Source organism: Poecilia mexicana, unplaced genomic scaffold (assembly GCF_051168715.1).
Source record: "Poecilia mexicana isolate PSO_F unplaced genomic scaffold, ASM5116871v1 scaffold_2, whole genome shotgun sequence".
Taxonomy (NCBI): Eukaryota; Metazoa; Chordata; class Actinopteri; order Cyprinodontiformes; family Poeciliidae; genus Poecilia; species Poecilia mexicana.
The window spans coordinates 46,919,699-47,063,877 of record NW_028263371.1 but is presented as its reverse complement, the minus strand read 5'-3'; the positions used below and the strand labels follow the sequence as shown (position 1 = coordinate 47,063,877).

The window sequence follows — 144,179 nt, the reverse complement described above, 5'->3', positions numbered from 1 at the left end:
ATGAGCTGTTACTTAACTCTCTGATAAGTAACTGGGTCCTTTTTGACCCGGTGAGGTCATCTTTTTGCAATATCTTTGTAATTAAAAGTTTTCATCACTTCATATTCCAGGTATTCCTCAAGAAACATGTTACTAATATCATGCAATTCAAATTTTTAATTTACCTTTTATACATTTTAAGAAATAGCATGTTTTATGTTACTACCCCATTCTTCCGTGAGTGGGTCCAAAATGACCCGTATTCATTTCCTATGGAATTTAATGGGAATCTTTGTTTCTTACCAATTGTTACTGTCAGAAAAACATTTTTTTATGAACCAAAGTGTCACCCCTGAATAATATTATTTTACATAGCAAGAACTCCTACATATAAGTATTATCTTTATTTTTTATCTCACAAATATGTTTGTGTGTGTCGATCATGAGTACTGTGACAGCGTTATTGTCACAAATAAACATATTAGCCTTTTTCAAAGTTACCCAACACTAGTTATCTAACCAACTAGCTAACATTACCACCTATACTTTATTGTGCATCTTTATTATTTGTGTGTGTGTGTGTGTGTGTGCGTGTGTCTGTGTGTGTCTCTGTGTGTGTCTGACACCCTGGATGAGAAACCCAAGAGAGAGAATGTTTTGAATGACATGCAAAACCTGTTGATCAACGTGTTCAAGGTTCTTTCTTTTATCATCTCAATAAATAAAATAAAAATTCACACATTTATTCATAAATGTATGAATAAATGAGCCAGAAAAGTATAGAGTGTCTTCTCCGGGTCGGGGAGGATGTCCTGCCCCAAGTGGAGGAGTTCACAGATACAAGCGGCCAAAATTAGTTTTCCCTGTAGGGTGTCTGGGTTCTCCCTTAGAGATAGGATGAGAAGCTCAGATATCCAGGAGAGACTCAGAGTAGAGCCGCTGCTCCTTCATGTCGAGAGGAGCCAGTTGAGGTGACTCGGCATCTGGTCAGGATCCCACCTGGACGCCTCTCTGGTGAGGTGTTCTGAGCACGTCCCACCAGGAGGAGGCACCTGGGAAGACCCAGGACACGCTGACGATGTTTCTCGGCTGGTCTGGGAATGCCATGGGTTCCCCCAGAGGAGCTAGAACAAGTGGCTGGGGAGAGTGAACTCTGAGCCTCCTTACTTAGGCAGCTGACCCTGCGACCCGACCCCGGATAAAAGGAAGATGGATGGATGGATGGATGGATGGATGGATGGATGGATGGATGGATGGATGGATGGATAAATCATACACATACACACACTCACATGCATGATACACATAGCATAATAGAATAGAGACAGTAATGTTAGCTTGGTTAGCTAGCTAGTTTCAGGAAACGTGCTCTTTTGCACCCCCTCCCCACCATGCCCACACACACCCACACATACATAATGAATGTTAACATTGTCCATTATTGACATTTCATCATTGTTGTTGTAAAATTGCTGCTGTTGTCATTTTGTTTTAAAAATTTTCTACAAATTGTCAGAAATGTTCCACAAATTGTTCTAAAAACGTTCAAAAAAGTGAAAAATTAAAATATTTCAAACATAAAATAATTCTTGTGTGAAATAAAACACAGTAGACAGTATTATACAAAACATTATTTTGAATCAAAATGATAAAAGTAGCATAAAAACACAGTGATTGTAACCCGGGTCAGAAAGGACCCACTCATGGAAGACTGTATAGTCAGTCACTCACGCATCAGAGGATTAAATATTTTTAATAGAAAAGACATTTGTGTAAGATTCATATTAGACATGTATCTTCTTTTGCTTCTTTTCTATTTTAATACAATAAAATGTGACTCTCTGCAGTCAAATTTTTGAATTTACATGACAATAACCTACAACTAAGCCTGGCGCTTATACAAGATCCATGGAAATCTCTGATGCCCTCTGTTGTCAGTGAAAAGGCCCCTATCCTTACATATATATATATATATATATATATATATATATATATATATATATATATATATATATATATATATATATATATATATATATATTATTATAATTATTATTATAAAATATTATTTTACTCTTTTTTTTTTTATAACAAAAACAAATGAGAACGTCTTTGTACAGCAAACTACGCCACCCTGGCCCAGGAATGCTCCCATCATTAGCTTCAAACCACAACAAAGACGTTCTCCACTGCACAAAAAATGTATTCTTTACCGCAATAATCATAGTAATTTTTATAATAGCTCTCTCTCTAGCCACCATATTTTGTGATTAATAAAAACATAAAATGAAACCACAAGAACTTGACAAGCCTCTCATTAAAAATAAAGTGAGAAATAATTTACAGGAAGTGATTTTGCAGACACGAAAATGTTGTACCACAGCGAACGCAGCAATTAAGAGCCCAACACTTGAATTAATAGCTGGATTTACACTGCAGTATAAACCAGTATAAATATTTTAAGGTGCGCACATAGCTGTAGTAACTACGTTATGTTAGCAGCAGTCGTCAAATTGTTGGTTTTCTGTTTTAAATAAATTATATTTGATGATATAAATTTGGTTTACTGTGAAACTGTTATTTTTGCCCAGGGTTACCATACTGTGGAAACCTCTGTCGTTTTAAAACCTGTTTTGGTCATGAAAATATGGGATCTGCTATTACAGCATTTACAATGTTTCTGTGTAGGGAAAGGTTAATTATAATATATTCTACAAAGAACACTTTTCAATACGAAGCAACAAATTTGTTAAACCCTAAACACTCATTTGGGTTGCGTTGTGTCTGTAATTGAGGAGATACCCCAATAACCCTTTTATTCTCCACAGATTTATTTTGCTCGTTCTAAAACCTTTTGGAAAGTAGGGAACCACTTAAAATTTTTCAAATGCCAAATGTCACATCCTAGACAGTATATCAAAGACTGATTACACTAAATGTGACTTTAAACGGTTACAGATGTCACTTTGCATGATATTGATCCGCGGTGCTGCTCAGTGCTCCGCGCCTCTGCCAGCAGGTAGGCAGCACCAGCCTTGCCCCGAGTCAGCATGTGCATGGCTGCATTGATTGGGTGTGACTATTCAGGTCAGGGGCCAATTTGGGCTAGCTAGAAGGGTCAAGCGTGTTGTCCAATATAACAGCGGGACCTCCAGACTGGATCCGGCCAGTATCCAGGCAACATGCAGCCCCCTGCTCTCCTACCGCCCCCACCCAGAACCATGAAAGCGCTTGTCCCGTGGTGATTGAAACTGCAGGATTCCATTCTCTTTTCATCAGCTTCACTTCATTTGCTCTTATAACTTGTACCAGATGAATTAACTTGAACAATAGAAACAAAGGGTCACTAAAGCGTCTGCCTTTGTCAAAGGGAGCAATTAAACTAAGTGTTCAGTTTGTACCGTTTCAGGGTGAAAACAGTTTAAATGGCTACTCCTTTGAGTTTGCACTGAAAGTCTCGAGAAAACAAAATCCAGCTAGGTTTTATTTGCTGCCAAATAGCACAACTTGCACACAAAAGTATACGATGCAAAAACCAATACAAGCGGGCACATTGTAAGTCTTTGAATTTCCCTTGGTCTGCTTGGTAATTTCAAACTTAAATGTCAATGGGCTTAATGTAAAAGGAGCCAGTCATTTCTCATACGAGATCGCCAAGCAAGCACAGTGCTGCGCCATCAAACTGTCCCAATGATGTGTTTCAAAGACACAAGTAAGTCATTATATTAGAATAACATGTGTGTTAGTATCTAATAATGTCAAGTGAATTACAAAGTGGTTTGAAATAAAGAGGAGTCAGCTATTCCAGGATTACATGCTCAGATGAATTCAATAAGCTGTTGAATACGGTAATAGGAAACCAAAGAAAAATCCATACTGAACACATCATCTGATAAAAATGTCTGCTCGCTGCGCTGCAGGATTCTGCTTTATCTATCACCTAATTCCAAACTAATGTGCTGGTCGCCACACAACGATAACAGAAAAGGAATAAACCATCATGTCCTTAAGAAATAGTTATTAACCACATCATATAACACAAGCCATTTACAGTATGTCTGCCGGGATTAAAATACAAGTAACAGAAAAAAGGAGCAGCCTTCAATGGCATTTCCACACAGACGGCTGTAAAACTGGATAAAGCTTCAAGTTAAACTTCACATTCTCAACGTCGCACACATTTGAAGTAGTATAAACTCTGCGGTCTACTAAGCCCTTTGAATTGCCTTGTTGCTGAAAATGTGCTATATAAATAAAATTACCTTACCTTACTGTGAATAAAGTATTAAGCTGTGGAAACTCAATGACCAGTGTACAATACTGACTAGATTTATTGGATATGTTTTTTTCTTTCTCAGTATATTTTGATTATCTTCTATTTTTTTTATTTTTCCATAGTGTGGTGTTAGTCTCTAAACTAAACGAAGACATACTTAAAAGCTTAAACTTAGGAGATAATCATAAAAATGGTCGAATGATTTGAATTGATACTCTACAGTTTAGACTGCATCTCTGCACATGCAAAAGACAGCCAAGCTAGGTTATAGTAGAACTCAGTAGCAGAGTTTTAAATTATGACCTAATTTATTGGATTAGAGAAGAAACAAGAAGGAGTCTCATTGTTCTCTATATGAGCATTTGAACCTTACACCATTCTGGTGGTACGTTATTGAACCTCTTCCACAAAATGAAATAAGGAAGACTACAATGACATAACTATGCTGTAACATCAAATCAGTCTGTCAGTGACTGTAGCTTACATTAATGAACAACTTTTTGCACTTAACTGTCTTTAAGCAATTCAAATTATTGGTTGCGATGTTCAACATCATGAATTAATTTTTTGAGTGAAGACGTTAATATACTTGCAGAAAAATATCTAAAAAATATTTTATAAACATAGTTGAGCTCAAGCACCCCTCAAAATTGCTTTTCCAATCTGTCATACTTTCTTTATGGCAACAGTCCCTCCTTTTAAAATAGGTTTCAAATATGTTTCTGTGTGATTTAGTTGGTGTCTGGTAATTGTTAAAACAATTTGGTCAGGTATCATCCTTTTAAATAGGATTAATGTACTATTACTGGAATACATTGTGGGTTTTGGATGGGACCTTTCCAGTACTCCATCTTCTGCCTAGCATCCAAAAGTATTATTAAAATCATGTATGTAAGGTTGACTGGCCACTGTAAAAGAGCAAAACCTGGTTTAACATGTAATGGATTTAAACAAGGCAAAGCCAAAACAAAAATAAGTTATTAAAGTTAAGGCTGCCCAAGACAGACATAGAAACAGAAAAAATCATAACCTTGATTGCTAAAAAAGAAAGTAATATTTATTCAGAATGCAGGTATTATTTTTATTTATCTGTCAATTTGCTGTACTTTCTTTGTGCTTGCAGAATTGCAGGGGGCTGATAGATCTAACAGTAAATAGATGAGAGGAACAATAAATACATAAAGTTAAATTAACCATATTTGATCAATAACTGAATTATCAAAACAACCAAAAGTCTATTTAACAAAGCATTTTTAAGATCCTAAAAGGAGTTAATTAATTTCTTTCTCCTTAGTTTTTTTTTGTGTTTTTTTCCCATTTCAAAACTAAAAAAACAAAACAAAAAATATCTCAACAAACATTAAGCAACGTGCAGCATGGAGGTATGTCAAGTTTGTGAATTACTACACCCTTGTTGTGCGCTGCTGTTAATGGACTGTAACAAACAGTCCATGGTGAGCACTTCCAGAATCCCTCCAATGATGCCCAACCGAGTGCCCGTCCCAAATCTGCGCAATCAGGAATGTCCATTTCCTGGATAATGATACTCAGGGCTGTAATGTGTGCCAAGCAGTTTACACATGAGTAAAGATCAACTTATCCATGCAGTCCCTTCTCGCAAAACTCATCCGCAGCTGTACGGTTTTTCCTCCCTTGAAATCTCTGTAAGAGTGTGTATGCGTTGGAAGAGTCACTGCAGTTTGCTGATCACAGTTCCAAATATTTGCTTTTCCCCATATCTGATACAAAGATTATGTCCTTGCATTTTTTTTCCCCTCCGATTGAGAAAAAAGCTTGCGTGACCAAGTCTGTAACATGCACATGTCTGCGTGTATGTCCATGCAAGCTTTAGTAATTGGGACAGCTATGCTCTCCCATGGAGCCCCCCGGATGTGAAAAAGAAGGGGAAAGAATCTCAACATGCCATTACATCCTCCTCCTCCTCTCTTCCTCTCTTCCTTCATTCAATCTGTCACACATCTCCTCATCCCCAAGTGCAGGAGAGCGAGAGGGTGCACCTGTGTGTGTGTGTGTGTGTGTGTGTGTGTGTGTTCTGTTTATGTGCTGAGGATGTGTTTGGTTGCGATTCTGTTTGGACTGTTGTGAGCCGATGCATAGTGTACGTGTAGGAGGATGTGTTTGTGTGCTCCTCATAATGAAGCCATATGGCTTGTCTGTTAGTATGCAAGCTGCCAGCACTGGGAGCTGTGACGCTGGCAAAAAGTACCGCGATGAGACGTGAGGGGCATACTCCTGTCTTTTCCTTCTTTGATTCTCTTGTCTATCCTTTCTTTCATTTTTTTATCCTCCAAAGTCTCTTTCATGCTCCTCCTTCCTGTTGTCTTTTTTACCAAGTCTCTGACTTCATCTTGTCTTTTGTGACCTCGCCTTTCGTTTCTCATCCTCCGTTCATCGTTGCTGTTCCTGCTCTGCCCCACTTCTCCTTAAATTGACATCCTTCTTCCATCTTAATTCTCTTGTTGTCGTTTATTTTTCTTGCGCTTTCCCTCACTTGTCAGGACTTCTCCTTCTTTTCGCTTTCTTGTTCTCCACATTAGTGACTTGTTTTTTGGGCTTCTCCCTCCCTCTCTCCCAATAAGATTAACTGGTGTGAAACGATCCATTTCCACATTTTCCTGTGTAGCCGCGAGAGGAGAGTGCAGCCTGACCTAAATTTACATGTTAGCAAGAGAATCTAAATGACAGCACATGGAGGGAGTTGGAGAGCGAAAAGATCGAGGAGTGAGCGTTTGTCCGACTAAGTGAGGGATTTACTTTTGACAGTAAGAAAAGTTTCATGTTTTTGTTTAGAAATAAATAAATCCAGGTACTTTTCAAAAGTTTATTTTTCTTTAGGGATTTTATTAAACACACACACACCCACGCACCCACACATGCACACACAGTATAAATAGCTAGCTAGCTACCTAGCTAGCTAGATAGATAGATAGATAGATAGATAGATAGATAGATAGATAGATAGATAGATAGATAGATAGATAGATAGATAGATAGATAGATAGATAGATAGATAGATAGACGAAACTAATTTAAGTTATTCTCTCAATCTATTTAAAACCTGATCAAATTAAATAAAAATATCAAAAACTAAAATTGAAAACAAAGTGCAACATTTCAGAAAACACAACAAAGACATAATTAGAAAAAAATATATAATTTATGTGGCTATTTTCATATTTCAGCCTATAATATAGAAAATGTATTTTGGGAATTCATGCATCCTCAACCCAAACCTAAACATACACAGTGTAGATCAGGATTGAAAGTAAAATATTAACAAAAAATAATAATCATAAAGTGAATAAACATTAGTGATAATTTAAAAGCATCGAAACAAGCATAAATTTTCTAAAAACATAAATAGGAGTATTTTCTTCCCTCTTGAAATATATTTTTCTGTGCACCTAATGCAAAATAATATAATGAATGAAAAAATGTGTGTTGTGATTGAATGTCTTGCTCAAATTAGTGAAAACGCTATTAAAACAGTAAATTCACACAATAAAGATTGTTATATTTCTTACTGTGCTACAGCTGCACATTTTGCATGATGGCTATGGGTAAATACTGTCAGGTTTCACCACTCCGTTTATAAAACAGTTTCTGGTTTAACGGAAGCATAAAAACATGAAACATATACTTTGTTTTGAATTACTGATTTTTATTAATGATACCTTTGTTGTGTCATTTTGTGATTAAAATAAATAATACTGAAGCAATTGCAACACTAAAACAGGTTATATGAAAACGGAAATACTTTAATTGCAGAAGGTTATTACTACACTAAATATTTTTATTCTCTAACTCATCATTGAAAGGCCTCCTGGTTGCATCAGTTGCTTGCAAAAACCCCTTTATAACTTTTTTAAAATGGAAAAAAAAAATGTAGCTTATGGTATATTTTTATTTTAGATCCCAACAGACAACCTTCATTTCATCATTTAATTTATTGTAAATTAAATATTTTTGTCTATGTTTAATTTTGCTGATGTTGGCCTGAAAAAAAAAAGTGTTATGCCACAATTACAAAGATTAACTGATAAATTTACATAATGACTTGTATTATTTTACAGTTAAATCTCAGACTCTAAAGTCTGTTCATCTTTATTATTTTTTTAGCATATCGGAAGTGATGCTTTAATTCAGAAATTAGAAACTTTATTCAGGAGCTCTTTCAGTTTCCTTACTCTTTTCATCCTGAGTCTCTATTTTACAAATTTCTCTGTTTTACTCTTTCTCTATTTTACACTCCACATGGTGTGAGAGAAACATTCAACACTCTATGCTTGCAGGGACATAAAAGTTAAAAGCTGCCTTTTAAAGTGTGGTTGTGTGAAATATACTCACGCCATGGAGCAAGTCCCACAGTCTTTCCAAAAAAGGGATTGGGACTTCCCCTATGTGTCTGCGTGTGTGTGCAAGTGTGTGTGTGTGTGTGTGATCAGTATTTGTTTAGCATGACAGTTCTTATGCGTGCACGTGTATGTTTCAGCATTCGATGGCATGGGTTAGCCCTACGTGTTCCTCCATGTGTTCCTCCATGAGGGATAGCGGCAGATTGCGTGATCAGAACAAAGCAAAAGAGCATGACAGAAAATCCCTCAATACCCGCCCTTTAAAAAATGCAGGAGGCCAACGCACGCAGAAGCATGTAAGGTAAATGTATAAATTATAGACCAAAAAAGTCTGCCTCAAAAAGAGGGAGAGATCCCCCACATGAGGCAAAAAACTTTACTGCATGTGAAGTCGGAGCAGCCTCAGCTGCTGGGAGCTTGCTGGATTCCCTTCCTCCGTTTTTAAATAATGAGTGAGCACCTTTCTAATAAACGGAGCGTGCAGACCGCCGCTTGCAATTTTTGGCAACAAGCCAGGCTGGTTCCTGTACGCACAGGCCTGCATTTGGAGTCGACCTGTCAACTTGAGCTCGCTCTTTCAATTTATGGTCTTCTTTTTAGCATTTCAAAGCTTCATTAGTTAACTCTTAGCCGCTGATTTATGTTGAAGAAAAATGAATGCTGAGAAGTTGACATAATCTAATAAATAACATCCATTATGATATTAAATGTAACTTCATTTGCAATGTAAAAATAGCAGAATTAAATGGGAAAAGATTACTAAAAAGAAGCTAAAAACAATCTTCGGACATGTCGAAAGAAAAAAAAAACTCAAGTGAATAATAGTTTGATGGTTTTTTTAATTCACTTTTAAGAGTTTGTGTTTTTCTTGCTTTTAAGAACTTTTTAGTTTTTATAAAAATAGTTTGACTAAAGTTTTTACTAAAACTTTACTTTTTCTAATCAATAATAGTGAAAAACAAATTCATAATAACATAGAAATGCTTACAAAACATATTGATTATTCTGAGTCAAAGAATTTGACCACCAGTTTATAGCATAAGTTTCCTTTTTACTTCATTATTTTGATTGCTGTTAATTATATTTTTAGAAATTATTTTTCACTGGCTGTAACTTTATTAATCAACAGATAAAGAAAAACGATTTAGTTTGTGTCAGGTAAAACTCCAACAATTACTAATGGTCTTAACTAATCACTAATAAAATGTTGGAATCTTTTCTAAATTCTGGTCAATTTTATGACAAAACTCTACATAATAATCCTTGTAATTTCTAAAACTCTTACTGAGCATTACTCTTAAGTACATCCAGGCCGTTGCAGCAAAAGCCACTGCCATCTTGAATGTTTGAAAAATCCGAAAAGCACGGAGAGGCATTTTCTTAGATGCTCAGAGAGACTGTGTCCTTTTTTTCGAAATGTGAAAAAAAAGTATAACTTTTCCATCTGTGAGTTGGCTTGCGCATGTGCAGGAGGCAGGCTTCCAGGAGTCCTCTTTAAACTGTGCATCAAAGCATGACTAACGGGTCGACACACACAAGTGGGTCCTTGTGCGCCACAACACAGCAGCATCATCACTGGGACTTAGATTTCGCCTATCATCACTCAGATATGGTATGAAAAAAATGTCGCTTCTCTGAATTTGCCTGTCGACGTACTGTATGAATTTGCAGCTAGTATTGGCATGCTGGTGAAAATAATACTATAGCCGTTGAACTCGAAGCTAAGTGAAATCAATCCATTGAACTGTAAGAAAATACAAATGATGACAAAAGCACTCATTTAGGAATTATGGGATGTAGAAGCATTGGTCCTTTAGAAAAGTCTCTGTCCTGTACACAGTGTTCAGATCACACACAACCATCAGGACAGGAGAATCATTTCTCTATCTCTAAATAAATTTAGACCGTTATCTAAGTAACAGCTATTTGCTGGATCAAATTGCAAAATAAGTATTTATTTGATCCAAAAGTGATTGAATTATTTAGGATTTATTTAATAATGCAGAGCAGGGAGGATGGGAATCTGAAAACCATAGCAGTGAAAAAGTGCCTGCGAGCGCCAGCCACAGATACAAATATACCATACGTATCGCACCATTTGTTTCCCGTTTGAAGCAAGTCTAGTCCTTCCTACATACAGTCTAAATTTGTACTTTTACAGCTGCACATCTAATAAATGTCCTATCACAAAGGAAAGAAATATAAATGTAATAATTTTGTATATGAATTTCAATATATCGTTTTTTACAGGACATTTTTAGGATATCACTAGCATAATACATGCTACTGTGATATTAAGTGAACAGATGTGCACAAGCGTGGGAGTGTGTACACGTAGTGGTACTTGTCACTAAGCAGAAAAGGCCCAGGCACACTAGACCTAAAGTAGAGACAATATAACGTCCCATGTCTCTTGCACACATGCCCACAGTGTACTGGGCTATCTGTTTAGGTGAGTCACCACTTCTTAAAGCAGCCGTGGGCAGTTATGGCAGCAGCTTTAAATAGCATACTGCACGAAGTCGATCTGAAGAGTAACAGAGACTGAGCAAGAGAGAGAAAGAGAGAGTGAGTGAGTGAGTGGGACAGAAAAATGGAGAGAGTTTCGAAGAGAGTGTGCGAGTTGTGCTGAGTGTGTCGTGCTGAGCTGGAGGGCTAAGAATCATCTCACATCCGTCATGGAGGCTGGTTGCAGGGTCAAACTCAGTACTGTGGCGAATGGCCCTGTTATCGCACAGCTTTACATTCGCTGCGCTGCCTCTTCTCAAAGGCAGCAAAACACGGCTGGAAGACAACCAAAAATAGAGACGCCCAATTAGAACTGTTCCCAAAGCTTTGATGGAATTAGCAGTGAAAGAAGGCTTGCATAACCCACCCTCTCAGTGAAACGACAAAATGAGGAGAAAGCATATGCAGCGCTTGTCCTATTTACAGGAAACAAGTTCAGGGTCACATTTTTGGTGTGTGGAAATGAAGAGAAAAACTTTTGAACAAACTATGCTAAGTGTTAACTTTCCATTTGTTGTTGCTAGACATGTGTTTTCTGACTTGTTGCCTTATTTTATCCTTTCTTTTTGTTTGTTTATTTGCATGAGAGCAAGTGTTAAGTCTAAGCAAAAACAGAACTCTATAACATTAATAGGCTTAGCTATTTCGCGGTGCACATCCCCAGATGGGCCTTTAAAAACAATTTAAAAGACAATAAAACAGCACAGAAAGATAAGATGTCATACATAGCACAAATCCTAAAATTAACTTAAAACAGACCATAATGAAACAAGAGCCATCATGGAGCCATCATGAGCTGGCTGTTATCCATGACTTCTTTTAGAAACGCCTTCAATCTTAACCTAAAAATGTGCCAGTCTGGAATCAATTTCAGGTTCTTAGGTAAGGAATTCCACATAGGAAAGGTTAGGATGGAAAAAGATGTTTGGATGCACCACAAGTTCCTAAACCAACAGATCTGACAGAAACTATGAGATCAATGAGCATCCGAAAGGCCTGACCTTTCAAACATTTTAAGAATAATGATACATTAACATATTTAACTAAGTTTATCATATGGAGAACATGGTATTAATGAAATCTAACAGGTTTTCTGTCCAAAGTTTTAATTGCTTGGTTATGTATCATCTTTAGAGTTTGTGAGTTGTGGTCATCAAGCTTTTCTGGATTTCTTTGAGGTCTGACCTGCTAAATATAATTTTGACCGATTCAGATTTGGTTTGTTTGTGATGGGTGGAATAGATGAATAAAAAGAAAAGTTGAACTATTTGCTTCAGAGCCACGTGTGGCTCTCTAGCCCCTCATGCTCACGATACTTTTGACAACAAAAAAAATGTAGAAAGAAGAAAAGGTTTTAGCACTTCTTCTGTCTAAGCAGCTGCACAGAAACAATGACTAATAGTACAAGGAATGTGTGGATTTTTTTTTTCTTTTTTGTACTCTTATATGGTTTTTCTTGCCTGAATGTAGAATAAGCTTTTTTTTTTTCTTTTGCATGATGGTGCATTTTTACTCCCATTGCGAAGGCTTGATATATATTTTTAATCTGGATACTAAAAAAATGTTTGAAGCTCTGACTGGCTGACATTTGTTTTGAAAGATATTAAGTTGGATTTGTTTCATTTGATTTTTTTAAAATATCAATTATTGTTTGTATCTACAAAAAAAATTATATTTTTACATGACAGAAGCAATTTTTTTTTTTGCTTTATAGTTACAGTTCAGGATTTCTTTAAGTTAGGTTTTCCTAAAAAAAAGAAAAAGAAAACAAAAAAAAAGGATTAATTATTATCCTATTAATTGCATAGTATAATAATAACAGTGCAAAATGTACACAATCAAAGACTTTCCTGTGTCAAACCATTGATGAGAAAGAAACATGTGGAGTGACTACATCCAGGAGAGTAAGGTAAGAACAAAAATCAATAAAATGCAGTATTTTTATTTTATTAATTTTTGTTCTACTTTCATTTCCTGAAAGTAGAATAAGCAATGAAATAAACCACCCAATGCAAGGATTTAAAGACTCATAAATTCTATTTTCATAACTCATAATGTTTTTTTTTTTTTTTTTACATTGGTGTTGAGATCTACTTTTACCTTGGCCCCTCTCGCACTAATAATTGAGAGGCAGAACTGTGTAACGATTGTCTTGTTTTTTGTAGCATGTGCCATAACCCTGCTCTCCTAATAGCATGATATGACATCTACTGGTGAATATACACCAATCACAAGTTTAAAAATGGAAAATAAGTATTTGTGGAGAGCATTTTTTTTTTTTGCTTTGTTCAACCAGACAACAACTATATAAAATATTATATTCTGCTTATAAGAGTCACTGAACTGAAGTATAAATCACAAAATACAAAGTAAAGGTGTAAAAACAACACTAAAAGGGAACACTAGAGCACATAATGGGTTAAATCTGAAAGGGCTTTTCTGCTCCTGCTCAAACACAAAGAGAGAGAGTAATAAAAAAAAAAGTTAAGGTTGTTGGGAACCTCATTCTGCTCCTGTTATTAAATAGGAATCGAATGGGGTTTGGCCAGGGGTGAAGTGAGTCAGGGGGGCGGATGCCACTGAGCATGCCTAATCGGACAGGACAGTTGCTGCCTATTATAAAACCAAGAACAGATAATAAAATCTGAAACAAGCTGTTAGCTGGGAATTGCTAGAGAAGCACCTGTTTTCTTTATTTTTAACATGGAGGAAACTTGCACAGAGGTTCAGATATCAGCAGTTTGTTTGGAAATATCTATTTAGTGAGCCAGCGTGGTGCTAATCTGTGCAGGTGTGTGCAACTGCAGCGCCAGCTAATTACACCGGAGGCCTCACAAGACTGAGCTCTGCAGCAGCTCAGAGAACACTCCACTCCCCTGCAACAACAATACATAAACTTTGAGGAACACTTTCACAACTTGGCACAATTGATTTCCTTCTTTCTCTCTGAAAGTGATCACAGTGAAAACTTCATGTTCTTGCAGCTGGAAACTGGTTGCAAATGTGGAAAAACTAAAATACCCAAACATACAGTAGGAAGACTGATGTAAGGGAAAAACCAAGGGGAATGCTGCCAGCTTGGAGTGAGCAGCATGCCAACCATTATCTCTTTCAAATTACACTCATGTGCACATAATTTGTCTGCATTCTGAGGAAAACATAATGCTTCCCGGATGGAGTTATTCATGCTGTGCATCCTAAATTTGCTCTGACAAAGCCTCTGAATTGTTTGCGCATGCAACATGATTTGTGGGAACTCAGGAGTGCTTGTAATAAAATAACATGAAATACAGCTCAGATTTACCAATTACTAAAATAGATGATTTGTGCAGAGGTCCATTGGATACCATATATATTACCCATACCTTTACTTTTTTTATGTTAAACATCTTATTTTAAAGTGACTCTCACTGAAGTTATTAGTCATGACTCCTAGTTAAAATCTGATGCCATTTTAAAGTAATTTTGTAGAACCAGGACAGACCCCTTGTTTTAACAGATTTTAACTCTTTAACTTAGTTTAATTTAGGTGGTATATATTTTTCAACAGGGACCATGTGCAGGAGCATTAATCAAAAAGATGGTTTGTACCAGACTTTAGCTCTTTGGGGTCATTTCAAACGGAAGTCCCTCAAACATACAGCAGCAACTTTATACATAAAAAGAAAACTCTACAATTCATAGTAATACAACTCAAAATGTCATGTTCATATCCCTGTGATGTGCCATATTAAACAAGATTACATGCAAAGAAATTCACAACAAACTGCTGCTATTTTCTTAGCGAATCTGTCGATCTTACCTCGTTAAATTGTATTGGTCAAAGCTGCTTTTTAGATCAATCCACATTGGTTGTAATTCATCAGTCCACTCTAATTTAATCAAAAGTGAAGTAAACCTTTGAAGTTTGAGTCTCAGCCATCCAATGTAATGTTAATCCTTTGTCAGGTTTTGTTCTATACATACACAACAGAAATGTGTTCTCTCTCTTGGGCTGCAAGATCAAAATGACATCATTCTGTTCTTTCAGCTTGTTCTTAACACATCATCTCGGCAGAACTTTTTCTTGTGAGGTTTCTGGCAAGTATTATACACAAATGCTACAATATGGGGATTTCTGAGGATTTATCAGGACTTGACTTAAAGTTTTACTAATTATGACAAGGCTAGGCTAGAAAGAGCTTTGATTTTGTTTTGCCCAACTTAAATAAAGAACAAATTTGTTTGTTCATAAATTATGTGTTGTTCCTTAGACTATTCTCTTCCCATCGTTTTTTGATTGAAAATTATCCTGGTGGATCTGTGGTTTGCCAGTCTTTACCCCAATAAGTGATTAAGGGTATTTCTTCAGTCTAAACCAATTAAATTTTGCATCATAATAAAATGCATGACAAAGAAAAATAAAAAATGTTATCCTCTGAAACTGTTGACATTCATAGCATTGTATCCCACAGATATGAAGTGATTCACTCTAAACTGTTTCAAATTGCTAAAAATCTGCCATACTGGGAGTTTTATCTGACTATTAACTCCCCTCCCTCATCCCAGCAACATACTTTAAGGAACCTCCCTTTAATGATCAAAAAATAGAAATTGGTCATATTTTACAACCTCATTGCCACGTAGGCAGTGCCTTCATTCCCTTTATGATTTACAATTTAAAAAAGATAATATTTAATATTCACATGTTTGAGATGAATGTCCTGGTAAGAGATGTGTGGAGGAACTCAACCACTTGACCTTTATTTTAAAAATTATAGACTAGAACAAGCAAGCACACAATTAATTAGCACCAGCAGGGCTTCCATAAAACAAGACAGATATGCTGCAGCTAATAAATCTACAAGTGGTTGTCCTCCTTGGAGCTCCTCGTGGAAGGAAACCTGAAAACAAATCATCTCTATGGCTAAAGGGAGTAGAAGTAACAGGAAAGACTCTGTGGACTGAGATTTGTGATACCACCCACTGATCTGCAACGCTCTCCAAACAGAGACCGTCCGCCAGCCTGGGGTCTGAAAGAACTCAACAGTGAGAGACTTTCAAAGGACCGACTATTGCAAACATCATCAACAACCGAGTATCTTGCTAAAGAATACATTAGGCCCAGAGATGCAGCACCCTCAATATTTGCCTGATGGATTGGGTGGCCATTCATCTTCAGGCTACAAGGGGAAGTGTGGGAATAAATCAAACATCAAGAAGCCTGAGACTACAAATGTGAGGGATTTTACTCTAATGGGTGTGAGAGGAATAGACTGCAAAAGCATTAAAGTGCTTTGAACAGGACATGGCTTTTGACTTATCACAGAACTGGCATAACTAAAAGTTTTGGGGGACCACTAGTTTGTAGTACTTGATGTTCATTATTTGTTACACTAAAACATGTCTTACTATCTCATTGAAAGTTCCCTCAGCAGTCTGAAAAGCAGTTTATAATTTTTAGAGAACTCAATGTGTTTTGAATCACTAACTTACTGTGGCCAAGAATTTATATCAACTTGACAGGGGAACATTTAAAACAACAGGATAGTTGGTAAGTAGTCTGTATTTTCCCAAGGGATTTAGAATCAGATTTTTATTTGTAAAACCATTTGAAAGCCAGCCCATGCGAAGCTTTTATGTCAGGACTGCCCTCATTTAGCACTAATTAAATCAATCCTGACTGACCTTCTTATTCCTGCTGAAGAAGACTATTCCCACAGCATGACAGTGCCATGGCCATGGTGTTTCGTAAAGGGTACTACATATATGTGCATATATTTGAGTAAAATGTAAAGCATTTTTCATTTTCCTTCCATTTGACCATTATCATTAATTTGTAGTAATTTGCCAAATCCAATAGAAAATGAATTGAAACCATTGCGGATGTGATGTGACAAAATGTGCACCAGTTCAAGAGGCTCTGTGTTTGAGCTTTGCCAGATGGACGTTCCACGTTATGTGTGTGCTGTTACGAGTGTCACTGTGTAGTCTATGCTGCTGTAAAACACAGTTGGTGCATATTAAAGTCACACTTTCCAAACAAGAATCAAAGGACGCAACAAACTCTGCCGTCGTAAAGCAGTTAATAAATGGTCCTGATATATTGATATTAATTAAGGTAGAGACACTGTAAAAAGTGACATACTATGGGTTGCTAATAGACAAATACCATTGCCGTTGTTTTTTACAGAGTGCCTCTAGACCCATTCCTGTGGAAAATATGTTGGAGACTTTATGCATGTTTATCCCATGTATAAAGTCATTAGTTTCTTAAATGTGACACAGACTGTTCTCTGTTTCATGCTCTTTAAAAGAAAAAAGCAACACATTGCAATTGCTTATTCATGGGAAAAAGATCACTTGGTAAATCGTGTATGTTCTCTGTTTGTGTTCTTGTCTTTATGCAGGAAGGGGACTTTGTAGTAACCAAAGCTTTAGTTGTTTATTGTAGCGTGTCATGGATGGTTGGTCGGGTAAAGTTTCCCAACATGCTCAGCACAGCACAGTTTGTTTGTTGATATGAGCTTGGGAGAACTGTTTGTAGTCCGTTGTGGGGTATACACTGTAACAAATACAGTCACTGTTAACCAGTACGCAGTGCACATTTGCTGTCAGCGGTAATTTATCAGCACAGGATGAAATCTGGAGGGCCAAAATGACATGAGAGTAAAGATGAGTATCGGTTGTACAACACAGAGAAAAATAACAAAGGCGAAGAGCAAGAAATTAAGACATTGTGTCATATTGTGGCAGAACTAAAAATGCAGACTGGAGAACGGAATTGTGATTGAGTTCATAATTAATGGAAAACAGGCAAAACTGCCGTCTAACAGGATGGCAAAGTAACAACAGGGTGCAACGGAAGGAACCAGTGGAGAATAATGAGACCAGGAAGGTCAATGTACAGAGGAGGACATAACAAAATTCAATGCAAAGGAGCAAAGAAATAAATTTTCTCCTAAAACACATTTTTCTGACTAATCATTCTGGACTTTGCAAATCTTGTGTTTTGTCATACAAACAAAAAAGCTTAAGTGTACATTTATGCAGCATATAAACATTTGGTTTTAGCTATAGGCAAAATGATCAGCTGTAACATTTACAGTTTGTTGCATAGACCAGTAAGAGTGGAATACATATTGCCTAATGGCTGTGGCCTCTTTTAACAGGATAATGTGTTTGACCACAAAGCAAAATTGTTGAGAAACTGGGGAGCTCAAAAACAAAACTGATGCATTGGCTTTCCTTCCAAATTCCTTAGATCTCAATCTAATCAAGCTGCTGAGGGAAATTCTGGACAAACAAGATCCATGGAGGCCACTCCTTGCCAAAGAGAAAAGAAAATTATTTTATTATTTCCACACACAAATATCTAAAATAATAAAGCAAATATGCTGCATATAGTTATTGGCATAGGCAAACAAAAAAAAATTAGCAGAATTCATTTTTGAAGAAGAGTTTAAAGGAAAATTGAATAAATGAAATTGGGAGATTATCTGGTTTGGCTAGAAAAAGTTCCCTTCGCATAAAATGACTTTTGTCTTCTCTTAAGCTTCATTCATGTCTTCTCGTCTGCATAAATCAATTTATATTAGCCAAACAAAGATGGGAAGGGATTCAAACAAATATGAAGGAAGCAAGGGAATTTTTTCAACCCAAAAAGTTCTCAGAAGACAATTTGAAAAGTGAGGGGCATTTTGTTGACGAATTAGGAAAGCAGTTTGTAGTTTCATCCTAATTAAAAGATACAAAAAATAAACCAGATTAACCGAGGTGAAACAGGAAGTGAGACATGATTAAAAAAAAGAACTCACTTCCCTTGTTCCCTAATAAGAGAACAGAGCCTCCAAGACACAGGCAGATCTTATCAACAAACTGTGTCCTGTCGCCATAATCACTGAAGATGTGATAACTGAATTATCTGTCTCCTCTGATCTTTCCATCTGATAGAAAAACTACACTTCCTTCTCTCCAGGGCACAATTCAACTCCAGTAAACTGCCATCATTTCCCTGGCTCACATCTGCGGCCCAGCTCTGATCGTATCTGCACAGTTCAGTAAGAGGAACATGCGAGATCACACGGAGTCAATTGCCTGTCATGATACATTGGTTGAGAGCCAGCCGTGAAGATCGGTGGTTGTAATGTGTAACGTGGATCATAGGCAGCGCGCGTTCGGAGTTACTCTGTGGTAAATGGTCTGAGGAGATCAAAGCGGAGAGCATGAAAGACATAAACATGCTTTCGAGTTGTTTCAGCGGATGAACAAAAATATACGAGGAATAGTTTTATGTATTAACCGAGTTCACAATGTGTGGAAACAGGCTTAATCAATAAGATTATAACAGGGGGGTCAATATGAAAGTTTTAGGGAACTGTGAATCGGCTTTTCAAATCAGTCTAAAAACTGTGGTGTATGTATGCGCCCTGTATTCAGCTCCCTTGACTTTCATACCTATGAAAAGTTACAGTGCAACCATTTGTCTTCAGCAGTCTCTTTTAACTTGGACACTAAATACAAATGCATGTCACACTTTTCAGACTTGTGTTTGTTGATGTTCTTGTAAAACATACATCATTTTCCTTCAGCTTTACAATTGTCCACTGCTTTGTGTTGGTTTGTCTCATAAATTTCCACTGAAACACATGGAAGTTTGAAGATGTAATGTCACAAACTGTTACAGAATGGGTGTGAAATCTACTTTAGGAATCTGGTCAAGATGAAAAGAGAAATTAAGGCATTTTGACAAAGCAGATAAACTCAGGGCCTCAGAAATATGAATTTATTCAAAGTAAATGGAGTCATGTTATGGTAATCACTCAATTGACCAGTTGTATTTCCTGATGTGATGAAAACACTGAGGTCCTTCATGCATGAAGCAAGTATTTTTCAAAACACGCAGCCAAGTTCTCAGTTGACACAACATTAAAATCCACAGACATTTCAAACTATGCAAATCTCACATTTGCTTTCTTATAAAATACATCCTAATTCAGTATTTATTTTAAACTGTTTCATGTAATTGCTTTTCAGAGATGTGAAACATTTCCAGTTTGGTACACTTCATAGTACTTCGACGTAGGGTTGGGGTTGTGGTCAGGTCAAAACAATCAGACAGGAGGATTTGACATTCTTCTTTTAACAGAACTTTGAATCAGTGAGTCCAAGTTTAAGTCAGACCTTTCATGAACTTAACGAAAAATATCTGTAACCGAGGACTAGCTGAAGTAAGGTCACTACTTTACCTTTTCAGATCTGCCATTGTCCAAATTATGCAAATACTGACAGGAGTCTATTCATTGGTTTAAAAAAAATCTCATATCCCCTAAAAGCAAAAGCAACATTGTTTTTTTGTTTTTTTTGTTTTAAGGGTCTGCTTTTGTAACTTCCTCCGACAGGTAGCTGTGCTGCAGTGCAGCAGTATATTATCACCATAAACAAATGGAGATTTAATTTAAGTTCTTTGTGTTTTTTTCTCCTCTAACATATAAACATGTATGGTTATTTTGCTCATATAAAGCATTGAGTTAAGCAGTAGCTTTTAACCATCATATTGTAGACTACAACCCCGGTTGCAGTATACTTCCCAAAGTCATTTGTTTTCTATAAACAAACATATGCAGTTCAGTTTATGATCTAATTTAAATAACAGAACCTATTTGTTCCGAGGATATGTTTATAATAATAAAACCCCTCTTTGTTATTTGCATATAACTGTGGTTAAAAGTCTTGTCATATTGCAAACACCCTCTAATCTGCTTTGATCCAAACGCTTTATCACACATTACTGATCTAGGCCTAATATAAATGCCACTCTTGTGCTACAGGAAAATTGATTATTGCCAAATAGACCTCTACCTCAACCCTTCAAAAGAGAGCTGCAAAATAATAACAGATACCCAGTTAATGAAGCATGGATGATTAAAGAGCCCCGTCGGGAGAGGTTGTCAGACACTGCAGACAGTAAACCTTTTCCTCATCTTTTTTTTCTTCAGTCACCCTCTTAACTTTTAGCTGCAGGCGGATGAAATCTGCACGCCACATGAAACGAGGAAGGAGGGGGGTGTTGTCCTACAGGATGAACTTGAAAAAGACAAGACATTTGAAAAAATAAGATGAAATCAGGTACTGAGCATAGATTAAATCTTCTTCCATAGTCCTTAGGAGCTGAGCAGTTGCTACTGTGATGAGACAATATCAGAACCTTCACAGATTTTGTCTTTGTTTTTGTCACACTTGAATGTCTCTTATCAAATCTATGTTGAAACCAGACAATGAGAACCTGAGTAAATATGAGATGTAGTTTGTGAAAAAGGATTAATTTGTGGAAAAGCGCCATTTAGATCCATGACTTTATATGAAAAAGTAATCCCACTTGAACCTGATTAGTTTTTGTGCCACTGTTTGTCTGCAACAACTGACACTGAAGCATTTTAAGTAGCTAGAAATGAGTCTATTAGAAATAACTCTGGACTTTGACTAGGTCACTTTAAAAGCTTCATTTTGTTTTATGTTTCTCTTAGCAATTCAGAGGTGGACAATATGGTACTTTAGATCTCTTTGTAAAACTCTACAAAAAGTTCCACTTCTGTCTTGTCAGTCCACACAATATTTTTCTAAAAGTCATGATAATCAGAAAGATGTTTTTTTTTTTTTTAATTTAGAATAGATCTTAATTGTCCTTTTGGGCAGCTGTGCATTTTGTCACCCATATCTCCCAGATCTAAATAAGACATCAATTTAAAGGCTACTTTTGTCTGTACTTGGGTCATCTTTGTTAGATATTAAAATCGAACAATTTTTCCAATTTCCTCAAAAGTACCAAATGCAAGTCTGCACTTGTTTTGCTTTGACAAAGGAAGTACAGACAAAAATCGGTAAGAAAGGAAATATATTTTTTTTTTAGTAGAGTTGTACTTGGGAAGATGACAATTTGCTGTTTGGATATTTTTAAGCTCAACTTCTATGAACTCTTCAACCCCAGTGTTAAATGTATCACCCACAAGAATACACTATTAACTTGTCAGCATCTTAAGCACTCCTACACTGACTCAGCGCTGCAACCTTTTCCTTTATTTCATGTCTCCCCACGCAGCCCTCCTACTCTCACTCTTTCCTTTGATCCTGAAACCTCAGTAAACAGGGGCAGGATTTACATGAGTGACAGCAAGCTGCTCTCATCACTTTCCCTCGGCACAGTTTTCCAGCAGCAGAACATTTGAAGCACCCAGCATTGTGGAGAATTACATCAGCTCTAGGATTGCAGATTTTTTGTCGGCCAGACTATGACTGTGTCTTGTAGCTAGTAAATAATCCTTAAGTGCTCCTTACTTGACCTCAGATTGACTCGCTGGATATAAATCTCGTTACCGCACACAAAAAGTCAAACACCATAATGAAAGTGTGAAAACAGTCTGTTGTTGCATACCAAGATGGTCCCTGCCAGCAAATCAAACATGAAAAACATAAGCATGAATCAAACATTAAAACAATACATCATTCTAAACTGTATTGCCCAGGGTTTTTTTTTTTTTTCATTTAAGAAATGAACGTAATCCCCCAGTGATGCCTAAAGATTTCCTCTCATGTTCTGCTTCAGACTGTAAGCTTGCATATACAGCACATCATGTGGGTGTAATTTAAAGCCCCTTTAATCCCATCAGTGTTTATGATCTTATTCATTTTAAAAAAATCATTAATTCTGTAGAGTTGCAGACATTTTTCACAAGCCGAACTGCCTTTATAGACAACACAGTTTCATGTCTTGTGGAGCCAACTTAAGCATTTCACTTTTCACAAAGTTTTAAGGTTTCATTTTGGCTCTCTGTTTTCGAGACGTTACAGTTTTTGTTGCACTGCTCTGACACTGAACCTTGGAGCATGTGGTGAGAAGATAAAATATGGGTCAACTTACATCTGGCTTTGGCCTGACAACCACAGCAAAATGTGTCACACAGTATGAGCTCGATCTAGCAAAATTATATTACTTGCTTCCTCCACTTATTTGTTGCAAGTTGCTAGACTGAAAGGTTTGTTGCTTTAGCAGATTAGGATCAAACAGATTCAATCAGTGCATTAACAAATGCGTAGCCTGTTTGAGGTATGTATCCTGTTTTCATTAGACTCTCAAAAGAGGATGATGGGGGATAAGGGACAAGTGAACACAAAATAGGAGGATAGGGATCAGACAGCTGCTGATGATCTATATTATTTTTCATAGTTCATCTTTGGTTTTGATTCTGACAGCCAGAAATGTTCTAACATTTCTTTCACATATGTCATCTAAGACATGGGTGTGCAGGTCCAGTCCTCAAGCCCCAGTGTTGTGCCAATTTTAGATGTGTCTCTGTTCCAACACAGCTGATTCAAATGGTCCGATTACCTCTTCAATGTTCTGGAGAGGCCTGCTAATGCACCATCATTTGATTCAGGTGATTTGAACCAGGGAAAACTCTAACACATGCAGGATATTGGCACTTTAGGACTAAATATGGACACCACTGGTCAAAGAAAATTAGACATAACCTAGGTTTACTTGAATGTCTGCTCTTTTTTCCATCTCATCTGAGTGGCTCAGAGAAGTTATGCCATGTTATTGTTTACACCTTTGGAAAACAACAAACACAGAAGCTGATTTTATTCTTAAAAATAGTTTGAGATATACAAATTTTGTTTGAATTGTTTATGGTACTTAACTGTGTCACTGGTCATTTTCCTAAAACTGCTTGTGTTTCCTGAACAACTTTAACCGATATAATCATGCAAGATTCTGTCTTGACAGAAAATAATTGCTATTAAGAACTTCTCAACAATTGTATTTTTAACTAAAACAAAAGGGCTCATCTCCTCCTTTGAATATTGAATGTTCTCTACTTCATCAGGAATGTTCAGAATGTGTTCTCAGCAGAGCAGATGGTTGCAATTCTGGCCGTACTAACTGGTGCAGAGCGATTATGTGTGATGATAAGTTGCTTCCCAGTTGAAAGCCTACCATTAGAGCTTTAATTAAAGCAGTAGCCAAGGCGGGTGACACGTCTGTCACTGATTTCTCGTACCCATGGGAGAAGAAAGAGGGGTGTCTCACACTCTCTCTCTCTTTTTGTCAGAGCCACGTGGTGCACATGTGTGCGACATAAATCTCTCTTTTTTTTTTCTGAGTAGCTGGGAAAAACAGATTAAGCTGTATGAACACACGCATATGGAAATATCTAAACTGAGGACAACCAGTGTCGCCTTGTGTGGTCAAACGTCTAGACTACTGTAAGTGCTATTTATAAAGGAGATGGTAGGGGGGAGAGCAACACAGTCATGCAGATTAAAGCAACTTCTTAACCTTGTTTGGATGCAAGAACCCCTCAGACTATACATAAACTTTTTTTGTGTAACACAGCTGAAAACACCACAATGACACTAATGTGATCTTACACAACAGGGATAACAGACCCGTCTGTGGGCTTTTTTCTTATCTTCCTCTTTGTCATCCGAAAGCAGTTCTTGTGCAAGTCTTGACCTCGATGCTCTAAATTGAGTAAAAGGTAACCAGTACATTTAACTGAAGGGGGAGGAAAAAACAGCCTAAAAATAACATTATCTGTAGAAGGACATGTGGATAGTCTGGGCTCTGTGTGACTGGCCTATTTTTGGATGATGCAGTGAGATTAATAAAACATGCCAAGGAATAGATGTCATATTCTAGATCTGATTGACGAGTCAGGCAAGGACAACACCACCTTCAGAGATCTTTAATTTTAGAGCTAATGAGCTGTGTGTGTGTGTGTGTATATATATATATATATATATATATATATACACACACACACACACAGCTCATTAGCTCTAAAATGAGCTGTGTGTGTGTGTGTGTATATATATATATATATATATATATATATATATATATATATATATATATATATATACACACACACACACACACAGCTCATTAGCTGAAGCATAGCTTCAATTTATACATTAAAGCTATGCAAATTTTGTGTTTGGTTAATCTCGCTAAGTATTTTAGCACAGTTTGATTCTGTCCTTCCTTGTGCCTCCATGTGTAGAACAGTTACATTAAATACCCCTTTGAAGCACCAGAAATTTTCTAAACATATGCAAAAAGAATATTGTGCTAAACTTGCTATGTCTTGGATAACCCTGAAGGGACAAATGGGTACACAGTACTGGTCTCCAACTGCAGTCCTCAAGAGCCCGAGTCCTGCAACTGCTAGATGTGTCTCCAATGTGACACACTTGAACTGAATGGTAAAACTGCGTCACTAGCCTCTGCAAAGCTCCGCTAATGTGCTAATATTGGAGCCAGTTGTGCTAAAGCAGAGGGACATCTCTCTGGAATGAGTTGCAGGACTCCATGCTTTGAGGATTGGAGTCTGAGACCAGAGAATGAATAGATGGACGGATGAATGGATATTTCAAAAACATGTTATGTTGTTCAAACATGACAATTAGATTGTAGTAACATAAGCAGTACATAGAATGAATGACACACTATTCACATAACTATAAGTTTAGAAAAATCGTGTATCATTTTTATTTAACGAATGAGCTCTTCTTTTTGTTGATTTAGCTCATGGAATCCAAAGAAATTACATTCTAATTCATGGATGACCTATTTTCCCATAGACATACTACAATACTTCCCAATGAGCTGACACAAGTAAATGGAAATATGAAAAAATGTTTTTTCTAATATATAAGTACCTAATTCTAGTTCCCATATAAAACTCAATGGCCCGAGTGTCTCCTCATACAGAAGTAAACTTGTCTCCCCTCCTTGCAACGCAGGCGAAAAATGTGTTTTCTGAAAGTTCAATCATAATAAGTGATAACGTAAGTTAACATGATCCCTTATCAAAACAAAGTATGATTGATGGATGTCATTTCAGACAAGTAGGGTGTGTTTAGTTTGACTGGAGCGAGCTATCCAAACACTTTGAGCTGTTTGAATTAATGTTGTATAGCACAATAACCACCAGGAGTAAATGAAGATGGATGAGGGAGCCTTGGAAAACATTCCTCTGTCAGAGGTCACATGTCACCCCACAAGCAGCAGCCTCCAACTAAGTCAACTCAGTGTTATAGTGCCACATTAAGTTTAAGGACTCTTCCACCAGTAATATGATACTGTATGGGACCAAAAGTCAAAATGTCAAACGCAGCTGCACATGTTCAACCTGCAGTTAAAGCGTCTTCTGTGTCCTGAAGCCAAAGGACACTTTTAGTTTTTGCATCTCTAGGGAAGCAAGCAAAACATCCAAGAATATTTTAAATCCAAAACACTTATTGCATCTATGATTTGTGTCTGCCTGTTTACTGCTACTGAAATGAAATTTCAGAGTTATCCTTTTTCCCTGGCTGTGCACACCTACAGCATACCTCAGAGAGGATACAGGCATTACAAAGCTTGCTCTCCACTGTTTATACACAGAAGTAATTCCCCATAATAATTGCAAAGGACTGGAAAATCAACATTGTTGTGCAATTTTTTTTAACTTCTATTATTTGTCTTTGCATAAGAGAGTAAAGTATGCATAGCCACTCAAAAATATAAATGTCTTGTGCATTTTATGTGACAGATCAACACAAAGTGGTCTGTAATTGTGAAATTGAAGAAAGCTGATGCATGGCTTATTATTTTATGGATGGAAAAATCTGTCAACTCCGACCAGCTTCCCAGTTCCTCTTGTGCTAGCAAGAGGAACACCACACCGCCATACTTCACATGAGGCGTGGTGTTTTCAGGGTGATGTACAGCTTTTGTTTTTGGAAGACCAAAAGTTTGATTTTATCCAGTTTCTCATATTTGCCGTTTCCCCTACATGGCCTTTTTTGTGGCGTTCTCTCAACAATCCCCACATTTATGAAATGCAAAACCAAAACTTGTCCTGTCAAAAGATTACCCCATCAGAGCTGTGGATCTCTCCTGCTCCTTCAGACAAATCATGGACTTTTGATTGCTTCACCATTATGTTTTCCCTGCTCAGCTTTTTAGTGTAGGGGGAAAATCATGTTTTGGTTCATAATCTGAACACCGTTCCATAAAATGTCAAAACCTTGGGAGATTATATGCTCCTTCTGCTTTGGTTCATACTTTTGAGAGTTTTAAGTATGGCCTTTCTGTTGTGTCCCTTGGTCTTCAGAAAGAGTTTACCTTACTAATGTTCTCTAACAAAACTTGGAGGTCTTCACAGAACAGCTGTATTTTTTTTAAGATGATGTAGATTAAAATGGTCTATTTGCTATAAAATTGAGGTTGGTAGGCAATTGGTAGCTCAAGATTTTTATTTAGACCTAGCAGAGACAAGAGTGTGAACTACAAGTACACACTACATTTTTTGAATTGGTGTTTGCGCAGAAATAAATACAACGATGCATTCTTTTCCTTCCATTTCTTAATTACGCACTACTTTGTTAGTCTAACATACAGTATCAATAAAATACATTAAAGTTTGTGATATTAACATCACAAATTGTGGCGTGTGGGCTAGGAGCAGAGGAGAAACTAAAAGGATGTATACTTTTCCTAGTAATGCTTTCCAAGTGGTAATGATGTTCTAACAATATGTTAGGATTTTTAACAGAAGTTTCAGGTGTAAATCAATCAGAAATGCACAATTTTGCATGAATGTTGATGCTTGGTTTGCACCATTTAAAAAGAACTTGCTCTTCTTAAAACTCTCTGTTTATACTGTATGTATCTGTACTTGCTCTTTAATGTCAGCTTCTCTTGAAGGATTTTACAGGGCCATTTTTTTTTCCTTTGGCAAAAAGGAGACTTATAAAACATTTCTTTATAGTCAAAGAATCACATTTTCCCTTTCTAGCTCCACTTACACAGATAAAACTAAATAATTCATATAGGACACATTTGTATTGAAAGTGTATAATCCTGTGAAATGGTCAGTTTATTCTCCAAAGCCACTATAACCGTTTTGTCAACACAGCCAGGTTGGACGAGAATTGCTTATGCCTGCTTGTATATAGCTTCGCCCGGCAAAGAGTTCCCCTCTTAAACTAAACAAACGCTCCCCCACGTGTCTGTTCATCATCACAATAGCTCTCCACCACAAGATCGGGAGCACATCGTGAGGAGCTTGAGTGATGACCTACAGTGAAAATACAGAAAAGACAGTACCCTGCAATGGATATTTAGTGGAAAGAAATAATAACAAAATGGAGACTGTTTTGCTGACACATCTGCAGCGGGTTATGCAGGCTGCCAACTGGCAGCCATGACGATGATGACATATTGACAGTGGCTCTGCGGGGAAACTCCCAGCTCCATCACTTTGCGAAGCTAAGGGCAAGAAATTTCTTCTGTGGGGTTTCGTCGGGGGAAATTTCGACAGTCTTGATGACGCCTGCGGGCCTCTTGGATGAGGATGGATGAGGACATTTGGCTGTCAGTATTGAGGATCCCTATCTGGTTCTGTCAGAAGCCCACTGGGGAATGAGAAAACACCAGGGGCCTGGTCTCAACAGGCATATGTAGCCATGCTCTCGTGCATTTCTCCCCATCATCCTTATCTCTCACGGGACGGAATTTCTGCTACTTCTCACTTGTCTGCGAGTTGCTATCTTAATGCACAAATGCTTACATTTTTTGGGAGAATTTAATCTTCTTCAGTCGCTGCTTGTTACTTCAGTGCAGAGGAGCATATGAAAGAACACTCTATGGAGCTGAAGGGCTCGTAATGAATCAAGCTTCTTTTTTTTTTTTTTCCAGTGGAGCTAAGTACAAATAGAGGTGCCGAGAGATCTACTTTAGATGATTGGGAAGAACCTACAAGAGCCTTTTTTGTGAGACAGCCATTGATTTCACTGTCTTTCTCTGCCTGCCTGCATTGTTCAGGGCCTTCAGGCAACTGTCTGGTATCCCACAACAAACATGCTTTGGGGATTGAGTAAGTCACAGCACAATCCACAGGATACTTGATAATCAATCAATATGACCTTCTAAAACACTGAATTTTTTTCCCCCTACTTTTTTCTTCACTCTTCTGCATCTCGAGGCCTGCAGGCCATCCTGCCCACTGGGTAATGAAGACTTTAAGCACCCGCAGAGCTCAGGCATAATCAAAGTGTCCTTTAGAAAAGATCACAGCAGGTAAATACGGTGGCTTGCAAACTTATTTATAACACTTGAACTTTTTCAAATTTGTTTTGACTACAGCCACAACAATTCAATGTATCGCTAACAGGACAAGAAAACTGTAAGCACTCCACAAATCCAGGCATAAGAAATTCAATTTGACATTTCCCACAGCCCATGTAATGGACACAGCAACGCCGTGGAAGAACATCATTTGGTCAGACGAGACGAAAATTGATGTTGATCCAAATACTGATACCACAGTTGTTACTGGCATCAGATCAGTACTAGTGTGATGAGGCTGATACTTTTGTTCGCAGTTTTTCTTTTACATGTCCAGCAAATTACTCAGATTTCCTCACAGAGTTCCTGCCAGCACACATGCAGGAATGAAAATCAAAAGAGCTTACATTTTCAATTTGAGAGCAGGATTTCATACCTTTATGTTTGCATTCATAACATCTGCTTTCTCTCAAACACAATCTGTTTAATTCCTCCATAAGTGCAGCTTTACTCTAACATAGTCTGTGCAAACAGCGCACCCCGTCTCTCTCGGCTCTCTCTGCTTTCACAGTGTAATCTGCAATCAGATTTGCAACTTTAGCAGGCCGATTAAACTATTGTTATCTATTCAGAGAGCTGCAAAAAAACATCTTACTCCACTTAAAAAATATACACTTATGTAACGATATATACCTCAAACATGAGATATTAATATGGCTGAAGATAATTACAATTCTGTGTGAACAGCATTTCTTTTTAGGCTACAGATTACAGTTAAAGAATTAATTAACCTTACAAAAAAATATGTGTACTAGAAGGTAAAAAGGAAATTATTGTATTTCTATTCTTCTACATTTTCTCAAAATGTAATAGGTAAGAAAATCAGTTATTTGCCTTATAACTTAAGTCAAAAAACCAAATGGTAATGGTAATGATATTTTAAGAAAAAAATATTCATATTGGAATTGGTACTGGTAATACTGACCCTATATTTAGTTGGGTAAGTAATACCCAACTAAATATAGTTGGGCATTATTTACCAACTTTCCCAGTATTGCACATCTCTGGTTTTTGGGAAACATGAAACTGATATGTGTGGCAGAACAGTAACACTGTTAATATGCTTTTCTTCACCAGAAGAAAACCTGTTAAAACCTAAAACAAAGGTGCTTCACTTTCTATCAGCACAAGCTGCAAGAGGGGCTTGAAATCTCAAACGCCAGCAATCTCCATCCAGTATGAGTGAGCTTGAGCTCTTTTGCAATGGAAAATGCATATAAGAATCCATCATTGGAGGTTTAAAGCTGGTAGAAACATAAACCACAAGACTGACAGATGTAATTGCAGGAAAAGGTGGTCCCATGAAATATTGACTTGGTGGCTGTGAATACAAATACATGCCACATTTTCTGATTTTCACTTATCACTTTTCTTACTCGACAATTAAACAATTTGTTGGTCTTTTCGCATAACCCCCCCACCCCCACCAAAAAAAAAAAATAAATATTGAAGGCTATATTTGCAAATGGACCAAAATGGAAAAAGGAAAACAGCGAGCAGTATATTAAAATACAAATATGTGCAATATGTGTAGCCCATTAGTGTGATACTACGTTCTTGGGCAACTCCTTGGTGAACCACTTAAATCAGTCCACAAAATCTCAGGAAGAGTGTGAAAAAAATGAACTTGTGCTTAATAAACAATTACTACCGTCCTGGGAAATTGAGACCGGAATGTTTTCATTTTCTCCATCTCAGAACCGCTTCCCTAATTGGGTCACGTGGGCTCCGCAAGGAAGTTGTCAGGCTTCAGAGGCTTTTATGTATGCCTGGCCGCCACATCACAGTCCAGGGCAGTGACCCTCACTGTGATGCCCCCACGAGGCCCTTTATGGTACAGCTGTTTGACAACTCAATCCAGAAGCCCCACTTTCCCAGAGAACCCTAAGCTCTGAGGTGAAAAGGTGACAGACAGCAAAGGGCTGCATAGCTTGAAATTATGGTAAAGTTTTACAACTCTCTATAGATCTACTTAGTGGCTGCTAAGAAGTAGCCATTTGGTATATCATTTTGAAAAAAAAAAAAAAAAAAAAAAGGAAGCTGAAAACTGCTGTAGATTAAATGTGCTGTCACACTGAAACATGCACCTGGATGCGGTAACACATTATGGAACGCAGTAACATTATTAGTTTTTGGTAAATTGTGCATGAGCTTCATGTCCTAATTACCTTGACTGGCTGCACCTGTGAAAGTGTGGATATATGGTGACATTTGTGAAGAATTTCACAACTCTGGAGAGCTGTGTGCGCCTGTGTTTATGGAGTATTCCTCGGTTTTTAAGTATTCAATACAATCCCTTTAATTTTTGAATTATTCTCCATTCTCATGTGCATCATATGCAAGCTGGGGGCAAAACCATATTATTGTTCTGACTGTCTAAAGCCTCTGATTTATATATTTTAGATAAATAAGTTGACTCATGTTTATAGGTCAAATTATGCCACACCTTTAGAAACTCAGTGCTGGTTTATGAACTCAAATGAGGTGAGATTTATTTTTCTGTCCTAGCAATACTGACCCGATATATGAACCGTAAGAGGTCAGGCCACCATTCTGATCCAGATGTTGAGAATTTACCAGATGTGGCGCACCTGCTGGGATGGGAAAGCTGATGAATGATGAGCAGCATCAGAGAATGACTTTTGTTTCTGTCCTCTGACATGGACTGATAGAGGAAAGTTTGTCTGTGTAGAGTCATTCCAAAGTGTTTCTGAGAAATAAAGAAATACATGAAAAAAAAAAAAAACCTGTAAACATTTTGAAGTCTACCTAAGATGTTAAGATGATAATACGCCATTACACATAAATTAAGAAAATGCAAACGTGTACAATGTTTTTCATCTTAGTGGTAAAAACTGAATTCGGCATGTGTTTTCAAAGTATGTATAATTTTGAAAGTGTCCGAAATAAAAGTTGTGCTTGTAACTCACGGTGTGTTAATTCACCATAACAAATACAAACTGCTCATTAAGTAGAACATAATACTCTATCAGCCCTGTAAACATAGACTTTTTTTTAAATTAGCAAAATATAAGTCAAACTGAGTTATCCCACTTTTTAAGTTTTGTTATCAGTTCACATGTGTATTTAGAGCTAGAGATTGAGAAGACTGTTTTGAGTTGCTGTCCACATCAGTTTCATGAGTTTTTTCATATCTAACCGACTCTCTTCCAGGATTGTCCTGCAGTGTTTAGTTCCTTGTATCTCCATGTCCATTCTGACCAGGTTCCCTTTCTCTGCTGAAAAGCATCCACACAGCATGACGCTGCCACTACCATATTCCACTGTGGGGAAGGTGTGTTCTGCGTGTTTGTTTTCTTCTTGGTTTGGGGTTTTGCCATTTGGCAGTTGCCAGTTTTCTCAGCTTACCAGTGCACCTTGTCCCATGATTGCTTTCTCTCCTGCATGGCTTGATGCAAACTTTAAACTTATTCAACTTAACCTACTGAAGGATTCTCCCTCCTGGGCAGTCAAACTCTGCAATTCCTCCAAAGGAGCTCCAAGCTGCATCTCTAATTAATGCTTCCTATGATGGGCCTGTAAGTTTAGGTGGATGGACATGTCTAAATTAGGGTTAGGGTTAATCAGGTGATCCCTGATGTTAATACATCTTATTTAGGGGTTCTTGACTAAATGGGGCTAAATACAACTGAACACCACCTTTTTCATAGCTTTCTAGCAAATTATGAGTCTCTTCACATTGGTCTATATAAAATTTAAAAAATTAAATAAAAACAAACAGACCTTTCTGGTTGTACTGTAAGAAAACATGGCAGCTTATATGCACATTAGTACATCTGAAATAATAAGAATATTACATTTTATAATATTAAATGTAAATGTACCTAAAGAAGAAAGAAAGAAACCACCTTTTCCACTCAGTCAACCCTGCTGTCAAGATATGCATGTAGCATCACACAGCTGCAAGTCAGGAAAAGGGGTTACATCTGTTTTCAAACCTCTTTTGTAACCTGCCAATTTCAGACTCCTCCTTGTTGCTCAGTTTTGCATGTCAGATTTAACCCTTCTCTTGCTGTTCTTTGTATGTATATATATATATATACATGCACATGTGAAAGCGTGTGTATTTGTGCTTGCCTTAAGGCAGCTCCGGTGGCAGTGGCTTCCAGGGGAATTGAAATTAATGACTGTAATCAGAAGCAAACAGCGAGCCATGCAAGGGCAATTAATACAAGCAATGTGAGCAGAGCTGGTGGTTCGGTCAGCCAGGCATGGCTGGAGCTGAAGAGATGGAGGATTAAGATGCAACCACAGACAAATCCCACCGTTTTTTTTTTCTCTACACACAGCAGATGTCCACGGAAGGAAAGGCAGTGGGGGCCTGGCACGGACATGCATCCACCATTCCGGCCACTTGGTCGGCCCAGCCCAATGCAAGCTGACAACCTCCTGGCAGCTCTCAGATAACACCATCTTCACTGTTTAGTTTAAGAGCCAAGGGACGGAACTCACAGGGGCCCCTGCGTTGCATACGAAAGGGACTCATTGCAAAGCTTCACAGTGGAGCCACTATGTGTGAAAGAGAGAGATAGAGGGGGTAAATAAAGAGATGAAGAGAGGAGAGGGGGAGGGAGCTGTGTGCAAGCTCTTCTCAAGTACATCTCAATGTGAGAGAAATTTTCGTTGCCCCATACTGTTGCATCCATGTTTCCCATCAAAACCATCCCTGAATGCACAAAGTCCCTATAAATAACTGGACCCTCGATCCAGTTGGTCCTCTCAAAATGGAGGGCTCTGCTTGTCGTTTTCTTAAATTGACACTAAACGAGACTGTCACCACCCAGGATCTTTTCAATCAGGCCCGTCTTTGTTGCTTTGAGTGGCGTCCGCTTCCCCGGCAGTCTCGTGTTTCCAGTGTTTACGTGAGATAATGATGCATGTGTAAGGAATACACCGGCAGGCACAGAGAGAGGTTGATTTCAGCTGCGGTGGATGCCTCACCGGTCCAAAACAATTTGCGTTAAACCGGAGCGATGATGTCAGCTTAGACAAAGGGAGCTGCAAGGAAAACAGATGCTGTAGGGTAAAGCTGTGATACACGTGCGTAATATATGCTCAGGCACGCACGAACCAAGTGACAAGAAGTTGAAACTGTCAAACAAACACAACGTTCTGTCATGACTTCAGGAAACACTCGATAAAGAGGAAGATCTCAAAGTCTTTTAGCTGCAGCCAAAAGATTATTTGTAATAAATTGTTGTTGAGATGAGGGATGACTGATTTGAATTGAAGCACAGCTGTGATTAGGTTCAAACAGAAACCTTAAGGCGTGCCACAGATGTTAGTCAGCTAGATTTTGAAGAAAAGAGGGGGGAAAAAAAGCAGCTAGAGTGTTAGGTTAGAGAGCTTTAACACCAAACACAGTTGACCTCGTTTCCTCGTCAGTGGAGTTCCTCTGCGTACAGGTTTATGAAACACTGCTGGGTTGGAGGGCAAGTCGAACAAAATGACAAAACTACTCTGTCAAACTTTGATTGAATTGTCCTATAACACGTTTTTTTTTTTTTCGGCAGGATAAATATCACAAGCCATACAGACTGAATTGCTTCCCACCCATAAATCCCGCTCTTTGTTGTCTGGATAATGCAGCGTCTGGAGAACATTGTGCTAAAGCTGCCTCTCACACCCTCAGCAACGCAGATAAATTACTGACACTTTGGTAACTTGTGAAATGTGCACTCTTGTGCTTACGGAAGCCAACAGTTTAACATGTCCGTCTTTAAGAACCCCCATTACTTTAATGGAGGACAATTCAAGCATGAAAAATTTACAGTTTTCCTCACGGACGTGGCCAGATGGAAATTGCCTGCTAACATCAGCTCACTGAGATCCCTCTTATAAATTGATGGGTTTCCTCAATAGTGTTAAAAGGTTTTTTTTTCTTTATTTTCTGTCTCTTTTTTTTTATGGATAGGGATCAAAGAAGTTGTTGTCTACGGTGCAGTTTGTCTGCCCTCTTGTGGCGTCATGTTGTCAAAGGGTCACATCAAGCTGACTCACTGTTGGCACGGCACTAACATTAAACAAGTCTCTCTGTTTGTACCTTTACATGTCAAATTGTTAACATTAAACAGTAAATGTCTATACACTGATAAAACAACTCATTGTACAATAAATGAAAGCTCTATATTTTAGAAACTGATTTTTTTTTAGACACATTAGACAAAATATCTATTGAACAGTTGTACTGTAAACAAGTTTACATTAATAAAACTGATAAACAATTATTTCCAGAAGTCTCAAATGTAAAATCTTAATTAATAATTCAAATCTAAATTAAGTTAGAAATTTTACGGCTTCAGTTTTTGTCAACATAGAAATCAGGAAATCTACAAAAAACAAAACTGATAAACTGAACCACAAAATATACCTGTAGCGAATCATCGAGTAAGCATGCCTTTTAACAACAGTTTTTAAATACAATACTTTATATTTTAAGGCCTTATTTGCTGTATTAAATATGCTGAAAAAACTAAATTGCTACTAGACGTCAACAGTAACGACAAAGTGCAACCTTTTGACTTCCACATAATATTCAAACTGACATTTGACTTGATGTTCCCATCAGTGCCATTTTCTGACATTTAGACCTGTGTAACATACACAGCAAGCTAAGCTGGAAAATAATGTTTAACAGTAAAAACTCCCTAAAATACCAGAAACATAGTTCAACATCTGACTCTGTTATATTTACAGTCGTGGTAAAATGAAAGTAGAACACTTTAGACGGTTTTAAATATTTCATGTGCCATAAATATCATATATATTCTACTTCGTTTGTTTGCTAACTTTCCTCCATCTAGGATGTTTTCAGACTGTGTTGCGTGGTCTGATACCCCCGAATCGATTTTCTGTGTACTTGGAAGGTAGTAGAGGCATTATTCATATATAAAATTTATTATTTTTCTTCTATTAAAAGACAGGTTTTTTTAACTACTATATTTCAGCCATGTTAAAATATTAAATAGCAAATATATAAAGGTATCAGACTGTCAGCATAAAGTGTTTAATAACGTCCTCTCACTAATGGGGATTTTTTTTTTTTTACATCAAATCAGACTAAAATCAAAGTGAAAAGTAGAAAAATATGTTTTTTTAAATTAACCATCCTCTTTCCCACGGTTCAACACCCTCAGCCTATTTCAAAGAGACATGAGTGTAAGTTTTAGGCACGTTTCTTAATGAGAAACACACTTCCCTATTAGGGGAAAGAAGAAAAAAAATAATAATCTGAAGACAAAACCATGACCAGACGCCACTGCCGTGGTATTTTCGAATCCGTGCGTCAGTGGCGTGCCCATGCTCCAAACCGCTTATTAAAACGAAGAGAAGCCAAGTGCCATGAAGACAGAATGCAAGCAGCATGTTATTCTTTCGAAGAGGTGAACAGGCTGAGATCAATGGCGGCAGCGGTTTCCTCTCACCACAACTATGGTGCTGTAAAGCACAAGGAGGCGTGTGGCTCCGACCCACAGAGTCACAGAAATTAACTATTCCAGAGCCCTTTAAATGAGGCTGCCAAGAATAATTTCCCACATGTAACAGTTCCCACAAAAGCCACAGAGGCATGCTGGCATACTGTACTCTCCACAGACCCTGCATGCCCTCCCTGGGGTGACTCGAGAGAATCAATAAAAGTTCAGCGCTGCTGCATCAATAAAAATTCATGATAAAGCTTGCGAAACAAAGATGATTGTTTTCATGTGTTGCTTCATTGGTATATGTAGCCAACTGCCTTCCGAGCAATATTCTGAATTCACCTAATTAATAAATAGGCTGCATCTGTGTCATTCAATTAGTCGACCATGGATGTTGCAACATCATTCAATGGGAGTGACTTTCTTTAAAAGGAAAAGGGAAGCTGGTCAGAGCTGATGGAAAAACGGAGGGAGCCAAACAGAGGACAAGGAAACCAGACGTTCAAAAATGCTCTCCATCCAAACCGGATCTACGCTGGGAAAACTTCACATATCTTAAATGTCCAAATCTGGTAGAAAATTACTCCCCCCAAAATCTACTGCTTTAAATAAAAGCAACTGGTGGTGGTTTTTAGACGGCATTGACTCAGAGGGACGAATGCTAATGTAGGCCAAGTCTACATTAGCAATAAAACTTTTTCCCCCCTCAAGTTTTATTTGGGGGGGAAAAATAATGTGTCATTTCCGCCTCAATTTCACAATTATGCACTGCTTTGTATTGGTTTATGACATAAAATCCTTCTCTACATCATGAAACTGAGGTTTGTAATGCAGAAAAAATTGAAATAGACTTTAGGGTTGTGAAGACTCCGTAAATGTCATATGGTGCGACTAATAGTGGTGGAGAAAGTACTCAAAAAATTTACTTAAGTAAAAGTACAAACACACAGACAAAAATGTACTCAAGTAAAAGTAAAACTACCACATTAACATTTGTACTAAAGTAAAATGAAAAAAAGTACTTTCTTTTAAAAATACTTTAAAAGTAGAAGTACTTGCTGAATCGCTAATACAATGTCATTAAGTGAACCAATCGTATTTAATTTTAATACATTAAAAATGTGCCATTTTAATGAACAATGCCACAGATAAAGCATGCTTTTATAGTGTTTACTCTGTAGCATAGTTTAGACTTAGATATGTGATTCTATGCATCATAATTTCAGGGATGGAAACATCTTGTCTCCTGTCCTAACATAGCATGAACTTCACTTTTTTTGCCACTAGTGGCATTTATTTTTAAAGAAATCCAACAGAAAAGGGATGGAAAGAAAGTGGGTGAGGGAGGACATGGAACCGAGGAGCCATGTAGCAGAGCTGTAGTCAAGACCACCAACCCAAGACAGTCAAGAACAGCACCCCGCGCTATGCGACACACACACACACACACACAAAAAAGTTTTACCAATCAAAATTGCTTCATAAATTGATCTGAAAGATCCACATTCCCATAAAACACATAGATATTAAATACTTAGAGCTGAAATAAATGTAATCAGTAAAGATCCGTCCAGAAGAATCGGATCGTTCCTGAATGTCATATCACTATATTGCACTTTGGTCACAGCGTTGTCCCATATTTGCGACACCTCAGTCAACACCTCCACACAATAATTCAAGCATGAGTGACAACTTTTTTTTCATCGCAGATGCAACAATTTGCAAGAATTTAAAACTACCTTCACCCCTGCATATAACACAGAAAAAAAGTGTGATCGGAATATTTTTTTTTTTAATTTCAAGATTAATTATTTGACTTCAACTTCTCAACTGGTGATCACTCAGCTGTTGTTCCACTAAAATGTCGGTGTGAATGATGATGAGCTGGAGGGTCCCCTGCCTCCTCCTACAGGTATGACCCATTTACACCAGATACAAGTGTGATGTCTATTGCACCATGTGTGTCGATAACTGAGCTAACCCGGCCCAACAAATTTACATATTGGGATCCAAGTTATTAGCAGGCTCTATACCAAGAACAAAATATGATACCTGGTGTAACTGGGTCATGATTTTAACCCTCACATTGGTGATATGTCTCCCCTACGTCCACATTTCCAGAAATTACTAAGTTTAGCTTCTGATAATTTGGCTTTTAATTTATGTTACATGCATTATCTGGTACATAATAGCTTCTCTTCCCAAGCACAGTAATCTATTGTTTTGGTTAATAAAGTTACCTTACTTTTACCACAAAAGTGTTATATTACAGCAACAAAGACTGCTCCTGTAAGGGAAACAGCAGAAGACATGAATTAATTTATAATAAAATTCCAAACAAACGAATCTTGGTCTTAAGACTGTAGCTCACATACCTTCAGAAAACCACCAAAACAAATTGTTTACTTCAGTAGGTGCTGGTGTCTACTAGAAGTCAGAGCTCTGCTGTATTCATTGAAAAATTAGCAAAACACGTAACCTGAAGCATCATGAAGGTCAAAGACAGACACTGTCAGTTAGCTTATCTTCCAGTTTTAAAGTTCCCCTTCTTTATGTAGTCTCTTACAACTTTATTGAAAAACTCTGAACTGTTAAACATTTTTTCCATTACAATACAACCGCAAACATTTTACATATTTGCATATTTCACCGCAACACTTTGTGGCAGAATAATGCAACGTATCACGTTGCTGCGAATTCGATAAATATTTCACATGGATTGAAAACCAATGTTTTTGCAGTTGTATTTAGCCTGCTGATTTATGCTTGTAAACTCACCTTTGGCTGCAATTGTAGCTGCAAATATTTTGAGGCATGTTTCTAACAGCTTTGCACATCTGGTGATGGAAAATTATTCACATAGTTATTATTATTTTTTTTTTTACAAAATGTCTTAAGTGCAATAACTTGAGCAGAAACCATATGTAAAACAACAATTTTCCTTCCTTAGGAAGAAAAAATATCAGCTGTATTTAGATCTAGGCCAGTCTAACACATGAATATGTTTACTTTTCTTTTTCAGGCTGAAGGAGAAACTCTGCTCTGGTCCTCACAGGTTTCTATTCTGAATTTTATCGGCCATCTATTGCAAATGGTTGCTCTAAAAAGTACCTCAACAATAAGTCTTGTACCTGTTACAGAAATAACATAATAATAATAAAAAAACATATTAAAATAACACTTTGGTAAAGAATGTGATTCCTCAAAGATGCTTTAGAGAGAAATATTTGTTGAATATATTTTAAAACTTGCCTACATATCTGGCTCACCTACTACAGTCCTTTGCATTAGTCCACTTAATTTATTTCTGTTAATATGTATGCCCAACACAAGATCAATAATCATTGGATAACCTTACTCATCAAAAGAAAGCAACAAAAAGTTTTATTACATTGTAATCAGTTTTGGCGGGGATTGCAATGTCATTGAGACAAAATAATAATCCAATTTGTAGGACTTACTTCTAATTACAGTATAAATGTACACAAGTCAACTCTCTCTTATATATTACATATTTACAAAGGTATATTCAGGAGTGCATCCACAGAATATATTAAATAAGGCACAGGCTGTCAGAGAACAACTTTGCAGCAACATTTACTCAGTAAAAGCTTCGAGCCGGAGACCAACAGAATTGCTGCATTTGTAAAAGCAAAGAAGAACTGTTAAGGAAATGTAAAAATTTGTCATGCCTCAATTTGCATTAACTGAGCAAAACGTTCCTCTCCCCCAACCCCAATTCAGTATCAGGATCTGTTCAGGCAACTCAGCTAATTGTGTATTAATGTACGCATGCCTAATCAAGTAAAACATCCCTGGGTAAAATAGCATAAAAGATATCCAGTGTTATGATGACTGCCATCAGCTGCAAAGAAGCTGCAGTTCACTGGAGTTGTAGTTTAAAGCAGGAGCTGCTACCTCTGTCCCTTCAATGCCGTCCTGTCCTCTGATCTTTAGATTGATGAACTTTATCTTCCAGCTGTTTTCATTCAGGGGTGAGCGGATGAGGCCGAATATCTGCTCAAAGATCCCAAGGCAGAACTGGTCTCTGTGGATGGTCCCAGCCACGCCCACCAGAACCAAGCCATGGGGGGAGGCCACTGCCCTGAGGCCGTGAGGGTCCAGGTTGGGACTGAAGACAAGGCGCTCTCCACTGGTCAGGGCCAAGAGACGAAGGCTGACCACTTCAGCCCCTTGGAATTCCTCCATCTGCTCAGTCGTAGCTCTGAAAAACACACGGTAATCAATTTCCTTAAAAACCGACATCTTTTTTTCCTCCCCGTTGGTTTAATATTCCTACCTGGAAAGAAGCCGTAGTTTCACATCTGGCCAGAAATGCTGTGGCCCCCAGTCTTGAGGCTGTTGGCCCAGTGATGGATTCTGACTGTTCAAGATCTGGAAGAACCACTGGCAGAACTGCTGTCCCAGGATCAGTGGATCAAAGCCAACCGTGGTTTTTATGTCATTGGAATCAGATGTTGTGGGCTGTTGCTGCTTGGCTTCATCCACCTTTAATGAGTAACAGATTTTAGTCAAACATCACACTTTATGCAGAAATACATATTTCAACTGTCTTTCTGTAAAAGAGACATTCAAAATAAAATAATAATAAAAAAAAAACAATAAAATTTGCGACTATAGGGATTTCTTTAGACAAAACAGGAATCAAAGTGTCTAATTATAAAATTTAAATTAATATACGATAAGAAATATTAGGATTATATATTTCAAAGGTCACAATTGGTATAGCATGTAGCAAGAGATCAATGTTTAAAATAGAACTATACACACTTCAGACACTTTTTTTTCTCAAAGTTGTCATTTAGTTTGTTCATCAGTTTAAATGTAACAGGGTTTTTTTTAAAACATTATAGATGTGAAGTTTGCCAAAATTGGTTTAGGTATTCATTCTTTAAATAAATTTTGCTTAGTCAGCAACTTATTTTGACTCTTGACTTTTACTGCTGTGTTAAGTTATGTTACTCTTGACAATTGGCGGTTACCATAGCAACCAGTAACGGTCAGCTCACCTCCTTCTTCGGTTCCTGTCTGTAACTGTGGTATGTATTAGGATCAGCTCTGCGTTTTCTTCACCAGTATTACATTTTATTATGCATTTTAAATCAATGTAATATATATACAGGGTTTCATGTGTAATTTTGTCATGTTTTGTATGTTTTTTTGCTGTTAGAATTTATGTTGTTCATTGTAGTTGTGCTTTGTTTTACAACTGTTAAGTTGCTCTGAAGTGTGCTTAGTTTCATTATTATTATTATTATTATTATTGTATTTTATGTAATGACTAGGTGCAGAAGCTGTTGGACTGATGTTAACCACCAATTTGATTTTTTCTCTTGTTAGATATGTTTTAATTTTTTTTGATACAACGTGTGATGGTCTTTGAATGCTTGTGTGTGTTTACTTTACTTTTCTAAACATGTATATCCGCTATTTACATTAAAGACTATTTATATAGATTATTGTGAATTTGTGTGAAATACCACTATACAATCACACTCAACTCATCTCCTTTTCCTTTTTTTTCCCCCAGTTTGTAACTGTGGAGCACAAGGTGCTGGACTGATATTAGCTTCCAATTTCACTTTTTCTCTTGTTAAAATAAATACAGTAAGCTTAAGTGTGTCTGTGATGAAATCAACCTACTGGATCTGAAATAAATAAAGTAGAACTATGTGAACAATTAAAAGACTTTCCAATATAATGATTTTGTCTGTTCCGAAAGCCAGAGAAAAGTGTTGTATGGTTGTTTCAAGCAGCTGACAAGTAGCAACAAGTAGATAAGTTGAAATTTAATGCACTATCAAAACTGACCATAAATTAATTAAAAACTCAAATTGCAAATTATTTCAAACGTGTCAGAGCTTTTCCTAACCGTTTTAGGTGCAAAAATAGCGTAATGTTTTAAATATCATTCATTAAACTACGACTGTATAACCATGGGAACAGGTTAGCATACCCTGCCCTACCGTTACTGACGACCACAGCTCCAGCGTCCTCTTCACCAGCTGGTGTTTCTCGCTGGTTGGCGGCATTGTCACCCCTTCTTTGACGAGGTATTTAAATATGAGGTCACGGTGAACCTTTCTCCGTCTGAGAAGCTCCTCTGCACTTTTGGAGAAACTCAGAATTGTTTCCATAGCCTCTGTATGAAAAATTAAAAATGTGTAAACAAACAGCAAATAAAAATGTATGTTTTTGTTTTCTCTGATGTTTTCGCATGCTGGTGTTTTAGGTAAATGTATACAATGATTATCCAAGTTTGTGACATTTTTAAGATCATTGTTAAAATTTTGAAGAGATTTAGGAATAATCGAGCAAGAGTATTCCTTTTTAGACTGAAGTCTTACCTGTCACATTTTCCACGACAATCATCTTATTTGTAACCGTGTCACTAAGTGACCTTAAGTCGACATCTGTCATCGAGCTCAATATCTTTTTAAAGCCAACACGCTCCGTTTCTGAAAGCCCAGACATGATCACAAAACAAAATTTTGGGCTTTTCGCCCTTATGTGCACTGCTTGGAAATGCGTCCGTACAGAAACATTTACCTATGCGTAACTGTTCCTACCATAACAAATATTTTTATTGTAGTGCTGGTGTTTTTTGTTTTTTAGTTAATTTTGTCCTATGTTTATACCCCCGGTGTAATTATTACTTCAAATTTTGCTTCACGTGTTCATACGAATCCCTGTTGTGTATACATGATTGCTGTACCGTGTTGTTTTTCAAAAGACTGCAGTAGGAATCCGAGTTCAAGTAAATGCGTCATGAAGGATAATTTGTGTTCCTTTTTGCTTGTCGAAATTTTAGCATTTCCCATCTTAATAGTGTGTGTTCTTTTCAAATTTAACATATATAGGCGTTATGACAAGAAATTTGGAACCTTATATTAGGCCTAACTAATTTATATGACTGCAAAGTAAATTATATCATATTGATGCCGTGCCCTGACAATCGTGGTCAAACGTAAAAGGAAAAGTACAAAAATTCCAAATTTACAATGAGCATTTTAAGGTATCATCAAAAGACAGGCGAAATGAGGAAGGACAAATCTGGAACGTCCGGTCCGTTTTGGAACCGTTGCCATATTGTGAGTGTCACTTTTTTTTTTTTTTTTTTTTTTTTAGATTTAAAGAGTATCGGATAGTAAGACAAGATCTTGGTGACATTGGGGATATCTTTTTTGTATTTCATTTTCCATTAAAAACTTATTATTATTATTATTATTATTATTATTATTATTATTATTATTATTATTATTATTATTATTATTGACTTCTGTCAGCAAAAGTTGAACGAAAACGTCGCCTTTTTTTCCATGATTATATTGGTTATTTGTGAGAACATGCCACTCGCCACTCGTAATATGGCGAACACGCCGACGTACTGTTTTCACTTGGCAATGAAGCCAATGCGGCGTCTGCTCGGGAACTAGCAAGCAAAAAGCCTGCGGAAAGGGCGATGCGCCGTCAGGGCAGGAAGAAAGCGTCTTAGTTTTATGCTGCAAATACTTATTATTTAGTGTGGTTTAGCTAACGTTGTTTAATACGGATTAATTGTGCAATTTTATATCATACTTCTGTGTTGACCATAGCAGGGAAACCAAGAAAGGTAATGTACTTCTATCGTTAACTAATAAGTCATACGCTTGTTATTCAATAATTTAACTCTGCAATAAGAAAATATTTATATACAATGATCGGAACTAACATTTTCATTTTGTATCTGCTGATTTAGCAGGTTATATGCTAACGTTGCCGCAATGTAAACAGCATTTAGGGAATTTAATTTAAAGGCGCGTTTTATTTGAATATAAGATATGTTTTCATCTGTTATTTCTAGATAAACTGTTTATTTTATTTAAAGCTCGGTCATTAGAGAGTTAGCGGTCAGTGTTGTTGCATAAAAACTTACATTCCAAAAAAAAAAAGAAAACGTTTTGAGAACATGCGTTTGGTAGTGGTTCAGTACTGGACATCGGACCCCATTTACACAGTCGAATCATCATAAAGAGCCTGCGTTCAACTTTTGTTAGTTTAAGTAACAATGAACCTAAAAATAACTTTGTGACATGTTTTCCACACAGAGATGTCCAAAAATAGGGAGTAAAAACCTTGTCAATGATTTGTCAGAAACCGTTCTTTGCGTAGGAGTCTGTCCTGTTTTGTTATCCATTAAATAAGTTAGTAAATTATTCATCGGCTTGCCTATGTCTCACACAGGATATTGCACATCTGTACACAGGTTGAGCAAATTACCTTTGACGCACTAGCGTGGTAAACACCATGCCCTGTATTACACAGCTTCGTACAGTGATGGAAGCGAGAACGTTTTTCGAGCTGAATTGGACAGGTGGCCATATTAACGCTCTGTAGCCACAATAAAAAGTGGTGGCAGCATCATGCTGGTTTCTTTTCTTGAGCAAATACAGGAAGCTGGTGGGAGTTGAGCTGTTTTGCAAAGAAATAAAGCCGCTAGAGACATACTACAAAAGCCTTACTGCTGTCATAGCAGGAAAAGATGGTTTCACAAAGTATTGATTTGGGAGCTGAATTTATATGCTCAAAAAACTGTTGAAAATCTATATTTCAATTTCCATCCAGATCAGAATGCTGCTTTTTGTGGTCTATTTAACACACATGCAAAAAAACAAAAACATAAATAAATAAAATGCTTTGAAGTTTTTGCTTGTAATGTGGAAAACTCTTACAAAAATATTGTGTAGCATGCTTTTTCCAGGCACTGTAGATAGCATGCAGAGAACAAAGCTTCAAGGAGATTATATAGGATTAAGGATTATGAATCCACCTTCCTAAACCAAAGATTGTAATGTATTTAGGACCAGATGTGTATGCAGTATGTGACGTATATAAAGAGACCCTTAGTCATTTAAAGATGAACACCTCTTGTGTTGTCCTATCTTACTCAGTGTAGTTCAACTATAAAATATAAGTAAGATAAAAGTACCTTTGCACTGATTTGATACATTTAAATCTTCTTATTTCTGCTGCAGATGGAGGGTTTTAAGAGCAGTGCTCTTGGCCGTGTAACGGTATACTCTATCCAGGGATGTCCACATTGTGTACAGGCTAAAGCTACCCTCAGGTCTTTGGGCGTACCAGTATGTGAAGTGGATGTTGGCCTTCATTCAGAGCTAAGAGTGAAACTGAAGGAGCTTACAGGACGCAGCACAGTACCTCAAATCTTCTTTAATAGCGTCCATGTTGGGGGTAACGACGATCTCCAAAAACTGGTAAGTAGAACAGACATCTATTGAGTCTAGATCTAATTCTATGATCCCGAGAATTGCTCTTTTTTTTGAAGGAAGAACATACATAAGGTCATGGGTCACTTGTTGTGTTTTACAATCACAGGCTACTGAGGAGCTTCAAAGACTGGTGACTCTGGTTAAAGAAGAGCCTCTTTCAGCAAATGCTCCACCGTTACCGGAAAGCAATCCATTTGAGGCTCCAGATGGGGAAATTGATGGACGTAAGCAATTTACTATGAATATATTTGGTGTTTTTGGGATTATTGTTTAACCAAAACAGCATTCTGTTCCAATACTGTTTTTTTTTTTCCTTAATTTTTCCTTTAATGCTTGGTGTGTTGACATATTGATACACAATGCTTTCATATTTTTTCAGAACTGTAAGGAATAAGTTAAGTACCAAAATCTGTGTCAGGTTTGTAATAGCAAATGGATAACTGTCTCAGGAAACAGATTTTGCTGAGTCACCTCTGTTTGAGGATGAGTCTACATCAGTCAGTAGTTATGAAATAGCGCGAACTGATGGGAAGGACATGGTGGTATTTTTACGTAACAGCAGCAGTGTTTGTGTGAGGGCTTTTTTTTCGAGGCCAGACTCGGCTGTGCTTGTTAGCGGTGACACAGGATATTTGATCCTATAAATGAGGCCTGCAGCACCTGGCTGCTGTAGGGGAGTCATTTAAATCTTTGAATTAGGTAGCCGACAGTGTAAATAGTATTTTCATCATGGCGCCACCAGCAACGTTACTCAGATAAATGAAGCTTCCTTCCTTTGGGATTTAAGTTTGCATTCCTAATTACTATGCTATTGCATTTTATGAAATTGCTTTTTTGAATTTCTCTTTGTCATCTAAGTTTTTTTTTTTTTTTTAAACCAAAAACACAATAAATTCGACAAATTCTGATGATGTGTTTTCCACCTGACACAGGAGCCTTCACTCCTTGTAATGTATAGCTTCAGACATCTGTTTCTGTGTGTTTGTAAGTGGCTTTGGGATGTTGCTATTCACAGAACTCAGAGGTGAGAGAGATGAGTTTGCAGACTTGGTTGAGGACCTGAAGCATGCTGGTGTGATTGGCACTCAGAGGAGGGGGCTGACCTTATACAAAAACAGCTTCTCAGGCGTTCAGCTGGTTGACTGGCTGCAAACAAAAGAGGGCATGGGTAAGTTGGGCAACAGAGATTTCTGACGCGCAACATGAAAACGACGAACTTCAAGTCGAAACACTTGTTTAAGTCAAGCTCTGTCAAGCTCTTCACCGTGGACATGTCTGTGCTAGACAGGGCCGAGGCCTGTAATACGGGCCAGGCACTGCTGCAGAAGAAGTTCATGGTCAGTGTGGGAAGGAGGGGAGAGAAGGATGGGTGTTTTGGAGAAGGAAAAGAAACCATGGACACACTATACAGGCTGCTGGAAGATGACCTTCATTCACCTCTGAATGGAGGACAGACAGCCGCCTATGCTCCGAAACAGGGTAGGTCAGGAGAGATGACCGGGATCCAGGCATACACGCTTTGCTTTCTGAGTTGGTGCAGATTCAGATGACTAACTCTCAACTTTCTCTAATGCTTTGTCTTTTGCTGCTGGCTTTGGTGTGTGATCCTTTTGGGTTCATTTAGGTTTGTGTGCTATGCATTGTATGTTTGGGATGGTGAAAGTTAAAGCAAGGGTTACTGACACATCTAATATCGACTTGCCGGAGAAATGAGTCAGTTAGTCAGCTGTGAGGTGTTTTTCATGAAGCACCTCAAAATATGCGCAGCTGTGGAACAAATTTATATTCTGTCACTCAATTAAAACCCAGCTGTAAGAGGTTTTAGCAAAATTACCACAACAGAAAAAGTAACAGGCACTAACAACTCGAGTTGTTGAAACTGTATAAACAGTACACTTATTATGAGTATGATACACTGATCAGGCTTTTCACTTAATATTTTGACTGATTCAGTTATTTTATGCTAAAGACTTATGATTTAGAAACACAAATCAGCTGCAGGATGTTTGACAGAGGTATTAGTTTGAAGTCTAACAAGAAAAGAAGGAGGATTATCCACATTTACACATCAAACAGAAGTCTTTTCAAACCTCTGTCTTGTGTATTTGCTCTGCTTGCTCAATGATTGAAAAATGATATGTTTGCATTAATCCTATTTTTTTAATAAATCATAATTTTGCTGGTGGTGGTGCCATACATTGTTTTGGTTTCTGTGCTGCTTTGTATTTATTCATGTATTTGACTGTTGCGTGTTTAACCAATGAGTGTCTTTTAATGTTCTGCACAGAAAAGTTCATACTCATGGTGTTGGATGTTTTATTTTCTAATAATCTAATTTGTGCCACACAAAGCCTCGCACGACACCAATTGCAAGTTTTTGTGAAACATGAAGTTTATCCTCTATACAGTGAACTTTTTTGTTATGCTACAGTTTAAGTAAAATTAAAAAAAGTTTTTGCAGTGCATATTTTTTGAATGTTTCCATCAAAACAGTTGCTAACTTTACATCTAGTATACAGTACATTTGAACAGTCTCGTTCTTTCTGCCTTCCAGCTGCTGAGCTTTCGTTGCTTTTACGAGAGTTGATTCTGAAGTTGTTCTCGGAGCATCTCTCTGCTGATGGCAAGGTAATGTTCTCAGTGCTCTAGTGTATATGTTTCATTTCTTTACATTTCCTGTTTATATATATATATATATATTTTTTTTTTTTTTTTTTTTTTTTTTCCAAAAAAATTGCATTTGTCCTCTGTGTTGCTCTTGCTTCTACAGTGTGTGGATTATAAAGGGATGTCTGTGGACCCAGCATTTGAACGTTACTGTGAGCTGGCCATTCAGCTCCAGAGGGTGGAGTTGCTCTCACTGAGCCGGGAGGAGAAGCTAGCCTTCTTCATCAACATCTATAACGCCTTAGTTATCCATGGCTACCTGCGCCTGGGGGCCCCTACCAACATGTGGCAGAGATACAAAGTAGGATTACAAAGAAGATGTGCCTCAAAAGCTCTACTGCTATATAGATTTTCTTTATGCAGTGTTTATTCATGCTGGGCTTTGCTAGTTCCTTCCCACTACACACAATGCACTGTTTTTTTTTTTTGTTTGTTTTTTTTGAAGCATCAGCATGTCAGGCTTTTCCACTCTCTACACTATATGTAATGTTTACATTTTACATTTTTCCTTAGATACACAAATGTTGTATTTGGCTATTTTCACATGATATCACATTTTCACATTTCCTTATATTTGATGCAAGTGTAAATTAATTTGCTTCTGTTTTGTAGTTTTTCAACTATGTTAGCTACCTTATTGGAGGTGAAGTCTTCACTTTACAAGACATTGAAAATGGCGTCCTTCGAGGGAACAGAAAGGGGATTGCACAGCTCCGAAAGCCCTTCTCCAAAACGGATCCTCGACTGCAGGTCTCCACACTCACTCACCATCAAAAGCCAGTTTCTTAGCTTCATCAGTGTAACTAAATAGCACTCCTTCTGTCATCCACTAGGTGGCGCTTCCAGATGCTGAGCCCCTGATTCACTTTGCTTTGAACTGTGGTGCAAAGGGCTGCCCCCCGATTAAAACCTACACACCTCAGGTACATAGATGTCAGCTCTTGCTAGGGTCCTACAGCGTGCAGTGATCTGTATTCGTTCTGCGGAACGATGCTGGCAGTAAAAGGAAACATTTCTGATCCGAACACAGGACATAGACAGCCAGCTCCTCACCGCGGCCGAAGCCTTTCTGGAGAACGACGATGCCTGTACGGTTGATTCTGGCAAAAACGAAGTGTGTCTTAGTCAGATATTTAAGTGGTATAAGGCTGACTTTGGAGGCACAGATGAAAAGGTACATTTAAATGCTTTACAGACACATCTTCTGTTTTTGTTTTTTTTTTTTTTCACGTTCACCTTCTCTTACAGCTGCTGAAGTGGGTGCTGGATCATATGGGTGACTCTCCAAAGAAGACCAGCCTGCAGGATGTCCTTTCTGCTGGGAAAACTAAAGTCAGCTTCCTCCCTTACGACTGGAGCTCCAACAGTGCCCACTGAGCGTCCCCACTCTGTGGTTTTACGGCTTCTCATTTTGTCTGCTCAGCTGTGCGTGCTTGAATCCACCGGGGATGGAAGTTTGCACCAAAATAAGATGCTAACATTTTAGCTATAAGGACACGTTTGCACTGCACATCTGATGCGTACTTACATAGAACCCGTGTTCTTGCTTGAGGGTTTTACCGATAGTTCTCACCCTTGATTATAGATGTCATATAATTTTATGTAGCACATTAGAATGTGTGGGCTAACTAAAAATTTGCAGACTCAATCCTTTGTACTCCAGCAGGTTCATTCTTAGCTTAAATAGCACGATACACATTTTATTTTACTAGCTTACTGTTAGAACAAGTGTTACCTGTCTGCATCAGCAACTCAGGAGTAAAATATTACAGCTACGATGAGTCCAGTCTAACACTTTCCACATTCATCGTGTGGTCCATTTAATTCAAATCGACAAGCCATATCCAGCAACAATCTTTATATTTGCAGAGGTTATGTTTTAAATGTAGCAGATTTAAATTGATCAAACCTTGTTCTGCATTTTAATGCCAGATATCTCAAGAGTAAAAGAAGTTAATACTTTTAATACCGATTCTAATGTGTGTATCAAATGAAGGATACCAGTATTTTTAGACTTGCTTTTAACAACTTGATTTATGAACTATGTCAGATGCTGCTGTCAGTTTTTTGATCAGTTGACTTGCAGCAAAATGTTTTTTTTTTTTTATATACCTGTTTCCGGAAGTACCGGTTCGTTCAATCATTAATCAAAAGTTAGAATTTCAAAATTCAATGTTTGGAAAACCAAATAGAAGCTCTCCGAAGTATCTCCCAGTTCAAACTAGAAAACGGCTGCCACCACACAATGTCAAAGTAGCAGGAATCTCCTTTTACTGTGAATGCTTGTGATGTTATTAGCTTGTGCTGCTGATGGAAGCTAGCATCTTAACAATTAGCAAATCACTCTTCTTCACTGGACTTTCCGGATAGATAGAGCACACTCAGATGTAGTGTAACGTTATTCCCAGATCCGACTTAAGCAGCGAGTTGAACACAACATAAGTTTCTTCTTCTTATCCTCATACATGCCTTGATGACCTTCCCCTTGATCCAGGTCTTCCGTTGAAAATTGTAAAAGAGCTACTATTTTTTTTTTTTTTAACTAAAGTGACAAAACTTTAGTAAAAAAAAAAAGTTGGAATGCACTCTGACACTTTGCATGCGGATTGCTAACTTTCTACGCGGTTGAGACATGTTTACTATTTTTCCACAGATGATTCAGTGTTGTCCTACACGGAAACGTTTAGCTGTTTTTTTCTGTAAATTTTTGCTGAAACGAAGGCAAAGTCAGTATAATCTCACCAAGAAATTTTCATTACTTAATGAGATGTGTTTGTACTTTAATTTAATGTGTGCATTTTAGATTTATTTTCAGTGATTTAACTTATTTAGGTATTTATTCTACAAAATTGCAATCCCGGCATTTAATGTAATTTTTACCCACCGTATAATGTTTGTTTGTTTTTTCCCTCTTGTTTTTTTTTTTTCCACTTTGTTATAATTATTTTGCAATTGGATGCATATACAGGTGCTGGTCATAAAATTAGAATATTGTGATAAAGTTCATTATTTTCCATAATGTCATGATAAAAATTAAATTGTCATATATTTTAGATTCATTGCACACCAACTGAAATATTTCAGGTCTTTTATTGTTTTAATTTTGATGATTTTGGCAAACAGCTCATGAAAACCCAAAATCCCTGTCTCAAAAAATTAGAATATTATGAAAAGGTTCTCTGAACGAGCAATAAAAATAATCATCTGAATCAACAAAGTAACTCTAAACACCTGAAAAAGATTCCTGAGGCCTTTAAAAACTCCCAGCCTGGTTCGTTACTCAAAACCGCAATCATGGGTCAGACTGCTGACCTGACTGCTGTCCAGAAGGCCATCACTGACATCCTCAAGCAAGAGGGTGAGAAACAGAAAGAAATTTCTGAACGAATCGGCTGTTTGCAGAGTGTTATATCAAGGCACCTCAGTGGGAAGTCAGTAGGAAGGAAAAAGTGTGGCAGAAAACGCTGCACAACGAGAAGAGGTGACCGGACCCTGAGGAAGATTGTGGAGAAGGGCCGATTCCAGACCAAATTAAATCTTCATCTCCATAAAGCTTTTCAGCAGATGGAAGCATGAAGTGCTCCAAAATCTTCTGATAGCTGCTGCATTGATCCTGCCCTTGATAAAACCCAGTGGACCAACACCAGCAGCTGACATGGCACCCAGACCATCACTGACTGTGGGTACTTGACACTGGACTTCTGGCATTTTGGCATTTCCTTCTCCCCAGTCTTCCTCCAGAGTCTGGCACTTTGATTTCCGAATGACATGCAAAGTTTGCTTTCATCCGAAAAAAGTACTTTGGACCACTGAACAACAGTGGTCCAAAGTGCTGCTTCTCTGTAGCCCAGGTCAGGCGCTTCTGCCGCTGTTTCTGGTTCAAAAGTGGCTTGACCTTTGACCTGGGGAATGCGGCACCTGTAGCCCATTTCCTGCACACGCCTGTGCACAGTGGCTCTGGATGTTTCTACTCCAGACTCAGTCCACTGCTTCCCCCAAGGTCTGGAATCGGCCCTTCTCCACAATCTTCCTCAGGGTCCGGTCACCTCTTCTCGTTGTGCAGCGTTTTCTGCCACACTTTTTCCTTCCTACTGACTTCCCACTGAGGTGCCTTGATATAACACTCTGCAAACAGCCGATTCGTTCAGAAATTTCTTTCTGTTTCTCACCCTCTTGCTTGAGGATGTCAGTGATGGCCTTCTGGACAGCAGTCAGGTCAGCAGTCTGACCCATGATTGCGGTTTTGAGTAACGAACCAGGCTGGGAGTTTTTAAAGGCCTCAGGAATCTTTTTCAGGTGTTTAGAGTTACTTTGTTGATTCAGATGATTATTTTTATTGCTCGTTCAGAGAACCTTTTCATAATATTCTAATTTTTTGAGACAGGGATTTTGGGTTTTCATGAGCTGTTTGCCAAAATCATCAAAATTAAAACAATAAAAGACCTGAAATATTTCAGTTGGTGTGCAATGAATCTAAAATATATGACAATTTAATTTTTATCATGACATTATGGAAAATAATGAACTTTATCACAATATTCTAATTTTATGACCAGCACCTGTACAGTTGTGTTCAAAATAATAGCATCTTCAAAAAGGTAAAGTTTAAAATTCTGAGAATATTTTTATTCAATGCACACAAATGCATTGAAGATACTTCACATTGTATTAAAAAAAAAAAAACATAACCAAAAACACAAAGGTGTGTCAGTCAACAGAAAGGACAAAATTACATTTTTATGTCTTAAGTCTGATATTTACTGTATGAATTAAATAATATCACTGTGCTGCCCTTGTCCCTAAATAAAGCCCAGTTGTTTGCATTCTTTTATTGATTAAACTTCACAATCTTTTCAATTACTTTTTCACTTACAATGAATCAGCAGGATGTTTGTCATGATTGCAGAATCTGTTTATTTTTATTACTTCACTTCGCCCACTGGTAAATAATTTTCCATGGAGAAATCGGCTTTCTTCCAAACGCAGTGATCAATTTGGTTGGTGACGCTGGGCTATTTATTTTGAACACAACTCTACGTACGTTAAGTTTTCTGATACAATTTATTCCTTCATTTAATTTTCCTCAGGTAGACCAAAGCTCAAACTGTATCTGGGCTCTTTATTTTCAGTGCAATGAATGCTTCTTGTGTTGAAGATTTTAAACTGGCTTGTTTTGTCTGCAATACAGAGAATAATTGATTTTTATTTTTTTTAATAACATTATGCACACCCAAAGAAAATGGTTATTTTTGCATGTTATAAATCTGGAATGCCTTTATTGCATGGGATAACGGAAACCCCTCTAACCTTGAATGTTGGCCTGCAGCGGAACTGCTTGTCTCTGCTTTGTTCAATGCCTGTCAACTCACCCTGAAGGGTCTGAAACTGAATTGTGTTGATCTGATCTCGCATTGAACCAGTCATTACCCGTCAGCACGGGTCATCATCATGCTGATGGATAGATCATGTTTGAGAATTCAGTTCAATAAATGAAACAGAGCAGGAAGCCTAGAGGGACAAAGAGGATCTCTGGCTTGCTCTGTAATCAGGTGACTGAGGTTACAGGCTGCTTACAAAGCAGAAGAAAATGTTTGCAAAGAAAATAAGACAATGTGTGTTTTTCCTTGTATTGATGGGGTTTTTTTTTGTAAATCTTTAAAGTACCTCATTTACCAGGACAATGTAATGCAAAAAATCTTTTTAATAAATGATCCCAATGTAAAAAAAAAAAAAAATTCTTCCATACCCTTTCTGGGGGGTTAAAAATCAAGCAATATGTTAAACAGTAAATATGCAATGCTGAATTAAAAATCTATTTATAAATGTTATCTGACTTTTTCATTTTATATAATTTACTCTGAGGTGAATGTAATAATTGAAAAAAAAAAAGTTTTGTGATTTAATATTTATGCATCCAATGATTGGTTAAAGGTAACAATTTCTCAGATCTTCTGCTGATGCACCACTATGTTTTCCTGCTTTTTTACATTCTTGAAATTAAATTTCACGTTTTAGGCTTTTAAATTTTAACCTTGCTGTTTACTAGTACCAAGAAAATTGTTCTACTCTTTTGTCATTTGAACGAGATTCCAGAAAATGTGTCCGCATGTTCTCCAGCTGTATTTAGGATAGACTGACACAATGCTCCTCCTGCATAATATGCCGCTGCACACTGCCAGCCAGCCTGCTGAAGGAAGGCTGCCCCACGCTGGTTTTGCTAGTTGTGGTGTGAAAAGGAGTACAATACTTCACCCACATTAACGTAATGCTACTTAATAATTAGCTGCACGATGCTCGTCAAGCAGCCTCTAACAAAAATAGTCTGCCAGCTATCTAATATTAACCTATAGCACAATAAAAAGTATATTATGTACTTTTTTATTCTTTTGGAAATAGTATATTTTTACTGAAGGTCATACAAATCTCATACTAAGAGTGAGCACCACTCACTTTATTGAAGTGAATCAAAGAAAGCACAATTACTGTTCTCATAGATTAACCATTCAGAATATTTCACAATTTGTTTATTTAAAGAAATTGAAGCACGTCTTAAGAAAAATATATGGATCAATATTACATTTACAAAACAGCTATTAACATTTGTACATATAAATAAGATTTGAATGCAGTCCTATTGAGTCACACCATAAAAAGTTAAAAGAAAAAAAAAAGTCTTTGTTTTAAGTTCAAAGTGAAATTCTACAAAGTAAGAATCTGAGCCTCAACTTTGAAATAACACCAATTTCTACACCGATTCTGTCTTGGCACAAAGACAACTGGTTTTATTAATAAAAAAAACCCTAATTTTATTCCCATTATCAAAAAACTACTCAACAAAAGTTATGACCTTCATGTTCAACCATGGAAACACATTGTAGGTCTTTAAAATTTGCTGTATTTGGCAACAGTTTGAAGGATTCATCCATGGTCTACCCGCCTATCCATGCAGCATGGCGGGGGCGGTTAGTGCCCACCTCCTGACCTCCTTAGGCCAGAGGCGGGACAGTTCACCAGTCCATCACAGGGCAACAGTAACATACAAGACAAACAAACATGCATGCACACACTCATACCCAAGGACAGTTTTAGGAAAAAAAACAAACAGCCATGAGGAAGCTGGAGTTTTGGAGAAAACCCGCACGGAGGGAAAACATGCAAGCTGTGTGCAGAAAGAACCCTCTCTGGGATTCAAACCTGGGTCCTCATGTTGCAAGGCAACAGTAATAACTGTAATAGTTTAAAAATGTCAGATCAAGACATCGATGAGTTTTCAATTTAAATTAGTAATGTTAAAAACGGGGCACACATTTATGGAAGACATTTTCTTAACCATTGAATATCTACACAGTGCCAGCGAGTTAAAAGATGATCAAACCCATAGATCAACCTTCCAATAAATCTGAATATCAGTGAAAATTAATCTTGTTGACTTATGCTGGACTGATGGAGAAATTAATACAAACGAAACTCTGATCAAATATTGACTGCACTTTAAAATCCACCTACATTTTCAGTAGGTGGATATTAAAAGGATTAGAAATCTTATTTTAAAGTTGTAATATTCAATTTCTGAGAAACTTGTGTTTTGATTAGCTGTAAGCCATAACTGTGAAGACAAACAGAAATGCTTGAAATACATCATAGCACTTTCTGTAATGAATCTATGTGAGCTCCTATATTAAACTATTTAAATTCATAATTCAATGATATTTAAAATTAGTGAGCTGTAACCATCATTTTGAGCAACTCCACAGATGTGGACATAACCTTTGAAAAACTCCCCAACGAGGCCTTCATATGCTTGAAATTATTATTTAAATTAATGTAGACTTTACACAATTATTATGCAAGTAATTATTTTGACAGTTTTACTTTTATACACTTTTTCCACCTTCAAACAGTATCAACTGTATTGCTTATTGAATGCAAGTATGTAAGGTGATTCGTATGTCTGTAATTAAGGAGCATGTTCTTCTTCAGCGCCGTCTGAAACGGTACAGATAAGAGCAGCCAGCAAATTTGAAGAAAATTTATTTTTTTTATGCAGGATGATGCTTCACTGCTATGCGGCTGACAAATGTCATAAAGATAAAAAATAATAATATGGCTTTCTTCCTCACCTAAACTAAACACTTAAAAATCTTGGGGGCTCTTATGTCATTACTGATAATTAATAAAATGAATAGAAAATATTCTAATTACTTTTGCCCTTTTAGTCTCTGAAGTACTCAGGTTTGTAACTGCTCAAGATTCATATTAAGACTCAAAATTATAGCTTGCATAATAATTGTAACTAGTATAAATTAATTTAAATAAAATCAAAATCAGAGTTTGTTGTTTGATTAAATGTAATACAAGTACATAAGCTGCATCCTTTAAATTATTGCTCGATTCAGAATTAACTACACATTTTGTTGCTGATCTCCTGCTGTGGATATGAAAACGAGACAAAAGAAAACAATAATTCACAGCTCGTCTTCAAACACAATCGGTTTATGAATGGAGTTAAGTGGTTTTGTGCCATGATGTTCTGATCAGTGAACCAACGAGGCTAACTCTCATCGTCTGAATCAAAACCAAACAGAGAGGAGCAGGTGTTGCGGCCTTCGTGCGTTTGTAATTCCTCCAGCGTGCTGAAGGAGGACAGACATTTGCCGCAGCGATGTCGGACCTTCTGGTCCGGGACGACCACGTTCTCCTTTGCCTTTTCTGCAGCCAGCTCTCTCATCTTCTTCTTGTTGACGTATTTTTTTACAGACTGCTGATCAGCGGAACTCCTCTTCCGCATTGAAAGCACCGATTCGTCCAAGTAGGTGGAGGGCGGCGGTCGGACAAAGGGGGTTTTTACGAACTGGGCGTAGGCGGGATCTTCGGGTTTAAAGGTCTTGTGCTCCGTGATGTGCGGCTCTGCTATGTTCTTCTGGACTCCCTCAGCCAGAGTGGAGATATCTTGGTACTCTCTGATATTTATGACGTCCCAGTTGATCGGTTTTTTTTGAGGTTTCTTTTTAGGGGTTTTCGCAGCACCAGTTGCAGCCTTGGATTCCTCTGGGTCAAGTTTTGTCACTTCCTCAAATCCATTGATTGAGGGTTTATCTTGTACGATTTCAGGGCTAAATGTTGTTGCTGGTGGCCAGTTATCATATGTAGCTAAATCCTGGATGTTGTCTAGGCTAGTTTCCCCGTCTTCAGTTTTGATTTTTTCAGGAGTAGGACTCATTTGGCTTTGGGACTTTTTATTCTGAAGCCAAATTTCTTCAATTTTTACCCTCTGCTTCCATGGAGCTTCTTTGCTCACCTCGTCTTTCGGGTTGGCTCCAAGGTCGAGCTCTTTCCTCTGTGGCACCGGGATGTAATGTCTCCATTCGTGGTCGGAAAGACCCTGAAAACATGAGAAGATCTTCTCACAGTCTGGGAATGAACACTGAGGTCTGAAGGGCTGGTGGGTGTTGATGTGGTCCTTTAACTCTGGCTGTGTTGCAAAGCGCTGTTTACAGTCTAGGTGGTAGCAGAAGAACGGCAGAGGATCATCGTGGAGCTTCATGTGGTGCTTATACTGATCCAGGAACTGCATGTGCCTGTCAGAGGAAACAGAGGTTTCAAAAAAACAGGAGAACATTTTGAGTCCTTAAACACAACAGTGAGATCTGGAAATGTTTCATATTTGACGTGTGAAGATCTGAAAGTGAAGAATAAAGATTGTGCCCAATGGAGTTTACCTCAAATAAATTAAATTTTTCATAAACACAATACTGTGAAAAACAGCTCTTAAATTTCACATTTCGTCATCTTTGTATAATTTATTAATTGTTTCCACACAAATTTCAATGTTAGAGATAAAACTGCTTGTCTTTATTAAGGGAAAATAACTATCCACATCAATCTGGCCCTATGACGTTTTCTGCCAAAAAAAAAAAGAAGTTAGTTTTTTTTTTTTTTGTTTTTTTTTTTTAGAAAACAAACTGTTAAGAAACCAATCTGTTAATTTGCATGATAACAAATTTAGATCTTTTTTTTTTTTTAAACTAGAACTTTTGGATTTTGGTTCTTACCTGACACAGAAGCAGCACTTGTGTTTGGACCAAATGTAAGTCTTCTCCAGAACCTTCTCTTCACCAAGATGGCATTTGATGGCATGCCTCGTCAGCGAGCTGTTCAGTTTCAAGAAAACTCGATCGCAGACGTCTGACGGGCACAAGGGATACGTGTAATCCACACTGCAACCGTTCTCCCCCACTGGGGCCTCCTGGCCCTCTCCCCCCTCCTCCTCCTTTATCGAAGCCACATTCTTTATTATCACCAGACCGTCTGTAATGACAACTTGCTCATCTGTGAATTCAATCTGGTTAATCTCTGCGCTCGGGTTTTTGCTTCTTTTATTAAACATAGCCGTCTTCTTGAGCAAGACGCGGATATTTCTGATGATCCGTTCCTCCCTGTTCAGGATCAACACCTGCTTTTTGGATTTGGATTTAGGTTTCTGTTCAGAAGTTTCATTTTCGGCGACGGGCATCTCGATTTCTTTATCGGGCGGGTGCTCTTTTTCCATGATTCCATTAGTAGGTGAATTCTCCTGCATTTGCTCCACGTTTGGTTTGTGATTTGACATTTCATTAATGTGTTCGAGAATATGCTTTTTGGCCAGAGGCAGAAGCTTGAAGCGTTTTCCACAGAGAATGCATTTTAGTTTCCTATTCTTTAAATGTGAGAATGCGTGCCTCATCACATTCAAACCCTTGAACGTTTTACGGCAGATCTTGCAGGTATAACTTAAGTGGCCGTACTGTTGAGTCCGCAGCAATTTCTCCCGCCATGTTTTTATGGGTTTTATCTGGACAAAGACACAAAGAAGCAAAACGTAGAGGTCAATTATAATCTTATACAAAACAATATGAGAAGCTGCTCCATCATCAAAACATTTTTATCTGATTTTGCTCAATTTTCTCCCAACAGCACACAAAACAAGCCGTATAATATACTCCAATGGACAAATTGATACAATTGCTGTTTTCTGCATCAGTCTGCGTCTTCACCAATGGATACCACCGGTTCATACTCACTCACTGAAATTTCATTCTTACATTTCCTACCTCAAAACAAACCACTAAGATTCCAATTGGAGATTCCATATTTTCTATACAGGGAAAGTCTTAGAAGTATTCAAATTTTAAACTTAATTTTATATTCATTTCTAAAAAAAATTTCCATTACTTTTGCTGATAAAATAAGAAATTATGCCCTCTGACCAAATCGGAACAACTCAGAGCGACCACCACGTCATAAAACAACATTTCCTTACGGTAGACAATAAGTAGAAAGAAAGAAAACAAAAACTGCTTCATCAGCGCTCAAAGTGGGTATCCAGACTTAGTGTAGCAGAAAGCTCGGTTTTGCTCTTACAGGTGGTCGAGTACCTCATGCAGTAAACTCTCTCCAGCGGGAGTCAGACCCGTTTCCTCCAAGCTCAGATTGTAAATGAGCCTCACAAGCAAAAAGCTTGAATTGGCTCCAGTCAGGGCAGAAAATGACTGGGTTTCTGTTTTTCTGCACAATAAAAGCAATGCTAATTGTTTCACTAAAACTTCATTAGAAATGTAGGTTTTTAAGTTCGTAAGACCAAAGGCTTAGACACTAAATTTCTATATTTATGAAAGTAATGTGATTTCATAATCAAGCGAATCCATGTCAAAGTCATGGGAAAAATATCAAATGAAAACGATAGATTAAAAAAATAAATAAATAAAAATCAACATAAGAATGGTCAACTAGTCAAAATGAATTGCTCTTCAAGCAGAAACTAATCTTATCCTGCACGATGTTGATTTCTGATTTTCTCATCTGACCTGTAGATTTCGACCGATTCAAAACAAAAGAGGAAAATGTTTATTTGATAGAATAAATTAAAAAGAAAAAGTAGAGACTTCTAGATCAGCCTGATAGACACAAAGCATCCGATGCCAACCATCTAATTTTTATTACATTCACAGTGAAAGCTGTTAATTGATGAACTAAAGTGAGAAATTCGATTTCATCAGAAACTAGCCTGCCTGTCACCAATCAGAGCTGATGAAGGGCAAAACAGAACCGAGTGACTTTTGAATCTCTATTACAAAGTTATTATTTAGATTTCCAAAACTGGCAGCAATGTGGAGTGATGCAGAGTTACGGTAACGATACCCTATTATTAGAACAAGTAAATAAAAAAACTGACCTCAGTTTCTGGTTCTTCTGTTTCCACATCGGACTCCTGCTTTATGTTACCATTAACCTCATCAGATGGCTTCAGTTCTGGAGGTTTTGGTTCTTCACCTTCAGCATCTCTAGACAGGAGGGAGTAATTGTGTAGCAACTCAACTGGATTATCCAATAACTCAAAGACGGGACCATCGAGCTCGGGGTCAGCTTCGACAGCAACGGCAGCAGCAGCTTGGGGCTCGCTCGGTAGATCTTCACAAAGTTTCGATTCCAAACATGTTTGAGGTTGTTCACCGAGACTGGAACCAATAACCATACTTGAGTCTTTGTTGTTTTCCATAAGTTCATTCAGATGCTGAACTACCTCTTCCGTGTGTTTACCAAAGCTTGAAGGGATATCATCCAAATCAGGTACAACTTCCCGTTTGTCTTCTGTTTCCGTTTCCACCTCAACTCCACATGTATCCTCTGTGAGGTGAAGTTCATTGTCAGGGAAAGATAACTCCAGCTTCGGTAAAGGCTTCCTTCCTCGCTTTTTACCACCAACTCTGATAACCGTAAACGTCTGGACTTGCTCCGTCTTTGGAAGACCCTGCAACCATCTCTTCTTCCGACCCCTTCTTTTAAAAATCTGGTTCTTAACACTTCGGGACAAGCATTCTCTCTTGTGGTTTGAAGGAAGTATCACAGAGGCAGAGTTCCCCACTTTTATTTGGGTGCATCTCAGAGAGTACATGGGTTTACTACTCAGAGAAGTGGGTTTGAGATTGTATTTAAATTCCGGATCATCAACAAAGTCAAGCTCATCGTCTGACAAAGGTTGCTTCAATCTCTTCCATTTCCTCCTCCTTAGATGAACATGGCCTCGTGGAACACACTTCGTTTCTGATTTAACCACAACCGGGATAACAGGAAGGCCTTCGCTCTCAGTTGGACCTGGCATGCTGAGGCATGAATTGAGACATAGGGTGCACGACTCATTCACGCAGTTATTCGGTAAGAGATATTGACTAGATTCCTTTTCCTCTTCCGCCTTCATCTCGTCGAGAACGGCGTCCTTCATGACCTTATCGCTGATCAACTCTAAGCAGTGAGTCCTGAGTGTGAGCAGGTTCCAGAACTCAGGGTCAAAGCACAGCCGCTCTTTCAGCATCTGGAAAGGGAGAGATATTGTTAAAACGTCTTAATTACAAATACTTTGCAATTTGTTCTTTTAATTATATTTGCTGTAATTAAAAAAATATTCCAATCTTACAGTTTTCAAATGATGAATTTATTCACTGAGGAGAAAAAAAAACTTGATGGCTGAAAGAGGCCAAATGGGTCAAACCGTTTGTGGTACCTTGCACTAAGACTAACATCGATGCAGAGCGACTTTCACCAATTGTTCTTTGCAGCAATAATCTCAAATCAGTCACATTCCAAGGGTTTTTGAAAACAAACCTGATACTTCAAACTTTAAGAATATTTTTGAAACTTTGAGAGGCAGATGTGACGTCTTGCTTCGTTTCACTGTAATGCAGCGTAACTCAAGTGTCCTTGAGCTAACGCTGAGTCTGACTTGTCTCGGAAGAAAGAGCAATGAACTGGGAATGGCATCACACCTGAGTTGTCACACTCACCTGTTATTGCTAGAAGTCAGAAAACAGTAGGATTTTCCATTTGCTCTAGTGAAAACTATTGTTAGTAATACAATTTAATAATATATTTCTCTCCATTTTATGCATTCAAAACACAAACATCAGCATCACCATAAAGCTTATGATAAAAAGGACTAAACTTTCCTACTGGACAGCTACATTGACCGTAGATTCAGAAAACTCAGGGGACCAACACAACATGGCACCGCAAACCATCACTGCCAGCAACGTGGAGTATGTGCCTCTCCACTCTGCCTCCAAATGAAACGTTAACTTTAGTTTTAGCTGAAAAGAACCACTATGCAAAAGCCCAGTTCTTTCTCTCCTTAACCCAGGTAGGACGAGGAACGTGGCTCCTGACTCCGGCCTCCGTGAACTGCGCTTGAAGCTCCCCCAAATTCTTAAAAAGAAGTTTCTTTACATTCCTTTCAAGGCTGCATCTACTGATGCACCTTCTCCCAACACATTTTTTGAGTTAATAAGCTGATTAGAGTTTAATATTTAACTTTTTCACAATATTAAAATGTTCTGAAACAAAACTTTGCATTTTTATCATCTTTAACCATAATTATCAAAACTACAAGAAACAAAGGCTTGATATATTTCAGTCTGTGTGTAATGAACCCATTTATGAAGTGAGTAAAAAAACTAAATACTGTACTTTCTGAAAATGCCATAATGCCTTTAGATGCATGTCTTGTTATTAATATTTTAGATACCAACCTGCAGAATATGGAAGCGAACATTGGTCCGGAGAGGGTTGCTGTGAGGATGTTGCTCCTGATCTGGATGCCTGTAAAGAAGACACACAGTCCGGTACGCCTCCAGGCTTCGCTCCTGGCAAAAGACCAGCAGGGAACACGCGCGACAGATCTCCAGGTCATGAGGCAGCAGGAAGGCAATGGTCTTGCAGACAAGTGAGCGGGTTACAGTGTCACTCTGCATATCACAGAGCTGCAATGCCCTGCCACAGAGCTCAACGGCAACCTCAACTCCCTCACCGCCGAGCTATACAAATGAGAAGAAACACCAGTGGAAAAAAGATGAGCCCAACGTTGAGTAAGAAAATCAAATGAGTCAGGACAAGATGGAAGAGTGTCAAAACTTTGTGTGAAAGTGTGGTAAGAATTAAAAAGACTGGGGGCGGGGGGATGAAATGGTCCTTACGGCTCTAAGCTGATGATGAGTTGACATTATTACCTCAGTGAGCAGCTTGATGAAGGGGAAGATGGCTCTGACGTTGGTGGCAGATGAAGCGAGTTCTGAACACTCAGCCAGGAAGCCTTGACGGGAGGGATAGGCCCTCAGATGCAATCTACTCCAGATAAAGACGAGGTCCCTGCAGGAAGGTGAACATGGTCAACTACATCTACTCCAGGTATGCAGCCATGGACACACATGGCTACATATTTACAAATTAGCCTCATCGTACAGCTTATAGCACTTTGAGATTTAAATCATGGCAGTCAAAGAGAACATTCTAAAATGTGTAAGCCCACTTCCTACCAACAGACCAGAGCAAGTTCAACAACATATTGGCAGTGAATATTATAGAAGGATTGTTGTTTGACTGTTAATGTGTTACAAATGAACAACTACAACGAAACCTCAAAGTTATGTATATAAAAAAAAGGATCTGCTAATAAAAAAGTAATCCTACATGCAAGTATTTAATACTTCTTTCTGCTGGTGTCAGATTGAAGAGAGGACATGTTAATTTGCCAGAACATCAAAGCAGCAACAACTGTGGAAAATCAGAAGCTCCTACGAATTTTGAAATCTGAATATGTGTGAATATTAAAAATATTTAAAATGAATTTATCAACAGAGAGTTTATGGCTAATTTTCAAGGGACAAAATGTCTTGTTGATGCTCTACATTACATGTCTAGGAATGTCACACTTACCATATGTAATACATGTCCCCTTTGTGCAGCTGCCGAGTGAGGAAAGCTTTACACAGCGACAACAAAAGCTCGTCTTTTTCCACGCTCTCAGTGTTGCAGATTATCTCGACTGCATCACGGCCGTCTATTTCTGCCATCTGGGGAGCAAAAAAAACATTGCATCATAAATGTACAGTCACAGCCGATAACACTAAAATGTGTCATTTGTATTGGAATGCAGAGAAACAAACTTCTCTGCTGGAGAAACTGCTGAAATATACTTAAAATATTTTGAGTAATAAATACAAAATAAAAGATAGACATTTCAGGCAAATAAAGGAAAACACACACACACACACACAAAAACAAAGAGTTTTTGCCATTATTAACTGCTTCAAAGTGCAACAACAGCCTTACCTCCTTCTGAAGGTTTTCATACAGAGAGGCCTTGTAGAGGCACGTCAGGTAGGCCTGATGGAAGTAAAGATGCTTCCCAGTCTCCTGGTTTTCCAGACAGCTTTTAGAAAGAGCCATGGCCTCCTGCATCCGCTCACAGGCCTGCAGATATCGAACGCGCAGCTCCAAAAAGATAGGCAATTCTGTACTGAAGTAGTCATCAACTGCACAGACGGAGAGCACATCAGTTAGACGGACTGTTTCTGTAACGCTGCAAGCCAACAAACTTCAACCAAAATGACACCCGATCCTGCTAAGATTTAACTAGATGTCAATAATTTTACAGATCCAACTTTTTTTTTTTTTTTTTTTGTAAAATACAGTCCGTTAGACAACATCCAGGTCAACAGACGTCTTTAATATAGTCAAGTTTTCATATACTTTGAATGGTACAAAATATCTCTTGACATCAAAAGAAACAGACAGAAGAAACTGCAGAATCATTGCTATTAATGAGCGAGAAGAGCAGGACTTATCAATGCCAGTATAATAATAAAATATAGCATTTTATTATGCTGCACTTCAAAGCCAAAGACTGTGAGCATATGAAGCTTGTTGACTTTAATGTAGGACCAGGCTGGAGGAAATGCTTCATCTTGGCTATAAAAAGTTTTAAATGGGCATATCACTAATTAAAGCAGCATCTTTTCCCAGTAACGACCACCATTGCCCCAGTAATTTATGTTAACTGAGAAAATCTATCAAGGTCGGTCAGTTTTAACAACAGTTTGATTAGAGTCATTTTTTTTAAACATTATTTCACTTCCTAATGCAGTGTACGTCTACCTTCTCTCTGTGGCACTTCTCCCTCTTTCAGAATTCTCTGCAACACTGAATTCTCCCACGGACCTCCACCTTTGATAACCTGCTTCACATGATGAAGATAGATGTTCCTGTGCCTCAAAAGTTTCAAGTGGCATTCCTACAACAACAACAAAAATCACTATAAGTCAGAGCACTACTCGGTTTCATTTAAAAAGCTAGATAAGCTTTTGGAAAGTTCACATCTGAAAAGTTTTTCATAGTTTAAGTCGGTTGTGTTGTTTAATGCTTGAAAAGAAGTGGCTGGAGCTGGATGCTCTGGCTATTTACAGCGTGCAATAGCCAGAGCAATTGAGCAAATAAAGTAATCAGACGTTTCGATACCTGAAAACAATCAAGGATGTTTTTCAAAGGCTCCTCCACAAATTCCTCCCTGCTAAAGAACAGCATCAGCTCAAAGAAGCTCCTGCAAGAGAAAAGGACTGACATAAGGCCAACAATATGAATAACAACCCACCTCAGCTTAGTTCATAGTTTGCACATTCCTCTGAATTTCAGTATACCAACTTTAATAACTGCAGTGTGTTTTTATTCTTATGCAGTAAAGTTGCCCTTACAGTACAGTCTTTTATTTAGCTTTTTGTTGATACGTTTTAACATCTGCAGGCCTGAACTTGCCTGTCACTGAAACATGAACCTTCCAATAATGTCCATGGATTTCACATGGACATTAATTTCTTGCAGTGACAGTATCTAAAACAGATTCCAACGGTACTCACAAGGCCAGACTGCTGAGGACATACTGGACGTGCTGACAGTCATCAGGAAAGGCAGATGTGGCTTTGGTAAAATTGCAGAGAGCAGTCCGCAGCACCTTGAGTTGAGGCAGAGGAACATGCCACTGGGCTGTGTACTCCTCCACCAACTGTGCAGGAAGAACAAAGGTAATTAATCCACACCAAAAACACAGAAATGCCCGATAAGTTAACTTCAGTTACCATCTCTTTGGTATTCTTTCCTAGGTCTAACATTTCTCCAGGAATATCTCGTAAACATTGACATACAGTGCAGGATTGTGCATAAGCATGCAAACACATACGATTTATCACAGGCACATGGTGTACCACTGATCAAAATATCATCTAATAAAATAAAACGATATGAAGTGCAATTAAGTGTGCAACTTCAAAGTTGTTTCTTTTTCCCAAACATGAGGCGTGTCTCTATTGTAGCACTGTAATAAATCACAAAGAACATCACATTTGTCGTTACTGACTGAAGGAAACCTGGTGCCTTCGGCTTGGGGAAAGATACTGAATATTTCGTTTCCGGTGATATTTGAAATATAAAGCTTTGATTTTGGATCTTCTTGACTTTATTAATAATGACAGGTAACGTCAACTCATAACGTTCACCACGCTGTGTACACGCAAACCTTGTTTCGCTTCTCACTCTCACTATTCTGTTAGCTTAGCTTAACTGAAAAGCTACACAGTTAAGCAATTTTCAAACATCAAATAATGAACACTGTTTTTTATACAGTTTCAAAGGCACACTTCTGTTTTTATCTTTAGGAACTGGCTATTCGTGTGAGTTCCTGATTACCTACGGCGACACAAATAGAGCTAGTCTGGAGGCTATCGGGAGCTACAAAAGCTAGGAATGTTAGCACAAAACAAACTCTAATTTTGTCGAAACAGTTTTTTCCAACACACCTCACAAAACTCAGAGCAGTAGTCCTTGCTGTTTAGAGACGATTCGTCCCTGCAGTGTCTAAGACACAGTGAATCCAGAGCTAATTCAAGCCCGTCAGTTTCCAAATCACTTTCGTTGTCCGCCATACTGTATGCTTTATCCAGCGCATAGACAAGGTTGCCAGGTTTGTCCCACATTATCCACCGCATGAGCGTTCCTTATAGAGGCACTGCGAATCTGGCAACCGACTTTATTGTGAAAATGCTGATTAAACAATTAAGTGGTAAAATATTTTGAACATTTGTTAGAACTGTCAATTTTCTAACTCTAGGTAGTCGTTTTATTCTAAGAAACAACATAAAGCCTTTATAAATGAATAAACTAAAATGTTAATAACACATGACTACTCACGCATACTACATTTTTTCAAAACTGAGGTTTGGTTTTGTGATCTACAGGTGAACATTCACCCCATAGTGTGCTTGAAAGTTCCAACCCATGTATTCTTGTATACTTTCCATATGCATCAAACAGGAAACGGCCACTGTTAAAATACAGTATGCATTGAAATATGGGTTGCAGCAGTGGTACTGAAGGTGGCAGCACCCAAGGAGGATGCAGATATGAGGGAGGACAAAACAGTTCCGAAAAAGAGAGAGAGAAATTAAAATGAGGAAGTACCTTTCTTTTCCTTAGCAAAAAGATCCCTTGGGATGAGATGTCAGACTTCACTTAAGATGCAGATGCAAATTAAAGCAGAAAGAGGTCATCTCCAATGTTCTTTTTATATTGGGTTTTAAAATACAAATGTTTCTGAATAAATGAGACAGGTTTTGTCCTTTAGTGTAACATTTTAACTGTTCACTTTAATACGGGTTGTTGTATGTAAAGATCTGGGAAAAAAAGGTCTTTATGACCACAATGTATTGCTACTAAAAATGTAAAAGATAAAATTCCAAAATAATAATAAGACCTTAAATTTTTTTAAAAGTTTCCAAAAAAAATATTGCATTTGGGCCATTATTGAATTCACTGATTCAATTACTGTGCTTGCAGGTTAGTTTATTGATCTTTTAAAAAACACACCTGAAAAATATAAGCAAATTGTATATATGTATGAATATATATAACGTTTATATATTATGGAACAAGTTGTAAATTTATATCCTGGTGGAGACTCAGGTAAATCGAAGGCAGTACTTTGTTACCTGCAATTCCAAATAGGCAAAAGAGGGTGAGATTGACAGTTTTTGTAGGTCAAAATTACAGAATGGAATCAACAGGAAATCACTAAACATGGATCTAATGTGGTCACTATGTAATGTGTAGGTGGGAAAAAAAAAAATTGATTTCTTCCCCTTGGAAATGTCCCTAAAGATCAGGGGGGGAAACGACTATTAAAAGACAGAAAGGAAGCAAAATTCAACTGCCTTTATTTATTTTGATGAAGGAAGATAAATGAACCATATCACATAAATGTATTCATACATCATTCTTTAGCAGCAAAGTTGCAGGTCATCACAACCAAGTGGGACGTCTAAAAAATTCTCTCTCTTAGCCACAAGAGGGCGCCTTTGCACAATAATTTGAAACATTCTGTTAAATCACAATCTGTCAGCAGACTGAATACAGTTCACCGGTGAAAAATCATTATTATTCCTGTACAGCTCTCTCCATACATACAATGATACATTTATATTATCTCTTAACAACATATTTCCTGTTGTGCAATCTAGGTTTTTGTCTTCTTTTTTTGTAATTCAGACATGGACACTGCAAAAGAAATGTATGGTCACACTGGAAAAGATGTAAGCAACCATATTCCACACCTATTCTTATCTTATTTCAGTGGCATACAGTACACCCTCATTCTTGACTCATCTACAATCATTCCTAACATATCACGTACTGTCTTCAAGATGGTAAAAAATAGGAGTCCTATTCCAAGTATTTGAGTGGGAGTAATATAATGAGGAATTCTACGCCAGTAACTCTGAGGCTTGATTAACCCTGTGCTGGCTACGGTGTGAAAGTTAAGCAAGCTGGGTTGTTTACAGTTTTCAGGGAAATAAAATTAAATAAATAAAATTAAAAATATCTGGGAAAATAGAATATGAAACGCTGCAGATGTTAGTCTAAAAAAAAAAAAAAACCCGGCAGTTTCTTACATAAATGGCAAGCTTACATCATAAAGTTTATAAACAATTACTTACACACAGATTTCATATAACTGATGCTTGACTCAAAGGCTCCTTAAAAGAAAGGCATGGAAATCGGACTTAGCCGGGGGAATGCTTTCTGCTTGATACTCCTAACAAGCAGATGTTCTGTCAGTTTTCTAGTTTAACTCACATTCACAGGCGAGGTTTTATGGCAGTTTTAGCTGTTTGTGGGCAGAGTTCAGACAAACATTTATTTGAAAAAATATTATAAAAGGAGCAAATAAGTAGCATAGAAAATAATTTTGTAATAAGCAGATATTACCTTGAGCCGGGGCTGCCTGGTTAGCTCAGGGATGCACCCTTGGGTTTCATGCATTCTCAACATGTTCACCTGCCTCTCTTGTTCTAGTATTTTCCAGCAAGTAGTGATCCACTATTACTGGTCCCTGTAAGACTTGGATTTTATCTAAGCATGTACTTTTTTTTTTTTTTTACTTCACATAAAGTCAATTTACAGCCAAAAGGTTTGCAAAGCTCATAGATCTATTTGTTCTTAGTTTTTTTTTCTGCATTGTTTACCTTTATCTTTCCTAAAATTGAAATTGCATTATATGGAAAGCAGTCTTGACTTGAGTTTAAGGACATAGTGATGATCTCATTCTCGTAGCCTTCTGCAGTTCTTTGTCTGGAGCCTAAAATCATTTCTTTTGGCACAGTGATATCATCTTCAGCCTTCATCTTTGAACTCAAAGATCAAGACTCTATATAAATAACTTAACCTCACTAATGTCATATTTAGACTTTTATGCTTGAGTTTACAGTTCACAGATGGTGTAATTTCAGATAGAACACCAATGACATGAGGTACATGCATTAATAATTCACTGAAATATGCTACCACACCTGCTGCACTGTGGTACAGCTGTTAGCATTGTTACCTTGCAGCAAGAGAGTTGCGGCATATAATCCCATTGTGGCCTTTTGGAATGGAGTTTGTGTGTTTTCACTGTGCTTGGGCTCTTTCCTCCCACACATGGACACATGACTGTTGGATTGATTTATCTCTCTACATTGCCATCAATCACAAATGAGGGAATACAAGGTTGGCTGTACTTTTTTGCCTCTGTGCTGCCTTGTGATCAATTTGCCACCAGTCCAGGCTATACACGGTTTCTTGCTCATTGACTGCAGGAGCTGAGTACCACCCCTCCTTCACGACCTATTAAGCTGGTATTTAAAAAAGTGAGATGGCAGTGATGCTTAGGTTTAAAAAAAAGTACCCACTGTCATGGAAACAACTGGCCAAGTCATAAAATCAAAGAGTCATGGTTCTCTTTTGGAAACTAGTGCTGTTGATAAGGTGCATATCTTTAACCCCTGTCTTAACAATGGAAGTTTTTGCTGGCCTGACTCATCTGCTCAATCTAAAACAAGTGCCACAACATATTAATACGTAGTCTTAGATGTGTCAATGCTAACAATAAAAAAGAGAATACAATGTAAATATTGTCCCAGTGTTTAGAATGGTTAATCGCAAAAAGCTGCGTAAAAAAGGGTTTTGCTGTACGCTTTCTTATTTTGAAAAAGAATCGTGTGGACAAAGTCTCAGAGGGACAAAGCTGTAGTTTCATTTCAGGTAAGTAAGATTTGGCAAACCTGATTTAAGTTGAGAGACTTAAGGATGGTAATAATAGAAGTGGTATACAGCAATTTTTATGCAGAAAAATATATGGGCCGAGTCTTCAACCACAATTCAACTTATTCAGCAAAATTATTTTTCATACTTATTACAGCTCAGTTCATTATTCCAAAGAGGAAAAAAATAAAAAACACAACAATTAAATGCCTCTGTGTAATGAAAACAGCTGGTGCCCCGCGGATTGACAGTCTTGCAGACGGATGGAGCAGATGTGCTGAAATCCACATTCACCCTCACGAGTATGACTCAAAAATACAGTCTAACAGTTAGATGTCTAATCAATTTATCTGATGCTGCTTTCAGGTGTCTGAAGATGCCAGACCTCAAAGGTCTTATTGCCTTTAAATTCTTAAAGTATTAGTATCTACCATAAATAGCTTCATTGGGGCTTCCATAGTTCTGAAAGCAGAGAATTACCCTTCAAATACTTTACAAACATTATCTGAATGTTAACCTTGTCTGTTTAAAAACACAGGATGTTGAGATGCAGCATAGTGAAGTTTATAAAACCCATAGAATATTTCCATAACTTTAAGACATTTAAATTATTAAAGTCAGAACAACATGTTCAAATTTGTTCAAAGGTTTTGCAGAACAAATATAACACAGTGAAAGTGAGAAAAAAAGTTGTTGTTTTTTTAATACCATGACCACATAAAACAATGACTTGGTAATTTGTGGTATTTTACACGACACATTTTAGCCAGCAGTGTCCAGCTGACAAAAGTGAATTTATTAGATGGATCGGACATGATGGTCAGCTATTTATAGACCTTTAAATAGGGCTAATCTCTAATGCGCAGAACCCAGACCTCAGAAATGTCAGCAGTTGCCTTATATTTCAAAACCAACATGTCAGCGTCCTTTCACAGACACCAATTAACATTAGGGAGATATTGGGCTGCTCTATAAATAGCACAGGCTGGACTTCAGTGTTGAACTTTAAACCAATACCGATCAGTGAGATGGGGTGCCATTTAGTTGGTTGAAGTGGTTAACGTCAATTCTGAAAATGGGAATTGGTCTTTTTTTTCTTATTTCCTTTTCCTCTTGGTATATTGATGTAGTGTCCCGTTAGTATTCTCTGACTGAAGCCGCTACTTTTGTTCTCTTTTTGTTATTTATGTTTGTTAAATGGTGTGTGAGCTTGATCATGCATGACTAAGCATCAGAGGTAATGACTGCATCTAATAAGTTTCTGGAAAGCTTTCTTAAAGTCCTCATTAAAGATGGTGTAGATGAGGGGGTTGATCAGAGAGTTAAGGTAGCCCAGCCATGTAAGAAAATCTGCCATTTCGATAGAAGTGTTGCATGAACCACATGTGTTGACGATCACCTCCTTGACAAAAAATGGCAGCCAGCAGATAACAAAGGCCCCTATTATTAACCCCAGAGTGGATGCCGCCTTTCGTTCCCGTGAGCCTGAAATTCGGGGCGCTTGGTAAATTTGGCTTCGACGCGACTCGCTCCTCGAGTCATGCCTGTGTGACTTGCTTTGGGAAACCTTTTTGGAGGCTCGCACCCGTTCACGTGGCGTTTCCTCAGTAGAAGGCTCAGAGAAGGACTTTTCCGGTGGGCTTATGGGCTCTGGACTCCGAGGACCACCGTCGCCATCGCTGTCTCCAGCAGGATAGGATGAAGGAATCATGCTCCCGTTGGTCATGCATGAGTGACGGCTAGCCCTGCTAGCCTCTCTGCGCATGTAAAGTGTCTGAGCGGCCTTGTAGATTTTGTAGTAGAGGATCAGAATGAGCATCAGAGGAATATAAAACGCTCCAAGTGTGGAATAAAGAGTGAAAGCCATGTGGTGGTGGATGATGATGCATTGATCCTTATGCTCTTCGTCATCGCTGTAGTGTCGCCAGAGTAGCGGAGGAAGTGAAATGAGAATGGACAAGAGCCACACTACTGCCACCATGGCACCAGCCCTGGCTCCTGTACGCTTGCGTGAATACTCCACAGCATCCGTGATGGCCCTGTAGCGGTCAATGGCAATTGTGGCGAGATGAAGAATTGAGCAGGTACAACACGCAATGTCTATGCTCAACCAAATGGTGCACACCACCTCGCCCATGACCCATTTTTCATTCTGGATGTAGATTATGCTGAAGGGCATGACCAGCACAGCCACCAACAGGTCAGTCACCGCCAACGAGCAGATGAGGTAGTTGGCTGGGTGATGTAGCTTGCGGGTGACAGCAATAGCTGTGATCACCAGACAGTTAAAGAATGTAGTTAGTACGGCAACAACAGAAAGGGTTATTGTTAGTAGGATTTTACTGGGAGGGAGTGTTGCGGTCTCAAAGGAGTCATAACTGCTGCTGTTTGTGGCGAAGGCTCCTTCGGTCCAATTAAAGAAATCCATTCTGCAAAATCAAATGGAAAAAAAGAGTCCGACATTAGGCATACAATGAAGAACGGTAAAAAAACCACCAAGGTACAACATTAAAAGTGATTGTGATTTATGTAATCTCACCACAATCTGGGAAGGAAACTAAAGTCATTCAAACTTCACCTCTCGTTTTCAACATTCAAGGGCAGTTATTTGGGCTTTGGCACTACATACAAAATAAATACCAAAATGTCTGAAAAGAATCCTTTCATTCAAGAACATGCCATTAAACTCAAAAGACTGATTCTGCCCAAGGCCGCGAAGCAACTCAAGCAATGAAAAAGCTTATCTTGCTCACAAAAGTTTGCCCTTGAAGCAATTGAAATAATCCAGTCCTACCTGTCTATCCTTCGATGTTTTGCTGCTTTTGGTCGGTTCAGTGTGCAGCAGACCATCTGCTGAGATCTGTGCTGCCTGCCAAATCTGCCATCACCTCACCACTGTTGCTCAGTGCCTAGGAGAAAGTAAGAATGAGAGGAACAATGTGAGAAAATGCTTTAAAGTCTGAATCATGCCAATTATAATTTACATTTGTTTTTTGGTCACATATAGCTTGTGTATATTATGCATACATAAAGCAAGTGGAGAGATAAATATTGAAAAGAAATTGATACACTTTACAATTTTTTTTTTCAAATATTTCCTTCTAATTGAATTCCCTGAAACAAAATCCAGCCCAATCAACTGCCTTCAGAAGTCACTTATTTTTCAAAGAGTGTGTTATATTGTGTAATTTATTTTCAGTATAAGTATAGAAGTGCTGTAAAGGCCTCAGATGTTTCATAAAGATTATTAGTCTACAACACAACAGTTAACACACCAGACAGATCTAAGGGAAGAGTTATGAAGAACTGAAAAGCACGGCTAAGGTACAAAACAATATTTTTTTTTTTTCACAGAACACCGTTTGATCCATCATCAGAAAATGGAAATAGCGTGACAACACTGCTAACCTAACAAAGGCATTGCATTCACCTAAACTGACTGGCTAGGCAAGGAGAGCATTAATCAGACATGCAGCCAAGAGGCGCATGGCAACAATGACATCCAGATCGTCTGGGAGAATCTGTTAACAAGACAATCTTTAGTTATGCATTCCTCAGATCTAGCTTTCATAAAAAATAAAAATAAAAAAAGTGGAAAAAAAATATTTTTAAGAAAAAAACAAGAGAGCTCTTTTGCAGTTTAACACAAGAACAATAGGGTCTGATACAATAAGAAAGGCACACGACTATTTGCATATGCTCTGTGTTGGTGGAACAGTGATATACCCCAAAAGATGTGCAGCTGTAACAGTGGTGAAATGTGGTTATAAAGTATTGACCATCACTCAAGGGCTAAGTACAAGGGCTAAAATATACACTGCATATTTTATTTTTCTAGTTTCTTTTTCTTCAAATACTATCCCAGTAAAATATATTGAGATTTGCACCTGACTACTACAAATAATATTTTGCAATGTGACTAATGTACCTCTTCTTCTTGTTAATGGTTTGTTCTTCAAGCAGATGTTTTAGTATAATCCCCGAGATGGATTCATTTTGATGTTGTTATACCTAATTTCTAATGAGTATCAGGAGACTAAACCTAAAAATTTCACCATCTGCAGCTGCGTATGTCAAGTACAGCTAGTGGTTGTACAATAATGGATTCAGTCTCTATCATCTAATCAGAGTGCCAAGAAATGAATGTCATTGCAGCTTCTTCACATCTTCTTCACCGCATTGTTTAATATCCTGAAGACATGAGCGGAAACTGTTGCTATAGAAACCTAAGAAGTACAGTAATTTTAATAAATGTGATGATCTAGCAGAGGCAGCCAAAAGTCTGAGCCAAAGGTCTCCAACAAGACTGTCCGATATCAAGGCGATGGGTTAAGATCTGGGTGGGTGGAGTTTGGATTTTATTTCACTTAAGCCTAACATATGCACTTTATGTATTAGCTGCAACAAGCTCATTTTGAACACAAGTCAAATTCTAAACAAATAGCCACCATGATGTGAACTGGTTGTTCTTTCCCCAACCCAATGATTATAGTCTTTAAAGACAATAAATTGTCTCACTCTGCATTTCGGTACATTCAACATTCTCTGCTCTGGAAACAGCTTGACAGAAAACCCAACAGTATGCAGATTACTTTGTGCAGAAAGATAAATGATAATTACTGCTGCACCGATGCACTGTCAGCAGTGCACAAATGTGTTTCTGACTAAAATAAAGGGAAGAGCTGAGAGTGTCTTTAAGCTAGTTATATGGTGTGTGCATGTATATAACTGCACTGACTGATGCATGCAATACTGTCAAACATTGTACACAATGTAAAAAAAACATCTGCCTTCTTTCTGAAATGTTCCAAAGTGCAGCTTTTCTCCTCAAGGCCGTCTGAAGATAAGCTCTACTGAACCAGCATAAATCCAGTCGGTTCTGCTTTATTCCCTCCAAAAAGTGCCTGAACATGGATTCAGCAAATTTGAAAAGCGGAATTATGGCCATGTTGTTTATAGAATTATCCAGTGAGTTGTTTGTGTGAATGTGTGTGCGTGCGTGCGTGCGTGCGTGCGTGCGTGCGTGCGTGCGTGCGTGCGTGCGTCGCTACATTTTCCACAGCATCTGCCTATTGTGAATGAGTAGATAAGATAAGGGAGTGACCAGATTTTCCAAATCATTTCTAATTGTCTACATTCTCTAATAACAGAAGATATGCTCAAACACAACAGTACTGTACAAAAATTACTCAGCATTCTACAACAGACTCATTCAGCATTTAATAAAAGCAGAAGCATTTCAAAATGCATCCTTTGAATTTTTTTTTCCACTGTGAAAGCGCAAACCAAAGGCAGTGTAGCCCGAACAGTTGTAACAATATTACAGCTAACATCTTTAATTAATTCAGCATTTGTCAAACTGATTGACCTAATGCTCAATATTTAGGGTAAAGCTTAAAATGTAACTTTAATTTGTGAAGGTTTCAAAAATCAGCTTTAATGGCAACTAAATTACAGTTGAATTCAATGTTTTAGTTTAAGTCTAAACTAGTTTTAGGGGGAAGACTTTTACAAATAGAATAAAATGTTCCATGAATCTCAAACGGCACTTTGAAGAATCTATGTTTTCTAGAATAATCCAGTTCAGATCTGAATATAATTTGAACAAAAGGTGGTCAAACATCTGGACAGAAAGCGATAGTAGCTGAATGATTTTAATTAATCATACAGCACAGTGCTACTGTGAGCTGGGGTTTCTGGGTGGTCTGCAAGCTTCTGGCTACCAGAACAAAAAGTTTTCCTGAAGAATTTGGCATTGTAAGATGAAAAGTGATGCTGCCTTTTTCCGCCTAAGCAGGGTGTACATGTGTTTGCACACATGAACTGCAGCATACACACAAATATAAGCCATCACAGAAATAACTGGGATTATTGTCAAATGAATCACCCAGCTTCTGACACTTTGCTACGTTGCCCCTTCTATCCACTTTTGCTCTTACAAGAACAGGGATGTTGCATCTGTCATGTTGTAGTAGAAGCTTTGAAACACAGCTTGGCCCAGGCAAGCTGTTGAGCTGCCAAATGCTGCTGTGAAAGAGGGGAGCTGTGAAGTAGCCGATGACTGACTGACAGCTCAAGGAGCTTTGCAAAGTAAATGACATGTGAAAAAAAGCAAATCTCATTTATTTACTAGTCTGTGTTTTTGTTTGTATTTTTCATCCACTGTCATATTTTTTATTATTTTTTTTTTATGTCTATCGCAAAGTCTGCTGGTAAGAAGATGAGCTGCATAGATTATTTTCTAAGATGCTAAAATGCTGGTTTAGTTTCTGTAATGAGTGCAACTAAATGTCATACTTTCCGTGTAATTTATCCATATTCTTCACACATTTCAGAAATTCTTGTGTTTAATCGTTTTATTTAGTGGCTGTGATTGTTGTTTTATTTGATTTACACAGAAGTAAATAATCCAGTGCACATATTTGAAAAGCTACCATCAGAAAAGCCACTATCACTTTCTGTCCAGAGTTGTATATAGACAACCAGACATCCAAATGCTGTGTGCTAATGTTCTAGCAATGTTTTTCTAACACTGTTATTTAGCTTATATTATGATATGCAGCTGTTCTGTACAAATAAAGATTGACCCGCCCACAATCCTGGAAAACTGGGGAAACCGAAACGACAAATTATTCAACTATTAAATATCTGACAACTTGTGTGTAAAGCACTGAAGGTGTTAGATGAATATATTTAAAATGAAAAGTTGTCTAGAATGCTAAAGCTAGATAGCCTTGCACTCTATGCATTTTGGGGAAGTTTATCACAGCTGTGTACTTGGCGACTGTTGGCCTGCCTGTTTTATTAACCAAAAAGTCAGACTGAGTGACTCCTGCAGCCAACAGCAGCAGGCGGCGCTAATAAAATAACTTGTCTGGCATAAAAACCAAAAAGTAAGAGTGAGTAATTAGCTGCTGGAACAATGGCAAGCAGAAAGCCAAGTTTCTGAAAAATGATTCAACAAAATGGGAAAATCTTACAGGGGGCTTTGGCTGCAATTTATTCTACTATTAACTTCCAGCCACTGCAGAAATGAAGTGCATCAACCAAGTAGGGCTGCTGCATAGCAGGTGAAAGCTGAACCTGAAATCACCAGAAGCACAAGGTGATATATATTTATATAGTTTTTAATTTACCCTTGTCTTAAACGTTTAATTAGCTTCTATTAACTGATGATTAAAAAAAAACCCAGACATGCTGAATTGCTAAAGAGTGACATTGTTTTATGATAAATTGACAGATGCGTGAATGAGACTAAAAACAAACAAACAAAAAAACAAATAACGCATCCGCTGCCACCACTCTAAACAGGCTGGTAGGAATTGAATAAAAATATTTAATGAACATGTTTTCTACTTGTTTTTTTCCCCTTTTTCTTCTCTTTCATATTTCTTCTGTAATTGTGGAAGTGACACTAAACATATGAATCTGGAAATTGTTAGAAGCTTCAATTCTATGAGGAAATAAATAGTTAATTAATCATAATCAACTCACTTGCTGGTTGTTTTATCAGCCTTCACAAAAAATGCAGTGAAAAAATATCAAGCCACGTTATCTGCCCTTTACCCTGTAATAAAAATATATTTTGAACATAGCCAGACACAGTCTACAACTCATTCTTTAGCTGTTTATTTACTCATGAAAAAAAAAAAAAAACTGTTGCAGCTATGATGAGGTTAATGAAAAATAAAATCTGGACAAGCTATTAAATATTCATTATTTTTTCTTACTGGTACAAGTTTTCATATTTTTTAAAGAGCAAGAGCATGGACATGTCTCAAAAAAGTTTAACTTGTGTTGTCTCTTTCTCATAGTACAGACATAAAATTTCCTGTCAGGTCTTCTTTTAGCATCTTGCTGTCTTCCTTTGTGGTTAACATCCTTGGACAGCCAGGCCTTGGCACAGAAGCATTTATTTTGAAAGTCCTCATCTTACAGACTATTTTCTGTACAACAGAGCGGATGATTTAAAATTCTTCTGAGACTTCCCAAACCCTTACCAGACTAATAATCTCCTACACCTTCTATCTCAAAGGCCTCAGGCAGCTCTTTTGATCTTGTCATGGTTTTAATTCTTTCTTCAGCTGGACAAGCCGCCTTCAAAATGTGGTCTAGATGTTTTAATCATCCACGTCCAATCACCTGATGTCGTGTTTTCTTTTTCTATTTGTACTGGAGGCAGGCAATGAATGTGACGTTCATTTTTCCTCACCACCAAAACACTTTTAAAATGCTGTTTTACAGAATAGCTCAGGAATGTGTTTTTTGTCAGTTTTCATGGTTTTTAATATTTGAATTTCGCAGCTTAGTTACATTTCATATTAAATATCTGTGTTCAAACATGTTGGAAAAACCTATAGTCCCCATTTGTAGGGTGTCCAGATTTTTCCCAGGTATCTGCAAGATACTAGGTGATAAGTTGTACTGTATGCGTAACTCGTAGAGTAATAATCTTAGGAGTGACTGACAGGGTGATGTCATTTGCATTTTGCTGAGAGAGGCAAATGAAATGTTATGTCTACTTAACAGAAGTCTCTGTTCTCTCTCACTGATCCGTGTCCTTCTTTTCTACTGTTTCACTTCACAAATCTAAGTTGTCTTTGTGACTGTCGTCATGCTGGCAGAAGCACCAGCTGGAAAATATATTTTAGGGAACTGGTTGAAGTATGTTTTGTTTGTGTTGATGGTTGCTACATTGATTACATCAAACAGTTCTTCTACAGAGTGATTGCCGTTATTAAAAGAAAGCAATGAAATAATTACTTGTTTAAATGTTTGTCTTTGCACAACCCTCTCCTCGCTCCTGTCAAGGCCAAATGTACATGGGAGATACTGAATCAGATTTATATTGCTAGGTATATTAATGTGTGTGGCTTAGAGCCTTAAAATGCGTTTCACTGGATAATGAACCCAATAACATGTAAAACATATATTTCTTCTTGTTGCATTTATTAGTATGCAGCCATCGTACAGCTGATTTATTCAAGTCTCCACACTCAATGCCTCAGACATGAAATATTTTTTATAGTCAAAGCTTCCTGGAACTTAAGACCATTATTTCCCTTCATTAGTGAGCACTCTCCCTCCCCAAGAGTGATTTTATGCAGGGCTGAAAAAAGTGCATCAAACCCACCATCTTTATCTGTTTATGTATCTAATTTTCCCAGAATGTCTCATCTGTTAAAGAAAGTTGGAGTAAAATCAAAATAAATCACTACATAAAGCAAAAAAGGGAAAAATAACCGTGCAAAATGGCCTTAGGTGAAGAAATATTTACTACCTATGATGTTACTTTAGGATGTAGAAGTGGATCTGTTATGTGACGTGCCTCAAGAAAATTAGGAACAAGTCGTCAGAGGAGAAACAGAAAAGCAAAAGATAAAACCCACCAATATCTGAGAAAGTAGTGATTTACATTGTTTTTCTTTTGCACAGTATACTCGTCGAAGTCATGAAGAATCCACCCGATTCTTTCAAAAAGCATTTTTGGAAGTTTTAAAATGGTAAACTTTGTGTTTGAACTCAGCCTGTTTACAGAGTAACCTATATAGCGGCGCAGATAACTTTTGCTGTGTAGGTAAATACTACAAAAGAGGAAAAGAGAATTCTTCTCGTGCAGCTGTAAAACACATGGATGGATTCTTACGCAGCAGAAAGAGAGCGACACAACATGCACATCTTGAAGCAAACAGGTGTACAACCCTACTTTGGCGATAACATCCACAAGAAAGATAACGGTAAAACGAAAACAATCTCTGAACTACATACGTACTACAAACATCGAAATCATTCATGTCCACAGAAATACCTTCCAGTTTGTAGTGGGATGAGTTTCAGAACTTTTTTTTGAACGCTATTTCAACAAATAGCATGCAAGACGGAGACCTGTCACATACGCACAACTCTTCAACATTCATATAGAAAATTCACCAGATGAGTCCTTTCAGGATGTGATGACCAGACATAATATTTACATTTTTGCAGACAGCAGAGCTTTTTACTGAGCCTCATGTTGAATCAATGATCAGATTTTAGGGTCTTAATTTCATTTGGCTAAAAATGTTTCCTCAGTAGCACATTCGACTAAAACAAGATAAAAAAATAGAAGGTGAGAAGATAAGAAATTAAGTTTAATTTTAAAATTTTTATTTTTCCAGCAACAAAGTTATAATAAATGCAGTTTGAAAGGTGGGTTCTGATCAAACACATCTAGTGCTTTGAGTGTCAGGGACATTTTTGGTGGAACTGATGATTATCTAGAACTGTTTTTTTTTTTCTATTATTTTCAGTTGAGATCCAACTACTGGCAAAAATTAGGCCTCCGGTGAACAGTATTACAAATGACTGACCTCTGAGCAATGCTTAGGCTGGAAGGCGGACTTAACACGAGGCACAGTGATGCAGAGGAGGATGTCCTTAAGCTGTATTTAGTAAAGATCTGACAATGTAGCTCCTTTCTATACGCTACAACCACTAATTGGAAATATTTATTTATTTTTCTTATTCAAATTTCTTTTTTATTAATGAGTAGGGTGTAATATTTTTTTTTCTTCTTTTAAAACTCAAATCGACTTTTTTGTTTTATTTTATTTTTTACTTTTTCTAGAACTCATTACCACTTATGGCTATCTTTAGTTTTTTTCTGATAAAGCTCAGCTTTTACAGTTTATTGTGAAGATTTGTGAGTGACGAGCCAAACTGAATCAAAAATTCTGGGAGCTCTCAAAGTGAGGAACGTGAAGCAGTGAAGCCTATATTTAGTAATAAGGAAATTATCTGCAGCCAAGTAAGAGTAGGAGTGCATGCGACTGTAGAGTCAAGACTGTCATACTGTATGTTTGGCAACAAGAACAGGTTATCCAGAGAGAGATATTGCTCTAAAACATGGAGGGTGGCAAGTATTCAGATGTTTGCAAGATGCAAACATGAGCAACTCTGGCTTTACAATGCTGGATGGTTCTGTGCTGCTAAATGAAAGGCACTGCTGACATCTACCTCAAATTTATGTTGAGAAATGAAGAAATAATGCTCTATATATACATGTCGTCAGAGTTTTGTGTAAAACAAGTTTTGTTGTCTTTTGTGATTTTGTGTCTGCGGATCCTGATTTGCCATTTGGAGGTTGAGTGAGCTTATAGTAAAAATTAGATATTGGCTGAAGCACTTTGGCTAATTTGTACATTTTTGGTCATTTGGGTTCTTTTTCACAAATTTTCAGTGGGCTGGAGGTCTGCACTCAAAACAAGACACATTTGTTGTCTTGAACTTTCAACTTATGTGTCCTGCTCAGTGATGTTGTCCCGACATGTTAGCAGTTTCAGGAGTGCTGCATCCCCCTGAAAAACATCTGCAACCATTTTTTTTTTTTTTTACTTTTCAGATGCCACACAATTTTCTCTTTTGGTCCAATTTGCCAGGGGAAAATAAACTAAAACAATATGCAAAACTTGAAACACAGGGGTCTTCTACTCCAGTCCTCAAGGGTTGATGGATGCAACTTTTAGATGTTTCCCTGGTCCAACACACCTAAGCAAATGAGAGAATTACCAACATGCAATCACGTAGTCCTGCTAATGAACTAAGTATTTGACTCATGTGTTTAAGCAGAGACACATGTAAAAGTTGCAGGTCACAGTCCCTGCAGTACTGGAGTTGAAGACCCGTGTATAGAGTGCTGAATAGAGTGTGGATCTCATAAGGCCCCACTGCTGTCCATTACATAAACAAACATCAACCTCTGCAACTTAATGTAGCAGAAGTTGAATATTGCATAACACATATTGTAGTCTAGAAGTGAATAATTGCAGCAAGTCCCTAAAACAAGAGCTGAGACATTTAACTTTTAACTGTATAAATAGTTAATTTCACTTTTATATGAGGAAAAAAACAAACAAACAAAAAAACAGATCTCTTGAGTATTGTTTCTCAAAGTTAACCGGTGCAAAACTTCCCTTAACTAAACAACAGAAAGAGCAGTAATAGTGGCTGGGGATAATACTTGTTCTTAGTGCCAGAGCTACAAATCATTAGGGCCCAATCAGCCATGACTCACATGAAATGGTTGGTGGTGAAAGGTTTTGTCACATAAGCTGCCATTTACTTTAAAGCCATCTGTTTTCTCATGACGGCTTCCAAAAATGAGCAAAATGTGCTATCTAAAGACAAATTAATAATTAAAAGTCGTATGGTATCACAACTTAATAAAGCCATTCATTTTAGATATCTTTATAGGTAACCATTAGGGTAACACCAAAGGTTAATGAGTCTTAAAAACAAAATTTAAATATGCATCGCTGAGGAAAAGTGTTGGCCCCATTTTAGATTTCTTCTGTTTTTGCTCTAAAGAGTCACACTTGAATGTTAGAACACACACACACACACATATATATATATATATATATATATATATATATATATATATATATATAAAATCATTAATTTCTACCAGCCTAAAAGGGTCACAGAGTTAAGACTATGGAACGGGTATCCACCGTGAGAGCTGTTATTCACAAATATAGAAAAGAGTCGAGAGCTGTGAACATCCCAAGGGCTGACCAGCCTACCAAATTACACCAAAAGTACATTAACAACTCATCCAGGAGGTCACGAAAAACAAAACATCCAAGACATCACTTGTTTCAGTTAATGATTCAACAAGAAGACCAAAATAGTTTCCATGGCAACAGAAGGAATATTCTGAAAAAATGAAATAAAAAATACGACACGGTGAAGGGACATGATGAAAGTGTATGAAGTTGACAGTAAAAGTTGATTTTTTTGACACATTGTGTGCAACTTTTTAGACTAGCTGTGTATGTAGATATATTCAAAATGGTTAGTCACCAACCATTTAGTTAGTGTTTGTGTGTCATTACAACACACTCAAAGTCTAAGTGTGCTGTAATGACCTCTTGACATTTGTAAAATAAATAGAAGAAAAAAAGCTCAATTTCAGATATTCATCAAATATTTAAGGTAAGCAAGGTTTGACACTTGACAGCTTGCAGAAATGTACTCCCTTTACATGTCTTTCATCCTTCAGATGAAATGACAAGATGAAAGGTTCCATCTTTATCAAAATTTAACTAGTGTATTAATACAACATCAAGTGACACAAACAGAACTGTGGAAATACAATGGCAAATTAAACAAACAAACAAACAAACAAGTAAACTTTTAATATTGATCCCATCTGAGGGTATTTAGGTCATTTGGTATTGCAGATTGATGAAATTAGTTAAGAAGAGCGTAATGTGTTAGGATTGTCTCCCTATTTCTGCACAAAGGAATGGAGGAACACTGAATATGTAAAAACATGCGAGATTTCACAACTCACACTGAGATGTGACAATAACATTGTCAATATTTTATAAACTGTATGCAAAAAGAAACAATTAAAAAAAAAACACCAAATAAAAATTTGCACAAAGGCAGACAAAATGATCCAAAAATTCAGGACTTTACATGTATTGTTGGAAATACCTCTTAAAGTCTACATACAACTGTATGTTTGCAGAGCTGTACTAGGGACTAATGATCATCAAGCATAACACTGTAGCACTACAGCAGAGCACACTTCTCACTGCTGGAAACTGATTAATATGTACAACTGCTAGAAGAAAGCAAGACTTAAGTTCAGCAACTTAGAAAATATAAAACATGCATCCTATAACATTGTAAAACAAAACAATGTCAAAATCTAAGTAGCCTACAGCATTGCATCAGGTGTTAAACACAGACAAAAAGACATTTTTTTTTAAATCATTATTCTTCCTCCCTGAAAAGGTGAATTTCTGGCTTACTACCATATGGGTGAGTGAGTTTCAAGCTGATGCTCCCAATTTGAGAAGGATATCAAAGTAAGGCCTGCAGACAAATGGATGACTTTTTTTTTTATTTTTTAATAAATTAACATACTTTCTTTTTCCTTCATGGTGCGCTAAGGGGATTAGGAAATATAGGTGTGTTAGATTCTACTTCTATAACTGAACTTCACCCAATGTAGCTCTTGCTAACAACACAGTTAGTCATAGTCACTTAACCCTTGTGTTTAGAAATGGGCTCCAACCGACCCCACACCCGTATCACTTGTATCATTTGCCTCAGTTCTCGCATGCACAAGGGTTAAGTTAAAATGTATACTATGAAAAGGACTGAATTGAGTAATTATAAATAAATTTGTAAAAAACGTAAACATCTAAGGTGAAGGATAAAATTAGCTACATTGATCATGTATTTAGTAGTGCTGATCAAATCAACACATTATAATTTATTTAATTTGACTTTGTATAAGTGCATCTCAATCAGTTAAAAAAAAATTAAAAAATATATCAAAATACTCATCTATTTAACCAGTTTATAATACAGACAAATATTTTTCAAGTGTTTATTTTTTTCCAGTTTGATGGGTATGGCACACAGCTAAATAGATCCCAAAACAGAAATGCTACGTTACATCCATCTCATGACCTAGACAGTAACGGAGAAGAGTTATGACTTGACAGCTCTCTCCTGACAGTAGACAGTCTCTGACACCTTCCACAAGAAAGCTGGGCTGCAAAAGTTTATTGCTAAAGAAGCCGGATGTTCACAGAATGTTGTAGTATATTTATGGAAACATGAGTGGCAGAAATAAGTGGCAGAGAAAGATGCACAAATAACTGGGATAACCAGAGCCTTGAATGTAAAGCATAGCCCATTGAAAAGTATGGGGGAGATTGACAGGATGTCGACTGCAGCTGGAGTCAGAAGAAACAGGCAAACATAAGACACCGTCTACAATTTTTGAAGGGGGATATTATGCGTTGTACCAGGCACATTGTGCAATTTTTAGCCAAATCAAGCAAATATGTTACCTTCAGTTGTTATGAAAATGCACATGTCAAAATAACTTGAAACAAATGTGACCTTGAATTTGGCCTTTCTCTCCTTAAGAATCTCATATGCTTTCAGCAGGTCACCACAACAATGCTCCATCATGCCGCCCAATGATGTCATTCACAACTGTCCTTAGGAAAGTTGTAGGTTGGCTCCAAGGCAGAGCTTTGGGTAGAGAAGTGCCGCATCGTACAATTGTTGACTGTGTGGTATTTTCTTTATAACTTAAATTTTGCATTTTTGTTATGGAAAGCATCTCGAACCACCTTGCTGCTGAAATGTGCTATACAAGCATTAAGACGCCCCCAAATGGCTGCCATGGGAGATTCCAGAATTTCACAAACATGAACGAATGAGCCAAAGCAACGCTCAAGGTATGTTTTTGATGAGAGAACGACATATTAGCAAATTAGAAATTATAAAACACCAACCGGTTGGTACTGTGAGTCTGCTGAGCTTATCATATGAATGACTTCTCAGTTCAACACTCCTAAGAATGACTGTAAAAAAGTATAAAGGCACTGTTGTGATGACACACTGAGTCCAATTTGAAGGCATCAACTTCCAAAGTCAAATTTATTTTATATTTGATATATGCAGCCTTTTTATAACAACCAAAGGTACATTTCTTATTCTCCTAACTTTCATACATGGTTCTAGCTTTATATTTGTGGGAATCCTAGTGCCTAGGACCAACTATATGCTCACTTAATGGTAATGTATTTTGCAAAACTCAATATTTAAATGTTTAACTTGTCATGGTGTGGCAATAGTTTTAAGTTACCTTTATTGGAAATGGTCTCTTCAGGCCACAGCAATCTCCAAATGGATCGGCTATTTTCTAAAGTGGATAGGAGGATCTTCTGTCCCAATGGAGACAGGACAACATATAAGGTATTGATTGATTGCTGCAGCTCTTTCTGTCACAACACTCGGTATTAACAAGGCAGCACACGTAAATTCAAATTACTTAAAAAGAAACTGAACACAAGAAGGGCAGCCCTTTATTCAGCTTTCTTTCGGAGCTAAACAATTCTTTGCAGTCACCATATTTATGTTTATTCATACCACATTTAGAGCACAGAAAGTTGTTCTGAAGCAATACAATTTGACAGTAAGTAATGTCTACACGCAGTACTAAATCATGACAAAAAAAATCAATGATGTTCTCATCAAAAATGTTTGCGGCAAAAAGATTAGATTAGCCTGGCCAGACATATGGCGAAAAGGGCGGCTTAATAGTTGCTTCCTGGAAACATATTTAATCTGACTTTGCATGGTTAAAAAAAGTAATTTCTTAAAATATCTAACTTATTTTGTCAGTAAACAAGTTCATAAAATGTTGCAACATGAAGGGGCTTATTAGAGCACAGGGTTGCTTCCTGGAAACATATTTAATCTGACTTTGCATGGTTAAAAAAAGTAATTTCTTAAAATATCTAACTTATTTTGTCAGTAAACAAGTTCATAAAATGTTGCAACATGAAGGGGCTTATTAGAGCACAGGGTTGTTCACAGCCAAATTGCATCTGATGATGATTTTGTTTTGTTTTTTAAACCTGGATCAAACTCAAATTGTCTCTTCAAATTCCTTTACAATTTTTACTCTCTGGTTGTCTGGTGACGTTACTGTTGGACCAAAAAAAAAAATGAGGCTCACTTTATTCAAGAGCACAGAGCTGCAAATTCTACCAGTGACCATGTTCACATGCACATCAGTTTGTTTATTGAAAACAATATTTAACATTGTTCGTATTTCCAATTTAAATCAGTAATCAGTTGCTCCCACAAAACGTCCACCAGTCATGTTTATGCACATAGAAGTCATTTTTTTTCCCATCAAAATGTGGGTCATTACTTGGGTTTCTTCATAACCCCAGTCAGTTTCCTTTTTGAGCGCAAATGTCCAGTTTTGTATAAGATCGGTGAGAGCAACCTACTTTCTGAAAATGAGAGCATCTCTAAACTGAAGGCAAGAGTTTAACACTATGCAAAACTTTAACAGAAAGATACAGAGTTGAAAAACTCAAACTTGAATGAAGCTAAATCAAACACAGGGTGATATTTTTCTAAGTGTTTGCTTATTTTATTGATTAGCCCATGATTTATGGGTAATGAAAACCCCAAACTCAGTTTCTCATAAAATTATATTGCATCATACAAATATAAAAATAGTTTTATGTAGGACTTGAGAGAGAACAATTAGTCAACAATAGAAGATCTCCTCAAATCATCACTGAATGTGGAAACTTCTGATTGGTCCTCAAACAATATGGATTTTGTGGTTCACTGCTCGCCCTCTACAAACTGAAACATTGATTTCCAAAGGAAATGTGACATTTACTTTGACCTCTCAACAAATGCTCTGAATTCTCCTTAGCCCAAGTAGCACACTTCTCACATCTTTGATTCAACAGTGACTTATACACCAATGCATTTTTGCATGGCAGCTGTTGAGGCTTTTCCTCTTCCCATAGTCCATCGCTCATGAATTTCCCCCAAACTTCTGAATGGTTTTTGTTTCAAGATCCTCTCAAGTCTGTGGTTTTCCCTGTTGCTTCCACACCTTTTCCCCCATTATTTTCCTTCCATTCAATTTTCCATTAATGTACTTGCATAACACACTGCATGATAGTTTCTTTAGGAATGACCTTTTGTGGCTCACTCTCAATTTGGAGAGTGTCAACGACTGTTGGCTGGATAGCAGTCTTCCCCGTAGGCCTTAACATGATTGAAGTACCGGAGTAAATGTTTTCCCGTGATACTTTAATTTATTGAGATGTAACTTAAAACGTGACCTTTGCAAAAATACCAAAATAGCACTCTTAAAATGTGCCTTCAGGTTGCTTTAGTCCAAGGACTTGGCTAATATAAACATCTGAGTGTTTATGAGCCTCACTTCAATTCCAAGACCTGAGGGAGAAAATTTCCACCCAGTCTGTTTCTAACGTGACTTATAAACATATCACTAGCAAGCTTATTATTATTTTTGAAGAATTGCTTAAGCAGTGTTTTCTCACTGTGGGAATTGATAATGCTCATGCTCACACATACTGCATCACTTAAATGCACAATATGTACTAATTCTGATGCAACGTTATCATGCCTACATCCACAACCCTCCCACACACACAAGGGCAAAAGCTTTGAAAAGCAGCTACAATAGGTCGGGGACGTCAAGGTGATTTCTCAAAGGGTGAAATTATTTTTCTATTTTAAATATAAAATGGTTAGTTGTAACATTTTGACTTCTCACAAGTAAAAAATATGATAATGTTAATTTTGTAAAATCTTCCTCAGATTTGCACGGAGGATAGGCGCCACAAGGCCAAAGGCGTGTGGTGATAAATCATACATGCTACGTGCTCACAGCAAGTAAAAGAGTTTTTCACCAGCTGCTGTCATGATAACATCTCCGCCCATCTTACTCAGCTTCAACAAAACAAAACAAACAAAAACGATGCATGGCTTTATTTCTCATTTTTAAACATTCATAGTTTGTTGAGCAGTCTTGACCTTAGTGAACTATGAAGAAAAGAGAATTTACTGACATCCTCTGCTAAAACGAACACTTAATGGAATTACTGAGAAAGGAAATCAATACACCTTTTAACTGGATGTGGTTTTGACCTAAGCTTAAAAAAATAAAAACTGGGAAATTTGTATTCAGACCTTGTGCCTTTCTAACTGAGCAACATGGATAATCGTTTTAGAATATGTTGGACTTACAGTACCTGAAATTCATGACTGGACTAAACGTCTTTCCATTTCTTTCCATTCTGAAATGCACTAATCAGATTAGATTAGATTTTTCTCCTCCTCTCCCCAAAATTTAAGCATTCAGGTTTTTGTATCTGCAGACAAAAGTACAGCTCACTCAGCAACCAATTCAAATGTGATAAAACTCACTCAAAAATGACAAATATATTTTATATTGTCTTTAAAACCAAGACGAATATTTAAGTAGGATAATGCAAAACGTCTGTTTACTAATCAAAGCCATACAAGAAAAAAAGCTGATTAGTAAGCCGCTTTCAACAAAAAATAAAATATTTGACACAAAATTACTATTGTGCTAATTCCATACCAGCCCATACTTGTCACAAATGGAGTGGCTGAAGGGCAGCATCATGTCAGATCACCACCCATGCAGACACTAATACTAATTAATTGCCCCTTTGAAGCGATACTTTATTTCAAATTCAAAGGATGTGCATATGCATGCAGATTTCTTGAACTCTTAGCTAGTTTGCTGCTATAAAAATGTTCTTATTTATATATATATATATATTTACAAAGAATTTGTAAAGTATTTAGGTCCAGCAACAACTTCTCTCCATGATTTATGTCCGCAAAAGCAGGCATGGTACTGTGGATATAGAAACTCGGCTAACCCTGCTATTTTGCAAACAGTGTTGACAGTTGGTTGAAATATTACATGATAAATATGTCTAGGCTGCTAACAAGAGCAGTTCTGTATTTATACGGCATCATTCCTTTGCCATCTGTAAAACTGATGTATTTCTCAAAAATAGATCAACAGCAGAGCCAAAATGAGAACACACAGTAGTCCATGGAGGCCAAAAGCAACTAAGAATTTCACATAAATGTTAGAATAAGATAATTACATTTTGCTGCACCTTTTGAGTGATAGGCAAACTGATTTCAATTGGTTTGAATCTCTGTTGTAACGATGGCAAAGGGAAGGAAAAATAAAAGACAATCTTGAAATTAGATGCAGGGTAGTGAACATCATTTAATAGAATTTAGAATTATGCGTCTCTGAAACTCAAACTACAAAAAAGTACATCTCATAAGAAAGATGTCACTGTCAAAAACATCATCTATATAAAGCTTCGAGTTTAAATTCCTGCTCTGCTTTAAATGTTTACTGAGACCCGTAATTTCCACGCCACTAATGTCTGTGTTTTTCACATCTCAGAATATTTCCATTCATCAAGTTTATTATTTTCAATCAGTATGAGAAAAATGCAACTGCTTTATTTCAATTAACTGCTGGATACTGCCTAGGAAGGGGAGAGGCATCACTACATTATTCTCTGTATAGAGAGTGAATGTCAGTCACGTTCTCAGGGATCTAAGGGCCTTAAGCAGCTGGAATAGTATGATGGGAAAAAGTTAATCTGTTCTGAAACCGTTACTTTGTGCAGATTGAAAGTGTAAGTAAACAGGAAATCACAACTACACTTTAAGCTAAACTGCAATGTAAAGTTGATCATCTTAGCCAAAAATACATGTAGACTATAATATAAATGGCGAGTTTTATTGAAAAAATGTATCTTCTGCACTAATATAATTTATAAATGTAACATTGCAAAGAATATTACTGTTGCTAGGAAATTTTTCCAAATCAAATCATCCTCATTACTCCCAAATGATGAAAACTGAATCATCTTCTAGCATCAGCTAGGAAATTTTAATCTTACACAAAAGAGTCAGAAAAAGTTTGGGAACTGGGTCTAAACATTTATACTGGACAAATTAGAAGATTTCAGCCCCTCTAATGGCTTATAAACGTGAGCTAGATATTTAATATCGCCCGCCGTGTATAAGCAGACATAGGATAGCCGTATAGGGATGCTGCTTTACTCTGCTCTCCACCCTCAAAACATGAAGGGGTACATACGGCTTTGTGACCATTAAATAAAGTACTGGGCATTCTATCTACACTCATTGTAATGGACATTAAAAGCTGTAGGTGCTACTAGAGGGGCTTTAAGCTGTTGTTCCATTAGGAGCCAATTTCATAAAAGATGCCATGGGGGGGAAGACCATCTCTCAAGGCTTCGGACAAAGTCCACTTTACAGTATTATATACGGCCAGATGATTTATGACCTCTTCAAACCTGCCACCTTAGCGCCTAAAGGTTGCTCACAGTAAGAAGTTCACCTTTACCGAGTCAGTTATTGTGTACTCTCCTGAATTGATTTCTGCTACTCATGCGAGCTGAGAAATTACACGCACCCCCAACCTGCCTCTTCTTCTACTGCTGGTGTATTTCCCCTCATCAGCACACAGACACACAAACTCAACGGATGGCTGATGTGGCCGTGCTGCTGTTTTTAGTCAAAGGTCTTCAAATCCCAGTGATGAAACAAGAATAACTGTCTAGCATGTGGTTTCACTTGGCAGCTAGCCTTAATTTTAATTCTCATCTCCCATGGAATGGTGACAATTAATTAAATGCTAATTCTTCAAAGTTCTGGATTTTTTTTCATAATAGGCAGCGCTAAAAAAAAAACCCAACAAATCTCAAAATACATATTTCCAGTATCTGCCATCAAGAGATAAATATGGTGCATGCTTATAAAAAGCTATACATCATGTTTCTCTATTGGTATGCAGCATAATGTGTGTTAACATCAAACACCAAATGCAGTTAAACTAATTCTTTCAAAACTGTATAAAACAAAATGCCTTAACTAAAATAGTGCATGGTTGACGCAGGATCTCAGTGTAGGTTATAGATGGTGAAACACACAGTTCTGAGATTGTCTCCTGTAAATCAGGTATATTTTTTAAATAAATAATCCTAATCAAAATCGCAAGAGTGGAAAATATTTACCAATACATAGAGAAAGAAAGAAAAAAAAAACAACAATTGAAGCGTCAACAGCCTGCTCATTTGCTGTTCAAAAGTGGAAAAGCAAAGAAACCTCAAAATGGAACTTAAAGTATTGAAAAGGTGAGTTTATTTATAAAGGGCATTTCAAACAAAGCAAGCTGGACCAATGACAAGATATGCTCACTAAGACAATGAAAAAAAAGAAGATAAATATCAACTAAACGTAAAGGAATCTAAAAATAATTTAAAAAATTAAAGGAAAAAAAATCGTATTTAAAACAGAACAAACATGACTAAAAAGGTAGTTCTATAAAAAAAGGTACTACAAAGGTCAGCTGTGTTTTCATGTTTGGTTCATGGGACATCTGGTTAGTAGACCCGAGTGCTGTAGCATAAAGTGGTGTAAAAGTTCCTGAGAAGCAAGGACAACCCATGTGGCATTGTAAACATTCAACAAGACAATTAAATCCATCTAGTAACGAACATGAAGCCAATGGATGGAGGCCAGAACTGGTGTCATATGTTCATGGTCTCCTGCTCCTGTCATTTGTCAGGGTAGTGGCGTTCCACTGCATCAAAAGAAATAAACGGAGGTATTCCTGGCATCAGATCAGGATGCCCCCAGGGCACCTAACTTTGGAGGTCTTCCAGGCGCAGCTCAGTGGAAGGACCTACCTCAGGGTAGCCCTAGAAATCACTGAATGGACTGTAACTTCCTTGGATTGGGAACCATTAGGCTCTCTCTGGACATAAATTTTAATGTTAGAAGCTGAAAAGTTTAGAACCACTGGGAAAACTGACTTGACGGGTCCGTCACAGGACACATCCTAATGAAAAAAAGACAGGAAAACACACTTTTATGCAAAGTTTAGTTTTGCTTGACTACAACCTTTCACTACAGAATAAACAAGAAAACGTGATGAATGTGTGTGATAAAATGTTTTTTATATACATATATATATATATATATATATATGTTTTTTTTTTTTTTAAAAAAAGGTTGAATAGCGTCTCTCTTACACCCTCACTTTGACTCATCTGGTGTATTGTCTTTGCCAGCTTTCTTTCAGTGATTCATCTCTTAAAGTCAGTAAAATATTCTGTGAAATAAGTAAAAATAACGAACATCATCTAAACAATTTGATCAATGGCTTTTTGATGAGAACAGTTTCCCCTTCTAAAATGTTTAACTTTTAGTTACGTTCTTTATAAGCATTTAAATCTAAGTTACAAATTCAGATTTTGTAGTAAGGACGCTTTCGTCATTTCTTTTATAATGTATATGGATGAATTACTCAAACTGAGAGCTATTGTGAATGTTTGACATGTGTTTCTCCCACTGCGATAACACCGTTCTGTTTTACTTTGTTTGTTGCAATGCTCTTAGTTTCTGTCTCACAAGACATTTACTGTACAAAAGACATGAATCATTCGTCATTACAACCAAAATATATTTTACCACACTTCCATAATACTTTGAAGTCCTTCAATAAGCTTTTCATCTTAGTTTGGGATTTGTAGTCTCATATTCCACCTCGATTTGTAATACTTACTTTATTTAGATATGATAGCTTAAGACAAAGCGACTGGTGAAAAGAAGGAAGAAAGAAACAAATAAGGAAAAGAAGAAAGTGAAAAAAGAAAGCCTACACAGTACCTAAAAATGTTTCATGCTTCACTTTGTCAATCAATTTTATGACTCAGCTAATAGCTCTTTGGAATCTCCATGTTTGTGCAGAATGTGATAAATCTGATGCTTCTTAATCTGTAAAATATTTTTTGTAGACAACCAATTAAATTTATGCACTATTTGGTAGGCTCTTGACTACAAGTCCATGAAATGCAAATATTTACTTTTAAGTAAGTTGTCTGTCATGTGGTTACACAGCACAGGTTCAGGCTTTGTGTAGAGTCCTCTTTTATGCCTGCATTAGTCACAGGTCAGAGTTAAGCTGCTTAACAAATATCATGTCTTTAAAAAAAAAAAAGTTGAGTAAGGGCTAAATATTAAAGCGAGAAAGAAATCTGTTCATTCTCAAAGGAAAACTAAAGATGAGGTAGTTATTGCTCAATAATATCCACATGCAACTCTATAACAAAGTCTTAGTCCTATGACTAACACTAAAAGTCTTAGTCATAGTCACTTTTAACTTCCTGCATGATGGAAGTTAAAAGTGATTTTAAGACTCTTACCCTTCAATGTGAGGTAGAGTGGAAAATGCCTCCATGGATCCCTCCATCCTCTCCTGCTTATCAGAGTTCAGGTCACAAAGGTAACATTTCTGGGGGTGCTGTGGTGGCGCAGGGGCAAAGCACAACCCATGTGTTGAAGCCTTAGTCCTCATGCTGGTGGTCACAGGTTCGATTCCCAGCCAGGTGACATTCACTGCATGTCTTCCCCTTCTCTCATAACCCTCCTTCCTGTCAAACTACCTTCAAATAAAGGCCACTAGAGCCAACAAAACAAAGGTAACAGTTCCAGGCCAAAAACCAAGACATGCAGTGCCACTCTCCAACTCATTCAGAGAAATCCCAAGGCACTGAGAGTTCAAGGGATTTGTAGTTGTTCCAGTAATTTCTAGAGCTGCCCTGTGGTCTCCTTCCAGCAGGATGTGCATGGAAGATTTCCAAACGTAGGTGCCCAGGAGGCATCCTGATGTGTTGCCAGAAACACCTCTTATTTCTCTCGATGTGGAGGAGTTAAAGATGTATTCTACTCCAAGAGTGACTTTGGCCACTTTACAGCAATAATATTACATATGTTCGCCTTCAAGTGTTTGTAAGCCAGTTTGTTTTTCACCAAGGAGTGCAGCTTCAAGCCACTCGTATGCTTAAAATAAACTTATCTTCCGTCTCCCGCTGCCTTAAAATTAATTTGAAGTTTTAATTACAAACAGGTTTGGTAATACCATCTATACTTACATTTTGAAAGTATGCTGCAGTCTTGTGTAAAGAATCGAAACAAACGCATCCAGCAATTCTGTTTGTGCTTGATGTAGTATGCAAATGTTTTAAGGAAAAGAAGAGAGAAGAAGAGAGAAACTACAGCTGTTCCACTGGCAATTGGTTTCCTATCAGTCTAAATGAGTTACACTGCACTGATTGCTTTCTGCAACGAGGCCTCAGACCATCACCAGACAGGACTTTGTCCTTGCTTTGACTCTGCTTCTCATCATGGTGTCCATTATTTTTGTTGTCAACATCACTACTTCAGTGTAATTAAAAATCAGTAGTAAATGTATTTTCATTGCCACATAGAGTTCGACATCCTTCAGTATTTAAAATGTTAAAGCAAGAGGGTCCTTAAAGTACTATGGTAACATAGCTTCCTACAATTAAGTGTAGCATGGAAATATTGACACCTTTTAAAGACTCCTGAATGAAACCAAGTGTCACCACTTGCCTTCAGAGGTCAGCAGTTTTCAATTGAATTCTGGGATAAGAACAGCTTTTCATGGAGGCCTTAAAGATTTGTAAGAAAATGTTAGTGAAGAAACAGTCTCATGAAGACAAATTGACAGACCTGTTTGGTGTTTCAAGTAGGGTTTTGAACCTCTCACACAGCACAGTTCAGTCCAAAAGTATGGTATAACTACAGACCCACCAAATTATGGCTGTCCACATAAAAATAAATGCCAGGAAAGAAGCACATTACGCAGACAAGCAGCTAAGAGGCTAACATTAGCGCTGGCAGACCTGAAGAGATCTACAACTGAAGTAGGCGAATCTGTCAATACAACTATTAGTTGTGGACTCTACCAACCTCCATGAAAGAGTGGTAAGAAGAAAGCCATTTTCAAAAGGCCCATTCAAAGTTTGCCAAGCAAATGTGGCAAAAGCAATAAATGCAAAAAGAAGTTTGTTCGGTCAACATGCCCACTTGTTCTTCACGCAAAGTACTATGTGAGATGATAAAGTGTGAATGCATATAACTTTGAACACAGCATTATGGTGGCAGCTTAATTATGGGTGATTTTTTTATTTTCCGAGGACAAGAAATGCTGGGCAGAGTTGATGGGAGAGAGTTAAATACAAGGAAAATCTGGAGAAAGAGCTGCAAAAGCCTTGAAGCTGTGGCAGTAGTTGTCATACAACCAAATCTGCTTTGGAATAGTTCAAATACAGCTGTGAACATGTGTAAAACAGTCCCATAAAGGTTTAGACTTAAATACAATTAAAAATCTCCACTAGTGTTCAGAGATGCTCTCCATCGGATCAGATTGAACTTTAGCCATTTTGCAAGAACAAATTTCTGTCTCTAGATGTGAAAAGCTGCTAGTGATATGCCACTAAAGACTTGCAGGTGTAACTGCCAGAATGGCTGCTAAGTGTTGACACAGAAGGGATGAACAGAAATTCATGCCGCACTTTTCAGAATTTGTCATCCACTTGGTCAACCAACTACATTTTCTATTCACTTCCAAATTGTTCGCTACTTTGTGCTGGTGTTCCACATAACCCTGACATTTTATGTTATAATGCAACAAGTTATGAAAAGGTTTGGGGGTTTTTCAACTTCTGTATGGCCCTGAACAGCCTGCAGGCATAAAATAACATTTTATAGCATTTTTTTTTTTATCTGTAGAACCTATTTTATCACAGTAATTTTCTTACTATACTGTGCAGTAACTCCCAAATGCAATTATTTTACATTGCTTTACATTTACATTATAACAGACACATTTGAAAGAAACAAAAATTTAGTTTTTGTATTTCTTTAATTTTATATATATATATATATATATATATATATATATATATATATATATATATATATCCAACATCCAATTTCTGTTTTGGCGACTGGGTGGGATGCACATCCACAATGCTGAGCACACAGGTCCTCACAATTATACAACAGAGCTTTCAAGTCTCTCAGCCCTTTGATTCCTCCGCTATCTCCGTCGTACCATCCAATTCCGACAGTAAACGATTCCTTCGCAAACACTGCAGCACATTCAACTGTTTCACATGCAAACCTCATGCACTCTCCTACATGCCAAAGTTAATGCAGTGTTATGGAGCTGATCTCTTTGGGGCTGCTCCTGAAAAGAAAGTGAACCTTCTGTTTCTCAAAGAACCCAAACACTGCAGCTAAATGGATTCCTTCATGAATCCCAGAAAGTATTTGAAGGATGTGGTGCCATAAAAGTCTCCATCAGATGGGAGTCTTATTATGAGCAGATATTGGGTCCATACAGCAACACATTCATTACAACCTTTCCCTTCCAATCAAACCATCAGAAAAAGAAAGATCTTTTCATTTGTACTCCATCTTAATTAAATCTGAGGGAGTCAATCAGCAAACTCCATACCTGCAGAAGGTATGTTTATTTATTTGGTCTCTTGCATAATTAAAGCCAGCCTTCAATTATGTTGTGTGCTGCAGTCAATATTTTTGATTTGAGAGGGAAAAAAAATGGGAAAAAACTTAAATTAAATATATGCTGGCACAAATGTAAGGGTATGTGAGCCTGAGATCTTCGAAATTCGTCAATATAATACTTTACTAAACTGCGTGGGGAGATAATACTTATATGATTTATAAAGAAAATATAATTGTGTGTAAATTTAGCACATAAATGTGAGTAGAAAAACAGAAACAGAACATCTATATCAGTTGAGCCAAATAAACACCTATAGTATTAAACCTGTCTGTGTCCTGAAAGTACTTCTTAAATTCGCTTCCTTAATTAATCAAAATACGCACCAGCCTGTGTCCCATTATGCGCAGAACTTGCCAGAAATTAACTTACCCGGCTTCCGAAGCAGATATGAAATGACCGAGGAAAACCATCCGGAGCGAAAAGCACATTAGATTCCACATTAATGTTCATTCACAGCTTCCCGACGTTCACGCCGACACCCAGTTAGTGAGCCGACAGAGGAGCGCGCTCAGGCGAGAGCGAGCCTCTTGGCCACAGACAGCGGAGAGAGGTGCGTCAGTGGAGAGGAGGTGTGAAGACAATATATTAATAATAATAATAATAATAATAATAAACTGGAACATTTATTGTCAGATATATAAATACCCGTACCTAATTTTGCTCTGTGTCTATAGTGTATATTCTATGTAATGCATGGCCGGCCCAAGGCATAAATGCACTAGGTTGCTGCTTAAAAAAGACCCTAATCCAACAGGTGGCCTCCAAGTCCACCAGAATTCTCACACAATCAGGTTTACCAGTTGATTCTTTTTGTTTTATTTTCATATAACATAAATCAACCATAACTATGCTAAACAACATGTGTGCTCCTTGATGTTAGTCATTTTAATGTTGACCACAGAAGTCAGGCTTTTCCTGAGTAACACCAAGAGCTAACCTTTTAGAAGCCTTCCTATAAAACTAGCAAATCACAGTTCAATGCATTCACCATAAGTAAGAACAAGCTTTTTAAAACTATGTCAACATCAGGGAAACTGCATGCCTTTCCCTTAAAATATTTGGATTATACATAAATTGTTGAAGTAAAATCGTCTGGACTCCAGAAACCAAAACTGAAATACAAAACAAGTACTAAGCATCCTGATACCTTTTAAACATGCACATGTCTGCGTGTATACTTTCCCTCATACAGTATAAATAACTGCAGTTTTTCACATTTTTCAAGGCTCCAACAAAACTTTATGAAATGTAAATAAAATGCTTTCAGTGTTTACAAATTAAAAGGGAGAAAGTGTTAAATGCATCTGGATTCAGTCCCTTTGAGTCAGTTTTATGCAGAATTGTTGTTGCAGTTACAATTGGAAGTCCTTTGAATTTAGGCCTCCATTAGCTTTTGCACATCTTCAAACTTAGTCTATATAATTTGCAAAGAACACATTCTGGAGCTCTAGTGGCCTTTATGAAAAAAAGTGAACAGAGAGGAAATGGGCAGTCGGAGCAGTGAAGGTCCCAAGGTTGGGAACCATCCCTGGTCGAATCGTGCTGCTGCTAGATCCCGCACTGCCCTGCCCCACCAGTCTTAGTTTCATTTCATCAGACAATGTGGTGTGTTTTATCAGTGGTAGTTTTCAAAGTGTTGGTGATGCTTCAGGAACAAAAGCTCTGCTGGCTGAACTTCAGTTGAACAGTAAAGATTTTGTTACAGACTGGAGCCAAAGTCAGCACAACCGAATCATGAGGAAATCATAGTCGGATCATGGAGGATTCCCTGATGTAATCTGGACAGCATTGCTTTTATTGGGCGCAGGACGATACATATACAAAACCATATCAGTGTTTTCTCCAACATATTAATTCTACAGAACAATGATTAAGTTAACCTTTGCCCATCTTCTCATGCACTGGAATCCATTTGTTCAGACTCAGGGTCTCCATTCTTTGTCCAGAATATCTTCCTTGCACACCCAAAAGTCTTCTTGTGTGGTCAAGCACTACAACAGAAACATTTCTTATTAAACCAAATTGTGACTTGTTAGTCACAGACTAGTCTTAACTGTGTGAAGATTCACACTACCATTTGAGCTGCGAACATAAGAGATCTATTAATGAAAGTAAGATGATGTGTGAATTTATGGCAGCAGTATGTCCATTTTGGTTACATTTATACATTCACAGCATATCACAGAAAAAAAAACAAAAAAACAAAAACATTCACTTATTTTACAAAGAAAGTGTAACATCTTTTTTAGTGTTGTACTTAGGTGATTGGCAACAGAAAAGCCTTTACGAAAAAGCAATAAGGAATTCATTATAGGTCTGAATTCAAGTCCTAATTAGGAAACTGGAAAACACTGATTAGACAATGAGCTAGTGTGTGATTCGGAGGTGTTGTGTTACATTCTCTATCATTTTCTCAATTCACCTCCCTCTGAGCGCTGTAACACTGCTATTTATTAAGCTGGATGTTATGTAAATTTGTTCTCCCTGTGTTTCCTACATAAAGTCACTGACTGATGTCAAAATTCCCCCTATTGACTGCTGGATGTAGATGAGTTATAGTTACGCTGTGAAGATGTACAGCAATTCAGACAGTTAGTTGTGATGTGTGGGCAGACGTGGGCTGAAACTTTATTTCGCTTGTTTTGATTAGAATAACACGAGTCTGAAAATGAAATTAAAGTGCATAACAAGCTGGCCCTTTTTATCTGTAGTGTGGTCACTTGTTTGGCTGCAATGTTGAAGAAGCGTCACAGCTGCAGCCCACAAATCCAAGTTAGAGGAGCCAGAGGAGTTATATAGGAGTTTGTTGCCAGCATAAAGTTTGCTGCAGATGAGGCAACACTTTCAAATGACGCACAGAACTATATTTGCAAGGTGGAAAACAATGTGTAAGATGTGACTGAAAAGAAATATTGGGTTATGCAGAAACTGTGTCACTGAATTTGCTGGAAGCAGATGGGTCTGGTTTATATAGACTCACCGTGGATAGGGATGCCATTAGCTGTGGTTAGTTTTGAATCTTTAAAGATGCATTTGAAGAGTTTCAACAACAAATTCATTGACTTTAAAAACCAAAAATAGGTGCATATGTTTACATTTAGTGAAGGGTTGAGTTTGGTTTTTAAATCTTCATATGCTCAAAATTATACGTGCTCAAAAATATATGCACTGCATTGACATGTCCATTAGCAAGTTGCAGAAAAACTATTCACTTTTTGTAGACAGCAAGCTTATCATTTTTATTATTAGGGCTCAGTTAGGGTCACAGTGTTTAATAGAGTTAAAGCCAAGGGCTTTCCAGAGTGTCATGATTTCCATTCTAAATATTACTTCTGATCCATGTCTGGGATCATATTCTTATAAATCCCTTTTGTGGCAAGTTTTGTTGGTTTAAACTCTCATCTTGACTAAATATTTGTGGGGTATTTGAGCATAAATGTGAAGTTTTCACCATATTAACTAGAAAAAATGTGCAAAAATTCAAACTTTACAACCAGCTTGCCTTTATATGTGCCACCTATGAATTACCTGTGGCTTAGCAATATGCACTTGCATCTTGAGACGCCGCATTTAATGATCAAAAATATTTGTTCAACAGAAATTAAAATGTGTTGTGTCACATTATGAATATCCAGGTCTTATCAAAAAACCTTGAAGGTGGTGGTATTTTGAAAACTTGCCATTTCTGGTACTTCCAAAAAATGACAGAAACACAGTGATGCATTTTGCAAAGACTGCATGCTGTGGATCCCCATAATATAATTTAATAATCCATGTTTATGCAACACTACAGGAGTCTCATGTTACAACACAATTCCTTACAAAGGGCAAGAATAAATGGCAAAAAGAAAAAAAATATATATATACTACAAGGAGCACTGAGGTTTTCGGATTCATGACAAGACTGCAGTCTGTATGTTGAGTGATTAAACCAAGTTGCCAGACTGCAAGATTATAGGCTTTAAGTAAAAGCTTTAAGACCAGTAAATGCATCAAGTTGCATGTGGTAGCAGCTAAACATAGTGAGGCTGGCATTTATTAACTCTCATATTGAGTTGTAGGCAATCTAGACTCTCGGGTGTTAGTGAAATTGCCTATATCTCATAAACTGAAAGAAAACATTTTGATTTGGGGCCTCAGGAGTTTATTAAATTTTTAGTGTCTTCTGGATTTAGCCTTTTACATTCTGGCTCATAGTGCTTCCAAGAAAAAAAAAGCTGTGGCTTGTGGAACAATGAAAACACACTTTGTAAATAGCTGTCTCTCAGTTGATACCTATTGTTGTTGGGCTCCTGCTTCTGAAATTAAGTCTCGTTTAACATCTATGGCAAGGCTTTGCTATCTGCAGCATGCAAGGCAGCAGTAGTAGATGAGTCATGCAGAAAAAACAGAAAAAAAATACATACAAACTTTATATTATTGGTCACCTGCAGGAGAAAAAAAATTAGACTCGACCCAGGGAGTTCCAAAGTTTTCTTATTTTCCAGATATACAAGATTGTTAGACAGAATCACATTAGGAGTTTCTGAAGTCCTCTATCAGCTCTTTGGCTTTTGGTGATGTTTGGCTGCAAAGGACTTACACTGGTCCACGAAATTCACCTCTTTCCTCTTATACTCTGACACATCCACCCACCTGCAAAGCCATTGGATAACCTTTGTAGGTGGCAGCTGTATCTTTTCACACGCAATGCTTAAAGCGTAGTCAACTATCAGAACCTCTTCAGGTCCAACAGAGAAGCTGTATTCATATGCAAAGTGAGACTGAAGATATATCATAGTATGAAAAACCTGCTACTGGGGTGATATAAGCACCATTCATATGAAACCATTGGGATTAGCATCCATGCTGGGTGGAATGTACTCTGCTGTCTTCCTCACCCTTGTTTCTAAGAGGTTGTTATTGCTGGGTGTTTGCAGATCAGTCTGAATGTGCATGCTAATATGAAAAAGTACACAAGAAGAAACGGTTCTGCTCTGTCAGTCTAACCACCATGAGACAGCTTGTTACCAGTGAACATGCCCCTGCAGACATCACTGACTCTTCTGCAGCTGCCTCGGCTCCCTCTCAGCCGTGCAGGTCTTTTTACTCCATTTTAAACTCACCAACATGGATTTCTTGTCTATTTGTCACCTCACTTGTTTATCCTGTTCCTCTCAGTTAGAAGAGAAAAGGATGATGTCATTAAAAACTCATTAAACCTGACTGGAAAACCTCCATATTGTTGTATTCGTCTGAAAGGGACTTCACCAGAGAAATGGCAATTTCTCTAAAATCTTTAGAAATGTAAGGGAGTTTATGAAAAAAAGAAAAAAATGCTGAAGCAGGGACAATACCTGACAGCAAACTGCTGTTTACAACAGCGAACATCAATTGCCCTATGTTTGGGAAAGCCTCCTTAAAGAGGTGAGGCCGAGCAGGATCATACGGAGAACTCTATGGCTTTATATGTTCAGCTATATCCTTTAAAATTGCTAGATTCACTTGTTTGAATTGGTGAAACACAACTGGACAGAGGATCGAACACAGAGGATCACAAGCAGGTGCTGAGATGAGGGCTCTTGCTGCAACAACCTTATCCATGGAAAAGTGCATAAGATATCAGATTTTTATTTCTAACAAGCTTAAAAAAACATTTACCCTGTGCTTCACAGTTATGTACATTGTGTTAGTCCATCACATGAATCTCTTTGGAATATGGTAAAGTTGTTGGTTTTAATATGACAAACTGGGGGGAAAAAATCCAGGATATGAATACTAAAAATGCATCAAAACGCTAATAATTAGAAACATGTAAAATGGCTATAATTCAAACTGAGTCCAAAAATCTTTAATTGAAACAGCTGGTTTTCAATAATATGTTTCTATTTTTTCCCACCAAAAAGTGAAAAAGTGGGAAACCGCTAATTGGAAAGTTAGATAAGAAACAAAAATACAAGTCCAGAGCTGAGACCAGACTAAAAATGTTCCTTTCATTGATGCTGCAACTACAAAGAACTAATGTCATGTTTCAGACTTACACATTACACACCTGTGAGAAAGCCTGAAAGAACAGAGTCAGACCACTCTTCAAATATTTGTGAGCAGAAGTCGAAGGGAGGGTAGATATTATATCAGATCAGTAAAAATGATGTGTAAGTTGTGATAAAACCCCTGCAGAGATTGCTGTCTCCCATGTGCCACAGCACAGCCCTGGAGGTGATTAAGGCTTGTTTGAATCATCACAGTGTGTGTGTGTGTGTGTGTGTGTGTGTGTGTGCGTGTGTGTGTGCGTGTGTGTGTGTGTACGCACCTCACGTCATTTCCCACCTATCTGTTGATTAAAAGGAGCCTGGCACATAATCATTTCCCTGTCCTCCACATTTTTTAACACCCACTGTGGGCTTTTGATGACTTTTAATGCTCTTCTTCTTCTTCAAGAATTGTAAATTAGAGGTCCATGGCTAAAGGAGCACTTGATAAATGGCTTTTTAAAAAAAATATAATTTCTTTTGTTTTGTTTTACCGAACTGTAATCTATTATTTTCCAAACATGCCAGCTTTTCCACACCTACACAATTGCATATCGAGAGCAACACAAATAAAATGAACCAAATGTTCAGTCCACAGCGTGGGAACTAAACGGAAGGTAGATGGTATGAAACAACCTTGGATAAACCTTGTATAGCATTAGAGTAATTTTCTCCAACATCAGTTATTAGTCACTTAAGAGAGACAGATGGATGGAACGCCTCCTTTAATGTCATTACCACATAATTGTTACCTATCGATTTCCGTCCTTGTTTGGCGTGAATAGCAAGTAGAAGCTGTGTTGGGGAGTAAATAACATGCAACATAATTATATATTTTTTTAATCAGGGAAACAATGAATAGTATGTTAAGTTAAATTTAAGGTTGGTGTGATACTTTGAGAAAGATTCCACTGGGAACTCATATCCGTGTGTCACCTTCCCGAAATGAGCCGTCGATCCAATTTTATTAGCTGAACAAGTTTCATCCAAATAAGTAACAGTAGAAGTCTGAGGAACAGCAAGGGAGCGATACGGCAGCTAGTCTAAAAAGCTGCTATTCAGACGTACAAAAATAAATTAGGTGACAGAGTAAATGTGCATTATAAAGGACAAGGTGTACTTTTGAAATAAGGCAGATCCATACCTGCATTGCACCATTCATTCATAGAGTAATGCAAAGTTCTCTACAGGAAATCAAAGGAAAGATAAAACATTCAAGGTTTGCTAAAAAAAAAGAGAATGTCATATTTCAAATACTCTATAACAAGAATCGAAAGATATAATCAAAACGTTGCCTTCAATCACTCATTAGTGTTCAGTCAAACGGCTCATTTCTGTAGAAAATACATGTTTACAGACATGAAATACAAAACATCTCAGGTTTTGAGTGAGTTTATTCCAGATCAGAGGAGAACAAAAACACTCAAGGTGTTTTTGTCATCATCAGTCAGCATAATATTCAATAAAAAAAAAAAATGCTGGGCACATTTATTCATAATTTCAGCTTTACTTATATTCCAGCTGGCAAAATATTGTTGCCTTATATTTCTTTTTTCCCAGATCACAGGTACAAACTAGCCCAGATATCTGGACCTGTACATGTACCTGTTCACTAGGATCTATATAACCACAGAAGGAATGTTTCAATATGATCATGCATAAATCTGATCATTTAAAGTATCTCCGATTAATCCCAAAATTCAGACAATCTTGTTTTCTGATGTTTTCTTATCTTTCATGAAAAGCAAGGCTGCAAAAAGCTCTGAAGGCATCAAAGGGATGTAGAGGAACTCTGTTGAAGCCCATTTTGATCAGCAGAATTATACCAAATAATTTTCAATGTCATCATAATCAAAGCGAGAAAATATGTGTTGCAATGGCGACGTTAACCAAGAACGGGACGTTCCTCCAAATTGATAATCAGACAATAAGAACACCGGTCAGGGTGCACATATAGCACACATGGGGGAGCAAAATTTAAGCCTTTCCTAATAAATGAAATCACCTCACAAAAGCATGTAGGAAAAGGTGTTTGATGAGACCAACAGAATGAGTCACAGAACTGGCAGTGTCATGCTTTGGGGCTGCTTTTCTTCACTGGAGCATCTGTCAAGATGGAGAGGATGCTAAACAGTTCGAGCTACCAGTCGATCTTGGAGAATCCTTCTAAATTAAAATGAAATTAAGATGAAGAAGAATTTCATCTTTAAGCACAACTACAAGAAAACTATACATCCAGGTATAAAAAAAAATAATAAATTAACCAGACAAGATTAAAGTTTTGGAGTGGCCCAGCCAGGCCTTAGAGCTGAAAATATGTAGCAACCTGCCTGTCCAACTGCAGTGAGGAGAGATTGGGAGCATTTGGCTAATAAGTTTGGGGAAATAGTGCAAATTCAAGATGTGCTGGGCTGATAGACTCCCATAAGAATGAGTGCTGTAATTAAATGCAAATGTGCCTCAGCAGATGATTAGTGGACACTAGCACAACCACACTATTCTCGTCGCATATTTTCTATATTTGCCTCTAAAATACTTTGCAGCAGTGTTTTTCAGATTGTAGTTCACATTAAAGGTGGAGAAAATGCAAAAGAACCCCAACAATCCTTTATCTTGGCCTTGTTTTTTAAGAAGCAGAAACAGGTTTAACTAGGATGTGTTGCCTTTGCTCATTACTATGAATGCACCCTCCAGGAAGCAGGGTCATTTACTTTTACTACGCACCTTCGCACAATGAAAATCATGTACGAAGTCAGTGAAGGAAACATTATAAGTCAAACAGCAACAGATTATGAGATATGGTTACATTTAATGTAACCATACGTTTTTAGTTTTAGCACATTTCTGCTGAATACGTTTCTGAGAAATGATTTTGACGGAAATATATCTTTCTATTGCAATGTAAATGTCAATCTTTAGCAAAGCCGCGTCACCCTATGTATGTGTATTCATCCTGTGTAGGACGACGCTGTGTGCACAAAACAAATAATGTGGTAATACGCGTCAGCTTTGCAAGTCTGTTTGTTGGGAATTTCTGTTTCTTGAGACTGCACAAGATGAACCTGAGTTCTGTTACGTAAATCAGCGGGAAACACTTACATACTAGAAGATAATCTTCTCTAGAAAATTGGTTTTTGCTAAACAAAAAACAGAGAGAGAATAAAATAACCCTCAAGGCTGACAATTAAAATACCTCCCCTCCACGGTTCTACTGAAAAACCTGCACAGAAAATTGAGAGCAACAGTGCTTACTTATGTAAATTGATTTTTGCAGTGCAGGTTAGTAGTAACAGAATTTTGATTGATTTTATAACTAGAACTCGTTTAAAACTTGTTTCATTGGATGCCTTTGTGTACATGTTTTGTACACCGTAGTAAAAATGAAAAATTCTGAAAATAATCTCTCACTCAATTCAATTACCAGAGCAGATGCATGTTAGAATCTTTTGACGTCCCAATTATCCCCCCCCCAAAAAAAAGACAAAAACTGATGAACAAGTTATAATTACAGTGAAGCAAAAACTTGTTAAAACAATCTCACAGTTTCTGTTCAATAATCCTTTATGGCTGATTCTGTGACCTGACAAAATAGCATAAATCAAAACAAAAAGCAACTGGAATTCATGAGGAAAAAGCCCTTATATCTACACACAACATGTGAAATCATCTTTTATTATTACTACTTCACATATTTACTCTGAGAAAGTACACAGTAGCTGATACCCCCTTGTTGGGACTCCAGCATTTGAATAATGGAGTTGCTCACCACGAACAAAGAGGCCGATATAAAAACTTTTAAGAAAGAACGGCATTAACTCACTTCTGGTTACAGGAGGAAGACGAGGAAGAGTTTCAGGGTAGGAAACTCTTTGATGTCATGTGGATTATATAACTCCCTCTATATATATATCTTTCTCTCTCTCTCTGAAAATGACTTATCAGGTAGGTATCTATAAGCAATAACTGAGAGTTAATATTTGTTATTTCCTGATGGTTAAGTGGTGCCCAGATATGGTAATTTTGATTTAAATTACTTTTTTTTTGAACAATTGCCTTTGGAATGGTTATTTATACTCAAACTCAAACCTCCTTTCTAAATATTGAGACAATGCTTTTAGAACAATAATATCATGACTCAGAGATTGTTTCAGACTGAAATGTTAAGCTGACCTTAAAAGAATAATAGAACAGTAGCTTGATAAATGTGGGGATCTGAGAGGACAGCACAAAGGCAATTATACACAAGATTTTCCACCAAGTTTTTTCCTCTTTGTTGCAATGCATGAGTTAGACACGTTACGCATTTGAGTGTGCAATTTTTCATGAGCTCTGGGACCTTCAGAGAATAGACTAATACCGGAGGTGCCTTCTGTGTAGAAAACATAGAAATCCGTGTGGAGAGACGGTTGGCAGGTGGTGTACAGGAGGATGACGGTTTAAAGAAAAAATAAAAGGTTATGCTTCGCAGTCTTTCATAGTATTACTTAATTTTGTATGAGTATAACAAAAAATAAACTCAAGTAAACGAAGGCTTGTAGCAGTCTTACTGTGAACACACAGACAAAATGCCCCTGAAGCTGCAGAATTCAACAGCAAAACAAATCAGGTCAAAATTGAAAAAAAAAAACAAAACAATCTAATCCAACTTGGGACCAGGCAGTACATTGTAACCATTCTTCTAGCTGACTTATCTGTTATCTGGTAATTCAAAAAGTAGGACTTTGAAATGATGAATTATGTCAGTCAGAAATAGGGGCTTTGGGGAAAACATTGTTTTGGACAGGAGTGGCCAGTCCAGAGAAACATGCTGCTTGTCTCTCCTATGCAGTTTGTGATGACTTGACTGATTTTGTCAAGATTCTCATGATATTGCTTTAAAAAAAGACGAGCTTAAAGTCACAAGGAGTGAATTGGTTTCCAGATAGATCCTATCGACAAGTTCTGAAAAGAGCATGGATGAATTTAAATTGTTCATTCTGTAAACAAAACCAGTTTATTGGTGAACTCTGAAACTGAGAGCCTCCTCCAGTGAAACAACAGACACTCAGAACGTCCACACAACTCTGGTAAACTGTCTTTTTCTGAGATGTGAAACTCCCAAATATAAACAAATAATGTATCCTCTGCAGGTAAAGCTGTTTTTAAAAACCTCAACAAATGTCTTACAAGAAATACATAAAATGTGCAACTACTTCAGACTCCTTCCCAGAGGGTACCTCCATTTAACTTGTGAAATATCGCTCAGAGCCGTGGCATCAAGCCGTGTAGGCATAGCAATATTTGTGTATCTAAAGTAAGCTAATTGCATGTAAGCTTCTTAATTTAAAGGAAGTAGCAAAAAAGTCTAAAGAAATGTCTTTCATTTTTCTGACATTTAAGTAAATGTGAATATGTTTGGTAATCTTAACTGAACTAAAACAGGAAACCATGATTTCAGATGTTAAGGGGGAAAAAAGGAATGCTATAAGACTTCAACACTTTTACAACATGATCTAAGATGTGATTTTTCACTTTAATGCTTAAGAACTCTTGAACATAAACATGTCATTTATAAACCTTAAACTTTCTGCTTGACATACAACAAAACTATTACGTCAGCCCCAGCTGATAAATAAAAGTTCTGATAAAAACTGATTATACATTTAACTGATTATAAGTTTTAATTGCCCCAAATTCATCAAGGAGCAAATGAAATATGCAGCACAGTTTCCTTAAAGCCACACCATCAAAAAATAATAATGTTTTTTTTTAAATAACTGCTGGCGTTTTCTGCTAACTACTAGTGACTGTGTGGGAGGTTTTATCGAAACGCGTGTCACTCTGTCTTATGTGGCTGCAGAAACCCATGTGAGCGCCTGCCCTCATTAGTCTGCTTTTCACTTACATGTCAGAGTCCTTTGATGAAAACCAGTTTCAGAGCTTTACTGTTCATCTTTGCATTCCTAGAGAAATTAGGGCTTTCTTTTTTTAAAGTTAAGAGTAAGAACATCATGTGATAAAAGAAAAAAAAAATGGCTTTGCAGTCTAAAAATTGACACAAGTATCAGGCAACCGAAAGCTCTTATCAGTCAGACCTTTTGTAGGTCCAAACCAGTCGACACATTAAAGCACAGACTTCAGCAGCATCAGTCCTGTCGGGTTCACCCGAATGATCCAAAGTCAGGAAAAGAAAGTGCCATCGGAGGGTGGGTTCACGACTATGTAACAGAGGTTGCTGGTCAACATTATAAAATAAAAATCCTCAGAAACGGACACATATGTGCACAAGCCTACTCACCCACAAACAGGTGTCTTGTTCAGTTGAGAGCAGATGAATCACTCTTTGAACAGCAGCCACTCACATCTCAGCAGCGACTGAAGTTGCAGCAGAAACTGTGTGGCAGATATTAGCAGCTCTTTCTGATGAACAGCAATGAGGGCTGCCATTAGAGTCCCATCCATATAGGCAGAGTCACAGAGAGAGGAAATAAGAGCACCTAATGAGCAAAATGTTTGATTTTCTCTGAGAGAGACGCAGATTCCACTAAACACCTCCGTATCCTTTGGGTCAAAAATCGTGGCCGTCCTTGGAATATGCACTCTACCACCAGCAAAATGATGAAACTGTTCACTGGAGCTTGTCATTGAATTACGGAAAGTGAATCTTCTTTTTTTTCCCTTTTTACTAAATTTGCTCTGCCATCACAATTTAGAGGCAAAGCTTTGATTTGGTCTGGCTCACTGTGTGTTTGGTGTTTTCTCTCCTTCTTTACTCTTTCTTCCTTTAACACAACTTGGAGCAACTCTGCAAATTTAATCTATAAAATGTTTACTTAGATCAAATCTCTGTTCCTAAGCAGTAAAGTAGACCACAAGGTTTTGTTGGAAAGTCAGAGTAATTTGCTCCCTGAAACATATTCTAATATAAGCTTTCGGTAACACTTTATTTGAAGGGGGGTGAATAAGACTGTCATGACACTGTCATAAACATGACATAACACCTGCCATGAACATGAATAAGCCTTCATGAATATTTACGACTGTTGTCATAAAGCGTCATTCAGTAAATTATGACACCTTTAATACAAAGTTGACATTATTCAAAATGTCTTTGTTATGACAACTTGACATTAACCAGGAAATCATTACTGTTGTATGTGTATTTTGCCTACTTTAATGTACATTAATGCAACTTTTACTGGGAAAGTAAAGGTTCGGGCACCATGCAGCAAAACTGATTTCTGCTGTTAGAAAAACGAAAGGATTCGTTGCATTATTTCTGGCCCGACAGGTGATTTTTCTTTTTTTTTTTTTACCAATTTAGTTTCTAAAGAACTGATAAGACAAACAAATCTTTGAAGGAACTGCAAAGTAGATTTGATCTCCCTGCATTTGACAGTCCCATTTTACACATGATCTACTTTGTTTACAAATTGCATGAAATGGTATCATCCCATACGGGTTTGAGGGCCTCAGCTTATCAAGTTCTCATGCTTGTTGTTTCCGTACTGATTCATAAACGTTGGCTGATCACAGAAAAACATCCAGCAAAAATTATTTCTAATGTCCTCTTTCATTTAGCTCGTATGCTTTCAAATATTGAAGCTGAATGTAAATCCCTGGTGAGCAGATAATTTGTTTGCTTTGCTCATTTGAAAACGTCATTGTTTCGCCTGATGCATGATAAATAAGCCTTTTCCAAGCAAGCAGAAACCATGTTAGAACCATAAACAAAGCATGTCTTATCACTAAGACATGGCTGGATTTTTTGTTAATCCTTATGTCTAACATGGTAGGAATCTCTTCTTACTCACTCTTCTTTAATAGTTTATAATAAGTGCATTTTCACTTGTCTTGCCTCAATTCATCTGATCAGCCAAGATGAGGTGCAGTAGCTGCACTTCATTGCCAGCATAGCTTAAGAGACCTAGTAAAAATAATTGTTTTGCTCAACATGACTACAAGCTGAGGGCAGAGGGAGAATGACTCGAGTTCTGAATAACATTAAGTGAAAACCTTGTTGAACCAGTTGGAAAATATCCAGCATTTGTGAAGTTATTTTATGTTGTTGCAGACGTGTGTTTTTATTTTTTTTTTCCGTTGGTAGAGCACAAATATATTCCAAACAAAATAAGGATCTCTAAAACTGTTAACACATACGATTGCTGTAGTTATTTTGAAAAATCATGAAAGTTTCATTTTACAAAAATTCACACGGGCAGGGCAAGGATATATGGGTTAGATTTTTTTTTAAAGATACATTTACTAAAAGTAAAACAGTAAGAAAGTGCAAGTAAAAATTGATCCAATAAAATAGCACAATGATGTCCCTGTTTTGTATGGACTGTGAAAGTTAAGAAACCAGGTTTATTTAAAAGAGAATTTGGAAACGAGGCTAAAGTAGTTTTCAATTATTACTTTGTGAATTACTCACACAACACAAGACATGAAATAACTCATACAGTGAAAGTAAAATTCATATTGCACTGTGATCTTCTGAAGATCACAGTGCAATATGAATATGACTTCATATTGGGTAATAAGGGTGGAGTATTATGTAATTTCCTGGGACATGGTGCCATTTTATAGCACAGTCAAGTAACTTCAGTTATTATTTAAAGTAGCTTTATGAATGTTGTAATATTATTCCCTCATCAAACATACCTGGAGCATCACTTTGATTCTTTCATGCATGTTGGAGAAATCCTCTAATCTTCCCTGGTAGTCATTCTGTTTGGACAAAGGAGGGGTGTAACTTTTGCATGAACCTCCTTCAAACCGGGTCTCCATGTCGAGCTACTGCCTTACAGAGGACCCCTCCCCCACTCGACTCCCTCAATCAAGGGGCAGCAACAATTAGCAAACACCTTTTGGAACTGCAGGTCTGCAGAGCTCTTTATACAAGCTACTTCTCAGTGCAAATGCTGGTAAAAACAATAAAGAGGAACATTGCAGTACAAGGAGCAGGAGTTTCTTAAAGAGACAGAGACCCAATTTCAAAGTGTTAAATTGCAAAGTCAAATTTCTTTTAAGTCATGTTTGATATATAGAGCATTTTTATAACAGCTCAATGTAAGACCGTTAATGTAAATGTTATGTGTCTGGAATTTTCACAATACTGCCCCTTTAAGAAGCTCCTTCTCTCTGATACTCCACCTTCCACACATCATTACACCAATGTTTGTCCTTTATGCCATTTATGACCGTTTTTAAGAGCGCTGGAGTGAGAGGTAATTTGTATGATAAATTCAGCAGACCCACAGTTGTGTTTGGTAATTGCTGCTGCCACTAGTCTGATGGAGCTGTGCGGAGACGGCGTGGTGAAGAGGGGCTCAGCAAGGCAGGAGCTTGGCTGGAAACTGCAGCTCCAACAAGAAGCAGCGCTGGTTTGGCATTCTCCTTCAAGGCTTTTGCAAATGGCATTTCTTTCATTACAGGTTTTAATTTAAAGTCTTCTCATGATTATGTAGCTCAGAGTTTTTCAAGGCACTGTAATTTATTGTGGGCAGCCTCTCAGAAGCCTTGAATTTGTCATTGGACTGCCACCACCTCAAACATTTAAAGGTGTAAATCATGTACAGAAAATTAACTGGAGCGAGATCCCAAGGACACTGTACATGAAGTGCACTGTCATGATCAAAGCACTTAGCTGCCTAAAGCTGGGCGTTGAAATAATTACGGAGATTTAGATATTGCAGGATGCAACCTGCCAGCCATTTAAATTAGGACAAAGACCAGCACTCTGCAAAATGAAGGCTTCCTTTAAAGTTGTCTGTTCACTGTGAGCACATGAAACCAAAATCAAATTCATTGTTTGTGCATACAATCATTGGCCAGTGATTCTGATAAAAACAAAAACAAACAAAAAAAAAAAACAAACTGTTCTCTTTATAATCTCTGACATGTTAACACTTCAGTTTGAGGGCTTGGCAAACAGAATATTAGCCACTTATCAAACTGAAGCTTTTAGGATTTCCCCTTTGTGAAGTCACAAATTATGCCAGTGCAACCTTACATGTTGCTCTTAGCAACAAACATGACAAAGGCTTTTCCCTTGCTGAGCGGCACAGCTATGGAGAAAAATTAAACCAGTCCTTTTCCAAACGCCAATGCTTTCTGATGAATATGGATTCCCTATTTTCAAATCTACTACCAAGATTCTATCAGAAAAAATATGAAAAGACACCACACCAATGAATCACTGTGGCATTGAATTCCTGAATGTTTTTCCTCCAAGGACGGCCAGTCATTGTGCAGCTGCTGAGTGGGTGGCCTAGGATTCTTTTATTGTTCATTACAAAGTAATTAGAGCTCAAAATATAGTAATTTAATAGTCCCGCAAGAGTGACTGTGGGAGAGTAAACCCCATGAATACCCACTTAACGTTCATATCCTCTAGTGCACGTGTCAAACTCAAGGCCCGCGGGCCACATGTGGCCCGCCATGTCATTTTATGTGGCCCCCCAAGCATTTTATAGGCCGACATTGACTTACAATAGGTTTTGAGCACGAATTGACTACAAACTATATCTCCCACAATGCATTCCGATTGTTACCAGCCAACATTACGGCTTCTCGCCACTAGAGAGCAGCAGAGTCGCCTCAAGCTGCTTATTGATTTTCCTAGCGAATAAAAATCGATTTACAAGTAAGACTGTGAATGAAGATGTGTGTGAGTTGGTGTCAGGTCGGCAGGTCGCGCTAGACGTTATCTTGACCGACAACATAAAAAAAAAAATAAAAAAAATCGATCCTGTACTATTTTATCCGTGAAATTACAATCATATTAACATCGACTATTTAGTCGCATTTTATGCGGTTTAGTTAATATTCACCATGAATCCAGATCCCATCGCAAATTAAGCAGATAAATGCATCTATATTTTTCTCGTAGTGACAAAAACCACCCCAATAACTTTTAATAAATTAAATTAAGCGACTTCACTTAAATTAGCATCACTTCACCCGCTGGGGTCTGAACGCACTTCCTCCTGGTTCCCATCTGCAGAAAAATCTGCGTAATTCATCAGTCAGTTGGATCTGTCTGATCCAAACAGATCAACTGAACTCTGTGAGTGTTTTACCCTGTGCGCTTTTACCAGGATTATTTATTTATTTATTTATTTTGCGTGGTTTCGCTTCTCCGAAACGGACAGATGTTACGTCTGCAGCTCCTCCAGACTGCCGCTCTCCTGGGTAACGTGCACCAAGAAGGCTCCATTTGTTAAATCCGCTGGATGAGTTTCTCCCAGCGGTTTCTAAGTCTTTGCAGTGGCGGAACCACGTCCGCAGTGGTTGAGCTGCGGACTGCGCATGTTACAGTCTAATTAACTTTTGCATCATTTATTTCCTCCAGATAAACTACCGGCTCCTCAAATGGATTAACACAACGTTGCATTCTCTTGAGTTTTCTCTGGTCTGTAATGGCGACTTGAATTTAACACGCCATTTCAACCAAAGGTTTGTAATGCACTTCCTAACCATTTTTTATTTGTATTGATTTTATTTTTTAGCCAAGCCTCTGTCTCTGCTAATGACATCTTCAATACATTTTTTGATCCCAGGCTTAGTTTATGGACTGAACAGACAGATACAGTTACCATTATACATTTTGAACGGTTTATTTTATTTTTGAACTATTTTTTTTAATTGTAAAATGTTGATTTTATTTTTGAACCATTTTTTATTTTAAAGTGTTGATTTTATTTTTGAACCATTTTTTTATTGTAAAGTGTTGATGTTATTTTTGAACCCTTATTTATTTTGAAGTGTTCATTTTATTTTTGAACCATTTTTTTTAATTGTGAAGTGTTGATGTTATTTTTGAAACCTTATTCATTTTGAAGTGTTGATTTTATTTTTGAACCCTTATTTATTTTGAAGTGTTGATTGTCTGAAAGACCTTACACATGAATTGCCCCATATGGGGTTTGAACCGATGACCTCAGCATTACCAGCACGATGCTCTAACCTGCTGAGCTAACTCACCTACCTTACAAACTGTTGAGTTTCCATGGATTTAAGAATAACTTACATGATCTTACCACAATGGAGATTTGATGAAAGTGCTTATATTCCAATGTTTTTCAAAACAATATACATAATATTTTATTTTCCAGAGATTTTGTATTTTGAAGTGTTGATATTATTTTTGAACCATTTTTAATTTTCAAGTGATTGTATTTCAGATATATTTTTTTATTTAATGTCTTAATTTTATTTTTTAACCATTTTTTATTTGTAAGTATTGATTTTATTTTTTAGCCATTTAACCAATTCTCTGTAGAACCATTTGTCTCTGCTAATGACATCTTTAATACATTTATTTGATCCCAGGCTTAGTTTATGGACTGTAATGTGAAATTGGGCACAATTATAAGTCTGACAGTTTGTTCACCAAGTTACTGTGCTCTCTGAGAGGATCTGTGGTATAAGTATTTGACATTGTTCCATTCCCATCGTTGACATTAGTCTCTAACAAAATGTGGATCATCTACCAGGAACACTCCAAAGAGCATGAGTTTCTGTAGTGTAGTGGTTATCACGTTTGCTTCACATGCAAAAGGTTTCTGGTTTGAAACCAGACAGAAACAGATTTTGCATGTTCTGTTCATCACAGGTGTTTACTAAAGACCAACAAGGGTTCTGTGGTGTCATGGTCTGTACTCTGAATCCAGGCATCTGAGTGCAAACCTCAGTTGAAATTTTCATGCGTTGCATCTAACATCATCAACTTTGGAACCTCAAACTGAAACAAAGCAGAGAAGTTCAGTTCCTGTAGTGTAGTGGTTATCATGTTTGCTTTACATGCAAAAGGTCTCTGGTTCAAAACCAGACAGAAATGGTTTTTGTAGGTTATGCATCTCTTGGGGTGCAGTGAGACAACAAGAGCCTTCCTCTTTTGTGATGGTTCATTTGCCAATCGACTTCAATGTAGGCTTCTTTGAAATCGAAGCTACTTTACTTCAATTACCAATTGGCAGTTCTATGGCCCCCCAGCATCTTAAAGGCTACAATGATTGACTTAAAATAGGTTTTGAGCATGAATTGACTACAAACTACATTTCAACCAAAGGTTTGTTATGCGCTTCCTAACCAGACGCTCCAAAGCGTCCGGTCCATAACTCTTCAACATGCTGCCAGCTCCAGGTCAGAAAGACGCATTTAGTTCAGAGACCATGAGATGATATTCAGAAAGGATTTTATTTAATTAATTTATTTCAGTTGCCTCTGAGACTAAATCTTTGCATAAAGTCTATAATGTCTGCCCATGTGACTTGTTTTTATTATTAGTTTGCTTACCTTTAAACACTGATTTAAATATTGTAATTTTTAAACTGAGCAGTAATTTTACATCCATGGAAACTCAAATGTAATATTTAAAACTTCAATACATAAAATCAGTTATTTAACAATATGAGGTGTTTAATTTATTTTTAACATTGTATTTTTATACATTTATGCTAGAGATGCCCAAGTCTAGTTTTCCAGAGCTACCATCTGCAACTTTAGATGGATTCCTTCTCTAACACACCTGGACCATTGACTCATTATAAGCCTCTACAGACCTGAATGTTGGAAGTCAACCTTTTGTCTGGGGTGTGTTTTAGCAGGGATGCCCTCCTGATCTGTACCGTCAATGTGGCCCGTTGAGGGTGGCCAATATGCTGAAGTGGCCCTCGGTGAAATTGAGTTTGACACCCCTGCTCTAGAGCTTTGAATGTGTGCTTTTTATATTGTAGCACTAAATTCAGAATAAAAGTTAAACATCTGAGGGAATTGTAGTATACATCCCAGTTAACATTAAGACGTTTGTATGAACTGATGAAATTCATTTGACAGAATAACATTTTCAAATTTGTAAGTTGGATTTAGGGTGGGAAGCATTGCATATAACTCCCACTTACTGATACAAATAACGCTACAGTTCCAGATGACATCTTTAAAAAGATGCAACATTTTGAAATAATTTACGTTAGATACTGAGGTTACAATGAATGACTTAGACCCAGTTTTAATTATAAACTGGAATGACTCAGTCAAAGTCCAGACCCAAATCCAATTGAGGATTTGTAAAAACATAAAATTGATGTTAATCAACTTGAGCTAAATTGCAAAGCAAAGCTCAATTGACCAAAGTTTTAATCTGTAGGTTCATAAAGTTCTTCCTTCCATAAAAAACACACAGCTGAAACTGGCTGTATGTCAGCAGTAACATGGTGACTGATCCAGGAAGTGGTGTACACTATTGCAGCTCATTGGTGAATCCAGGGGTTCAGAAAAGGGACAGGGTGACAGAGAGCAGACAGACAGGCAGATGATGTGTGGAGAATGGAGCAGTGGTTGGCTTGGGTTATGCTTGGAGCAGTTCTTTCTCATGGAGGGAATCCAGCACTGAAGCAGTTTCTTCAGCCTGGGAGCACGAAAGGAAATCAGGTAAATAAAAATTATCTTCCGAATAATCAGAGATTCTAGTACTCGCAAGGCACAACTCCTGAGACTAAGAAGAGTAAATGTTAATCATCAGACACTGAATGATCGTCCTGCAGCTCCTTATATCTCCCAACAGCTTGATTAGGAAAATTGCCAACAAGTATGCAGTCTGCGTCCACCTCACCAACAGAGATCCTCTGAATGACAGGATGATCACAGAACACACTCAGGGTCACGGTAAAATTACAACAAAGTTTGTGTTTGTAATACAACAAAACATGAAAAATAAGGGATGTGAATCCTTTTGAAAAATACTGAATACATTTTATTTGTCACATATATTTTATCACAGCCACAGCCAACAGTCTTTGACTGCTTGTAGAATTTCAATCCTGACTAAATCCCTTAACTTCCCTGGTTAGTGGTGCATTCATGCATCAAATCCAGAGCAACAAACTTACACAAGCTCAACGCAAACGGCACAGCCACACCAAACCTTTTTATTTATTTATTTTTTTGAAGTAATCCACCACACCACGTGCACTCATGCTAAAGTTAAAAATAGTAATCAGTCCACCAGAACTGGCCAGCCCATTAGGTCAACTTGCTGATGACATTTCTTGGTATGTCTGTGACCGTTTCTCTCACACGGCACCTCTGAAGTTCTGAATATTTCCACAAATATATAAATAGAGTCTCAGTGAGGAGCCAGTATGTCAGTTGATGCGAGAATAATCAGACAAAAATAAAAATAGGCGTATGGTTCTTCATGAAAATGTCTGGTCACAACACCTGCCTAGAGGTCAATATATGTCTGTTGAGTCAATTTACTGTGAACAACCAGTTGAATTGTTGAATGTTTTATAAGGTTTCATTATTTTTTATTTAAATAAAAAAGTGCATAGTAGAAGATTTTGTAGTCTAAAATTGTTAAGGGTTTGTGTTTTAAGACCTTTAACACATTTTTAAACTATCTAGATTTTTCAGTTTTTGGCCTGTTAACCAGCCAGAGCAAGGGACTGGGTAATTCTGAAATTTGACCAATTATTCATTTCATCCATAGTCTACTGTTTAGTACGCTAGTTTGAAAATACCAGTGTTAAGGAAGAATATCTAAATTAGTTAATTTTGGAAAAAGTTTGGCTCTCTCTCTTCCTCTTAGATCCCAGGTCCTCTCGCGGCGGCCACGTGTAGTCACTCAGAAGAAAACAGCAATGCGTGTTGACGTCACAGAATTACAGAGTTTAATCCAATATAAGACAATGCATAAACTTACACAGAAACTGCAGAACAACAGACATACATTCATTTACCTGACATAAATGGAAAGAATAAGGAAAGAAAGAAAAGCAAAGACGTCCAAAGACGTCTTTGGAGAATTCCAAGAGCAAATCTAATTTGTTACTTCTGTGTAGAAAGTTTTATAGTGAAGGCGTATTCTTATCTTTAATTTATTCAAATAAGGCGTATCTTTGCTCAACCAATCCAGGAGCTGTCTCTGACCCTCTCTCAGCCAGAAACTCCTGCCGTGTTTACCGATTTTGACAGATGAGTGTGAAAAGCTAGAACTTCTACTGTATTGTTTTCCCACACAGACAAAGGCAGTTCAAACGATCCTAGCAAACCAACTGCTGTAACTACAGGTAAATTAAAGGTCAATAGGCCAGAATGCATTACCACAATTAGGCCATTTGAATCAAGACATGTTAAGTTTTAAAACTAGCTTATTTTAAATTTATTTTCTTAACACCAGCCAAAAGCTAGTCAGTGAAGTATTTTATTTAAACAGATGATGCAAAAAGGAATCTATCAAAAAAGTGTGTTTTAACTAGAGAAACAAGTTTAGGATGAATGAATCTGCCCAAGTGGCAGACTCATTCATTCAACTGCAAGACCAATGTTGGTATATTGTTTAGCTTCACTGGAATAGCCGGCACTGTGGTTTTCTAATGAGCACAGCAGAGTGGAGCTAACAACAAGTCATGCCATGGTTCATGCTGTCTTCGACAGCACGCATGGTTTTTGGCCAATTAGAGTGTTTTCTGTGAAGAAATGAAATTCATTCTGATCTTTTTTGTCTTTTATTTTCTAACAGCACACACACTACATCCCCCCTATAATCATGCGTGCATATGTTTAAATAGTTTTGCTTGTATGCTTGTGGAGAAAGTTAGTCTGCATTATCCAAACAAATATGAAAGTTCATCCAACCATGCAAATTTGCATGTGTTGGTCATTTTCCCGTCTGTGTCTCCTGCTTGACATTTAGGCCAACTGAAAATTGAAAAATGCATGTGTGTAAAGTTGTTTTTTGTGATTAAAAGTGTCAGAGAATGTAAAAAAAAATACCATCATGATCATGCTTCCTGGCTCATACAAACGTGTTCAAGAACAAATTTTTATCGTTGTCGGAGCAAGGAACAAGAATAAATATCTCTTATCTCTTTTCAAAAACTGTTATGCAACGGACAGCACTGTTGCAACTAAGCAACAATCGAAGGAAGGGAATTGCTTGCTGAAAACCAAGAATATCTTACTGTCACACTACTTTCAACCAGTCGAATGCAGTTTATCTCCAGTTTTTACTGTTGATCCACGTTTTTCTTAGCCAAGGTCAGACAGTTGTGCAGAGAATAATTTGCAGATTTTAAACCCCCTAATGTGAATTCTGAACCTGTTACACAGACATCGGTATGAAAGGGGTTGTTCTTTTTGTTCCATTGTGTGTGTTTTCCGGCCTCTGAGGGACATACAAAAGCAGTAAAAAATCCTGGCATGTACTCAGATGTACAGCTAATACATTTATTGTGCTATGAACACAGTGTAGACCATAAGCATCAAGACACAGCACTCCAGCAACACTGAGGATTTACACAGTCTGAATTCGGTAATCCCAGACTAGACTCGTAATTAAGTACAGAACTAAATCAATAATACAGTCACATTTTCTGCTTATGCTTCTGCATTACAGTATTTAAAATGGGCCAGGAAAACAATATTACAACGCCTGACTGACATTTTGCATGAAACATGTTCTTATCAGAGCTCCACGACATTTTGTTTAAATTACAATCACAAATTGTTGCCTGGATGCAATATGGAGAAAGCCTTTATATTTTATGTACCAAGTATTTACACTTTATGAATAATATCTTCTGCCAACTGGATGTGCGCTCATTACCCATGATGCCCACACTTTATACTTGTCGGCCCACTTTATTAGGTACACCAGTTCAATCCCTTTTTAACACAAACAGTAAATCAGCCAGTCACTTGGCAGCGGCTCAGTATATTCAGTGGTCTAGCTGTGGTGAATATGAATTATTGAAGTTCAAACCCAACATCAGAAAGGGGATGAAATGACTTCTAAGATACTTTAAATGAAGCTTTATTGTTGGGTATCGGACATGCTGGTCTGAGTATTGAAGTACTGGGATTTGCACTTTTCACTCTGGTTTACAGAGAATGGTCTCCAAAAGAAAAATAAAATAAAATAAAATAAAACAAGTTCTGCTGTTACTTTGTGATGCTAAAATCTCTGACTAATCCTTCTGACACCTTCTTGAGTCTATGCCATGAAGAGACTAGTAAGTTGTATCTAATGAAGTGGACAGTTAGAGTAGATTTTAGTGGCTTAAATGCTGAAGCTCTTGGAAGGTGGCCGGGGCAGATGATGACGGAAAAGAGAGAGAAGGGTGGATAAAATGTGGGTTAAATTGCAACTGATAACATTTGTGCTAATCTTTCCTAATGTTGATCAGCTCTAAATATCTTATTTTATTCATTCATGCTATCAGAAATTTCTGACAAAATTTTTGAACCATAGTTAAAAGCTGGAAAGCTCCCATAAAGTTTCCTGATAGTTTCTGTATGCTAATATGGGATAAACTAACAGACAGACAATGGACTGAAAAGAGGAACAGATGGAAAGCCCAATATGTCCTGCCTCTGACCAAAGCTGTTGCTGGTAGGGATGCATAAAAAAGCACACCTCACAGGCAGCTCATCTTTGCTTTGAAGCCTTTTCCCTCAATAACTTATTGTATCATTGGTTTTCATGGTAAAAAATCCCGTGACAATTATTACAGGGCCTTCAGGTGTTCGACTAGAACAGGAAGTCACTCCTGAATGATCCACCTCAATTAGTTTGAATGTATAAATAGACTCTGTGTGTCTTTTCACATGCATATAACCAGGGTTCATCATGTTCGCAAATGCCCCACTATGGAAGAATGATCATTGTTTTTCACCACCAGGATCTTCAGAGTTCATATCTCTGCACTCAAACATTTTCCCAGACGTGGCTGAATAAAAAGGCTATCTTTTCTGTTGTTTGTGGAACGTTAATCTGGCATTGCCAGTCTGGCTCACAGTCACAGTCCATTTAAGAAGCACAGCAGCCACCCTCCAACATGGCCATTAATCATGACAGATCCAAACTCCACTTCATATTATAATCAGCAAGTTGTTGTCACTTGCAGATTTGAGAAAAACAAGAAGGAAACATGTAACAAAATGAACTGACCGGTTGATTTTTACAGTGCCAATGTCAGTGTTTTAATGTTATTAAAAAAAAAAACGAAAAACTTTCCTTTTATTCCAGTAAACAACCGCTTCAGTTTAGATTTTCATGGTAAGCCTCACATTTTTTAGCTGTTACCACCAATGTAGCCCAGTCAACAGTGTTGATACAAAAAAATATATATATAAAAAAATAATAATGTAGACTGAAGCTGTTTTTCAGACTCGGGTTATAATGTTTTTCGATTGATGACAATCATCACACACTGGCCACATCTGAAAGACGGGAAAAAATACACGTTTTTCCCCCTACTAATGTTATAGCCACATATTTCAATATTACCTTAAAGACCAACACAAAGTAGCACATAATAATCAAGAGGAAGGAAATCATAGAGAAACTTTTTTTCTCATTTAAAAAACAAAACTAGGACAATTGTGGTTTGGATTTTTATTCAGCTCTTTTTGTGTCATTGCTATCTAGAACCACATTTTGCTACAATCACAGATTTAAGTATTTTGGGTTTTCTCTTCAATTGCTTTGTAGACCTAGAAATTTACATCACTGATTGAGCATCAGTTTTCAAGTCTTGCAGCAGATTCTCAATTTGTCTTTGGTAAACATTCAGTTGAAGCTCTGGCTGCATGTTGAGATGGTGTTTTGTTTTTTTCTATGAAACCTCTCTGCCCAAACACAAAGCTGGAAGTTATCTAACAGAATTGAAAGATAAAGGTCACATTTTTATGGCAGCCCTAAATGGACCTCCATCCATCCTCATAAACTGTCCAGTTTTTCTGTTCCTGCTGGAGAAAATCATTCCTCCAGCAGGAGTAATTATTCCTAAAGCATAATTACTTTTTTTGTTTCCTTTAATGGCTTGGAAATGTTCATGTTTTTGTGCAGTATTAATGTCCATCCACACATTTATTTTTGATGTGGTCAGATTTAAATTTTTTCTCTTTTCTTTTAATTTGAAAAGCATGTTGATTTTACACACCACAATTATGGACAATGTTGTGTTGGTCTATCACATAAATACAATTCTAATATACATACATTCAAATTATAAGGGTGAAAAATCATAAGGAAGGTTAAGCAGATGAACGGTGTAGCTTCACCACTAATTTTTAGGTAGTTGTTTTGGCACCTGGAATTTTTCAACTCGACATTTAACAGTTTGCCAAATATGGAGCTGCTGATAACCACAAGAAGGCTGTAATGTTTGAATGAGTCTTTTAACCTGAGGTCTTTTATGTACTTCTTTTGTACTGTATCCCATTTACATCCAATTTGAACCAATTCATTTCAACTCGGTCTAATGCAATGCAATCAGACATCAATTGAACTCAAACTTAATGAATTGCTCAACCAAATTACACACATCTTAATTGAATGAATGAATGAATTTTATTAGTACGAGTTTCAGGGATGCACTTTTGGGGCTCCGTTGTTTTTTTTGTGTGTGTGTTTTTTTTTTAGACTTTCTACCGTCTAGGTTGCTGCGGGGAGACTATTAAAATCATTCCTTATGAAACATAATTCACACTGTATCCTATTGACATGCTTTGACAACTGTGTTCTCACAATTGCTTGTCTCACCCAGAGGCTGTTTCATACAAGTGTGACACAAACACAAATTATCAAGAGACAGCTGACTTCAAGACTTCCTATTTACCAGCCCTCTCTGCTTCATGACCCAAATAGTGTCCCCAAATTCTTCTTGCCCCAGCAGCTAGAGTTTTTGCAAGCTGTCATGTTAATAATAAATACTACCAAGTAGATCAATAGTTAATTTTACAAAAACATTTTAGGCCTGGTTTTATTTTCATCATTCACTCTTACCGTTTCTGTCAAACAAGCGTACATACTATCAGTAGGACACTGATACAGAATTGGTTACATTCAAATTTTAACCTTGTAAAACATTGTTAAAATATAGTCTAAACATAAATGGCAATGTGATTATGATATTTTAGCATTTTAGAAATATATTTAGACTTCTTTCAAAGTCACCAAATATAGAAACAGGTCATCATCTTGACCTGAAATGTAACATCCAGGAAGGTGAAATAAGCCAGTTTTAAGGAGAATTTCTAAGTAGATCAATAATTGAGCATGGTTGATTTTATTTTTTGAAATATAGCGAGTTATTCCTGAAAGCCTTTTTGAAAAGCCACAAACTGTCTAAATGTTTAAAGTATCAAACATAAATTAATCTCCATTGGTCAATTATTTGGTTTTTTTCTTGATTACAGGTAGATAATCCTGAAAATAACTTTTCTAAAAGGAAATAATGTTTTGAGTCACTAACACTAAAGCGTAAAGGCATCATCCTATACGCATGACGACATAGAACTGGTAACATCTAAAGTGTCTCACATTAAACACATATGTTTCTAAAAATATATTAACTGGAAAAATATCAAATGGATATGTGGCTGTTTGTTGGCAACACAGAAAAAGAATGGAATGAATGTTATGAAGATAATTTATTAAAGGAATGTTTCTGAGCTCTGTGGAAGTAAACAAAGACAGGAAAGAATGGATTTCTCCTCACCAACCACAAACAGTCTCTTTGTTGGAAACATTTGTTTTGTCCCAGGATCGTGAAACAACAGGATTTAAAGGATGGACCAACTCGCACCTGAGGGAAGAGAACACAACAGTGCTGGTCAAAGCGAAAGTAGACTGCTTGAGCATGGACACAAGAGCAATTGTGGGTGTTGTTTGTGAGGATAAATTTTACACAGACCAGAAGTTGCGTGATAGAAAGTGTCCTGGGAAAAATGTGTTGACAGCTCTATTAATCAATTCAGTTACATGATCACAAGTGATACACAGACTCACAAGCTTGGAAAAAGTAAAGCTTGCGCAATCATTGCCTCACTAATAGACAGCAGGCTATCCTGATGACAGCTGTTTGGAGAAACATGCTGGCCTGTGCACATTAAAGTATAAATGTTGGTTAGAGCAGGAATAGAAATTACAGTGTTTAAATTACTTCAGATGACAGTTTCTGTCACAATTGCTATTATAATCTTGTGACAAGACTTGCGTAACACAAGGTTCGACCTTCCAAGTTAACATTAGCACTTTTTTACTGCTTACAGCTCTCGGTTCTTGGTTGCCTTTATCTTATTTTTGTTCTTTTATACGTTTTTAAAAAAAAAAGTTTTTATTTTTTGTCATTGAAATTAATAATGTGAGTTGCAAGCCTAAAAAACATTGAACAAAAACTCAAAAAAAAAAAGATTATACATTATCAATTAATAAAAGTTAATGTTTATTAAACTAGGGTTACATATATTTTCATCCCCAAATTGCTATATTTGCGGGCTGTTTTCCAGATGGACCCAAGCAGATGGCTGAAGCTTCCAGTCATGTGATATAATGAGAGAAGGTTGCAGAGAGAGATCCCAGAAGGAGGAGATGGTGATGCATTTTAAATGTGTCATCATGGTGGGAGAGACCATCGACTTACTGGTGTTTCTTTTCCTCATTCTCATTTTATGTCACAGCTGAAACGACACTTCAGTATCTGTGTTTTATATGTGTGCGTGTCTGTGTACACCAGTGCATCATCCCGCTGGGCCGAGGACATAGGAGCATTTCTGTGTACTATATCTGCACCATTGGAGCCAAAAACCAACTGATTTTTTTTTTTCCAAAACTGTCTAAAATCACTTTGTTTTGTGTGAGACTGAGGTCAAACAATCAGGCCAACAGATGTTTGTTTTTTATTCACTTGTATGATCTTTGCTTGTTAATTTAAGAAATTGGGAGCACCCCGTTAAGGTTTTCAACAAGGACTGTGCTCAGATTCTAATTTTGTATTGAGGACAGCTATAAAAATTCTTGGTCATGCGGACTGACAGTTGGAGGTCGATAAAACAAACGTGTGAGAGAAAGATGCCAGACAAGAAATAAATGGAAAAAGATGTTAAATAATAGAAGTTGACATGTTCTCTACAAGTCCAAATTTAAGAGGCATAAATAGTTTGATTAAAATACAAAAGTTGTCCAGTAAATAACATTTATCCTAAATTTAAAGCCTCCAGCTTACAGTCGGACTACTTTCTGACACTGACCTATGGTCATGAGATATTAGTCATTACCATAAAAAATAGATCTCAGATACAAATGTTAGCAGAGCTCAGTTTTGTAGGAGTCAGAGATAAGATTGTCAGTTCCTTCCTCTGGGTGGAGCTTAGAGGAGAGTTCCTGCTCTCGCTCTCCAGAGCTGGAATGAGATCCCAGGGAAGATCTGGAGATTGGAACTTGTTGGAGGGACAATATATCACTTCTTCTAAGTTCTTTTGTGGAACATTTCAAGGAATTACATTTATTTAGAGCAGGTTATTATTACATGAGTAAACAGGCTGATAGGTCAACTCAGCAAACTAAGCTCAGAGTAACTCTCAGAAAATTGCTAAAAAGGTGACGGGCATATTTGCTTTAAAAAACCCCACTCACATTAAAACTTTCTACAGTTACGGCAGTGAATTTCTTGCGTGATTTAAGTTTAATCTTGTCTGAAGTCATTAATGGAACCAATTCATGAAATTAAATGGTCTGAACTAGTTGTCTTGGCATTCAGCTGCTGAAGGACAGCTCACACTCCCATCAAAAAGATGTTGTCAAATATCAACACAATAAGCCGCTGCTGTAATTGTTTTTTGTTTTGCCATATTTGTATGGAGCACCGATCCTTTTGATTCAATGACTTCAAAGACTGAAAGGCTTCCTCTCAAGTACATCAACCTCTTTTTTGTTCTTTTCTTTTATATCTGCTTCAATGTGTGCCTTATGGGCCCATAATATAAAATAGGTCTTTTAAGTGCTCTGGAAATTTTACCAAAAGCTGATGACAAAGAAGCCTACCTAGACATTCCTAACAATTGGATAAAAATACTTAAGCGCAAAACCAAGTAAATGAATGAAAGCCTACAGAAACAGTGAGAGCTTTGAATGTTGTGATTTCAACACAGTTAGTACTTATGTTCATAACATTTAATGACAGCACTAGATAAAGGAATGTGTTAATTTTGATCTCTCTCACTCCACTTACATGCATTCCTTCTTCCTTTTATATTACTTTAGCAAATACAATGTTCTCACGCATTACCATGGAAGCTACCATGTATGTCCTAGTGGCTTGGTTAACTTCAGAACGACATGTAATTAACAGGATTGTTTTGGTGGCAGCTGCAAGCCGAATCTCTGTCCACAGCATCATCAAATGCTCCATCAGGACTCCCTGTTATCACAAATCAATGCAGAACGAAGCTTTAACATTGACTGTGAAGGTGTTAGGTATACATAATGAGGCTGTGCTTCATCAATGGCAATATCCATTTTTCTAAGCCAATATTGTAAAAAAGGATATATTTGAAAGTAAACAGTAAATATTGTCTCAGGTCTGAAAATTGTCAGCTTTGTCTTTGAGGGACTGCCAATTATTTTGTTCTGTCTTTTTAACATTCTGTTACCACACTGCACAGCTGGAGATGCCAAACTGGTTTGTTGCTGCAGGAGAATTGAATCAAAAGGTGAAACAGTGTTAACACCTTTATTCTTAGTTTGGTTTGCAGGCTGAACCTTGTGGTACTCCACAAGTAATTATATCATAAATATGATCTCAACTAACACAATGGGTTCAAGCTTTTGTAAGATAATATCGTGGTTGATAATACAGTGCTGTATGAAATGCAGTACTGAGTCAAGACAAGTATGGACACACCCCATTATCTCAATTTATGAGAAGATCATGAGTGACTTTCAGCTCATCTATTTATGTGATGTGATAAGCTGAGCTCTGATTAACAACTATTTTATCCAATAATTCAGGTAAAAGTGGAGGAGTACAGAGACGTTCACAAAAATACTCGAGCAATACTCCTTTAATGTGCCTCTGTACTAAGTTTCACAAATGTTTTTTGCAACAAACCCATAAAGAAACATCAAATAAAATATAATAAAGAAACTCACTCTTTGAGTGAGAACTGTCTCAAAATATCCAAAACACAAGTTCAAATGAACTCGGCAGTCCTTCAGCTAGCTCCTCAGCTAGCTCACACATGTGTAGAAGTCCGTTAGCATTAGCTCCAATTAGCCTTCAGAACATGTCCCGTTTTTTGTCCACAATAACAATCACAAAATGAACTATGTGACTCATTAGTTGACATTCGATTTAAGAACCTTTTTGACTCTTCAAAAGAACTAATATATGTGTATAAAAACATATTTCTACTGACCTGTGGTATGATAAATACGAGACAAACACGTTGAGCTTCCTTCACATTCAACTGTAAGATTTATTCTTCTTGTGTGCTCAATCTTCTATGCCTCCATTGCGGCAGCGCCCCTTAGCGGTGTTGTTTGGAATTGCACGGACTAACTGAAATAACACTAAAGAACTTATTACAACGAGAAATTAAAAATGCAAAATGAAAAACTATGTTGGGGTGCCTATTTTCTTAAATATTGTTTTTATTTACCTATAACTTGTTTTTCCACCCCCTACACCTTAAACTTAGCAACATTAAAAAACAAAAAACCTTGCCAATTCAACAGAAAACAACAAAAAAGTTTACTTCTGCACAAACACAAAGACTTTTGTTTCACAGTTTATTTCTGCCTAAGGAAAGGACAAATAGAGCCAAAAAGGAAGACTGTGAGAAAAAAAAAACTAACAAAGTTACAGAGTTCTGAATTTGAAGTAATCATTGAGTTCATAATGTTCCTTATAAGGTTTCTTCCTGCTGCATTGCAGGTGCGAAAGTTAAGGCACGTGTTAACTGGCCTTCAGCTGTTGAGACTCATTTCCGATAAAGGAACCTTGATTTGCCACAATGAGACTGACTAATGTTCTGCCAGGTAAAGTATAAGGAGAGGAATTTTTGAGGAAGTATTTATGCCTTTGCAGTTTAGCCCTTACATAAACATTTGAAGTGAAAGAAACTGCTTTCTAGATTAATTGAAATTGATAAATAGGCAGAGAATAATCAATAGCATAATGCTGTATGCCCATGTCCTCACCCACCCTCAGGTTTGACCAGCCTTTTTCTATTTCATGCAGAAAAAGTCAATGCTTCTATCCATTTTGCTTTACAAAAAAGGATAGAAACTTTGATTTACAGTTTTCATTTTCCAAAGAAAGGAAAAACTGATAGTTGCAGCAGTCAATACTGTAATCATACTAATATGTTCACGAATAAAATTCAGATGTGTGTACATGTGAGTAAGACAAGGGAATTTTATTTGCATAGCATATGTCAGCAACAGGGCCTGGGGCGTAGGGATGTAACTACTTCTAAAAGACAATATTGCAATGTGATTCATGTAATTCACCTCCCTGATGTTCATGACAAATAAAAATCTTTAAAAATATGAATATTAAAACGGTTAAGACATTATCATCGACACAATCTGAACTGTAAGTGTGTCACCAGTGATGAGAGTAAATATATACTCTGACTTAAGTGAATATAAAAAAATACGGCAGGTCAAACACTGGGTAATAAAATAAACATATCTGGATGAAGATATTCAGTCACTGACAACTTTATTAGGTAAGTGTCTTTGATAGCTTAAAAGTAGAAGCTGATTTATAGAAATGTCCATCTCTTTATGGTCATGTTGTACCAGTCTGTGGTTGACTATTTCATGAAGCTCAAATCAGTACAAGCCCAGGACTTTGTGTGGCGGATACAGTGGTCAGCTCTAGTCTCGGAGGTCCCTGGCTTGGACTCTTTCTGCTTCTGAATGTGAATTTCTCTAGGTCCACTGGCCTCTTCCCAGAGTCCAAAACATGACAGTTAGGTTAGCTGTCTAAATTGCCCTTAGGTATGATTTTGTGACCACTGGATATTAGCACCAGCCTTCTATGACCCTACACAGATAAGCAGTTATAGATAATGGATGCACTGATATGACGCAGGAACATTTTTCTCCCCTTTATTTCAGAATGCATCGGTTTAGGGTTCAAACATCCTCTGATGTTTTCTATTATTCTTTTTTCAGCTCATTGCTATAATTATCTGTTCCTCTAGTCATTTTCTGGCTCACTTCCTCTTCGTATTGCATCAGAGTCACTTTCCTTATTGCTTCCCTCGTGCAATTTCGTCCAACTTCAAATATCACCCTTCCCCTTCCTCCAAATCTCCTTTACACTTCAAAGACCTATGTAATCTTGCCACACACATTCTCTAGTATGCTTAAATACTTCACTCTTTGAGCATCAAATGTGCTGGAAATAATAATAACCACAAAGACTTATTTCAGCTCAAATAACTGTGTCAGGAAGCAAATCGGATGGAACTGTGTTTTTGCTGTTGTTCATCATTAATATTTTGAGCTGTATTGCTAAAAATGTATATTTTTGAACTATGCACACTGGAATTCATGGAGAAAGTTGACTCTAGATGGGGGAAAGCAGAATATTTCACATATGAAGCAATGAGTTTGTCCAGGATTTAAAATTTAGACATTCTGTCTAAGAGACAGAAGTGCTAACTGCACCAGAATGCCATATGCTTTTTGTCATGCATTAAAATGCAACAACAAAAAGTGGAATCACTAAAGGTATTAAAGGATCTCAAGTGCTGTTTTTCTAAAATAAAATATTCTAGAGGATATTTTATATTGTTTCTCTTTTTTTTTGTTTTATTTAAGAATCATTAAAGGGTTTTTCACAGTTAATTCAATGTTACTCCGTAGGTTGTTTTTTTTTTGCACCTGTTCCTCAGTGGCAACTCATTCCCCAAACGAAATGAAACAACCTGTGAAATGCCTAAACACCTGGTATTACCATCTCAGCATTTGTTCAAAACAAAACAGGACTAATCAGCTTCAGAAGACAAACTGTGCCTCCACGTGGGTGTGAAGTAAATAATTCCAGGGAAATGCAGCAATGATAGAAGACAACTGAGCCATAGAAATACAACTGTGATCAGCTTTAAAATTGTAACACTGTGATGGGAATTTTTTTTTTTTTTTAGCAAAGTTTATGTAACTTTACTCAAACATTATGTTAAAAATGCAAGCAAAGCCGTTTAAACTTCCTAAGACAACCTTTCATTATGTGCCTGACTTTGCTTGACCGAAACTGTCTCTGTTTAAGATCTGAAACAAGTTGCACTTTACAGAGAATTGTCTTAATCACTGTTTTACGGGATTATTTATTCATAAACACATTTTAGCACGTTGCTGTAGCAAATTCTTGATGACTTGATCCCATTCTCATGTGGGAGGTTGGATACAATAGCTGTACTGTACCCTGTTCATTTCTCAAGTCCATCGCAGAGTTACCAATGAAAAACAGTCAGTAGGCACTGTTGATTGCGCTATCTCATTACTTTGTATCTTAGCTCCTCACAGGGAGGCTGTGTGACGAGAATGCACGGAAGAAAAATAATTGCGTGGACAGATTTGTGAAAGGTGCTCAACCTCCTTTGGTGCATGAGCTTTAAGCAAAGGCAAACTATGTTTTATGAGTGAGTGCAAAGTTTTATTTCACACTCCTTGCTTTGCAGCTTAAGCACTGGATGCAGACGTCCTCTCTTCTGAAAGCGATGGCTGGAGGACATTGCAATTTATGTTGCTCAGGAGGGAAGAGGAACCATTACTTAAAATGAGAAAAGTCACCTGTGGTTCACATTATTCCTTACAGCTAATTTATATCCACCAATTTTCACCAGAAATCACAGCTGGGAAGTTTATAGCTTTGACTCAGAGAAAATGGAGGTGATTGAAGTCACATTTACTTTACAAAACTACTCGTATTCTCGTGACCAATCGTAACTTATGCCAAATAAATGTTGTGGTAAATGTAGATTATGTTTAGTTATTAATATTCCCCCTCTTTAGAGCACATACACTGCTTGTTGTCATAGTAACAAATGTCCTTCTTCTTAATGGTTCTTGGCAGTGCTTACTTGACAGTGAATAGCTGCACACATTATCTTTGAAGAAAGAATTGCTCCACACAACACCCCAAAAACACCATGCAAAAAAGGAAGTTAGCTGGTGGGAACATCGTGGGGCAGCTGTCTTAAAACATAAAGGACTGGCAGACTTCATATAATTGAAGTAAGGATAAATGGACCACTACTGGTTTAGCACTGGGCAAAAGTTGTAAGTCCATCACAAAGTAACATAAAAGCAGCTTTAAATCTTACTATTAATGTGTCAGCAGCATGTGTTTTGCACGCCTCTTTGATTAGCTGAAAGGGTCATCCGAGACTGGGGGCTGAATTTAATCTGCCGCTGTGATCCACCTCAGCAGGTAGCCTCAGAGCCGTTATCAGCAATGAGATAAAAGGGTAAGCTGCAATCACTGAGTTAGATTTGATGCAAACGTTTGGCACCGGAATCTGATGCAGATGACAACATGTTGAGGATGACGAGCGACACCACGTGCAGCCACAAGGTGCCACCACCCTATTTTGCCGAAAGGATTTTATTTGTTAATGTTGAAATCAGAGAAAATGGAGGCAAATGGAAGTTTTCGCCTGATTTTTATGAGACAAAATCTTTTAGCATTTTAATATCATCTTGTAAAATTACAATCTGGTTTCTGGTTGTTATGGTACTATTGACTCTGGTCAAGTAAATAAACTGAAAATAGAGAATAGATAATAAATATCAACCAATCTGGTTGGTTAGAGGGTTATTTTTAGTTTAGAAATGGTAAATTATTCTCTCAATGTACATTGAGAGAATAATTTAGGTAAATATAGGTCAAAGACAATGAAGTGAAAAAAAATAAAAAAAGACTTATTGAGCTTATTTTAAATTATTGCAATTTTCCACTTGGTCTGGAACTCAGGCGGCTCAACCGGTTAAAGCCAAGAAAAACTTGGATCATCAGGCTTCCCATTCAGAGCTGCCAACAAACCAGCTCTGCATGGCCCTTTGCCACTGTAAGAGACGGTAAAAATTTCATCTAAGAGCTGAATAATGAAGCTTTTGCCTCACATTTTTCCAGTATGTAAAACAGCCTTTTGAATGTAGTTAGGACGCTCAAAACAATGTCAGAAACCAGGAAATTGTGTTATGCATAGAGAGCAACAGCTCGGAATAAAACAATAATATGGTTTTATAAAGTCTACACGATTTTTGTTAAAGCTACACCCATGTGTATGGTCTATTTTTGTCAAGAATAAGTACAAAATCCAGTTCAGTCCTTAATGAGCCCCAGATCTATTTGTTTTCACTGCTGAAAGCGCTGGCTATAACTGTAAAAGTAGCTCTACCTTGACAGCAAGTCTTTGCTGGACTACCCTGTGATGATGAAAGTGTTCAGAGCCACTTTCATCTGGTGCTGAGCGGAAACTGTGTGAGTAAAAATCCCAATTAATGTCCATATTTGGGTCACCTTTTTAGAGTGTAAGGGTGATCAAGACTAGGTTGCCAATTTTAAGCAAAAAAAGGTTATAATTTAAGACCAGTAATAACTTCTAGTAGTGTAGTTGTTGAACAGTGTTTATCCTTTGCTGCAAATGTTACTTGTAAGAAAAAAAAAAAAAAAGAGCTTCAGAAGACCGAAGCAACAAGATATTTACATTTAGTTGCCTGGAAAATCCCTCAATGATTTGCATTTTCAATTATATCCTGTTGGACTTAGTAGAACAGTTATAGAAAACCTGTACATGTATGATAACTTTTAAGTCTTCAGAGAGATTTTAGCCAGTTTTATTTTTAGCAGAAGCACTCTCACAGAGTTTAACAGCAAATAAAAATAAATAAAAAAATTCCAATTCAAAAACTTTTTTGAATTGGACGAACATTTTAAACCCTTTAGTGATGTCATACTTTGCTTTGACTTCTCAGACGCACAAATACAAGTAACAGCAACGACTATTCTTATTTGCCAGATGGGAAACGTTGTCAAATGACTGGCAGTCAGGTCAACTTGACATTTTGTTCAGATTTCAAAAGTTATTTGAGATTAAAAAAAAAAAAAGTATTTTAGCAAACTAACTCTTTCATAAATGTTTTATTGACGGTTAAATACTATACTTGCCAAAACACAACACTTCTTTTTAACTGCCTCACATTAAATAATTTGAGAAAACTCAGATGATGAATGATAATACGGTTGTAAAAGTTTCTGAAAGATTAAGGCACATAAAGTTAAATGGAGATACTCCTCAAACATATTATGTTGTACCGTAGAAAAAGTCAAAGTTATGCAGGCAATATATGAGGAAGAAAATTGTGCACTTTCACAAGTCTGGTTTACTGTTACGTAAAATTTTCAGACGCCTAAGGATCATGAGTAGCTGCTCAAACATTTATCTATATATAAAAACATCATTAAAATATCCAACTGTTATTTTTACTGTTCAAGAAGAAAAAAGAACAATATATAGAAACATTGAACCAACATATTAAGACATGACTCAGGAAGTTAAAGGTTGGCTACTCGTCCAAATGGACAATGACTCAAAGTGGAGACTAAATTAGTTACAAAATGGCTTATGACAAAAAGTCTAGATTTTAGTTTGGGCATTATAACGCCCTGATGTCAAACAGTGAATAAAAGTGTCAGAGTTTGGGGATGTTTGTGTTTGTGTGCAGAAGTTTCTTTCAGTGCTGGAGCACCTGTGCACCTGCTAATCATCAAGCTCATCAAGCCACTGAATAAGAGGAGCTGGCTGCCTTCAGATGCCTGAGTGTTATTCTCTGCAATATCTCTAGCTTTTCATACTTTCTCCTAGTGCCTCCACGTTCATAGCTTTCACACTGATTGTCTCCTTGTGCTCTCCTCTCCAGAGTTACTTCCTCATGAGCTCTTTAGCTCTTACCTCCATGCTGCTTTCCGTCACCCACCATCTAGAACTCCTGCTCCATAATCAGTTGGATCCTATCACCACAACTGGCATCTTTCAGACTCCTTTTTTCACCAATCATCCTCTCCAACCTGTCCGTACTCCATTGTCTCCATGTTTCCTCAACTTCTCCGACCTGCAACAACCTCAGCTCCAGCTCCATAAGACCGTCGCCACTCAAACCACCACTCCAGGCTCCCTGGCATTCTGCATCACAAACAACATTAAGCTCGCTTTTGTCATCACAAAACATTAAGCTCCACTATCCCAATACTCAGATCTCATCAGAGTCTTCCTACCCACTGCTGTCATTTCGCGAACCAAGAAAATGTTATAACAGACCCTTTGAACAGTTCTGTGGACCCCTGGGAGTACCTTGCATGTGGATCAGAAGCCTGGAAACTGTGACAAAAGGTTTTGTCTTTTTATACAGAGTTTGTGAATATGTATCATTAATTTATCTTTGAGGGAGTTTTCAATTTTGCAGTCTTTGGTTTTATTGTTGAGCGTTAATTTTTCAGTTTCTTTTATAAGACTCTGTTCAGAGCAAAACAGAGGCAGATAAAGTAAAAAAAAAAAAAGAAAGAGTCACTAAGAACCCAGTTGGATTTGAGGATAAAATTAGTTTTGAATTCTTAGAAGGAATATCCTAATTCAAGAAGAGTTTTGTTGAATGGTGAACCACGTAGCTTTTATTTCCATAGACTTTGTGAAATTATTCTAAATATATTGAAATGTTAATGTTTTAATGAGTTGCTTAAGTCTCAGAACCCTAAGTTGTCTGCTTGACCACTGAAGACGAAGTGGTATGGGATTTGTCCACAACCCAGTTAATCCAAGCAAATACAAAATCCTCAAAAGGATGACTTTAGCAAATGTTATGATTGACAACAACCTACCATTAAAATCTCCCAGTTCCAGAGTGGACAAATGTTGTTTGTATGTAGCATGATAATAGAAACCCACCAAAACAGATTAAATGTTGGAATTAAATTGTGATCTAAATTTTCTAGCCCTAATCCTTATAAATCACTGATGTTAACCGAACAAAGGATTAGGTTAGTATGGAGAATAAGTCAGTCCTCGTCAATTATGCAGCCAAGAAGACTAGCATTCTTAAAGAGTATATAATAGCTTACTTTAATCTGGCATGTACTTATTTGATGCACCATCTGACCTTCATATTAACATGACCCCAACAGTCAGCGTTGCCTTTTAACATGAATTATTTCTGTAGCCCTGGTTGTTGTAGGTTGCCTTTGTGTACACATTCTTACAGCTTTCCCCTTATCATCTGCTTTTCATTACATCAGATATGTTTGATTGACAAGTAATCTGCTGCTGTGCTATCTCTTGTTGCCATGGAGACTCTCTAACTTCAGGCCTCATTTGTAAAAGTCTTCTTTTTTTTTCTGTTTTCCACACAGACATTTATTTGACCCTGAAAAGATATTTTATTATGTGATGTGTCGAGTGCAATGAGACATGGGGGAAGTGCTGGCACAGAGGTGCGATATCACAATAGGAGCTGCAATTTCAAGGCAAGTTGCTATTCAAACATTTTATTCTAGTTGCACGTAGGAGCTGCACAAACCAACAGCACAGCACTAAACATTTAGTTCAGTGCATATTTGACATTTAGTCAAATCTGTGACACTGCATTTTCTTCAAAGGCTAAAAAGTGATATTTTTCTGCGTTTTCTTGACAAGTGACCTTTTAGTGCAAAACCCTGGTCATGATGCATAAATGTTGAGTTTCTGATTATCATAGATGACACAGGGCCGTTGCTTTTGTTCTGTAACACACATTTTTGAGGTTGCTTTCAAACACAGTCTTACACAAAGTGGTTTGGTGCATGCACTGAAATGTCAGTGGAACGATGCACGTGGAAACTGTTGACTTTGCACAGATGTTTAAAAAAGATTTTCCCTTTCAGAATAAAGTCTACGTAGAAAGGAGAACCTGCTCAGCAGCACAAAGTCTGTCTACAGCCTTTATGCTGTTTATGCTGAAACTGATAGTTTTAACTGATCCATTCCCTCCATGCCTTTTATTTTTTCCACTTATAGATCTTATAGTAGTTGTGGTTTTGTAACTACGTGATGTGATAACCTCTTGCCGTCTGCGAAGGTTTCTTGGAAGAAAAGAAACAGTAACGGCAAAGTTTATCTCCAGCTGGTACATCGTTAAGCTGTCAGGGAAGACAGTAACAGCTCAGGGTTCACCAGCTTCACTTATCTATGGTGGTGTGACGTTAGCATGGAGGCAATGGCCTGTAACCAATAAGAATCCACCCCAACTCATTTATTATAGAGTTCAATTAGTGAGTGCTCTCATGTCTGCAGGTATTGTGCTTTTGGCTATCATGTGTTTTACTGATGTCACTAAAGATGTTTTGTATTTTTGTTGGCTTTCTTTGTTATTTGATGTGCTCCAGTCCTTCTTTATTTATTTATTTATTTTTTTTATATTTATGTTGTAGTTACTCTCTTTCATTTGGTGAGTAGATAATTTTATGTTCATTCAGTGTTCTCCAGGCTAACATGCTACTCATTAACTGTCACAGTGGTTAAATGCATGCCAGTGTCTTCATCTCTCTCACCAGATCTCTATTGCCAGTAAATTCCATGTTGGGTTCCCTGTGCTCTTATCTGTGTTCTAGTTTTTCGTGAATCTTGGTTTTTGTGAATCTTTTTTTTTTTTTAGCAAACATTTGTCTGCAAAATGGAATTGCTGTTCTCTCATCTGAACTTGAATGTGTCCCAACCAACAACCATGACAGATGGTTATTAATATGAATCCACTGCCAGCATAAATAGAACGTCACAAACCATTCATGGTGTGCTACCCAAAGGTACCCAGCAGTTGATTATATTTTGGGTACGTTATGTCCAGATATTTAGAATAAACTCGAGTCAAGCACCCAATAAGTAAATCTGTATTCTGAGCTGGTCCAACTGATGGAAAAGGCAGGATTTATTCATGCAAAGTAAAACATACCGGGCATCAAACTTCGCCATTTTGCTAATAGGCTCTTCTTCTGCTGCTGTCCTTCCGCATTGTGTAACACTCCCAGCTGATGATGCATGCTCGGTTACCATAACAGAGAAAAACGGGATTCAATTCTCAACAAAGCACAAACGCTCAGAGGCATACGAACAGAATCAGTTCTAGAATGAGGCTTCAACTTATGTGTGAAAGGGCAAGCACTGTACAGCACAACATATGTTTTTACCATTAATGCTCACTAAACATGGTGCAATTATGTGATGTGAGCTGCTAAAAATAATTTTAACAAAGGCACATTTTTTTGTAATAATGTTTTGTGCTACTGAGAAATGTGTATCTTAGAACAGGAGATGCCAGATTTTACACCTGGAGCTCTGTAAGGACAAAACTGAATATTTTCCAACTCTCATCTGGTAATGTATAAACACCCAGCAAACACTTTAAAAAGGCTACAGTCTTTGTTTTGCTCTTCCTTTCAAAGTTTGCTTGTTTATATAATGAAAACAATGACTGGATAGCCGTGTCCACACAGCCACAGGCATGTTTGTTGTGCACAAATGTTCAGAGTCTATAATCTGTGTCTCTTGTCAGCTATTGTTCCTATAAGGCTGACATCCTTCATGTAGCAAGTTTTCTCGTGCATCTGCATCAATATCAAATACTCAAATGCCAAAACATTTATTGTAGATAGATTTTGTTTATGTTATTCGCTGCTCAAATAGTTGCAGCAGAAGCAAAAAAAAAAAAAAAAAAAATCCAAAGTACTGATTGTACATGCTTGAACAAACTTAGCTGCTGTTGCATTGCAGTGGTTCAGCAGTTTGATGAAGAGAGTAATCCAAAATGTCGCTTTTCTTTGATTTCCAAGAAAACTCAGAGCAGTTCTCCCAAGGACAACCCATACAAATCATGACTGCAATGTACAAAAAAAACCCTTCAGACCAAATCGACAACTGAATTTGCATTTGCTGTCGTAGGTGGGTTTTGCCACCGTATGCCTTCAAAGCCTTCAACTTTTGCATATTTTATCATTTTGCAAGCACCAGTTTCAACGATTGTTTGGGGAAATTTTCTGGGATCCAAAAATACATAAATAAATACATAAACAAGTGTTGCAAAATTATAAAGTGTGAAGAAAAGGACACATTTGAACTTTTTATTCTGACTCATACAGGCAAATAAATTTTTAAAGAACTTAGAGCAAAAAAAATGTACTTCAGTATTTTGGCAAAATACAAAAATGCATTTTTTTGGTGAGAAACTTGGTGATGACAGCAACATGATTTTGGGGTTTCTTCAGAGGGGATACTGAGTTAATGGGAAAACAGATGGAGCTAAACACAAGGGATTTAGGAAAACCCACTAGAGGATGAAAAATCTTGAGACTGCTGTGGAGGTTCATTTTCCGGTAGAAAAACAAGTATACGACATAACTATATAACTATATTACAGTTTAGAACCAGCTACAGTTTAGATCAAAGCACAATCTTGAGTTAGAATGCCCCAGACAAAGTCCAGAGCTAAGTTCTAGTCAAGAATGAGAGAACAATCAAAAGTTGGATTTTCACAGTAGAAGAGAGACAAACCTGAAAACGCTTACAGCTAAAATGTGGATACAAATGCACAATGTCGATATTTAGAGAGACAATTGTCAAAAACTTCACTTCACAGTGGTCCACTAGTTTGTTTTAGTGTACTACATAAAATCCCCACTACTAAAGATATTTAAGTTTGTTGCTGTAACATGACAAAAAGTAAAAAAAACAAAGTTCAAGGGGTTTTGATACTTTTTTGGAGTATTTGCAATTCCTGTTGCAATTGTTTAACAATGTTAAATGCACATATTCATGGTCATTTATTCCATTTAAGTAGGATGGTGAAACTGAGAAATCTGGCAAGAAGCTCACATGGAAGCTTGTAGGTGGATAGTGGCCAAGTGGACATAAATAGACAATATGTAATAATTTACAAGGGCAACCTTTGGGCAGATTCATGCAACATGTTATAAATAGTTTCCTGAAATCAGCCTGAGAACATGCAGTAACAGGCTTTTAGCTCACTTCCACAGAGCCAAGATTCACGGTGACGGTAACAAAAGAAATGCAGTCCAAGTGAAGAATGTAAGTCTGTCCTTAATAGGAAAAGATCTTCAAAGAGAAGCTGATTCAGATTAAGTTGCATTTTATTCCACAGTCCCGTCGGTGTTGCACTGAGCTGATCTGTGTACGATCACAGAATATGACCAGTGATCCAGAGTTCATGCTGCCAATCTTTGAAGCTTTTTCATTACGCTCTGAATCATCAGGGCAAATTATCCTTCATTTGTTCCTTCTCTCTGATCTCTGTGTCTCGTACCCTCCTCTCTCTATCAACCCTCGGAGACCTGCTCTTTTCATCACCACGACCGTTTGATCTGAGCCTCCGAGCTACGGTCTTTACCACATGCAGAGACACTGAGAGAGAAAAAAGAAAGAGTGAGAAGACTTATTGTTTTTAGATTCTGTAGTGTGGCCCATTTTCCCCACTCATATTCATGTTATCTTTTGACAAATTCTTTTGTGTTCTCACCTGGGTAGTTATCAGTCTATTTAATTCACTTACATTGTTTCTTTTATCATATCAGGTCTTTGAATTGAGAGGAAAAAACGCCAAAGGCACACAGAGAAGTAATGCTGTCTCCTTCTTCTCGTCTTCCTGTCACTACAGACGAGACTTGGCCTGCATATTAAGACCAGAGCTGTCCGATACACTGGCTTTTCGGGTTCTTATCAGTGTACCAGTGGCAGACCCTTTGCCTGTCAGTGTCATCCTTTTCATATTTAATCTGCCCTTATGGCACCATCCAAGGCAGCCTGGACACAAATTTATGGACTCATTGGCTCGGTTTCTGTTGTTTGTCTGACACCCCTTTGCTGGCACTTTTGCTGATACTGTCAGTTAAACTGGGATGAACGGAAATAAACTTTGAGTTTCCTGGTTAAAGATTTAGAGGAGTTGAGCTGGCATAATGGGCTAATCGGGGTGTTTTGAAGTGAGATTAATAATACTTCCTTTACTTCAAATAGAAAAATGTCATCAACTTTAGCTTGTTGAACATGTATGTGCATTTTTCAAGCAGTGATGCTCACAGCTAGATAAATGTATGAAGTCTGTTTTAGCTGACTTTAGCTGTTTAAAACAGCTTCTGAAAATGTTTAAAGAGTTCATGTTTGTAGATATGTTTGCTTTAAGAAGTTTTTCCACCCCTTGAACATTTTCACATTTTGCCACATTTCCCTGCTTTGCAGTATAGTACTTGGTTTTATTGGCTAGAATAAGGCAAAATAACCCACAAGTGGAATTTATTTACTAATTATGTTAATCAAGGCAGTTGACTAGACCAACAGTTTTTAAGGGTATTATAGGAAAGCGGATTGAATATGAATGAAAACCAAACTTTTCAAGTTTCTCTAAAGTAGTAAAGACTTAATCACATCTTTCACTTCACAACCAATATATCACTTAAAGTCCTATGAAAATACATCAAAGGCTGTGGATCTGTAATGTGATGAAATACGGAAAAGTTAAGATAGTTTTGATTTTGCAGAATCTGGGCTTTGATGTACAGTTTCTTACTAAATGCAGTGGTAAAATAACATCTAACCATTTTACATTCCTACTGTTAAAATGGTGTTAATCAGTTGCGCTTAGTTGTATGTGCAAGCTGACATTTAAGAAAACAAGAGGAAAGCTAACCAATTAAGGGAGGTCTACCTCAAGTAGAGTTAATTTTCTTCCATTTAAACATCAAGTTCAGGTGAAATTACAGTGTGTGTTTTTTAGAACCGTTTTTATTTGCAATGATGTTTTTCCTAGCTTTCGCTCACATTCCTTCTTCCTTTCTTCCTCCTCTTTGCTCTAAAAACACAGTGCCATAAGATCAGCTTGCAATCTGCCGTGTAAAATAAGTGATGAACTTGAGAGTACTTATTCTCCCACAACTTCCACAATGTCATTTGTGTCTGCACCTGGCAGCTGTTCGCAGTTCAAACGTTATAAAACCCAATTCACAAGAAAGTAGCGTAAGTTACAGACCATGTGGAGGGCATATTGGGGAAACTGAGCAGCTCCCAAACCAAATTCCTTCGAGACCTGTAGTCACATAAACTGGGACATGACCTGATATGACACATACTGTAATATTTCTTTTGTGCTTGACACATTTTTTTCGTTTTTATTTGCATTTTACAAGAAATTGAATTGTATGTTGGAAAGACGTGAGGTTTTTACCAGCTACATCAGAATCTGTTGTGGAAACAGTTTGCCCGATCACACTGGGAAAGTTGCTGAGATTGTACCTGTAGCTGCCTTTTATTGTATGTGAACAGCTGCCACTGATACACACATGGATGAGTCCAGATAAATAAACACCCAATGTGACGTTGACTACCTTATCTGTTAGACCTGCAGGAGCCTTTCATGATTCAAAATACATTCTGTGCAAACCTTCCCAGAATAGTCAATGTATCGATCCAGCATAAGGAGTTTCCAAGTAACACCAGCTCTAATTTCTCTGCTAAACTTCTTTCATATGAGCTCTGCAGCAGACGGGAACCCCTGCTGAATTTGCAGCTGTTGGTTAAGAGGGTATTAAAAAAAAAAAAAAAAAAAAAAGCTTTATTATTTCTGTGCTTGCTGTGTCCTCCTGGTGGTCAGGTAAGGGAACAGCTCACATACACAAATTTACAGCTGAAGCCTTTAATTGATTATTTTAAATACATATCATACATATAACTTTATAGTATATTTACACCATAAACTTTATATTAAAAACTACAATTGATCCCAATGCATTGTTGCATTAGTATTCGTTCTCTTTTACTGGGATTTCTGGCTCTGTGGTTGTGCCATACTCACCGTATTTGCAGATGAAAGCTTGACCACTGCTCTGTGAGATGTCCATAGCTCTGGATAGCCTTCATAACCAAACAAATATCTATCTCTGATATCTCTGCTCTTCAATCTTAATGACACTGTTTGCTTCCTACGATTCTCTATCAAACTTCGGAGGTCATCAATGAACAGCTGGATTTATATTATGACTAAATTACACACAGGCGGACTAACTGTCTTTTTAGTGATTAGGTGACTTCTTAAGGCAATTTATTGCCTCTGATTTTACAAGAAATGAAAACCTTGTTAATTTTTTTTCTTCCACTTCACAATTATCAACTGCTTAGTGTTGGTCCAACAAAAAAACCTTGACGTTTGTTGACGGAAGGAGAAAAATATGGAAAACATTCAAGCTTTTAAAAAATCTCTAAGGAGAGATTCATGACATGTTTAACAGGAATGCTTAACCTCACAGGTTAATGTGTAAAAGCAACATGAAATAAATAACGTTAATTAACAGTGTTTTCCTATCAGCTTTTATTGTTGAC

General features: G+C 37.3%; 4 protein-coding genes across 4 annotated transcripts; 1 reads left to right on the top strand and 3 right to left on the bottom strand.

The window, feature by feature from the left end:
- Positions 1 to 40,090: 40,090 nt before the first annotated feature.
- cunh3orf38 (chromosome unknown C3orf38 homolog) lies at positions 40,091 to 43,354 on the bottom strand. Its single transcript, XM_014970171.2, has 4 exons — positions 43,101 to 43,354; positions 42,720 to 42,895; positions 41,033 to 41,241; positions 40,091 to 40,957 (listed from the first exon to the last, which is right to left on the bottom strand). Exons 1-4 carry the CDS (start codon positions 43,225 to 43,227, stop codon positions 40,594 to 40,596), a joined length of 876 nt encoding a protein of 291 aa, XP_014825657.1. The 5' UTR covers positions 43,228 to 43,354; the 3' UTR covers positions 40,091 to 40,593.
- Positions 43,355 to 43,445: 91 nt separating this feature from the next.
- Positions 43,446 to 54,517, top strand: LOC106905368 (uncharacterized). The gene is made up of 12 exons (XM_014970169.2): positions 43,446 to 44,365; positions 45,768 to 46,007; positions 46,129 to 46,246; positions 47,038 to 47,190; positions 47,307 to 47,501; positions 48,577 to 48,650; positions 48,793 to 48,990; positions 49,302 to 49,439; positions 49,523 to 49,612; positions 49,720 to 49,863; positions 49,938 to 51,657; positions 53,257 to 54,517. The coding sequence occupies exons 2-11, from the start codon at positions 45,768 to 45,770 to the stop codon at positions 50,064 to 50,066; spliced, it is 1,479 nt and encodes a 492-aa protein (XP_014825655.2). The 5' UTR covers positions 43,446 to 44,365; the 3' UTR covers positions 50,067 to 51,657; positions 53,257 to 54,517.
- A 601-nt stretch (positions 54,518 to 55,118) lies between these two features.
- znf654 (zinc finger protein 654) lies at positions 55,119 to 67,531 on the bottom strand. The gene is made up of 11 exons (XM_014970168.2): positions 67,343 to 67,531; positions 66,407 to 66,552; positions 66,012 to 66,093; positions 65,652 to 65,787; positions 64,827 to 65,029; positions 64,431 to 64,567; positions 63,725 to 63,863; positions 63,248 to 63,532; positions 60,901 to 62,037; positions 58,742 to 59,520; positions 55,119 to 58,267 (listed from the first exon to the last, which is right to left on the bottom strand). The coding sequence occupies exons 1-11, from the start codon at positions 67,529 to 67,531 to the stop codon at positions 57,241 to 57,243; spliced, it is 4,260 nt and encodes a 1,419-aa protein (XP_014825654.2). The 3' UTR covers positions 55,119 to 57,240.
- Positions 67,532 to 68,738: 1,207 nt separating this feature from the next.
- Positions 68,739 to 98,504, bottom strand: htr1fa (5-hydroxytryptamine (serotonin) receptor 1Fa). Its single transcript, XM_014970172.2, has 3 exons — positions 98,341 to 98,504; positions 73,915 to 74,029; positions 68,739 to 73,549 (listed from the first exon to the last, which is right to left on the bottom strand). The coding sequence occupies exons 2-3, from the start codon at positions 73,968 to 73,970 to the stop codon at positions 72,352 to 72,354; spliced, it is 1,254 nt and encodes a 417-aa protein (XP_014825658.1). The 5' UTR covers positions 73,971 to 74,029; positions 98,341 to 98,504; the 3' UTR covers positions 68,739 to 72,351.
- Positions 98,505 to 144,179: the final 45,675 nt, after the last annotated feature.

Excerpts from the sequence above, each read along its gene's own strand:
- cunh3orf38 (XM_014970171.2), bottom strand. The coding sequence starts at position 43,227 with ATGTCTGGGCTTTCAGAAACGGAGCGTGTTGGCTTTAAAAAGATATTG. Across the intron at positions 41,242-42,719 it reads AGCTGTGGTCGTCAGTAACG|GTGGATGAAGCCAAGCAGCA; the intron begins GTAGGGCAGGGT and ends TACTCATTAAAG. Across the intron at positions 40,958-41,032 it reads AAACTACGGCTTCTTTCCAG|AGCTACGACTGAGCAGATGG; the intron begins GTAGGAATATTA and ends TGTGTTTTTCAG.
- LOC106905368 (XM_014970169.2), top strand. The coding sequence starts at position 45,768 with ATGGAGGGTTTTAAGAGCAGTGCTCTTGGCCGTGTAACGGTATACTCT. Across the intron at positions 46,008-46,128 it reads ACGACGATCTCCAAAAACTG|GCTACTGAGGAGCTTCAAAG; the intron begins GTAAGTAGAACA and ends TTACAATCACAG. Across the intron at positions 47,502-48,576 it reads CGCCTATGCTCCGAAACAGG|CTGCTGAGCTTTCGTTGCTT; the intron begins GTAGGTCAGGAG and ends TCTGCCTTCCAG.
- znf654 (XM_014970168.2), bottom strand. The coding sequence starts at position 67,531 with ATGCGGTGGATAATGTGGGACAAACCTGGCAACCTTGTCTATGCGCTG. Across the intron at positions 66,553-67,342 it reads ACTGCTCTGAGTTTTGTGAG|TTGGTGGAGGAGTACACAGC; the intron begins GTGTGTTGGAAA and ends CTTCCTGCACAG. Across the intron at positions 62,038-63,247 it reads TTCGCTTCCATATTCTGCAG|ATGCTGAAAGAGCGGCTGTG; the intron begins GTTGGTATCTAA and ends CTCCCTTTCCAG.
- htr1fa (XM_014970172.2), bottom strand. The coding sequence starts at position 73,970 with ATGGTCTGCTGCACACTGAACCGACCAAAAGCAGCAAAACATCGAAGG. Across the intron at positions 73,550-73,914 it reads AAACATCGAAGGATAGACAG|AATGGATTTCTTTAATTGGA; the intron begins GTAGGACTGGAT and ends TTGATTTTGCAG.